General features: G+C 38.1%; 1 protein-coding gene and 1 pseudogene across 1 annotated transcript; one reads left to right on the plus strand and one right to left on the minus strand.

The window, feature by feature from the left end:
- The first annotated feature begins 39,866 nt into the window (after positions 1-39,866).
- LOC149168647 (Kelch repeat-containing F-box family protein) lies at positions 39,867-104,806 on the plus strand. Its single transcript, XM_089428363.1, has 2 exons — positions 39,867-40,625; positions 103,584-104,806. Exons 1-2 carry the CDS (start codon positions 40,217-40,219, stop codon positions 104,573-104,575), a joined length of 1,401 nt encoding a protein of 466 aa, XP_089284489.1. The 5' UTR covers positions 39,867-40,216; the 3' UTR covers positions 104,576-104,806.
- Positions 44,679-47,193, minus strand: LOC149168648 (F-box/LRR-repeat protein 17-like; annotated as a pseudogene).
- Positions 104,807-144,179: the final 39,373 nt, after the last annotated feature.

The following is a 144,179-nucleotide window of genomic DNA, read 5'->3' on the forward strand; positions in this document are numbered from 1 at the left end:
CACATAGGAAAATGAAAGTCAAGGGCTACTCTTGGAAATAGTCCCATTGCATAGATCTCATCATTCTGAATCTACTGCAATTTGAATGGGCTAAAATGGACTTCGAATGAATAAGTTATCGTAGAAAGAAGATTGCCCATTGTCCTTTGAAAAGGAGGCAAATTATTAGAAAAATGGCATAAAAGGCTCTTTAAGGAAAAATCGCATCGGAGGGTTAAAAGGAGGACTTAGACCAAAGGCGGAAGGACTCCCCCGATTAGCGATCTCTGATATATTGGTTTGGAGGTAGGCTTCATGCGATATCGGGACCTAGGCAGAACCGATTGCGATAAAGCGGGATCCGGTTGGCACAGTCCATGGTATATGGAAAGAACCCTCGGGCCGTTACATATGAAATATGTCGATGCGATATGCCATGATGCGATATCGACCGTCAGATCAAGGATTCAGATCAACAGTCAGGATCTGATCGGAGTGATCAGTGATCCTCGATACAAAGGGCCAATGCACATAGCGACTTGCAATTGTGATATGCAGATAAAGGGTGGACCCAATGGGAATTATAAGTGCGAATGCATAAAATTTGAAATCTGGTTTATTCAGATTTTCTTTGTATTTCCCGTATATTGAGGTTTTGACCTCCCGCCTAAGCGATTGTGATATGTCGATAGAAGGTAGACCCGATGGGAATTATGGACGCAATTTCATAATATTTGAAATTCGGAAATTTGGATTTTCAATGTATTCCTGTGTATTGGGTTTTTTTGGCCAATACACCATGCGATTGCAATTTGCAATTCAATGGCAGACCCGATAGGTTTATAGATGCGGTTGCATTCTATTTGAAGTCCGGATTTTGCGCCCAATAGTGTATTTTTGGTATATTTTTGTGTATTGGAATTTTGTTCCGTTTTCGGGTTTTCGCCCAAAGAAAGGCCCCGATTCCTTTGTAACTATTCCTGATCATTGTGCCACGCTGCAAGTGGGCGTTTTGTAACAATGATGAGTTTGTAACACGCAGAGCCACAAAGCTAGAAGCCAGAGGGCCAATAGAAGAAACAGAGGAATGATTACACACAGAGAAATGAACATGAAGTCATAGAGCCAGAAGGATGCCTCACAAAAGCCAAAGAGCACAATTGACAGAGGCAGAGTTTTTGGAGTCACTTGGAGGTCGAGTGAAAACCAGAGAGCTCAAAGAAGCCAGAGCGAAGAGCTAGAGCCAAAGCCGAAGAGCCAGAGTGAGAGCCAAAGCCGAGAGAACAACAAAGAGATCAAATGATCGAGTTGTTGCTGGTGTCCAAAGTGTGCTGAAGATAGAAGAAGGTATTCCAGAGACAATGAAAGAATTCTAAGGGAGTTGGTGCAAGCTAGAGCTCAAGATAGCTCACAGTGTTGATTGAAGGAGTCTAGTCCAGAGAAGCCTAGATCTGTTTGCAGAGTATGGACAACCAGTGAGATAAGATGGTATTCTAAACCCATAGGTTTAGTTGTAAACCAATGGAATTGAGCGTGGAGCTTTTAAAAAAAATTATGCCATAATCCCAGAGAGCCTAGTTGAGTTAACTAGAGCTCACGGAGACGTAGCCCAAGAGGTTTGGGTGAACTCCATATTATATTTTTGTCTTATGTGTTCGCTGGTTTGCTGCTTTATTTACTGTTATGTGTGTTTAAATATCAACATAAGCAAATATACATAAGCACTTGAACAGTCTAAAAACAAACATAAGCATACACCTATTTCAAGCACTTTTTAATTCCGCAATTGGTTAATCATAAGGTCTTGAGAATATATAAGCTTTAGAGTGGGAGAGGTTCTTGTAAGCTTGACAAGAAACCTTTAGTGCCCCATTTTCAGATCAATGTGAGTCACTCCCACTCTATAACACAGTCTAACATACTATGATACACCCCCATGAGTCTCCATGCCTATCTACAAACCATTGCTCCAAGCTAGATGCTCCTACCAATCCCTGGATGTGATGGCCTAAAGCGGTGTCCATATGCGTTGACCTGCACCCGATCTATATCATCACCTCCACCATTACATCACTATGCTCTCCGATGAGGGGATCTCCCCTCCAAATCCTCCCTGAGGGACCCAAGAAGTGAATCTCCCTAGGTACAAGTAATAATGCCACCATTGTTATGCTCCTCCATGTCCTCCACACCCCACGCAAATGTGAAGAATCCCCAACTCCATACAAGGCAATGTCTGGTGGCCTATTGTTGCCATCTCCTACAACAAACTCTCGCCAAAGTATGATGATCATCGTGTGATCCCATGAACAATTGTCATACCAAGACAATCCAAGGAGTCTGCCCACAAACTGGTTGGTCACTGGCACTAACCAAAACTCCCCTAGGGAATGTGTGTACTCAACCGTTAGACTAACTACACCACAACGATCACAGTCAATCGGTATATCTGGGGAGTGATAGGTACTCCCACCTAGACACAATGCCAGTATGGGCTTCCAGTATCCCTAATGCATGAAAGATCCTGCTAAGCTTAATGTCATCTCCATAGCCCACTGCACCGGGTACTAACTCAGAATATCTCGTAATCCAACCCCAAGAGAGGGATCAAATGCACAAACTTCAACACATAGAACAAGACCGAGATGCGGATGTTGCATCTTGTGCAACTTTGATCGTCTCATCCCGCTACCTAGGTCAACACATGAGATCTGACTAGGTAGCTCTGTCTCTCTCTCTCCAATGGGCAAAGGTGACCCAAAAATGTTGCTAACCTGGTCATCCCTTCTGGTATGTCTACATAACTCCGCCTCTCTCAATCCAGTGTGTAAGGATGGGTTGATAATGTTGTAGATCATGTCGGTGTGCCTCTGAAGTGAACTGTGCTGAAATATCAACATGTGGTCTCTATGCTGCCCCTCATCATTGGCTAACCCAAAGGATGGTTGCACATCCTCCTCCATCGTGGGCTCGACATGACCCTCCAATTGCTCCTCCCTAGACAACCCAACATGCAAGACATGCTCATCAGTTAGTTATAGGTGACTGTCGTCTGACAACTATGTCATAGGTCTTGATGCCTCTGTATCTATTGGCTCCTCATCAATAGTGGGGATGTTTCCTGACACCTCATCAACCTGTGGTGTGCTACTATCACCTGAGATCTCAATCACAACCCGAGATACCTCAACAATAGATGGCATCTCATCAACGGGTGTATGCTCAACTATTTCCTTTCTAGCCATGGCCCCTTGAACTACTCTCTCGTCTTCTTCCTTAATCCTCCTCATCATCCCAACAAAATCCCACTGAATCTCCATTGGTTTGTGCATGCCTCCTATTTCACAAAACTCCCAAAAAGAGAGGGACACCTAAATGTCATGACCCAGTGATTCATATGCCCTCCAGGTTTCTCCCAATAACTCCACATCAGTTGCAATTGTGTCCGGATTCCAAATTGCGAAATGAATCAACTTCTCCCCCAGATCAATCATCATTTGTTGCAACCTAATAACCTCATTCAAGGTTACTATCGTGTTGTTTGATTCTAACCTTTCTTTGGATCCCATGATTTCTTAGCTTTTATTCTAATCTTGTCATAGCACGAAGGGTTTCCCAGAGGCTGAGCCAATATTATGGCTTTCATACCACTGTAATGTTCTGAAATAAGAAAAATAGTGATATGCAAAGCAAATAACAAATACAAGACCAGAAATTTCAAACATTCAACAAATAACCATGTAAACTCCAGAAATAAGAACCAACTAAGCCATTTTATTAATGAAATGGAGCAAGTACAATAATATGGAGAAATGCACCTCGGCTTGGCTCAAGGGCAAGCTTGACAAGACCCAACTGATAAAATAATAATCTCGAAGTTGGAAATGACTGCTCCTCTAATGAGCCATTTTATTAATGAAATGGAGAAAGTACAATCATATGGATAAATACACTTGGCTTGCCTCAAGGGATAGATTGACAAGACCCAAGTGATAAAACAATAATCTCGAAGCTGGAAATGACTGCTCCTCTAATGCTCTGCGTTGTCCCTAGAAACTATAGTGTTGGTTGGAAATGAACTACAAGAAACCCCATCTTTGATGCTCATAAAATGTTGAAACTTTATATCTGGAATCCCTGTCAAAAACCCAGAATAACCCAGAAAGGGTTTGGGCTGAATCTAGCCTCCCAAATGCGGCCTCCAATATGCCCTACATAATTCCCAGTGATTTTGCAGTGTATGCTGAAAAGATATGGCTGAAAACCCCACCTTTGGTGCTCAAAAAATAATGAAATTTTATATATGGGGTCCTTGTCGAAAACCCAAAAAAACCTAGAAATCGTTTGGCCATATTTTTAACTTTCAAAATCGACCTCCAATATGCCCCACACCCTCCAAGTTGCTCCAGTAAATGACCTACAATAACCCCCAATGGAATCCTCCTCCAATCTCATGAAAATGTAGCAATCACTTCTCCAAATATTTCCCTTAACCTCCACAGTAAAGTTCAACCTCAAAGATTGATACTCTACCCTCCATGTGAACACCCAATGTTGCCTCTACGCTGGCCCAGGACATGCGAAAATCACCCTACAAAGTACTCCCACAGCTCCAAAACTTCTCCCAAATTCCAACAATCCTCGAATGCCTCCTCTACGAAAAATCCTTCACCCAAACTCCTATACAAGAAGCCACAAGAAAACTCGACCTCCTCTTCATTGTGTCCTCCAGTAATACACACCACCTGGAGATGGATGCAATCGCCGGGAATCACACTGAGATCCTCCTCTTGAAGAAATGAAAGAAAACCTTCTTCGTGTGGCACTCGAAGTCCCCTGAAGAAAGGGTCAGCTCTTCACTTTAATAACTCGTGCTAAACAACAAGTGACTCGGCTAAGCAGCTCGAGCAACCAAAGAGAAGTCAATATTACCAAAAAGATGAATGAATGAGATGAGGAGAGTTGTCTTCCTTATATAGATTTCGTGGAGCACTTTTCCCTATACTCATCCTCCATCGTGGGCCCTCACTTAACCACAAGCATGCAAAACTTAACCATCTCCATGCAAATCGAACTAGGGAGTGCGTAACTTAACTACAACACAAATAACTTTCCCTAAGTCTATCTCCTAATAAAATCGAATGGGCCCCACTATCTCCAAGATTGGCCCCCAAAATGCAATAATTAGTCTTGTTCCAAATTAGTTTAGGAAGGGACATGACATGTACCTAAGTCAATTAAAGTATTTGGAATAGAAATATTGTTGATTGTAAGACCTATTATTAAGTTTAATTTTTTATCAAGCATAATTTCTTCAAAAATCAAATTCGAATATACCAATTTATACGTCAACACATACTTGGTTTTCTCATGGTTTATGTTGATCCTCGGATAACATCGATCTTGGTGCTCCTGCTTCCAAACTGATCAATTCCTCCTAGCCTATCTGGGATCAGCCAAAAAACTTTGATCTTCTAGCCCCCGTGCCCAAAACTCCAAGAGTAGAGTCCAAGTCTTGTAGGTATATAGCTAAATATTGAGCCCCAAGGCTCTTCCCTCAATTATTCTCCAAGTAACAAGGTTTCTCCTAGAGCTTCTCAACCCTTCTCCCATATCCCATTTCCCCACTAAAGAAAATGACCTCCTGCTTCTCCAATTCGATTCCTTATAAAGGGAAGGTTTCTTCCCACCGAAGAACCGCCCCCTCCCCCCCACCCCCCACAACTTGACATTATCCTTAAAATCTTTATTTTAACACCCTAGTCTGTCATCTTTTATTTTATTTAAATCTATATTAATGAGCTCTTGAATCGATCGCGGATCTCTTCGAATAAAATATATATTTATTAGAGGTGCATTTATTTCTCATTAGCTTATTTGAGTCAGTTCACTGCCCCTTTCAAATAAAATAAGAATTTATGGGATGACTCTTATTTATGGTTAATATATTTCGAGTTGGTTGTTGGTCATTTCGAGTCCTTATGTCTCTTCATATTTTTAATTTATGACTCAAAACCTCGTCTTAAAATAGTTTATTATTTAATTAAATTTTATTAATGAACCATAAAATATCTTATTATATTCCTTGATCATTAGCTATTAATTAATACTTTAACAATCAATGCATTTACCCTATACTTAGACATTTTGTATAATAAACTAATGTGTATGCTAGTGCAATGCATGTGTTGCATGCATACATATCTATTGTATGCATGCTAATAATCATATTCTGCGCATAATTTGAGATGGATCATTACATTGATATAAATTTTCACCATTGGTACACATGGATCAACATACTTTTCTATTATAACTTTTGTTGACACTAGACTTGTTGACTTTCCAATGACTTGTATAGTTGGTTGACCTTTTTCCCCATCCTAATTTCTTAAGACATAATTCCCTAATTGTCTTTTCATATATGGGTACAAATTTTATAGCTTGAAATAAGGAAATTTTAATACAACATTTTTAACTCATCTACGAAATCATATTCAAGAGGAATTAGTAGATTTTTAAAGTCAAACTCTCTAGAAAAGGAGATGATTTGGTCACCTACGATTGATCCTACAAAGACTTGTGTGTGATTGGTGTGCTAGTTCTACTAGGAATCTCTTCTTTAGTGATTACTTGGGATTCCTTCCGAAGTATTTTCTTAAGACCTTAAATGAATATTTTATACATAAATAGTTGAATAAGTGGGAAAAGTTTATGCTTCAACATTTTAAACAGGTTTTTCCATTTTGTTGTTGGGATTTTCTGCTGGTTGGGATAGTGATTGGGTAGCTTTGGGAGGTGGTTGTTGAGAAGGAAACTATAGTTGTTGTGGTTGAGTTACTTGTTGTTGTTGAAGTATAGGATATACTTGTTGCATAGGTTGAGAATATTGGGAAAATGAAAATTTTTGTTCTTATGGGTACTGCTACTATTGATATGGTTGAGATAAAGCTTGTTGTTGTTATGGTTGTTGAGGAAATGGTGGTTGATATTGTTGTTGAGGGTGGTAGGGAGGTTGATTTCCATAAGGAGGTCATCATCGACCTTACCGATAAGGTTCCTTTTAGGCCTTCTCTTCCACCAATTTGATTATGTCAACAACAACGTTTGGGATAATATTAAGAAATGGAGGTTGTTAGCCTTTCAAAAATCATATGGTGAATAAAGCTTGGGTTCTTCTATCTGGTTTCCTATTTTGGTTTATCTAGAAAGAGTGTGATCAACAAATTTTTGGTAACCAAATTTCCTCAGAGGACATAATTTGGAATAAAATTATTTCGAGTATTCGAGAAACTATCATCCTTAACCCATAGTCTCTAGAGGAGCGGAACTCCTCTTCTTCAAATTAGAGTATCCTTCTTAAGATTCATATCGCTCTAGGTTTCTAATTTATTTAGATTATTTCTAAAGCCCCTGTTATGATATTCACTGGTGCTTGGTTCCCTCCTTCAAATGGTTCATCAAATTAAACTTCAACAAAGCCTTAAAAAAACTGTAGTGTGATTGGATATGGATGGGTTTTCCACAACAACCAAGGTCATGAAATTATCATCTATGTTGAAGCAAAGGGACATAATGGCAATAATGCCATGGAATTGTTTGCTCTTGAAATTGGTCTTCAACCACTCATCCTTCAAAAATTTCCCAAGCTAATAATAGAGGGGGGTCCAAGCTAGTGATAATGATGATTAGGAAAAAGATTCATGGGTTGAGAGGCTCTAAAATTTGGCGATTGAAGAACTTCCTTTTCCACATAGCCACTTGTATTCCCAAACTCCTAGTTTTACTCACCTCTTATGTTTGAAGAACAAGAAAGGAATTCATGGATTCGATGGCTAATGCAGCCTACTCTAGCCCAAACTTTCATTTACGAAGACTTTGGAACAACACTCCCAACTCTACCCTATTGGAGGAGTGCCAAGCTCTGTTACTCAAAGATTCTTCCACCTTGTATGGGGAGATTAAGGACGTGGGAGGGGGTGACGGTGGCATAGCCACTGTCACCTAAAGTATTAATTGAGGCTGATATGGCCACCACCCTCCCCTGTCTCTATGATGCAGAGTAATTTTGGCATACCAATCATTCAAATAATAATGAGTTCTTAGACATGATGGTCATTTCTTGTGTGTGGCATTAGATTAGGTGGATTGGGTTTTGGATTTGGGAATTTTCCCGAAAATTTTCTATGATGTTTCATGATGGAATTCAATGCATTTCAGTTTGGTTACATCAGTATGTTTTCAACCCTGGAAAGTCATTTACTCCCCCTAATTTTCTTGGGTGTAACTTGGGAAGCTTGCCTCTTTGTTGGTGAGTTGGTCGCATAGTGTAGCCATGTTTTACTTAGCCCCTTTATGGGGGAAGGACCAGGCCCTCTTATCATGTGACATTACACCCATCATTGGTTTCAATTTTGCTTTATTTCTTGTCCTCTTGTAGTCAGAGGGCCCAAGCCAGGAGGATATATAACTTTCATTGCATGATGAAGTGCCTTGAATCAGTTCTAAGTTTTGGTTGTCTCAGGTAATTGGTTGACACTTGAATATTGATATTGGTTGACTCTAGTAGTTGGTTGTCACAATTTCGAGTATTGGTTGTCTCTAGTAATTGATGTGGACTTCTATTTTGGTGGGTGGTTGCAAACACTGGTAATTTTGACTTAGCATCGATCATCAAGCACAATACCAAGGTAATAAACTAGATCTTGTTGTGGTTTAGGTGGAAGGGGTTCACATGGGGGTGTGTATGCAAGGGCTAAAGCTTGGTCCTTCACTCAAATATTTTGCATGAAGACAACTCCATAAATTCAGTAAGAGTTAAGGGAGGTGAAGGAGGAAATTACCGTTGACTATCACTATGATTCGAAGGTAATTGTGACAATGACTAGTTAGGTACTTAACACCAATCACCTAAGAGGTCATCTAAATTTTTTTCCTATGATCGAACTCTCTGGGTAGCACAAGTAAGTCTTGGGTAAAGTATCGCTCGAAAGGAATGATGCAAAAGATGAAATTTTATTGATGATGGACGAGGTCAAATTATAGTTCAAAGAAATGGATAAGGACCTGACAAGGATAGAAATAATTATCATGCATGGAAAAGGACCTTCATCTCCTGATGGTCCCATGGGTACAATGCTCGCTAAGGTGGATGTCTCTGTTAGCTCTGCTATATAACGTGGATCATAAAAGGCTGGAGGTAAGCTTGGTCCTCGGTCATGCTCAAAGAAAGGCTTATCGTGGTTTCCCTTCCCTCCTCCTCTATCTCCCTTGCCCTCCTCTTATCTCCATTTCTCATGCTTCTCAGTTAAAAACCATAATAAAGTGCCCTCACTCTTAAACCCGAGCGCTAAATTTAAAACCCCATCAGACCATATCCACACGACCCCGCGCTTCCGTAACTCATCGTCATCTTTTGATCGCAGCCGTTGATTGTCGCACCCCGATCCAACGGTCCCCCCACTGCAGTCAATGAATAACCTGCCCGTTTGTTCCCTGCCATCCAATCATCTCTGCCGTGATCGGACGGCATTCGCTCTTCCCGCTTCCGCGAACCAACCGCACGTTAACTCGCGATGAAAAGCGGTTTTCATCCCCCGCCCCCCTCAGTCCGCCACGCGTCGCGTGATGATTGATATCGCTCTCCCTTGTACATTTACCGCCCGACTGTCAACGGTGGTGCGAGCAATACCATTTACCCCCCATTCCTCCATCCCCGCCCATTATTTCCTGCACGTTTCCTCCTCTTGATGACCATTGGATCTGCCACCCGCGATCCAACGGCCCACGTTTCTCCACCTCCGTATTTCCCGATACCTCCCGCCAAACGATCTCCACCGTTTATCCGCTGGATTCGACGACTGCTTTCCTCCTTCCATCCTACTCGTACATCCGCCATGCACTCCCCTCGCCCTGATTTTTCCATGCGCCCGAAGGACGAAGATGATCGTCTACCTGTACCTGGTGCATTTCCTCCTCAACCACCGCATTCAATAGACTGTATGCCCGAGAAGGAAAAGGACAGAGCCAAGCAGGTGAACGCATTTAACAGTTATGGGACTTCATCCCATATAACACTCCACCTGCCAGAGAAGGACAGCAAAGCACTTAAGAAGATCAAATCATTCACTAAAGCAGGCAAATTGCACCAAAGACTCCAGCAAGCAGTTAAAGTGGTTGGTGATCAATTATGACCTCCTCATACTTAGAATGGTCGAGTGCCTTTGTATTCAAACTCTTTATATACCCAGAAAACAGATGTAATCAGGGTTGATGGTTGTTGTTTTGATGTAAGGTTCAACTTTTGGAGATTGTGACTGCTTTGATACTTGCAGTGTCTCGTCTTCATTTTCAGCTAATACAAGCTTCTTTTGATGTTAATTGCTCACTTTCCATTTCTATTCTGTTCTAGGCTGTGCCTGATATGCATTTTTCCTGAACTCTTGATGTCTAGCATTAGAGGAGCTGTCATCCTACCTTTGTGTTTAAATCTTGCATGTATCAGTGAATATGTTAATCAGGTTTCTTTTCACTTAGTGAGAGAGAGCTATCATCCTGTCTATACACTAGGGAATTAGATTTTCAGACCTCTTTACTGGTTGCAGCCGGCCATCACAAGGTCTTGTGCATCTGCTGGTGTGGTCAGTATTCTCCATATTCACCCAATCCTTAAACTGTGAGTAATTGGTGGTCTAAAGCCTTGTAGTCTGGGGGTGTTCACGCATGTCTGGAGTCAATCAAAGTAGGAGTGGTTATCTGGCTTGAACAAGCATCATTCCTTCCATTCATCCATTTCCAACATTAAAGTTGTGTTTGTAATTTTCCCAAGCATCTCCGAGCTACAACCTAGGAGAGTTTCTTGGGGTGATAACATTGATTGGCGTCGTTGTCGGGGAGAGGAGATTGAAGCTCAACTTCCCTGGGAGAATGACACAGTTCCATGCTTTGATGATAGACAAGGTCTGGACACATTTCTGGTTGTAATCATCTATCTGGCGACTCTATTGGAGAACCAACCTAGTGGCGACTCCACATTACAGTTCTGGATCAATTTGTGAGGCATACTCGGAGAAATCCTCAGAAATCACCAGCTGACCCAATGCTTGACCCTGAGAATATTGCTAAGCCGAAGAAAACTTCAGAGAAAGGAGCATCAGGATCAGGTAAGCCTAAGTAAACTTATGCATCTCTGAAAGAAAATATTACAGCTGAAAATATACAGTTTGAAGATTTAGAGCCTAGCTTGGTTAGTAAAGAAATACCTTCAGAGATTCATAAAGCTCCTCGTTCAGTCAGTTCCCCTTTGGATCTCAGTCCAAAGAAAGCCTCCCATACAGTCCATCATATTCCTTTGTGTCTGTCATCTATTTCATTACTTCATACCATTCAATCTACCAGTGTCCTTCCACCTAGCCCAGTCATGGCAGGTCAGCAACCTCCCACGAATATGGAAAGAATTATAGCTGCTAAGTATGGACCCCTGGTCTTGCTTGTTCCTTTGAATGCGATGCCTGCAGGAGAATATCATAAATATATGCCCAAATTCATTGGTACAGAGGGAGTAACAACTAAAAAACACCTTGAATCTTTTTATAGTTATGCTAATAACTTAGATATTAGTGAAGACGATGTGTGGATGAGAGTGTTCATCCAGAGCCTCGATGGAGAGGCTAGAAAATGGTTCAGAGAACTGTCCTATAGGTCCATAGCAGACATTGAAGCATTGGATGATGCATTCTTGAAGCAATGGGGAGATAGGAAAGATCTGCTCTATTACCATACAGAGTTTGGAAACCTAAAGAGGGAGAATGGGGAATCATTGTCTGATTTTAATAAAAGATTTAACCGTATGTATAGTAAGATACCAGCTGAAGTAAAGCCTACCCACACCTCTGCAAACTCGCTTATGCTAATGCTTTTGACTCGGATTTATGCCTGCTTTTGAGAGAAAGAAGATGTGCGACTCTAGCTGATATGCAAGATGCAGCACTGGAATTGGAATCAAATATTTTGGCTGCAGAAAAGATTAAAAGTCATGCTAATAGAAGGAGGCAGAGAGGTGAGGCTTCTTCTTCCTTTGCTTCATCTTTAGAACCCAAATTAGATAAAATGACTAAAATGATAGAGTCATTAGCTACTGAGATATCTAAGCTGAAAGTTGAGCAGAATTCTGGGAAAACAAGGTTTCAAAACACATTTGCTCCAAGAAATGCAAATCCATTCAGAAGAGCAAATGAACAATTGCAAATTATTCAAAGAGGTAAAGAAGAAAATGAAGAACAAAGAGTGAAGGCTCCTTTCCAAAATGTATTCATGGAGGAGGAACAGTTTGAAGAGGAGGATGAAATCCATTGCATGGAAGACAAAAGCAGTGTTGCCTTTTTGACATTGGCTGCATATGAAGAATCATTATTACAGGACCAAACCAGTCAAGAGTGGGACAGAGAGGTTGTTTTGCAGACTGGTGAACAACAAAGATATAATCTAAGGTCAAAAGCAAACAATGTCAAGGAGAACCCTGCCCAAAGAGTTGTTGTCCAAACAGAGCAACATAATATCAGACAGAAGAAGCCAGCAGCTAATCCACTCATACTCAAAGCACCAGCTCAAGAGGTAAGAGGTCTTGATAAGTCCCTTTCCCCTTTTAGTTTTGAGTCAGAAGTCCAGAAACTAAAAATATTTGTGCCTCTGATAGAATTGGTAAAGAGTGAAGTTTTTAGAAAGCATATCCTTGAGGCTCTTGAGCTAAAAGCCTCACAAACCTCCACTGACTATGTCAATTTGCAAGATGACAAGCCTGCAGTTGTGCTTAGCCTGATGACCGAACCTGTTGATGATAATTCTACATCATTTTATGTCTCCTTGACCATTCATGACAAAATCCCCCACAGCTGCCTGCTAGACACAGGGGCCAGCCACAATCTGATGCCTAAAGCTATCATGGAAGAGTTAGGCCTTGATATCACTAGACCATTTCATGACTTATTCTCATTTGATTCAAGAAAGGTAAAATGCCTAGGATTAATCAAAGACCTGGCCATTACCCTAACTCAGTTGCCCATGAAGAGTATGATGATGGATATTGTGGTAGCAGATGTCCCTCCCAAGTTTGGCATGCTGTTGTCCAAAGGGTGGATTAAGAGACTAGGTGGGACACTACAGAATGATCTATCTTATGCCACTGTCCCAGTTTTTGGAGGAGAAAGCAGGAGATTGTATAGAGAAGCACAGTTGGCCTACATCATCAGTGATGAGGGGAATCCTTCTAATCATCCCATATATGCCGTGGACACCGATTTTGAAGCTTGTATTCTCCAAATTGAAGAATCGCAGAAGGCCTCAATATAGATCAGGAAACCAATAATCTAGGCCGAGGGAGAGCAAGGAAGTCAAGTTCGGGAGATGCTCTTTGATGGAGCATGTTCCAGGGAGACCGCAGGAGCAGAGGTGGCGCTGATATATCCAAAATAAGAAAGCAAAAATCTGTCTTTTAAGCTGGCCTTTCAAGTCACAAACAATATAGCAGAGTATGAGGCTCTGCTATTGGGCCTTAATGCAGCTAAAGATAGAGGAATCAAAAACATAAAGGTGTTTGGAGATGCTGATCTTATCATTCAGCAAGTAAACAAAACATTTCAAGCAAAGCACCCAAGGCTGAAAGCATACAGAGATGAGGTATGGAGACTTAAATATTCTTTTGATAATTTTTGTATCTCATATATCCCCAAAGTAAAAAATTAGCTTGTCGATTCCCTTGTTGTGTCTGCTAGCATGTTTATCCCTCCCATGCCCCCCAAACTAGTTTATGAAGTCCAAATGAAATATATACCATCCTTGCCTGATAATGTCCAGCATTGGAAAGTCTTTGAAGATGATGATGAAGTGAATAGATTTCTGCAAGTCATTGATGAATTATCTGAAATGCAAATTGACCAAGAAAATGAAGCCTTAGAAGAAATTCCCCAATCCCAGCTTAGAAACAAAATTGGCAAAGATAGCATTGTCCAACTGCCCAACAATCATATACCTAAGGGTCTAGTTCCTTTAGAAACAATGTTTGACCATAATGATGTGCCTTACAAGGCTACCCAAAAAGAAGACCAATCTGCAGTCTGTAAGCATAATATATGGAGTCCAGATCAACCCAGATACGTAAATCTGTCCACTCATCTATCTGCTGCCCAAAGTGCTAAATACTGCAATTTAATGAAGCAATTTGTTGATGTCTTCGCCTGGGAATATAGTGACTTGAAAACATATAACAAAAAGATCATCCAACATAAAATCCCTTTAGAGAAAGACACCATCCCTTTCAAGCAGAAGCTGAGACCAATAAATCCTTTGCTCTTTCCTCTAATTGAAAAATAAATAAGCAAGTTACTGGCTGCCAAAATCATAGTTCCTCTCAGATATTCAAAGTGGGTAGCCAACCTAGTAGTGGTAAGGAAGAAAAGTGGAGAAATCAGGCTTTGCGTTAATTTCATAAACTTAAACAAATGCTCTAAGAAAGACAATTATCCTTTACCCAAGATGGAGCATTTGCTACAGAAGGTCTTGAGAGCCAAAGTAATGTCTTTCCTGGATGGATTTTCAGAGTATAATCAGGTTGCTGTACATCCAGATGACCAAGAGAAGACTGCATTCACCACTCCTTGGGGCACTTTTATGTATTCCAAGATGCCTTTTGGACTGATGAATGCTGGAGCCACCTTTCAGAGAGCTATGGATATAGCATTTGTGGGAGAGAAGGATAAGTTTGTCCTTATCTACCTAGATGATATAACAATGTATTCCAGCAGCCATCATGACCATTTACAGCATTTGAATAAAGTGTTCCTGAAGTGCAAAAGGTTTGGGATTTCAGTCAATCCTAAAAAATCACAGTTTGCTTTAGAAGAGGGCAAGTTGTTAGGACATGTTGTTTCTGCTACAGGTGTCTGAATTGACCCGGAAAGGGTAAGAGCAATAAAGACTTTGTCTATCCCGAGGTCAAAGAAGGATATCCAATCCTTTCTGGGCAAAATAAATTTTGTGAGGAGGTTTATCCCAAATTTTGCAGAACTTGTAAAGCATATTACCTCCATGTTGAAAAAAGGGTCAGAGATCAAGTGGACTGATTCAGCAAGAAAATCCTTTGAGTCCATTAAGAAATCTATTATGGAAGCTCCCACTTTAAGAAGTCCAGATTACAGCAAGGAATTCCATATATTTTTATTTGCCTCTGAAGACACCCTTGCAACAGTTCTATTACAAGCAGATGAAGAAGGCTCAGAACATCCAGTGGCATTCTTCAGCAAAACCTTAAGGGATGTTGAGCTGAGCTATGATATCGTTGAAAAACAGGCATATGCTCTTATAAAGTCTTTGAAAGCATTCAGAATTTACATTCTGCATTCCAAGATAATTGCATATGTAATTGTTTTACAAAGTTTCATTTCTAGAATCGGGAGTTCGCACAGAGATCGGAGCTTTCAACGTGAGCAATCGTCTTCGAGGGTTTACTCGGCTCTGGTTGCTGCCTGAGCCTGCGGCGGCAGGGCTTACCGCTGGTGGGGGTACTGGTCGCCCTTCCGGCTGCCATCGTCTGTATCGAGCAGCCAGTTTCTTCCAGTACCGAGGCTTGCTGCATCTAGTGGTTCTGCGGCCCTCGCGCAGTGCCCTTCTTCATCTTTCCTCAACGAGACTCGGACCCATATTATCGGCCTCGACTGGTGTTTCCTGGGTTGGCAGCCTACACTGCATCCATCTGCACATCATCGGTTGTGGTCCGGATTTCTACATAGTGCTTTGAGCTGCGCGACGGCGGCGTTTTTCCTCTGGTTCCTTGGCGTTTCTCTGCGCACCGTCCGACCCTTCGACTTGGCGGGTTAAGCAAGGGGTTTTGGCCTTTGATTTTTGTGCTGCGCCGCAGAGCGAGGTCAAGGGGTTTAGGATTCCTGACTTTCTTCATGGGGGCGAGGTGGTTGCCCTAGCCGCCTCTGCCCCCGGAACCGACCCGCCTCAGCTCGTTTGGGGACCTGTTGGGCTCCCTTGCTGATGCTGGGTACTTTTTTGGTCCTTTGCTCGTACCATTGCAGCTATGGAGAGTGTTGAGGGATCTGAGGTGTGGAGTCTGTCTCTGCATCGATTCGTGCCGCTTTTCTATGGTTGTTGCTGGTACAGTTTCTTTTCTGGCTTCTCTGGATATATGGGAGGTTTTCTTCCACTGGCTTCCGAGGTTTTTGGTGGAGAGTTGAGGGGATGGGGGAGGTGTGGCTACCTCTACCATTTCGTGCCTCTCCCCTCTGTTTTCTGGCTGCCATTTTGAATATTTCTGCTCATTCCACAGGAGCTATCGTTTATTTACTGTTTTTTCTTAGCTTGTAAGGGTAGGCGTATACTCCTGTTGGGGTTTACATACCCTGTTTCTGGATGCCCTGTCTGAGGGCTTTATCTGCATACTTCCCTGAAGTATTGGTTATTGTAAGTGGTATACCCACACTACAGCATATGCGTTTCAGCATCTACAACATGTAATTTTCTGAAATTAATGGAAATTACGAGTTCTTTTCTTCGGAAAAAAAAATTGCATATGTACCATCTGCTTCAATAAAATATGTTCTAACACACCCTGATGTTGATGGAAGAAGGGCTAAATGGATTGCAAAGCTGATTGAATTTAACATAGAATTAAAGCCCACTACGCTGGTCAGAGGTTAGGGCCTTGCCAAGTTATTGGCTGAAGAAAATTGCAGAACGCTGGACATAAATCTCATGAGCTCAGATGCAGAAAATGGTCAAAAAAAAGAAGAAACAGGTGAACAAGAAAAAAATCAGTCATTAGCAGAAAATCTAGCTTCTTGTGATTGGTACTCTGCAATAGCTCAATTCTTGTTGAAGTTAGAAATCCCTCCAGGTCTTAGTGCAAGACAAGCCAGAACTATTAAGCTCGGGGTAGCAAAATATTGCATCCATGAAAATCTGCTTTACTGGAGGGATCCCTCTGGAATTCTGCTAAGGTGTCTGGACAAAGAACAATCCATTGAAGTCATGCAGCAATTTCATTCCAGCATATGTGGAGGGCATCATTATTGGAAAACTACAACCCACAAAATCCTTAGAGCTGGGTACTATTGGCCCACTTTATTTTCTAATGTCTTTTCATTTGTTAAATCTTGTGACAGGTGCCAAAGATTTGAAGGAAAACAGCAATTGAAGTCCCTGCCCCTAAAACCAATATATGCAAATGGCCCTTTTCAGCAATGGGGCTTAGACTTCATTGGAGAAATCAATCCACATTCCAGTGGCCAACACAGATGGATCTTAGTAGCCACTGATTATTTCACTAAATGGATTGAAGCAATCCCTACTAGAAAGGTTAATCATCATGTGGTCATGAAGTTCTTGACAGAGCATATCTTTACCAGATTTGGTTGTCCACATAAATTGGTTACAGACAATGCAGCAGCCTTCAGGGCAAAAGAATTGGTGGACATGTGTGATTCAATGGGCATTAAGCTGGTTCATTTCACCTCATATTACCCTCAAGGAAATGGTCTAGCAGAATCTTCCAACAAAATCCTGATAAGGATAATTAAGAAGCTGCTAGAAGACAACAAAAAGAATTGGGATTCTAAGCTCAAATATGCAGTGTGGGCTGACAGAGTGACCACCAAAAAGTCCACAGGGAATTCTCCATTCAAGTTGGTATATGGCACTAAAGCTGTATTTCCGATTCAGTTAACCCTCCCTGTGGAAAAATTCTTACAAGGAGAGTAGGATGAGGAAGAAGATATGGCAAAAAGGATCACTGATTTAGGGGAGGTACACCAAATCAGAGAACAGTTGGTTGAAAAGTCTGCAGCATATCAGAAGAGAATCAAGGAAGTTTTTGACAGAAGGACAAAAACAGATAATTTTCAGGTTGGAGACTTGGTTCTGAAGTGGGATGCACTGAAAGAGAAGAAAGGAAACCATGGGAAATTTGATGCTTTCTGGACAGGGCCTTTTATCATTTCTCATATCCAAGGGAACAATACCTTCTTACTGCAAAGTATGGAAGGGGAGACAGTTTTTGATGGCCCAGTTAATGGGCGTTTTCTGAAAATTGATGTTGCTTAAGGTCTTCTAGCCTTAGGATTGTAAATATGTTATCTTATCAGTCTTTAGTATAAGCTCAGTTAGACTCCATGCCCAATGGAATACTAGGAAATTTTGCTAATTTGTTTTCACAGGAAAGGCATTAATTTACAAGTTCTTGAGACCTCGCAGGGAGGATCTCATCCCCAGAAGGAGCTAGTGTTAGCTCCACTATATAACGTGGATCCTAAAAGGCTGGAGGCAAGTTTGGTCCTCGGTCGTGCTCAGAGAAAGGCTTATGGTGGTTGCCCTTCCCTCCTCCTCTATCTCCCTTGCCCTCCTCTTATCTCCATTTCTCATGCTTCTCGGTTAAAAACCATAATAAAGTGCCCTCACTCTTAAGCCTGAGCGCTAAGTTTAAAACCCCATCAGACCGTATCCACATGACCCCGTGCCTCCGTAACTCATCGTCATCTTTTGATTGTAGTCGTTGATTGCCGCACCCCGATGCAACGGTCCCCTCGCCGCAGTCAGTGAATAACCTGCTCGTCTGTTCCCCGCCGTCCGATCATCTCCGTCGCGATCAAACAATGTTCGCTCTTCCCGCTTCGGCGAACCAACCGCACGTTAACTCACAATGAAAAGCGGTTTTCATCCCCCCCTGTCCGCCACAGGTTGCGTGATGATTGAGATCGCTCTCCCTTATACGTTTACCGCCCGACTATCAACGGTGGTGCGGGCAATACCATTTACCGCCCATCCTCCGTCCCCGCACGTTTCCTCCTCCCGATGACCGTTGGATCTACCACCCGCGATCCAATGGCCCGCGTTTCTCCGCCTCCGTATTTCTCGATACCTCCCGCCGAACGATCTATGCCATTTATCCGCTGGATCCGACGGCTGCTTTCCTCCTTCCATCCTGCTCGTACATCTGCCATGCACTCCCCTCGCCCTAATTTTTCCATGTGCCCGAAGGACGAAGATGACTGTCTACCTGTACCTGGTGCATTTCTTCCTCAACCACCGCATTCAACAGACTGTATACCCGAGAAGGAAAAGGACAGAGCCAAGCATGTGAATGCATTTAACAGTTATGGGACTTCATCCCATATAACACTCCACCTGCTAAAAAAGGACATCAGAGCACCTAAGAAGATCAAATCATTCACTAAATCAGGCAAATTGCACCAAAGACTCCAGCAGGCAGTTAAAGCGATTGGTGGTCAATTATAACCTCCTCATACTTAGAATGGTCGAGTGCCTTTGTATTCAAAATCTTTCTATACCCAGAAAATAGATGTAATCAAGGTTGATGGTTGTTGTTTTGATGTAAGGTTCAACTTCTGGAGACTGTAACTGCTTTGATACTTGCAGCATCTCGTCTTCATTTTCAGCTAATACAAGCTTCTTTTACTGTTAATTGCTCACTTTCCATTTCTATTCTGTTCTAGGTTGTGCCTGATATGCATTTTTCCTGAACTATTGATGTTTAGCATTAGAGGAGCTGTCATCCTACGTCTGTGTTTAAATCTTGCATGTATCAGTGAATATGTTAATTAGGTTTCTTTTCACTTAGTGACAAAGATCTGTCATCATGTCTGTACACTAGGGAATTAGATTTGCAGACCTCTTTACTGGTTGCTGCCAACCATCACAAGGTCTTGTGCATCTGCTGGTGTGGTCATTATTCTCCATATTCACCCAATCCTTAAACTATGAGTAATTGGTGGTCTAAAGCCTTGTAGTCTGGCGGTGTTCACGCATGTCTGGAGTCAAGCAAAGTAGGAGTGGTTATCTGGCTTGAACAAGCATCATTCCTTCCATTCATCCATTTCCAACATTAAAGTTGTGTTTGTAATGTTCCCGAGCATCTCCGAGCTACAACCTAGGAGAGTTTCTTGGGGTGATAACAGTCTCTACCTCCTATCAATTCTTTGAATGATTGGGGTATTTTTGTATATCTAGTTTCTTAAATGTTCTATGGTTGTGAAGGTTGTTAAGTCTCGTAGACATTCAAGTTGATAAGCCATGGTCCTGCTAAATTTTTAAGACTACATGTTATATATATTTTTTGAACAAGAGCCCCCTTTTTTTTTCCAATGGCTTGATTTCACCTATGGAAGACCAAGGCACACATGAGGCTAGAGAGAATATAATTATTTCCAGCTAATAAAAGTCTTTAATTACAAAAATAAAAATTAAAAAAACTTGTATGTGGAACGAAACCATAAACCATTCTTAGTTTGCGGGTGACATTGTTCTTCTCAAGGGAACTCCTCTTATAATAGCCTCAAGATTTAACCAAATGTCATAGCTTTTCTTGAATGTATGTGGAGGAGAAGTTTATGTCAATTTTTTGCTGGAATCCTTGAGTACTTCATTCCATCTCTAGATTCTTTAATTTCATTTGGTTGAAAATTGGTTTTGTTTCAAGTATCTTTGGTTTCCCATCTCTCTTAAAATATTTTCTTCTCACTCTTGGTCTAATATTTTGAAGAAGAAAAATTTATATATATATATATATATATATATAATAGTAGCAGTAGTAGTCCTAATAAAATTAGTGTTATTAGATTTGTTATTATATCAATGTTCAATCATTTTACCTCTAATTAGATTAATGAACCAGATCTCAATCAACATAAGAAAGTTTATATGGCAAAGAGGTGGACCAAACACCAAAAAACCTCACTTGGTAAATTGGAAAACTGTTAGAATTCGAGAAGACAGACGTGGACTAGGGATCAAAGATTCAACTTGGATGAACTTGGCTATGGGAGCCAAATTTCTATGGAGAATTATCATTTGGAGGCTAGAGTGGCAGGAAAAGATATTGTGGAAAAAGTATTTTAGAGGATCCATAGCTAGATGTATAGAGATATTGCTAGAAGAAAAAAAAGTGTCTTCCATCTTGAAGTTTCACAAGGTTACCATCTCAGTGATAAAAGCTAAACTCATCTAAGTACTAAGAAATGGAAATGAAATAAAAATTTGGGAGGACAAATCTATGGAATGAAGGTTATGTCTAATCCATTAGATTTTGGCCCTTCTAAAAAATTGGATGAAAAATAGAAATCTCACACTTTTTATGACATCTTCGAATGGGATGGAAATTTAGAGAGATGTACTAGATGGAATTTTAGTTCTCTTTCGTACATATTGAGGCCTTTGGTCACTTCATTATCTCATGCGCTAATTGGGTGTGCTCCATGGAATAAATTTGTCAACAATTGTTGAGGTTGGGGTGATTCCTTCTTCAAAAGAGCGATACCTTTACTAAACTAGAAGCCTCTCAATTACCCTAATGTTTAGCTCTATGGAAGTATATTTGGAACAATGATGGTTTTCCCAAGATACATTTTTTTTCTCGAATTTTGGCTCATGGGAAGACCCTTATAGCATATAATTGAAGAAAAGAGGTATAATGGGTGACCAAAAACGTGTTTGTATGCCTAGATATAAGAATGAGCCTTCCCTTTGTTTATTGAATGTAGTTATGCCAAGGAGGTATGGATGCGTGCCTTTATTTGGGTGAGTTAACGTATTTGTTATCCTAGAAATTGGGATGAGATGTTTAGGAATTGGAGCAAGCAATACCTAGGAGTCGTTCAAATAAATAAATGCTTTAAAAGAATGTGGACTACTCTTCCAATATATCTTTGTAGAAAGATTTGGTTAGGCAAGAATAAAAATATTTTTAGTTAGGACTATGTTAGAGCAAACAACCTTTAAAGCCAATGACCTTCTTACTAAACATTTACAATTCAAAAATCTTAGTATGGACCAAGTTGTTGGGTAGCTTTGGAAATAATTGGTTTCTTCAATTTAGTTTGGGCTCTATTGCTCCATTCTCCTCCATCTCTTATTCCAGTTCTTTTCCTTATTAACAAATAATGAAAGGCATTGAGAAATTTCATGATTGGTGTCTGTAACAACATTCCTTTTCTCTCTTCTTTTATAGAGCTTGAAAGAATAATCCAAGGGTGGAAAGTGCAAGTGGGAGTCTTCATGATCCTGAAGGAAATAAGAATGCTCGTTATTCTTAGGGACTAGGGAAGGTATCAAATTATTTTGTAAAGGCTCATTCCCTGTGGTGTGGCTTATCCATCATAGTGGGAAATGAGTAAAATCCATAATAATTTTTTGAAATTCAATGTTGGTCATTAAAGCGACGATAACTCATTTGTATCTAATGGGATATAAACTCGAAATTATAATCTTTAGAATCAAACATGAACCCTCTTCATTTGACAAACTTTCATTTCTACATATCAAACAACATTTGAACTCAAAGACATTGGCCCAAGTTTACTATTGATTTGAGTCTAGTAACATTTGTTAAAAATGTTGATTTAAGTTATTTCCTAATTCCTTAGATTGTTTGACTTGTGACTCTTAATGGAATACGTTCTCTTAATGGGATTTGTGCAAGTCATATGTTTCTCCTTAGTTGTGGTGGAGATTTTGGAGGTGGATTTAGAGGTGATGGTTGCCTTTGGGTTCTATGGGGTGTTGATTATGTGGTGTCATTGGAATATAACTTGTGGGAGTTTGTTCTGAATCAGAGAATTACAATGGAAATATTATGTGATTGGTTCATAATTCAAAGAACCCACTTCTTTCAAATGGTAGGAACCTCTTGCCATCCTAAACTCAATACTTTGGAGTAGAGAATTGATTCCCTACAATTGGACATTAATAATGTTTGTAGTTTGATTCTCTCTTAGTGGGTGGAAAATATTTCCATGGCTTCAAATAATCAAAGAAGAAAAATTCCAATCCAAGTGAAGAAATCTCTATTGAATAGTTCGTATGTCATAATACTTGCTAAGGTTTTGCTCGGGTAACAAGCTAAGCATGCTTAATTGTGGGGAAAACTCCATAATTAAGTGTGCTTGATCCAAAGGAATCTTGATATGGGTGACCTCTCAAGAAGTCATTTTTACTGGGGTGAAAGCCTAGAAGGTTGTGATTGATGCTATGTAATTGATTGCACTAATATCAATCCCACTTCTCCACCCCAGGTGAGCATCACCTCATGTAATGAGTGTCTAGTCAATTTAACATCTTAATTTTCTCTACATAAATTATCAATCCAGGTATCATAAACTGATGAAGTGTGGTGCAACATATGTGCTTAGTTAACCTTTTTCTTACTTCGTTGTTTTATAGATTTTATTTTGTTTTGGGGTTTTGTTTTTGTTGGTTTCTTAAAGTGTCTAATGCAAATGGAAATCCTATTCTAAGGTCTTAAGAATACTTTAAAAGGTCAAGAATGGGTAGAGATTTCAAGACAAGGTTTATGTCCCTAATGGTAACTTCCAAAACTTATCACTTCAAAAGATCTCAAAACATGCTATTGATCAAATCAGTACTCGAGCAAAAGTGTAAATATGCAGCTACTTAAATCAAACAAAAGATTAAATACTGATCATGAAATCACTGTCTCTGCTGCTTGTCTAAATATGGAAATAAAAGTTAAGCTATTGCACTCAAACAAATCAAAAACTGCAAACTAATAAAAGTAAAATCAAATCACATCATTCATAGTTCAATTCATCGCCAGGTAGTTTAAGCTATGGCTTTCGGAGATAATCGTCAATGATATGAGCAAGTTGATATCTAATTGCAGGAAAGTAAAACTAAAATCAAATCACATCATTCATAGTTCGATTCCTCGCCAAGTAGTCTAAGCTATGGCTTTCAGAGATAATCGTCAATGATATGAGCAAGTTGATATCTAATTGCAGAAAAGTAAAACTAAAATCAAATCACATCATTCATAGTTTGATTCCTCGCCAGGTAGTTTAAGCTATGGCTTTCGGAGATAATCGTCAATGATATGAGCAAGTTGATATCTAATTGCAGAAAAGTAAAACTAAAATCAAATCACATCATTCATAGTTCGATTCCTTGCCAGGTAGTCTAAGCTATGGCTTTCAGAGATAATCGTCAATGATATGAGGAATTTGATATCTAAACTAACTGACAAAGCAAATGAATAAAACTGAAATCAAAGCATAACTGAAATTGAAAAGCTAAAAAAAACAAAGTCAACAAAGATGCAAATCTCATGTCATTATTTGATGCAAAAACATGTAAAGAAAAACTAATCTACAATCAACCGGTTGAATACACTTACATGAATTAAAATTGCATGAATGGAAAATCTAATCTATCAAATTTGAAAGCAATCAAATGACATAATGAAATCAAAGCAAAATTACAAAATGAAATCTACTCTAATTTACATTCTAATATGCTCCATGACATCTACTTCACATCTCCTTCCATGTTGAGAACATCAACGCTTTATTCAAATTCTTCAAAATTACAAAGCACAACAAAGCTCTCCAAAGCTTTCAAAAGCCATCAAGGAAGAACTACAAACTCCAAGCTAAGCTCTAAACTCTAAGCTAACAAATGAAGGAGAAAGATCTCCTATTTATACAAAAAGATGAGAAGCCATCTCATTAATGAGAGTCCATGAATCTCTCCCTCTACCTCTAGAGTCCTAATCAAAATAGGAACTGATAAGACACATGTCTTCTTAGAGTTTCAATACAATTAGGAGATGTGACACATATCCTCATCATCCCATGATTCTTTCCACTCAAATTCGAATTTGGCCTTAGAGTGCCACATAAGGGTCTTCTAGAAGTCTCCTTTTGACCTACACATGCCAACAATCTCAACCCACTTGTTAGGTATAAGCATATGCACATTATTTTCTAATTTTTAACCACAAATTCACTTAAAAAGGCTAAGAATTAATAAAGTTTGGAAAAACATAAATGTGGCCCAATGATAACGAAAATGGGATGAATGTAGTGACATAGTAGTGAAATGGAAGTGAAATGGAGGTGATATAATGGACATAATAGTGAAAGTGTAATGGAAATGAATGACATTTTCAAGACCCAACAATGAGTACTATGTGGAATATTCAAAATCATGAGAAATCTAATCAATTGAGATTAATACACATGGATATGGTCATAGTTTAATTACTTACTCTATGTAGTTAATCCCAAAAATGATATCAGTCCAAGTGGTTTAGAAGGAAGAAGAATCACTTCAACTTCATGATAATATGGAAATCAAAGGACTTGATCCCCCAAGGAAGTGTCTACCATTTTCATCCTTAATATACATTATCAAGTTGTTTGTATTTTGGGTAACTATGTAAGATTGGCTAGTTGCAAGGCAACTTAGAAATCCTATTTTGTTAATATTTTCATGTCGAAATCCTTTGTAGATTCAAATTGCTTATGTAATTTGCTAAAACAAAAGAATTGAATCTACTCTACCCAACATCGGAAAGCAATTTAATCGATCGAGAAATCACAACATAAACATGATACAAGATTCAACCACATATGCTCAAATACTTATTTAGGGGAAAGCAACTACTAAAAACCCCTTACTATCTGTATTGCATTAATCAAATAATTTGGATGAATACAATATGCTCTGCTCAACCTTGAGCTCAACCTGCACAAGTATTTTCTATCCTATGCCTCACTGGCTGCCTTTGGCCAATACTTAGCCAAATTTCCAAGCTTCCAAGCTCTTATTTCCTTGCATTGTTCCCTTGGGAATTAGGCCCCTATTTAATAGGAATTTTCCTACATTGGATTGTTCAATTCCTTTAGGTCAATTCTCTGACTATGTGCACCATCTACACAACTTGAACTAGTTTAAAATTGGTAGTACATTGCCCTTGAACTCCAATCTCATCTGGGTAACTCAAATTTCATGCATGCATGAATTAATTATGGTTAATTTATTAGTTAACTGGTTGAACAATGAAGTTTCACCCCACTGCTAGACCTCCTACTAGTTCCTCCAACAGTTGGAACTAGTTTAACTGAATTTGACTTAGTTTAATTGAATTAAACTATTACAACTCAAATTAAACTCAACCTAGGCTCCTAAAATTTAGGACCCAAGTTCTCCCTCCAATTCAAAGTAACTAAGGTATCTGAACGATAATAACTCACTTAACTCATTCAAGTTGTCTAGTGATGTGGAATTTCGATTTTCTACTAATTTAATTAAGCACAAAATTAAATCAGGAATTTCTTGTTGCATTTTCAACACCCCCTCTTAGCAAGAAAGAGATTCACATCTACCTCGATCCAACACCTTTGGAATGTACTGCATGCAACACTTCTCATTGTTGTTGTTGCTACTGCAACATTTGCAACTAGAAAGCATAAAAAAAAATTAAAATTGAATCGACTGTGTCCGTAACTATCTACTGCGAAAATTGTGCTACTGTTAACTCTACTACTGAGCCTCCTACTTTGTTGTCAATACTCTTAACACCCCCTCTTAGCAAGAAAGAGATTCACATCTACCTCGATCCAACACCTTTGGAATATAATGCATGCAACACTTCTCATTGTTGTTGTTGCTACTGCAACATCTGCGATTGAAAAGCATAAAAATTAAAATTAAAACTGAATCGATTATGTCTGTAACTATCCACTAGGAAAATTGTGCTACTACTAACTCTGCTACTGAGCCTCCTACTTTTCTGTCAATACTCCTCTGCACTCCTTAGTATTTGAATGATATTGATCCTCCTGCTACTGAATATTGTGGGCCCCTGTAGCAAGGGTAATGATCCATTAGACAAACACATCTCCATGGACCCTGCCCAAATTTCTGCAACTATTTGACTAAGGATCTACATCGCTCCACCTCACTCCTAGAGGTATAGATGCATGTGCTCCCTCTGCCCACTTGGCTTGAACTATCCTCCTACTGGAGGTCTCTGACTGGTCCTCTTCATAATCATCCTCCTGGTCAGTCCAACTGGCAACTACCTCCATGTGGTCCTTCCAAGCAACATATTTTGAGCTTCCCTCAAGGGCATACTCGAGTCTTAGTCCATAGAAAGTCATCCTACTAGCTCTAAAGAAATGATCCTGCAAGTTCGATCCTTCTGCAATAATAAGTTTGAAATCTCTTCTCTATTGTGATTCCATCTCTGATACCATGTAGAAATTCCTTGTAGGTTCAAACAGTTTATGTAATTTGCTAAAACAAAAGACTTGAATCTACTCCACTCATCAACGAAAAGCAATTTAATCGATTGAGAAATCACGATATAAACATGAGACAAGATTCAATCACATATGCTCAGAGATTTATCTAGGGGAAAGTGTAATGTCCCTAAATAGGAATACAAGTGATATAAAGCAAATAAAAATGTGTAGGACAATATAAAAATAAAATACGCATTAAACACCCATGGAAATGTTGCAAACAAGGAATTGTTGAGCCATATTATTAGAATTCTGCAAGAAAAATACAATATATATCGGAATGGTGCACCTAGGCTTGTCCTAATGGACAAGCAATACCAACCCTAGGTGGGAAAATGGTTGAGTTGAAGGTTTCCTAGATGCTGCACCAATCTGCATTGTGCTGCCCCAGAAAACTATTGCACTACTAAACTTCGACTGGTTGGAAAACACACTAAAACCAACCAGAAATTTGTGTTCTTCCTACCTCTGACTCCTTAGAAAAAACCCAGAAAAACCCAGAAGGGAATTTAGCTGGTTTTGACTTTGGTTTTTCGACCTCCTTGGAGCCTCTCCCAGTTATGGCTGCCAGATTCAACCTACTAGAAATTGCCTACAAATCCCTCTGCAAACACCTCCAAAATGTTGGATTTACTTCTGATATCCAACTCCTAACTACCCGGATAACTCTTGGCCAAGATCAGCTGCTCCCCAATTCACCACGAATTTCTGCTGGATGGCCTCGGCGTTGTCCCTCTGCTCAGAAATGCGAATGGCTAATGTACTAGTTCAGCTAGCTGCAAAATCCAGCGAAAATGCCTACACTATGATGTTCTGTCATCTCCTGGATCTCCCAACAAACAAAGAATCCCTTGTTGGTCTTCAACTACCTCTGCGTGTTTTCTAGCTGCCCAAAAGTACACATTTCCCTCTCTGTGTTGTTGACTGAAGCGTGTTGCTGCCTCTAACTCCCTAAAAATCCCATAGAACAACCTCCCTAGGGTGAGCATGGATGGTCCCTCGAAGTATAGTTTGAATCTCCCGCGTGAGAGATTTGTGGCTAAACAACTGGTAGACTTGCTAAACAATAAAGCGTACAAGTGAGTGTTTGTTTACAAATGTAGAAGATAGTCCAAAATGAGAGTTTATCCTTCCTTATATTCCCTTGGGCCTCCTTAGCCTCATGTGGACCCCTCCATCCACCCATTCGATTTCCCTCTGAGCATATCGAATGGCCAAGTTCAAATTTCCCCATGTGGGTGGCCCCCACATCCCACTAACTACTAAATAAAGTTGAATTTGCCCCAAAGTTCCTAAGTCGAAGTGTGGGGTCCTCCTCCTACATCAAAATTGTGCCCTGTGACTAATATTTGTGAGAAGGGATGTGAGAGTCCTCCCCTCCCAAATGTCGCTTGCCCTCAAGCAACCTCAAAGCTGGGTGCTTAAATATGTGCTCACCCTCCCAGGTGGTATCCTTGTCCGGCAAGTTCTTCCAGCGTACCAAGAACTCCCTGATGGTCTCGCTCCTCAGTCTCCTTTCACTGCTCTCCAAAATGGCCTCTGGTTCCAACACCAAGTGGCCCTCATCATCCAGTGGGGATAGATCATTTACTGCCATCACCTATTGTCGAAACACCTTCTTCAAGCATGAGACATGAAACACATTGTGGATCCTACTCCCTTGAGGCAACTCCAACTCATAAGCCACATCCCCAACTCGTCTAGTCACTCGGTAGGGCCCATAGAAGCATGGATGTAGATTCTCAACCCCCTTATGTTTCAGTGTAGATTGATTGTAAGCCTGCAGGCAGAGGTATACCAAGTCCCCCTCCTCAAAGTGTCTCTCTATCCTGTGCTAGTTTGCGTAAAGTTTTTGCTGAATTTAGGTTGTCACCAAATTATCTTGAGAGCCTTAAAGATATCTTGGCTCTCTTGAACCCAGTCTTTGGCCTTTGGGGCCCAGCTGTCTCCAAAAACAATATTAGCAAAAGTCACTGCATCATATCCATAAAGGGCACGGAAAGGAGTCATACCGATGGACATGTGGTGCGTGGTGTTGTAGCAATACTCGTTCAGATGCAACCATCGAATCCACATCCTCTACTGACCTATCACATAGTTCCTTAGGTACCCCTCCAACCACTGATTAACTCTCTCTGTTTGGCCATCTGTCTGAGGGTGATAACTAGTGCTAGTAGTATGCTCCATCCCAACCAACCTAAAGAGTTCCTACCAAAATCCACCCGAGAATTTGTTTTCTCTATTGATCACTATGTTCTTGGGGATTCCATGTAGTCTGAAAACCTCCTGGAAGAACAACTCGGCAACCTGTGCAGCCGTGTACTTAGTGGGGATGGCGAAGAAGTGGGAAAATTTGGTCAACCTGTCGACCACTATGTATATGCAATCCTTCCCCTATACTGTGGGGGGCCCTGTGATAAAATCCATCGAAATACTTTCCCATTTCCCCTTCAGGATGGGAAGTGGTTGTAGCAATTCTGCAGGGTGGGTCAACTCCCCCTTGTTTCGCTGACATGCCTCGCACTCCCGTATGTGTTGCAACACATCCTCCTTGTGGCCCTTCCACATGGATCTCTCCCAAATAGCTATATAAGTCTTCCAGAACCCCTAGCATCTGGACAGTGGTGAATCATGAGCTACCCGGAGTACCCTCTCCCTAACTGCGAGTTGGGCACTAAGTAAATGTGCCCCTTGTAATAGATGACCTCATTAATCACACGATAATGCTCATATGCATGTGTCCCCTCCAATACCTCGCATGCCCTCTTGTCTTTGGAGTACTCCACCAAAAAAAGAACCTTCCAATCATGGCATATGCTCATGAGAGATAACCCAGCTGGTCTCCGAGATATAGCATCGACCACCGCATTGTGCTTCCCCCGCACATACTCTATGTCAAAATCATAGGCCTGGACCTTGCTGGCCTCTGTTGCCTATCATTGAGGCCTTGCTACCCCATGAAATGTCAAAGACTATTGTGATCAGTCTTCACTCGAAACTGGTTGCCCACCAAGTACTGGTGGAACTTGTCCAACTCTCGAAAGCTATAGGATGCCAATCCTGTGACAATATTGCTCCAACTCCTACCCTGGATGCATCACACTCCACCGTGAATAACTAGGAAAAGTCCAGAAGTGCCAAAACAAGGCAACTACTCATCACCTCCTTGAGGCGATCAAAGGCGACCTGTGCTCCATCAGTCCATGTGAAGGCCCCTTTCTTGGTCAAGTCTATCAAAGGCAATGCCAGCTGCGAGAACCCTTTGACAAACTTCCTATAGTAGGTGCAAATGCCTAAGAAGCCCCTCAGCGTAGTCACGTCTCGGGGTACTGGCCAATCCCGGATGGCCCGAATCTTCTCCTCATGGACTTTCACCCCATCTTATCCAATGATATGCCCTAGGTAGAGCATCTATGTCAACCCAAACTTGCACTTGGAGAGCTTGGCATAAAATTGATGCTCCTCCAGAATGCGCAATACCTCCTCCAAGTGTTGGAGGTGCTCCTCCCATGTCCGATTGTAGATCAGAATATCATCGAAGAACACTAGCATGAACCTCCTCAACTCCCCGGAAGACATGGTTCATGCATGAATGGAATGTGGCCAGAGCGTTGGTTAGCCCAAATGGCATGACTAGAAACTCAAAGTGCCCATAGTGGCACCGAAAAGTTGTTTTAGGGATATCTTGATCCCTCACCCTGATTTGGTGGCGCCCTGAATGCAGATGAATCTTAGAGAATTACTTGGCTCCTCTAAGCTCATCCATCAGCTCGTTAATGCGGGGAATAGGGTACCGATTTTTTAGAGTCTTTCGGTTGAGGGCCCGTATTCAATGCACATCCGAAGGGTTCCATCCTTCTTCTTCACCAGCACCACCGAAGAAGCAAAAGGACTGGAACTTGGCCTAATATGGCCCAATGCAAGCAGCTCCTGGATGGCCTTCTCTATCTCATCCTTATAGGCTTTGGGATGCCTGTAAGGAGTAGTGATCACTACTTGTACACCCGGCTCCAACTCAATGGTGTGCTCAAATCCTCTATCTAGTGGTTTCCCTGGTGGAATGTCCCCAAACACTACTGCATACCTGTCCAACAAAGCCTGTATGTCTGCTGGTGGTGGTTGCACCTGTCCCCTAACCTCTGAGATCCTCAGCTCAACTGCCCATGCAATGTCCCCATGTCATAGGTCTGCCTCCATCATGTGGGCCGAAACTATCTGAGGTGGGTAAGACTACATGCCTCTCAAGACTACCAGTTTGCCATCTGGCCCAATGAACTCCATCTCTGGTTTCCTCCAATCTGTCGTGACTCGCCCAAGGGAATACAACCATTGGACACCCATCACCATGTTGGTGTCTGGCACATTGACCACAAAGAAGTGGTCTGTCATCGAGTAGTTCCCCATAACTACTGTCAAGGAGGCACATATCTAGTGTATTGGATGGTACGGTCACTTGGCACTCGGACTGAGAAAACTTCGAACTCTGTTATGGTGAGACCCCTCCTTTGGACCAACTGGGCATCTATGAAATTGTGGGTAGCCCCACTGTCCACCAACACTGACACCCTCTGTCCCTGTACAGTGCCTCTGATCCTCAGTGTCAAAAACTTAGGAATCCTGCATAAAGAAGCAAGGACTCCTCCTGTTGGGGCAAGAGATGCCCCTCCCTATGGAGGTGGTGGTGGTGGTGGTCCTCTGTCTGCCGAACTCTCTCCATCTATCCCACCACAATCCTTCTCCACCTCATCCTCTTGGTCACAGTCAGAAAATACCTCAATGTAGTGTGCTCTACCTGCATTGCACCTATGGCCAGGTGCCCAGGGCTCTCTGCATGTGAAGTACAGCTTCCTCCTCCAGAGGTCCTTTCGTTTCTCCTCATTTAACTGCCCCCTCCCATGTGTAGTTCTTGGCGGTGGGGGTCTTGTCTCATGCCCCTTCTGTGGGAAAGGGGTTTGTGTAGGAAATGGTGCTCTAGTCTTGGGGATGCCCCCCTGTAGATCTCTGGCACACATGATTGCTTCCTGTAGCGTGGAGGGTCTGCGCGACTTCACCAGTCCACACAGGGGCTCAAGAAAGCCCTCAATCAAGGTATACACCCTCCTTGCCTCGGATAGATCCGAGACCATCACTAACACCCGAAAAAAAATCTAAAAAGTACTGCTCTGGGTTGCCTGTTTGGCACAGTTGTGTCAGCTCTTTGAAATAAGCCTCTGGATCCCTCTAATCAAATCGCTCCACCACCCTCCGGGTGAATTCCTCATAAGAAACTATTTGGGCATGCCCTAGGGTGGTCAAGCCATGAAACCACCAATCATGGGCTTCCCCCTCCATGTGTAGCGTGGGCATCTTAATCGCTTCCTGCTCTGTCATCCGGTTGTGTTGAAAGTATGTGTCCATCTTTTCAACCCAAGCCTTGGCCGTGCACTTGACAGTGCCGTCAAAAGTAGGGAAATACATCCTCCCTATGGTTCTCTATAGCTCATAGTTCTGGGTCCCTTGTCCTCCGTACCCCTTATTCTTCTCACTTTGCTTGAGCTTGCAGTAATCTTTGAAGGAAAGGGCTTCTTTGAAGTATTCATACATAGACTGCCACTCTCTGAAGTAATCCCCCATTTGAGGAGGGTCTTCCTCCCTTACAGGTTTGATTTGTGCCACTGGCACGAAAGAAGGTAATGTAGCCTAAGTCGGCACACTGAATGAAGGGTGTTGCGTTGCTGGTGAGGGGTGATCGAATGACTGAGAGCCCTCGAAAGTTTCCCCACAAAGAAACCCTCTAGACGTGGTCCTTTCTCGGTTTTGTGACTTAATATCCTCCAACATGTCTTTCTTCTCCTTGGCCAAGTCACTCAAGGCCCTCAGGAGGCTATCAAAAGCCATCTCCTCCCTACTCTTGGGCTCTATCGTTTCCTCCTCTTCAACCATTGTTTCCCCCTGTCCTCTGTGTCTGGAGTAATCTCTAACTCCCTTTCTCTTCTCATGTACCTCTGTCTACGGTAGGTGATGTTCTGCTGGTCCCCTTCTCTCATAGGAGACAATCCCCACAACTGAGCCAAGAACTAGTCTCTAATACCACTGTAATGTTCCTAAATAGGAATACAAGTGATATAAAGCAAATAAAATGTGCAACAGAATATAAAAATGAAATACACATTAAACACCCATGGAAATGTTGCAAACAAGGAACTGCTGAGCCATATTATTAGAATTTTGCAAGAAAAATACAACATATATCGGAATGGTGCATCGACGCTTGTCCTAATGGACAAGCAAGACCCACCCCAGGTGGGAAAATGGCTACGCTGAAGGCTGCCTGGTTACTGCACCAATCTGCACTGCACTGCCCCAGAAAACTATTGCATTGTTGAACTTTGAATGGCTGGAAAACACACTAAAACCACGCAGAAATTTGTGTGCTTTTAACCTCGAACTCCTTGGACTAAACCCAGAAAAACACAGAAGGGAATTTAACTGGTTTTGACTTTGGTTTTTCGACCCCCTTGGAGCCTCTCCCCAGCTATGGCTGCTAGATTCAACTTGCTGGAAATTGGCTGCAAATCCCTTTGCAAACTCCTCCAAAATGCTGGATTTACCTCTGCTATCCAACTCCTAACTACCCGGATGGCTCTTGGCCAAGATCAGTTGCTCCCCAAGTCACCACGAATTTCTGTTGGATGGCCTCTGCGCTGTCTCTCTGCTCAGAAATGTGAATGACTGATGTGCTCGTTCATCTAGTTGTAAAATCTAGCGAAAATGCCTACACTATCCTGCTCCCTTAGCTCTCGGATCTCCCAACAAGCAAAGAATCCCCTGCTGGTCTCAACTACCTTTGCGTGTTTTCTTGCTGCCTAGAAGTACGCATTTCCCTCTCTACGTTGTTGACTAAAGTGTGTTGCTGCCCATGACTCCCTGAAACTCCTGTAGAACAGCCTCCCTAGGGCAGGCACGGATGGTCCCTCGAAGTAGAGGTTGAATCTCTCGGGTGACAGATTCGTGTCTAAACAACCGATAGACTTGCTAAACAACAAAGCGTATAAGTGAGTGTTTGTTTGCAAACGTAGAAGATAGTCCAAAATGAGAGTTGATCCCTCCTTATATTCCCTTGGGCCTCCTTAGCCTCCCCTCCATCCACCCATTCAATTTCCCTCCAAGCATATCGAATGGCCAAGTTCGAATTCCCCCATGTGGGTGGCCCCCACATCCCACTAGCTGCTAAATAAAGTCGAATTTGCCCCAAAGTTCCTAAGTTGAAGTGTGGGGTCCTCCTCCTAAGTCAAAATTGTGCCAAAAATGTGTTGCTGCACCCTATGACTAATATTTGTGAGAAGGGACATGACAGAAAGCAACTGCTCAAAACCCCTTACTATTTGTATTACATTAATCAAAGTATCTGGATGAATACAATATGCTTTGCTCAACCTTGAGCTCAACCTACATAAGTATTTTCTATCCTCCACCCAACTGACTGCCTTTGGCCAATACTTAGCCAAAATTACAAGCCTCCAACCTCCTATTTCCTTGTGCTTGTCCCTTGGGAATTAGGCCCTTATTTAATAGGAATTTCCCTCCATTGGATTGCACAATTCCTTTAGGTCAATTCTTTGATTGCATGCACCATTTGTACAACTTGAACTAGTTTACAACTGATAATACACTGCCCTTGAACTCTAATCTCAACTAGGTAACTCAAATTTCATGCATGCATGAGTTAATTATGGTTGATTTATTAGTTAACTAGTTGAACACTGAAGCTGCACCCCACTGCTTGTCCTCCTACTAGCTCCTCCAACAATTGGAACTAGTTTAACTGACTTTAACTCAGTTTAACTGAATTAAACTATTACAACTCAGATTAAACTCAACCTATGCTCCTAAAATTTAGGAACTACTATACACAACTCAAGTTCTCCCTGCAACTCGAATTATAACTAAGCTAACTAAGTGATAATAACTCAATTAAGTCATTCAAGTTGTCTGGTGATGTGGAATTTCGATTTTCTCCTAATTTAACAAAGGACAAAATTAAATTACGAATTTCTTGTTGCATTTTCAACACTCCCTCTCAGAAAGAAAGAGATTCACATCTACCTCAATCCAACACTTTTGGAATGTATTGCATGCAACACTTCTCATTGTTGTTGTTGCTACTGCAACATCTGCAACTGGAAAGCATCAAATAAAATAAAATTGAATGAACTGTGCCTGTAATTGTCTACTGGGAAAATTGTGCTACTGTTGACTCTGTTACTGAGCCTCTTGCTCTGTTGTCAATACTCCTCTGTACTCTTTAGTATTTGAATGACACTTATCCTCCTGATACTAAATACTACGGGCCCCTGTAGCAAGGGTAATGATCCATGAGACAAAAACATCTCCATGGACCCTGCCCTAATTTCTGCAACTCTTGGATTAAGGATCTAGATCTCTCCACCTCACTCCTAGAGGTATAACTGCATGTGCTCCCTTTGCCCACTTGGCTTGAACTTTCCTCCTACTGGAGGTCTCTGACTGGTCCTCTTCATCATCATCTTCCTGGTCAACCCAACTGCCAATTAACTAAGGGTTCATCTTAAGATCTAAATCATGCTTCCTCTCAACCACAACATTTCTAATCCCTGCCTTGCTCCTTAAGGTTGTGCATGCATCTTCCTCTAACATGTAGAGGTTCTCGATCCTGACACCGAAATTCCTGATTTGACATGAAGCAAGATGCTTGAGGTAGGCCTTCCCATCTTTGAAGACTACCTCATACCCTTTGTCTTCAATCCTTAATTTCTTCACCAGTTCAAGTTTCTTGGCTTCATTTCTATTTCTAAATAACTCACTGAAAGTCTTCCATATAGCAAAGGGAGTCTCTTTTCCATGTACTTTAAAGACTATGTGGTCTCTCACATCCTCCAGGATGATCCTCCTAGCTCTAGCTACACACTTCTTCCAATCTGCTAGATTCTGAGCATCAACTGCTGTCGGTTTTGGATATCACTATCAATGAATTCCTTCAACCCATTATCTTCCAACACTACCTCCATGTGATCCTTCCAAGCAACATAATTTTAGCTTCCCTCAAGGGCATACTCGAGTCTTAGTCCATAGAAATCCATCCTGCTAGCTTTCAAGAAATGATCTTGCAAGTTCGATCCTTCTGCAATAATAAGTTTGAAATCTCTCCCCTATTGTGATTTCGGCTCTGATACCATATATAAATTCCTTGTAGATTCAAATTGCTTATGTAATTTGCTAAAACAAAAGACTTGAATCTACTCTACTCATCAATGGAAAGCAATTTAATCGTTTGAGAAATCACAACATAAACATGAGATAAGATTTAATCACATATGCTCAGAGATTTATCTAGGAGAAAGCAACTGCTCAAAACCCCTTATTATCTGTATTGCATTAATCAAAGAATCTGGATGAATATAATATGATTTTCTCAACCTTGAGCTCAACCTACATAAGTATTTTCTATCCTCCACCTCACTGACTGCCTTTGGCCAATACTTAGCCAAATTTCCAAGCCTCCAAGCTCCTATTTTCTTGCGTCGTTCCCTTGGGAATTAGGCCCCTATTTAATAGGAATTTTCCTCCATTGGATTGCACAATTCCTCTAGGTTGATTCTCTGATTGCATGCACTGTCTATACAACTTGAACTAGTTTACAACTGATAGTGCACTGCCCTTGAACTCCAATCTCAACTGGGTAACTCGAATTTCATGCATGCATGAGTTAATTATGGCTGATTTATCAATTAACTAGTTGAACACTGAAGCCGCACCCCACTGCTAGACCTCTTACTAGTTCCTCCAATAGTTGGAACTAGTTTAACTAACTTTAACTCAGTTTAAATGAATTAAACTATTACAACTCAAATTAAACTCAACCTAGGCTCCTAAAATTTAGGAACCACTATACACAACTCAATTTCTCCCTCCAACTCGAATTATAACTAATCTAACTGAGTGATAATAACTCAATTAACTCATTCAAGTTGTCTACTGATGTGGAATTTCAATTTTCTCCTAATTTAATTAAGGACAAAATTAAATTAGGAATTTCTTGCTGCATTTTCAACATCTCTAGATTCTAAATGTATGTTCTCATCTATGTACAATCTTGTGGGATTCTGATGTTGCAACATAATGTACTCCACTTCTAGCTTTTGTGCAACCTTCTTGAATTAATATAAAAAATAGCTTTTGTTAAAAAAATGATTGACAATTCATACCTTGTTTCTAGACTCACTCGATTCTACTTCTTTTTAGGCCCCTTCTAAGGATCTTAAGGAATATTGTTCCTCCTTATACACTCACTTATATATATATATATATATATATATATATATTAACAATCCTTATAGATGTGACCAATGACATGGTAGATTAGGCAACTAAAAGGTAATTTCCAATAGTCAAAGTATTGGAATATTTCCATTCCCCCCATTCAATTTTTATTTCCTCTAGCAAGCCCTATTAGAGCTCCAATTATACTAACAATTCAATTACCTTCGTATCCACCTTGACTTGGAAATTTGCCTTGAAATCAATAAATTTCCCTAGTCCATTCCCTAAAATTCTTAGAATATATTTATTCCAAAGTTTCATGGATAGACTATGCATAAGAACCCATAATATTTCGATAAGATAAATTTATTTCCTCCCACAGGGCATATAATCGTTAGTGAATGGGGCACTATTAATGTGCTCCTTACATGATGGTCATTGGTTTGAAACCTCATGGGTAGTCCTATTGCCTACCCTTAAAAAGAAAAGAAAAGAAAAACTTCTTTTCAGGGTTGAAACTCAACCTCCAACATTTTATAATAATGAAGGTCCCCATAACTATTTATTTCCCATAAATTGTTCCACATCCTTCTCACTTTTAAACTCAAATGAAAGTCGTTGTCACATCATGATATCAAATTTTAGAGTATATGCTTGATATCCTTTCTAATTTCCCTCCAACTAGTCTTGCAAAGAATCTCCTTTTACATATTTACCATGACTCGCCCTATTGGGGCTTTCTCCATTAAGGTTTTTACCTCTTCCACTCCTATGCCCTATCCCAAGGTCACTTTCCACTCTCTCATTCCTTGGTCGAATGAACTTTTTATTTGTATTTTTTCTTGCAATTCCAAGGCCCATTTCCTTATTGTCCCTTCCATTATCCATCCACCCTTTGTATATCAACTCAACTTCAGTTAAAGCTCCAAACTCTCTTCCTTACTTAACCCCCAAAACTTCTTCTTGCTTATTTTCAAATGTTTGGTTTCTTAGCTCCCAACTAGAATAAAAGATAGGCAATGAAGCCCTCCACTCCAAAGAGTTGCACAAAGTTTATTTTCTTCCAACATCTACCACGGGATCTTCAATCTACTTAACTCGATGACTTTCTCTCTAATAGCTCCTTCTCCAAGATTTGATGCATAAACACAATATCCTTTCCTCCCCTCATCAAAGGACCAATTCCTTAAACATTTGTTCTTTTCACCTTGACTGCACCATCCTCTTATTGTAGGTGGATTTTCTTTGGAATGTGAACCATCTCTTGTCCCTCCTTTATTTCCTCATTACAAGTCCTCGCTCCCTTCCAAATCTCTAGTAACTCCTCTTTAGAACTAAATGTTGACATTGGATAGATCTTTATGCCCTAGCCCACTTGAGCCTCCTTCATTTTGCTTCCTTCCCACCAATAACATAATAGATAACTATAACATGTAATAATTGAACCACAAAAAAAAAGTGATCTCGACCATTTTTATTAGGACATACTATAAGACTATTTGATTTAGATGTTTTGGTTGTAAATTGTTTTTCTTATTGGCCTCGCCCTCCACAACTCTCTAGGAGTTCATAAAACAAATTTCTATTGGTATGATTTATCCAAATACAAGAGGCTCTTAAGACTTCAATCACCAAGCCCCCTAAATGCTGGGCTTTGAACATATTTAACTTGCATAACCCTAAGGCTTTACACATTATAGTGTTATCATGACATATTAAAGGTTATTTAATGACTATTTATCCATCTACTTATTTTCATACGTTTTATTCATAATAGTTGACTAAACATACACAAATATCTAAGTAGTCATATAGATAACATGGATTTATAATGTGAAACAATGTGGCGAATCAAGAGGAAAACCCTTAGGAAGAGGTAAAACACTTATATTTATTATGAAGAAACTTGATACAATTGTTGCATGATTCTTCATTACTAGACATTGCAATGTGTAAATAATCTACACTAAAAACAAATGAAGTGAAGAAGTAATTGTAACCATTGTTAAAGTAGAGAATTATATTCTCGAACACTTCACTTTCTGGATCATATATCATCATATACAAAAAAAATGGAACTTTGGAAATATAATAATAATAATAATAATCTAATTTTAAGGTCATGGCTTTTATGAGACTCCCTTTTTTGTAGAACAAAAGACCCACCTCCATGAATCAATTTGACTACTAAAATCTATAAAAATATACATACTCTACTCCCTTCAAATTTTGAATATATAAAATCTTAAAATAAAACACATATTCCTAATTATTAAATCTACTCAAATTATATTTCCAAATATATAAATAAAAAAAATCATTTAAAATTATATTTCCAAATATATATAAATGAAAAAAAAACACATTTAAAATTAAATTTTCGTATATAATCTAAACAACATAAATTTTAGGTAAAGTAGACATACACCGCAACACTCTGTGTCCAACATTCTCTGTCGGGAGAAAGATCGAGACCGACCTAAAAAATATAATTTATAATTGAAAAACCCAACTTGTTTAGCTTATCCAAAACTCAACTTGCTTTCTCTTTAGACAATAGAAATCAAGAACCAAATTACAATGTGTTTAATTTTCCCCCAAAACCCAGCAAAATTTAAATCCCCGCAGTAATTTCCACATCTGCCAAACGTTTGACATGAAATGTTAAACAGAGAATTTGCAGAGGGAGGGAGGCTGCGAGGAGAGAAGCATGCATCTTCAACAGGAAAACTTCATTGCATACGAGAGACAACGCATCTTCGACATGAAATTTCAGTGGATCCATTCCTGTTAAATCCAGTAGGTAGCTTCTGACAGCAGTAAATAACTAGCCATGAGCTCAAAGCATGGAGGTGGTTGAGGGAGTGGCGAAATTGGGCAAGCGAAACATGATGGAAAAATGCTATATCGGGATGCTGGGAGCAGATCAAGTTATAGGGATTTTGCAGTATTTGCCGGTGAAATCTGTGGTGGCATTTGGCATGACATGTAGTAAATTCCGAGAGCTGACGCAATTGGATGCTGTGTGGGCGTGGATTTGCAGACGGGAATGGGGACCCTGGGCTGTGGATGCCGTCGCCGGACATAAAGTGACTTGGAACTGGAAGCAACTATACCGGCAGATGCATGCTATAGACTCTGTCTTTTGCCGTCAATTGACGCAAAAAGGGGAGGCCACGCCTTCTCCCAGGGCTTCTCATTCGTTAAATGTCGTCTCTGGTGCGCTGGTTCTGTTTGGAGGAGGCTGTGAAGGAGGTCCGTCACATGTGAATATTCATTATTTCTTTACCCTTCCCTTTTATTATTCATTGCTTATTATTATTATTCTTAATGACCGTGGAGAATGGGTCAATATATTCCTGATACAATTCAATTATGCAATAAGAAAAGCAAAATTGAAGCTTGACATTGGGAATAAAATGCAGTGGGGGTGTGAGTTCTGATCGATACTGTTGCAAGTTGTTTTTTTAGGGTTTTGGAGGAAGGGAATGTACATGATGAATCCTCCCTCCCTCAGCTAACAAAATTTACATTGTCAGCCATGTGGCAGTGGCATTTACATCTGTTCATGATGGCAATGACCATTCCATTCCATTAAATTCCTCCAGAGCTAGGATTCAATATCGTGCTTTCACTTGGATGAGGAATCTGGATGAAATATCCTGTGTTTTTATTTTCTCATCCAAGACTAACCTATGCAATGGCTATCCTGTACCATGGCTGTTATTTGTAGGAGTTCAAATCCCAATGCTTGGTTAATTGTTTGCGATAAGCTAGGGATTCATAACTTGCTACGTGCTCGTACATATAACAGTTAGTTTGTTGAGGCCAATGCAAGTATTGCCTCATTGTCCGCAGAATCAGGGACATGGATACATAATGCCACGGACGCTCAACTCTCCTGGGAGATTTCTGTAGACAAAAATCATTTGGTCACTTGACATTTTCTGTTCACTGTTTCACCGTCGTTTTATTCTGGTAAAGGGTTATTATATTATACCGAGTGCTACTGCTCTTCATTTGGAATTATAATTTTTTTATTATTGGATATTTCTGTTTCAAGGGTGCTAAGATATTATATGATATGCTAAGCACCATGTTATAAAAGTAGTATTTGAAGATATATACCACACTTATGAGTTTTTCCCACGAGATGCCATTTGCAGTTTAATGCCTTGGCAATTTTTATAGAAAGATTTTTAGGGTTTATTGCCAGACTCCCAAGTAGATCCCTAAATATGAAATTGTTCCATGGATGAGGAAAATTGAAATCACCAAAAACAAGTTGGATGAGTCATTAACCAAGTTAAATCACAAGAAGGTTTCCACTCAAAAATCCTGATGATGGGTGGAGTGTCCACTTGAAACACTGGTTTTGAAACTGATACAGAGTTCAATTTGAGAAAATTCACCACAATCTTACCATTCAGTGTTCTATGCAAGAAAGACTGACAATTTTGAAGTCATTTTGAAGGGGTGAGTGAAAGCATTTCTTGCTGACAATACAGGTTGTTTTTGGTAAAAATTAGTAAATCGTCCACCATGTTAAACCATAGTTATATGGAATGTTTTCTTTGTTAAGCCAATAAAGTAAGTTTGGATGTACCATACCAATAATGAGATTCAGATCTTCCCCTTTACTGTCAATGTGGGATTCATTTTGCATCACATCCCTCTGATAACAAAATCCTAGGTTATATTGTCCATTAGAATCATTATTATTGCTGCAAATCACAAAAATCAGCTTAGCAGAACTTGCACAGCAATTTTTATTGTCTAGTCATTCTTGTTGCTTGACTGTGCAGATGGCTACGAGGCCTTTCGTAAGGTCCCCTTTATTGAATGGGCCAATTCTAATGGCGGATCAATGCACACATTTGCTAAGATCTTTAAATTTTTCTTTCATCAATTATTACAAACACCTTGCAAGAAATAGTTTCCTATTTGGCATGAAAATTAAGCAGAAACTTTGCACAATAAATCAAGAGATCACTACTTAAAACAGAATTTGCCATCTGAACACCAATTAACCCCAGCCAATTCTCTATTCAACTAAATTATGAAAATTTATACACTATGCATAAATCCAACCTCGAAACTGCTATAATATTTCACTGATTTGGCTGCAAGGATGAATGCAATTCTGCTGTCACAAATTACTTCAGCTGCCTCCAGTAAGCTGGGTCTACCCCATGAAATTTGGCATACCTCCAGAACAATCCCAGCAATAGAATTTGGCTTCCAAACAAAATGAGTGCTGCTATAGTGATGAAGTGTGTCTCCTTCAGTTCCCACGAGATCACCTACAATTAAATTTTTCCAATTTTGCACTTGCGAGGAATTTGGATGATTCCACCTCCTTGACTGGCTAGGGTAGATAGATTCACTACCGAAACCAGTCTGGCCGGACTAGCTAGGGTGGATCTCTCACTATCGAAACTAACCCTCCTCACATGGGTTCTCACCCATACTCCCAAACTACAAGAGAGCTCTTGAAACAATTATCAAAATCAATAACCAATGCATACTCCAAAGTGAGCTCCAATTCTCTTTTATAGCTTTATCTCAGAATACCATGGGTTTTTTCTTTTATAACCTTTTTTAATTTAATTATTCAATCTCACTTTTATTTGTTGCTTTTTCACCCAAATGACATTTAAACAATTAAATTAAGTGATCCCCTTTTTCTGACTATAGTCTACTGGAATCAATTAGGTTACTAAGTCCTAATCCTGTAGTGATTACTCGGAAAGGGACATCACAATCCTCCATTCCTGAGATTGCTTGCCCTCAAGCAATCTAAAATCTACATGTCAATATCAGGACCCCAAATACGCCTGTAGAATGATCCAATATATATCTGTTGTACCATCCTAACACAACTAAACCGAGCATGACTGTCACACTTTGCCATACCTCCAACCCTTTCTTCATAACCCTCTAGCTTTTGTTTTACACGCAGCAAGGCATGTTTTGCATCTTTGTTCTCTTCATTTTCATCTTCAGGGCTCTCCATATCTGAAGTGTCATCCTTGCTGGTTTCCTTCTGTTGTTGTAATGCTTTAAGAGGTGAAGGAGCCCATTTGTAAAGTGGGTCATGGATAAAAACTTCAATAATATTAAGCAGTGCTTCTTTATTTCTTGTCATCATGGATAATGTTTCTTCACACTTGCTTGTGCCAGGAGGCCCATAAAGAACACCAGAATGTTGACGCAAGGCAGATGAAAAGAGCTCTTTGTGCACAAGAGGCAGCTATACTGTATCAAGAATTGACTTCACATCTGCAAGCCCACCAACATCTTCCCGTTTTACATTCAGCACTTACTGTATCAAGAATTGACTTCACATCTGCAAGCCCACCAACATCTTCCCATTTTACATTCAGCACTTTTGGAGTCCCCATAGCTGATGCAGTTCTCTTCTTTACTCGGTCTAATGCTTTTTCCAAGTCTTCCTTACACAAGGAATGTACTTCTGTGTTTGAATCTACATTTTTGTTATCCATAGCATGCTGCATTAGGCCTTGCATCAAGGCTTTGAATATTTTCATTCAGTTCATTTTTCTTATCCCTTTCCAGGATTCTGGAAACCAGGCATGCTTCTGCATCAACATTTATGGCTTGAATGTCACTAGGCATGAATCTTGAAGTTTGTCTGGCAGTGTCCTTCAATCAAGGTTAATACTATCATTGTCAGAACCAGTGGCCACACTGAACAGAATAACAGAGTAATTTGTTCCATTGTGCCTTTGTAGGAGCTCCCATACTTATCTCATGAGTCATGACTGAAGCAACTCCTAATAGAGGTTGTGATATCCTCTACTGTCAGCTGCTGTAACTAGGAATATTGGACATTCTTTCAATCCCCATGTTTTAGATGTAATAAATGCATCCTTCATTTCAACTGCATCAACACGATCTCCTTGCTTATTCCAGTGGGTTTGAGTAAATTGGTGAAGTACAGAAGCAACTTGAGAGGCAGACCCAATCTGATTGGACGACATAACAGAAGAATAACAGTAGCATATCTTTGAGCAGTATTAAATGCTTGACCAAGAGCAACAGACGTCTTTCTTTCTGAAGCTCCCAGAAGATCATAACAATTATATTCACCAACATGAAGACCCATGCTTCTTGCAACCTGTCTGACTACAGTGCATTTACCACAGCCTTGGGGGCCATGCAAGAGCACTGTCATCTTAAATTTATATGAAAATACAGAAGGATGTAAGCAAGGTGCCAGCAAGGATGACAAATGTCAAGCTATATCCTCTTGCAAAGGTGTGCATTCCGCATCTCCAAAAGCCATCACCTTAAAATAGATGATATCATCTGTAGCATCTGCTGCTGTCTTCTTGTTACAGTGACTGCAAATCTCTGATTTGCAGTTCCAATCAAACTGGATAGAAAAATGTCATCCCTTGCGAGAACTCTGTCAACTTTGAAATAATCATGTAAGGCAGCATCTATCATTTCTTGGTGTTCATTTGCCTCTAGGGAATAGATGCTGCTCTTTAAACAATCTGCCAGTTGCTTGGTGTAAAAGTGCAAAGTTTCACATTGGAAGGAACAATCCACTTTGCTTTGAACTGCATTCACGAACACCATCACAACATGTACCACTTGCAGGGCAGGGCATTGCAGCAACATTTTCTCAGGATTAAGGTTGCTGCAGGCCTTTATATTTAGATCCACAAGCTCTGGACAGTCCAGATACAAGGCATGGATACCAGAGCAACCCCAAAGAGTAAGTTTTTTCGGTCTCAAATACTTGAGGATCAGTTCATTAGTTACTGTATGTTCCTTAGAATGGTGATTTTTCCTCTGTAAAGATTGTTGGGCCCTAAATTTCTCCTGTTCCTCAACATGGTTTATATCTTCATTGGCGTGAGTGTAACATTTATCACCTATGGTCATTCCACAGTCTTAAAGTTGCAGGAATGGCAACTGCATAGCCACTATTTGGAGTCCAGCAACAGATATATTACGACAGAGAGCTATAAGAAGCTTAGAGAGGGTTCCTGAAAATGTATTGCATATAATACCAAGTCCCCTATCAGTGATGCTTGATCCACTCAAGTCTAGCAGCTGCAAAAAGTTAAAACTTGATGCCTGGGAAACCACAGATGCATCAGTAATGTCCAATCCAAATGTAGGAGACAGCATATGTAAAAATCTAAAGTTTGCACTTGCAAGTGCAAGTACTACAGAGTGGTTTAAACAGGAAGAAGCAACATGTAACTTGGACAATCTTGGGCAGCCTTGGCCCAAGTTCTCTATCAGATTACAGAGGTCAGTTGAATCATCTTCTTCAGGCACAAAAGTAAGAGATAACTTTGTCAGTGATGGACAGTCTATAGCCATGGTATCCAATGAATAGCAATCAGCCAGCCAAAAAGTTCCCAGATGTGCAGAGCATATATTAATATTTCTAATGTCTTTTACAATTTTCTAGTTTGAAGGTTTGAATTGAATAGTTCAATCCATCCCCTGTCATGTTGTTGATTCCACCCTGGCTGATCTGGATTTCCAGAGAGGTGAGGCAAGGTGTCAAATTGGCTATAGTTCTTAGAAGGGTATCATCAATTTCACTCCTAACATCCAGGGTGAGATGTTTTGGACATTTTTGAAGAATGATAAAGACACTTCCTTTCTGTTCATGGGAAACCAAGAGTCAAGTCTCTTCAACAGCAGACCAGATTGAATGAGCATATTGTTGCCATAGGGTACACATATTGTTTGCTGCCAATCGTTTCAAAACTTCTAGCATACAGGTTTCTGTAAGAACACTTGTTCCTCTTCTGTCTGACAAATGCATGCTGAGGAATTCCTCCAATTCTCCACGATAAGCATGACCAGATGTGTGAAAATTATCTCCTGCTTTACAACTGCCAGCTAGAATACCCATAATCAGAGTTACCAATTGTGACATCAAAGCCATGGGTTCAATGCCAGAACCTATCAACTCCCTGACCTTTCTTACAGTATAGGCTGCGTCAGTTGACAAGGCAAATCCAATAGATCAAGCAACTTTTCATCTGATACAACTCCAACAAGATCATACACCAGGGATAGAGTGATCCTTTGCCCCAGCAAGCTCATGTTCAACAACAATACCACAATCAAGTGTGAAAGAAATTCCCTCAATATCTCTGGAAGTGGTATTGTAACCAATGGAAGCCTGTTGTCCAATAATCAGGGCTTTTTCTCTGAGCTAAATCATCTAAGCTTCCCATCTCTAGAGATAAACTCATGCATGTTGCCTGCAAAAACCATTTTCTTTGACTGGAATCAACAGGCCAGCCCTTCCATAAAGAAAAGCAAGCTGGATATTTGAGAAGTTCAAATAACATAGATGGAGACTGTGTAAAAATCAATCTTTCAACATGAAGTCTTGCCCCTGTGAAGCAATTATCAGCAATATTGGGAATGTGTTGATCTAGCTTTGCTGCATCTACTGGAATTGTAAGGTCAAACTTCTTGAAGTAAAGGGCATTCACAGAAGTATCAGGTAAAACAATACCAGGATTTACCACAATGCCATCAGCCACGAAAGAAGTAATTCTTAAGCATGTTTCCTCTTGCAGATCTGCATACTGATCTGAGAGGCATGCATGACCCTCCATTACCATCTAGAAGGCTTCCATTCCAAATGTATCTTTACCCTTGCCCCGATTAAAAACAATAGTTGTCAAAAGTCTCATGTGCTACCTCTGTGCTTCATTTGATTTAAGTTGTTCAACAGAGAAATGAGAGACCTTCTGAAAAACAACAAATAAAAAGCCTCCTATATCTTGATCATGGGGAACAATCCTCATACATTGTTCTAAAGGGAGATTGGATACCTCTGCCTCTGATTCAACCACTTCATTTTCTACAGCATTTCCCTTTAATGGTACTTCTGACAATTCTGAAACAGTGTTTCCATCACTGCTATGTTGCCATGTGTAGCCACAAGCCTCTAACCCGTCACAAATCTTTCTCGCTAGATTTTTCTTCCACATCTTTAGATCTGCTATCTTTTCCTTTCACTTCTTTAAGGTCTTCATGATTTCCTGCACTGCCATCACTCTTCTTTTTGTTGGAATCAATTGATAATTGGAATGTTAGTGCTATCTTTTCCTTTCACTTCTTTAAGGTCTTCATGATTTCCTGCACTGCCATCACTCTTCTTTTTGTTGGAATCAATTGATAATTGGAATGTTAGTGCTCCGATCTGATTTATTGCTTTTGTGAGATTCCTGTTATAGTCTTCAAAATATTGCAAGAATTCCATGTTCACTTTTTCCACTGTGAGCTAATTCCCATGACAGCTGATTGGAACCCCCCAGGCTGGCAAGATACTGTAATAGGCTAGGGCAATTGTGCGCTAGGGTTTTTTAAAACAACTGATAAAATTTTCTTCTACATGACAAGCTATTCCAGTACACATATAACCTTAAGAATTTAACAATATTCCTTCATCAACATAGTAAACCCTATAGTTTAATCACCAAAATATTCTTGTAGTTCAGTACCGCTGTCCAGTATAAATCAATCAATTTCCAGACAGTTTCTCAACAGCGCTCTTCTAATTCAAACTTCAACATAAGTCAGATGATTCCAGACTGGTTTCAAAACAGTACTAATTTAATTCGGATGTCAAAATGAATAATTCCCAACAGTGCTACTTTAGTTCAGAACTTGAGAACCAAGCTATACTCTATTTGTATGAGCGGTTCTGAGTTCAGGTTGAAACCCTCAACATATGACAGGGGCTAAGGAAATGTCCGAGTTGTTTCAATGAGACAGTGGACATCTGAGATTTGTCTGGACTCCCACTGACCTTAAAATGCGTGACCCAACTCGTGCATGATTTATCTCAGGTGTTGTCCGTTCCTCTTTTCGAGTCAGGAAACACAAGGCGGCCTGCTCCTTCCTGCACGGTGCACGTTCCTCAGAAAACTTAAGTTTTGTCAATTGTATTGCCGTGGAAGTTCACTGAACCCTTCCAGCGAGTCACATTTATTTCAGTGTGCAGATCCTTACTGGAACGCTCTAGGAAACTTGCTACGTTCTGTTGATTGTACTGCCACGGAAACCCATGGAGCCCTTCCAACGAATTATTCTCACTTCAGAATATCCAGATCTTTATTTGGACGCCACAGAAAAACCCGCTTGGGTTTGTCGATTGTATTGCCGCGGGAACCCACAGGCCCTCCCAGCAAATCACATTTTCTTCATATTTAGGTCTATGTTGGGACACCACGGAAACTCTACCTGTCACAGGGTTGCTGTAGGGAGCTTGCCCTAGCACAGAATGACTGTGAATTGATAATACCTGTCACAAATCACTCGCTTGGTTTCAATCCAGGAAAATTCGTATGCGATTCTGCTTTTGGAAAATATTTCGACTTGCCACAGAATAGAGTCGTATGGGCTAATCTTGCTCTGTCCAGGATTCTGTTGGGGTTTAGCCTTAGATTGACAATGCAAAACTTCAGAAATAGATTCAGACTGGCTTGATTAATCATATGCTGCCTTAGAAGAGTCTGAATTGGTGTGTTAGTCCTCTTTAGATCAGAAAATTATGCCCAATAACCCGTGCCAGAACAAAGTAGGGAAAAGAAAAGAAAGAGATTAACAACTAGGGTGGAATCTTTCACCACTGAAATTGATAGTGGAAAGGGGTCTTAAAAGCCTCAGAACCTCAGGCTCAAAGAAAATCAGAGATAATTGATCCAATCCAAATATGATGATCCAAATGAAATCAACCCTCTTGTATTTATAGATTTCCTTGAGGGGATCTTTCTCCTTAATTGATTGAGCGAGGTTCACTCAAAACCCCAACTTGGGTTTCTTTGCACATCTGCCCCCAAAACTTGTCCAGTCATTGGGTATTGTGGGGTTTTTCCCTTTATCAATGACTATAGCCTACAGGGATCGATAGGCTACTTTGTCACTAAAACAGTTAGGAACACTCGTGTAAAAGAATATTGAATGAATTGATTAGCCTGGAGCAAACAGCTCAATGATAATACAAAGATATTTACAATAATAGAAACATCAGGTTTCTATGTAGAATATAGAACAAACAGTTTCATCTAATAAAAATAGAAACAGCTAAAAGACTGAGCATTACTAAATAGAGATATATTCTAATACCCTCCCTTAATGCTCAATCTATTTACAACACCAATAGACCCGCGAAATTTTACAAATTTATCAGGACCAAGAGGCTTGGTGAAAATATCGGCGGGCTGCTCTGTTGTGGGAACATAGTGCAACTGAACTGAGCCGTCTTCAACCAGCTGTCGAATGTAGTGGCAGTGAGTTTCCACATGCTTTGTTCGTTCATGAAAGACTGGATTCTTGGCAAGTTTGAGCACTCCCTGATTATCACAAAACAAAGAAGTAGGCCCTGTCTGAAAAACATGCATATCTGCAAGCATACGACGAAGCCAAACTGCCTCACAGGCTGCCTTAACTGCTCCCCGATACTCTGCTTCTGTTGAGGAGAGAGCCACTGCCTGTTGCTTCTTACTAGTCCAAGTAACAGCACCAGATCCTAGACTAAACACATACCCAGCTGTAGATTTACGGTCATCAACCGAACCGGCCCAGTCAGAGTCAGTGTAGCCACTGAGAATAGGATTGGAGCTGCGAGTATATAAGAGGCCATAATCAGAAGTACCACGCACATATCGTAGCACCCGCTTTGCTGCTATCCAATGATCAGCTTTAGGAGCTGACATAAAGCGAGAAATGTAGCTTACTGCAAAACTGATGTCAGGTCTGGTAGCAGTAAGATAGATGAGACTGCCCACTAATTGCCTGAATAAAGTTTCATCCACAAGAGGAGAGGATGACTGTGCTGAAAGTTTGAGCCCTGGTTCCATAGGAGTCGTGGCCGGTTTGCAATCCTGCATTCTGAACCTTTCCACAAGATTTTTGGCATACTTGGACTGAGAAAGAAAGATCTGATTTTCAGTCTGCCACACTTCAACCCCCAGACAGTAATGAAGAAGTCCCAAGTCTGTCATCTCAAAAGTTCTGCATAGATCTTGTTTGATCCCATGGATCAAATGTGCAGAGCTGCCAGTAATGATAAGATCATCCACATAGACAACTACAAACAAGATATCATCACCATTATGCTTGATATACAGGTTTGCATCAGATGGACTCCGCTGAAAACCCTGATCTGTCAGGTACTGATCAATTTTCATGTACCAAGCCCGAGGAGCTTGTTTCAATCCATAGATTGCTTTAACTAACCGACACACTTTCTGTTCTTGACCAGCAACCTTGAATCCTGGAGGCTGCGTCATGTAGACTTCTTCTTGGAGATCACCATTTAGGAAAGCACTCTTGACATCCATCTGATGAACTTTCCAATTGAACTGAGCTGCTAGGGCAAGAACAAGCCTTATGGTACTCATCTTAGCTGTAGGAGCAAAAGTCTCCTCATAATCGATGCCTTCCTTCTGTGAGAATCCTCGAGCCACAAGACGAGCTTTATACTTGTCTATGGTTCCATCAGCTTTGTATTTTACTTTATACACCCATTTGCAGCCTATGGGCTTTTTTTCGGCAGGAAGATCAGAAAGAGTCCAGGTGTGATTCTTCTGAAGACTCTGGAATTCGGCTTCCATAGCCTGTTCCCACTCAGATGTACCCTTAGCCTCTGAATAGGTTTGAGGCTCAAAGATACTGTGAAGATTAGCCATAAGAGCAAAATTGACTGTGGATTGTTGTCTGTTCTTATGTCTAGAAGTTCTACCTTCAAGGAGCTCATCATCCCGGAGATCACCTATGGTTTTAGCCCACCATTTAGGCCGAAGAGAAGAAGAACCAATATCAGGATTAGAGGAACCAATATCAGGAGGAAGTGAAGAAGGCTCAGGAGCAATAGGGACATCAAGAGAAGGATTAGCTTCTGGAGGAAGCTCAGATAGAGTAGTATCAAATCCTGATGCTACATCATCCCTCCCATCAGGTGGACTGACTGGGAGAAGAACACTGTGAGGCGGATCCTCAGAACGCTGCTCAGAAGAAGAAGACTGAAAGAATCCTCTGTCTTCATCAAATACTACATCTCGACTGAAGCTAAGACGACCAGTGGCTATATCTATCAGCCTATAGGCCTTGTGATGATCACTGTAACCTGTCATCATGAGTTTCTGACTTTTGGAATCCAACTTAGAGCGCTTAGCAGATGGAATCCAAACATATGCAACTGAGCCAAAAACTTTGAGATGACTGATCTTAGGCTTACGACCAGACCACACTTCTTCAGGAGTCTTCCCTTTAACAGCCTGAGTAGGTGATCGGTTAAGAAGGTAAACAGCAGTAAATACTGCTTCAGCCCAGAATTTGTTTGGAACACTCCTGTGTTGTAACATGGAACGAGCCATTTCCACAACCGTGCGGTTGCGACGCTCGACAACACTGTTCTGCTGGGGAGTGTAAGGGGTGGTTAATTGACGTTTGATGCCATGAATATCACAGAAGTTGGCAAAAGCTGAGGAACAAAATTCCCCCCCATTGTCGGTCCTAAGGGTCATGATATTACAACCAGATTCTTTTTCAACTAATGTTTTAAACTTCTGAAAGGTACTAAGAGCATCAGATTTATTTTTCAAAAAATACACCCACATCTTTCTACTGAAGTCATCTACAATAAGTAAAAAATATTTGCAAGCAGTGATAGAAGCTGTATTCATAGGACCACAAATATCAGCATGAATTAACTCAAGTACCTTGGAGGCGCACCAAGATTCTCCATTGTTGAAGGGAGACCGATGTTGCTTTCCTGCTTGACAGGCGCTGCATATCCCCAACTGCTGAGTCTGAATATCAGGTAAGCCTGACACAAGTCCCTCCCGAGAGAGCTGAGAGAGATACTGCATATTGAGATGCCCATATCGCTGATGCCATAGAGTGCTGATGGGAGAAACACGTGCTGCTAGAGCCACTTCTGGAAAGTCACCGGTATCAAGTAGCCTGTATAGACCATGGTCCTCTAGGCCAACAGCAACTGTTAGACTGGTCTCCCTGTCAATGATGGAGCACTTGTGTGCACTGAACATAACATCAAGCTGAGGAGAATTCCTCATAATCTGGCTGACAGATAGCAGATTAATCTCCATACCAGGAACGTAGTATACATTTAGAAATATGAGCGTGCGTCCACCAGACTGAATTTGAACTGTACCCCTGCCAGCTACATTGTACTTTTCACCTCCACCAAATACTACTGAATCACTGAAAGGTGAGAAGTCAATGAACCAGTCACGCCTGTGAGAGAAGTGACGTGAGGCACCAGAATCAATGTACCATGCAGAGGACGGAACATGTTCTGAAGACCTTTTAGCCATAAAGGCGTAAAAGGCAGAATCTGTCTGCTCGGAATGTTCTGCAACATTCGCTGTCTGATTTGGCCCTCCCTGTTTCTTCTGTTCAGAAGCAATCCTCTGCCGGCAATCTTTCTTCATGTGACCGAACTTGTGACAGTAATTACACTGCACACTTTTCTTCCTAGCAGGATCAAAAGACTGAGGAGAACCTTTCTGCTGGAAAGACTGATAGGACTGATATTTTGCAGCAAATGCATTTTCCGAGGGCACTGATGAAGAACCACTACCAAACTGCTGTTTCCACCGATTCTGCTGCAGAAGTTTGGTACATAAATCTGAAAACTTCAGATCAACATTTGTGGTTGTAATGTTGAGTGTTTCAATGAAGTGTTCATAAGATTTTGGTAGACTTTTCAGAGTAATGACTACCATATCTTCTTCCTCCATGGTCCGACCAATGGCTTCGAGCTGATCTCGAATGTCTTTAATTTTGTTGAGATGTTCCTGTAAAGACATATGTTCATCCATCATGATGGAGAACAACTGATTTTTGAGAAAAAATGCTCTGCTTTTGTCAGATGTCTCGTGCAGTTCTTTCAACTGTTGCCAAATTTCAGCAGCAGTCTTGCCAGAGGGAATCTGTGGTAACTGATCATCAGCGACAGAGAGCTTGAGAAGCATAACAGCCTCCCGATTTCGATCATCAAATTTATCTTGATCGGTACCAGCTGTACCGGGACGAAGCTCTTTGCCCAAAATGAGCTGATCAAGACGCCTGTATTCAAAAATGGTCAGCATTCTTTGTTTCCAAATGTTATAGTTGCTGCCATTAAAGCGTTGATTTCCTTCTAACATCAGATTGCTGAGCGTAGCCATTTTCCCAAAGATAATACAGAAGTTTGACACACAACCAAGTGTAGCTGCCTGCTTAAAAAACTTCTTTTAAGATGACTGTACCAAATTATTAATAAATGCTGTTGTGAAAGAAATAGACTTGCCCCAGAAAAATTTACTCAGATCTGATCACTCCACTTTAAAAAAAATGACTGTGATGCTGGATTGATCACGCTGTAATACTTACTTAAAAATGACTGTGATACTTTATTCTGGTCCCACCGCTTCAAATCATATCATAATAATTTTTTTTTTTTTTTTTTTTTTAAATCCACTTTCTAAACACAAAACGTGGATCTGGAGAATACCTTTGACACTGCCGTCACGCGATTTGAAGAATTTCGCTGCCGTCACTCTGATCTGAATGTATATATACGACTGGACAGTGTTGACCACGGGTATAGTCTCGCTCTTAAAAAAAAAAAAAAATAAATTCGTTTTATAAATCGGATCTCAGCAAACACGTGACGGATTCTGTTGACGGGCTATCTGATACCTATTCTTATCACGTCGGGTTCACGTCGGGTTCTGTTGACGGGCTATCTGTTGACGGATCGACTGCTGACGGGCTTGCTGACCGGGCGTGTCTCTGTTGACGGGCTGGAGAACACCGTAATTTTAATACCACGAAAAAAAAAAACTCAGACCACGAGATTTTAATGCAATGAGTTTGAAGCATTCGAAGCCGAGAACGCAGATACCAAAACGCTGGAAGCCGTGAGGGTTTTAAAATTCAATATACGAGAGCTTGATTGAATATCCGAAGTGTATCCACAGGTTCCACAGCTTCGAAGCAATGTAACCGGATTCGCCAGCCAAAACAAAATCCCGCTCCCACGAAGAAATTAACCGGATATGCGTGCTATTCCAGATATCGTGACAGAAAAAAATACTGAGATGCTACGTTCCCGTGGTTATCGATTCACCTTGAAAACGCTGGTACGAGACTAGGGTTGAATACTTCACTGACTGAAAACGCTGAGACTGAGAATTCACGGGCCACAAAAATAAACAAGACTTCAACACAGATAAACTGTTCAACCGACAAATCGACTGCTGCCCCCAGATTCAAAATGCCGGATTTAATTTCAAGAGAATTTCACGATCCCGAGTATCGCCACAAAGTTAATTCCTCATAATAAAGATAATGCAGGAGCAGAATCTCTTTCTGTATCGAGATTGACGACTGTAAGCTTTTATCACAATGAGCAAAGCCGAAGCTAAGACTCAGTGAAGGCTACCTGGCTTACAGAGGGCTCGACCTTAGAAAGAAATGAAGAGGATAGCTGATCAAGAAATCTACAAACCCTGAGAGCAGTTTCGAAATGAACTCCTGAATTTTTCAAACTATGAAAAATTATTTCGAAAAAAATCCCTGTGCTCTGATACCATAAAACAGTTAGGAACACTCGTGTAAAAGAATATTGAATGAATTGATTAGCCTGGAGCAAACAGCTCAATGATAATACAAAGATATTTACAATAATAGAAACATCAGGTTTCTATGTAGAATATAGAACAAACAGTTTCATCTAATAAAAATAGAAACAGCTAAAAGACTGAGCATTACTAAATAGAGATATATTCTAATAGTCACTTGGATAATTAATTTCTCGGGGACACAGATAGCTCTGTTACCACTGTAATGTCCCCTTTATTGAATGGGCCAATTCTAGGGCCGCATTAATGCACACATTTGTTAAAATCTTTAAATTTTTGTTTCATGAATTATTAAAAACAACTTGCAAGCAATAGTTTCCTATTTGGCATGAAAATTTAGGAGAAACTTTGTGCAATCAATCAAGAGATCACCACATAAAACAGAATTTGCCAACTGAACACCAATTAACACAGCCAAATCTCTATTCAAATAAATTATGAAAATTCATACATAATGCATAAAGGGAACCTAGAAACTGCTATAATATTTTGCATGATTTGGCTGCAAGAATGAATGCACTTCTGTTGTCACCACATAAAACAGAATTTTCCAACTGAACACCAATTAACACAGCCAAATCTCTATGCAAATAAATTATGAAAATTCATAGATAATGCATAAATGGAACCTAGAAACTGATATAATATTTTGCATGATTTGGCTGCAAGAATGAATGCAATTCTGTTGTCATAAATTACTTCAGTTGTCTCCAGTAAGCTGGGCCTACTCCATGAAATTCTGCATTCCCCTAGAAAAATCCCAGCAATAGAATTTGGCTTCCAAATAAAATGAGTGCTACTATAGTGACGAAACATGTTTCGATCAGCTCCGACGATCACCTACAATTAAATTTCTCCAATTTCGCACCTGTGAGGAATTTGGATGATTCATCCTCTTTGACTGGCTAGGGTAGATAGATGCACCACTGAAACTAGTCTAGCTGGACCAACTAGGGTGGATCTCTCACCATCGAAGCTAACCCTCCTCACGTGAGTTCTCTCCCATACTCCCAAGCCACAAGAGCTCTTGAAACTATTATCAAAATCTATAACCAATGCATACTCCAAAAGTGAGCTCCAATTATCTTTTATAACTTTAATTTGGAATACCATCGGTCTGAATAACATGGGTTAGAATACCATGGATCATCATAATACCATGGGTCTGAATAACATGGGTTAGAATACCATGGATCATCATAATACCATGGGTTTTCTCTTTTATAACCCTTTTTAATTTAATTATTCAATGCCACTTTTATATGTTGCTTTTTAACCTAAATGACATTTAAAAAAATAAATTAAGCGATACCCGTTTTCCAAGTATAGTCTATGGGAATCAATTAGGCTACTATGTCAACCTCCTGTAGTGATGACTCGGAAAGACACATTACACCTTTGCCAGATACTGCTTCACATTTATTCTTCAAAGCTTTTGCAATATTGATATTTTTAAAGTGTTACAATTTCTTGGTGGCCTAAATGCACAAGTGCTTTCATCCTTACTATGGCTAGTTGCTAGTTGTTCTGTTCCCAAATGCCTACGCTCTATTCAAAGAGCTCTTTTATTGACAAATTAATGTCTTGCATTTTCTTCATAGGAGTATAGAATTATGATGAGCAGGTTTGGAGGGATGCCATGGTGGAGTATAGCTCCATCATCAGCAATGATGTATGGGACATAGTGCCACGACTAAAGGGAAATTTTGTGGTCAATGCTTGATGGATCTATAGGATCAAACATTTATAAGTAGAACTTCGGCGTAAATCACATAAAGATCAAACATGCAGCTGGCAACAGTGTCGAGAAGTACAAAGTGAGGTTCGTGGCGAGATGATTCTCCCAGAAGGAGGGAGTGGATTACGAGGAGACATTCACACCTATTACCATATATGTATCTATTAGAGTAGTTATGTTCATTTCTTCAGAGATGGGGTGGAGGATACATCAGATGGATGTAAAGACTGCTTTCCTCAATGGAGTGATTGAGGAGGAGGTGTATATTGAGCAACCTCAGGGCTTTGAGGTGCATGGGAGAGAGTCCCATGTATGCAGGTTGAAGAAGACTCTTTATGGGTTGAAATAGGCTCCACACACATGGTATCCAAGGATCGATGGATATCTTCTTGGTTTTGGCTTCACCAAGAGTGAGACAGACTCCAACTTGTACTATGTACTTGTTGAGAGTGAGCCAGTTTCACTCTACCCTACTAAGTTAAATCATGCCATATCATTTTTTTTTGTGAAGAGCCACTTCTTTTGAAGCCCTTCAGATGCAACTAAGCAATCATTGCCTTCATTATGCATATTGGAACATTAAGTGTTCTAATGAGGCCACCATCTCTGCCTGGAAGACAACAATAATGTAGTTCAACAATTGTCATCCCAAGCACCATTCTTAAGTTTTAACACAAATAGTCTTATGCAGAGCACATCTGTTAAGCAAGGCTACATTTCCCATGTCATCTGACTAGATAATGTATTTAACAAATGGAGTATGGAGGTTCCATGTGTAATCCTTTGTGGCACTTCTAGCCCAATAAGAAGGTTTTATGTTTTTGCATAGAAAATTGCTTCCATTGTTACTAGACTTCTTGTTCACTTTATTTTTGAGATTTCTAAGTTAAAAGATAGTAGGTTCTTTAAGACACTGTCTTTGCTTTCCTCATTGCATTACTTCTCCCAAGTCCCAACACAATCCAGAAATAAGTCCATATAACCCATAATCAACATCCAAATGTTGCAAGACTGCATTCTCCATGGAGCTAAAGTTAAACAACAATGATTATCATCCTTGATCCAATTCATGGATCAACCCTTTTTGTCCTGAAATTTATCTTAAAGGTAGGGGCCTCAAAGTAGGCCAAGAATGCTTTAGCTTAGTTCTAATACAGGGCCGAATTTGGTTTAGATTTTCTCAAACAAGGGTTGAGTCCCATTACAGATCCATTCCTTGTTCAATCATTATAGGTTTGAGACTTATGCTTGAGATGAATCAACCTTTTGGAATAAAGAACAAACCTCACTCTTTCCTTAGATCAAAACTTGATGCCTCAAGATGTGGCCTCCATAAGGCTACTGTGGCCCAAACACAAGTTCAAATTTGACTTAGAACAAACATCAAATAAGGTCTAGTTTGTGTCTCAAATGTCAACCATGTTCCTTGCTCTTCATACAACGATCCATACAAGGTTCATCTTGTTGAATTTCCACGACCTTGGATCTAGGTTAGAGTCTTAAAATCACTGACGCTACCAAACCAAGAATCTCAACCATAAACTACTTTGCATAGCGGAAATATAAAGCAGTAAATCACATATGCACAAATATACACACTTTTTAACAAAATTTTACAATATTGTACAATCGCCAATCTTTGTTATATTAAACCAAATTTGAATAATACAACAGTCTATGGTATACAAGATACAATGACAAACTTCGCTGCAACTTCGATGTTGTATCTTGTCTTGCCGGTCCTTCGCTTTCGTACTGTTCACTAGTAGTACCTTAGTCCATCAAGGCCACTACACATCGAGACTCCAGGAGGGCTACCACCTATCACTGCTGCGAGTCACTTTTGCTACAATGAACACGGGCTCATCAAACTGCTCTCCGGGTAGGCCTAATTCCCGAGCTTCAATCTGCCTTCTAGTAGCCTCTTTCGTCCATCAAAGAGCTACTCATAAGGTTGCAAACTTCACCCAATCACGCACCAACAACGTCCTTCTTGTCTGCTGCTCTAGGGCTACTTTGGGTAGCCAACACACTGCACTCCAATTAGATCATTGGTACCTAATCCAATCACTGTCGATTCTGCTCCCAGGAAGACACTTCACCTCCTTGGAAGATCATCCACATGACACCAACAGGCTGCTACAATCACGATCCAAACTGGTCAACTCCTTTGACCCAACACATACGAAAACACTGTTGTTGTGACTCTTGCAATGCTGCAATTTCTGGGACTGATTAGGGCACACAACATAGTCCCTAGCTATCCTCATATTTGGCCCAGAATTGCCCTTATGAATTGCGACTGTCCTTCAATGGGAGGCTACCTCTCCACGCTACTCCTTTAGGGCAGGTTCAAGCCCTTGTATAGAGACTTACCCTCCTAAAAGACAACGACATCCTACAGGTGTATAGACAGACCCGTGGTAGCCTCTTATGAGGACTGTCCACCCATCAAACAACCTCCAAACTAACTTGTTGTCCCTGCCTTGGCTGTGGCCTACAAGAATAGGGCTTCGACCCTCCCCCCAGCAGTTTTTCCCTAAAAAAGGGACCCCTGAACAGACCTTTACCCGTTGTTTCAGTCCTTCTCTTGATGCGGTTAGGGCACAAAATTTTCCTGTCCAACAAGCTCTCTTCCTAAGGTATGCGTTGCACAAGATGGATGTCTCAAATGAATCTCATTCACCCTCTTTTTATAGCCTAAAGAGGGGCTCCAAAAAATTATTGAAGAGACCCATCTATTGGAGTATTTTACATCAAGCCTACATGACTTGAAAACCAATAATTAATTTGTCAACTTCAAAAATTCATTTCTCCTTCTACAACTCGAAATTCGACGATTCTCGAAGCGTTGGATTCTTCTTTTCACTCTCTATTGTCTCATGCCATCACATGTAGAAATGTGCCTCCGGAATTGCCCCAAACACGATTGGGTGCAAAACACCTGTTATAAAACCAGCTCAAGAAAAGATAGAAAAGAAAGATCAACGCCTTAGAATTCAGCCTCTTCGAGGGGGCAACCTCTTTTACATTACATAAATGAACAATTCTTGGATGATACAAATGAAAAGACCTCGTTTCTTTATATAGGAGTCTAAGGGGTTATAACATAATCAGAGCCGACATAACAATAATAATGTAAGGGCATAATAATAACAATAGTGGGCTTCTATGGGGCACAATAGTAACAATATGGGCACTACATGGGTACATCAATATAATAAGTGGGTTATACTAATAACAATAAGGGGTTACACTAGTAGTATAGGGGCCTAACAACACCATACTTAGGTTCCAAGCCCACAAGTGACCCTTGTGGTGCCTTGCCCTCCAAAACCTGAACCCTAGGGCTTGGAGTACCTCCCAAGTTACAGAAATCAACACTCCCTCTTAGTGAGGGAGGTACTTCCAAGACTAGGAAGTAACTCGTCATTGTCATCACTGCTCGCAACACTTGCCCAACTCCTGGCACTGACAATCGTAAAAATCCCTGTACGGTGAACTACACCCTTCTCGGAAGTGTCGTTGTCACTGCTGGAAGCACCCTGCTTCTTCTTCTTATCCTGTAACGTCTTCTACTCTCTCCATGATTCGTTCTTGGCAGTTGTAGGAGCATCCTTGCTCCCCACTGACCATTCGCTCTTCTTGTAATGCAAAGTCTCCCTCTGAATCTGCAAGCTCCCTATCGAACTTGACTTCCTCTGAGTCTCTGGAACCCGGACCTTCTCGGGAAGGTGTACCTTCTTCTCAGGAACCTGTACCTGCTCCTCTAAAGCCTGCACCTGTACTTGCTCCACCTGCTTCTTTCCATGATCCACAGGTTTGCCTATCAACCTATAGAGACTATGCTCTCTAACTCCGAGTACAATCCCATCGGACTTAAAGCCTCTAGGCCTGAGTCTTGCCTTCCCATCCTGGAACAAGACCTCAAACCCCTTCCTCTCGATTACCGGGGCGAAAATCACGCTATATCTAAGTCCTGATACAAATAGTACATCTTGGACCCGCATCACATGCCTTGTTTCCATCCTGAATGGCACAACAACCAATCCTTGGATCTCCAGTTGACTCTTGTCTCCCAACACCATGTGGAACTTCGAGTCCCATTTGGCTAGTCTCAAAAACCTCCTGTGACCCTGTCATATGCTTCGTTGCACCACTGTCCACGTACCATCCATCCTCAGTGATAGTACCCTGCGAAAAATGAGAAATCATAGCAAAGTCCTCCTCTTCCAATCTCTTGGAGAGATCATCTATCTCTACTGAAGTGGCAACACTAGCGGCCTGCTTTCCTTTCCTTTTCTCATCATCTCCTTTCTTCTTCATCGGACATCTCGACGAATAATGACCCATCTCGCCACAGTTGAAACACTTGACTTTACTCAAGTCCTTCTTTTGCTTACCCTTCATTCACGATGCAAGTGTCATGTCATCATCTGAAGCCTTCTTCTTCGGATGAAGATCCTCGTCTCGCAACTCTTCCTGAATGAAGTCATCCCACAACCTATCCCAGTCTAGTAGCTTCTCCCTGGCAACGATCCCTTTGATGAAGGGCTTCCAATCCTCGGTGAACCCTTTCAAGGCAATCCTTACCATATCTCCATCTGAGGTAGACACACCGATGGCAGCAAGCTCATCTTTGACTTGAGACAATCTTGATCGATACGAGGTTACGCTTTCACCCTTTATCATCTTGGTGGACTTCAACTTATTCTCCAATACTAGTACCCAGTTCTCGTTCTTATTCTGGAACAAATTCTGAAGAGCCATCCACATCTCATCTGCATTGTTCTTCCCAAACAAGTGAGGTATTAGGGCATCTTCACATCTTCATATATTTCCAGTTCCTTAGGGTTGGTTGGCTTCTTGATCTCTTTCTCGACGAACTCCCAAAGTCTGTTGACCTACAAGACCAACTTGATCCTTTCCTTCCAAGGACTATAGTTGGACAACCCCTCCAACCTGTCCTCATACTGGAGATCTGCTTGCAACTTGGACATTGTATTGAGCCCTTCACTTACAATGTGACCGACTCCCTCTCACGCTGTACTTCACTGCACACAACTCTGATGTACTTACTTCCAAAGTAGCTCAGACACGCTCTGATACTATGTTGAATTTCCACGACCTTGGGTCTAGGTTAGAGTCTTAAAATCACTGACGCTACCAAACCAAGACTCTCAACCATAAACTACTTTGGACAGTGGAAATATAAAGCAGTAAATCACATATGCACAAATATCCACACTTTTTAACAATATTGTACAATCACCAATCTTCGTTATATGAAACCAAATGTGAATAATACAACAGTCTATGGTATACAAGATACAATGACAAACTTCGCTGCAACTTCGATGTCGTATCTTGTCCTGCCGGTCCTTCGCTTCCGTACTGCTCACTAGTAGTGCGTTAGTCCATCAAGGCCACTACACATCGAGACTCCAGGAGGGCTGCCACCTATCACTGCTGCAAGTTGCTTCTGCTACAATGAACACGGGTTCATCAAATTGCTCTCTGGGTAGGCCTAATTCCCGAGCTCCAATTTCTATTCTGGTAGCCTCTTTCGTCCATCAAAGTGCTACTCATAAGGCTGCAAACTTCACCCAATCACGCACCAACAACGTCCTTCTTGTCTGCTGTTCTAGGGCTAGTTTGGGTAGCCAACACATTGCCCTCCAATCAGATCAATGGTACCCAATCTAATCATTGTCGATTCTACTCCTAGGAAGACTGTTCACCTCCTCGAAATATCATCCACATGGCACGAACAGGCTGCTACAATCACGATCCAAACTAATCAACTCCTTTTACCCAACACATATGAAAACACTGCTGTTGTGACTCCTGCAATGCTGCAATTTTTGGGATTGGTTAGGGCACACTGTTGAAGGAAATGTAACTAGGTTCTATCTTCATAAATGTACTTTTGATATTTGTAATTTTTCAAGAAAATAAATATTATTTTTATAATAATGAGTTTCTTGTTCATTGAAATAGGTCTAGGACATGTTAAAGTGCTATAGGTGAGTCAAAGAGTCAAAAGAAATTATGGAAGACCTTAAGGGTATATTACTATAGGTATACTTATGTATTAGAGTCAAAGAAGACACCTCCAAGCAAAGTCAAGTCTCCTCCAAGCATGTGACATCACCAAAGAAGCAATTTGAACTATATATGTCAAGTCGACCTGCAGTCTTCTAGTCGGCCTAAAGGAGGGACAATCCTCTATATATAGAGGTTGTCCACTCCATCATAATGTCAAGCATTCATCTCTGAAATCAACGAAGGTAGGAGGTCGAGAAAAGGGTGAACGAAGGACGAAGAAAGGGTCTCCAAGTGCAGCGAAGAAGAAGGGTACACAACTAAGCTTAAGAGGACCGTTTCTAGGGAAAGTTGTAGTCACACGTGCGAAGATAAAGAGGGTATCTCTGCTGTCATAGCAACCCTCCACCATAGTCACACATATCTCATTGGTTGGGCTGGAAAAGTAGGCCTATAAGGCCTCTCACTCAAGCGAAAAGGAAGCACACTCAAGCGAAGAAGAAAAGAGGACCTCCACATAAGAATCTTGAAGAAATCCCCTCACACGTGCGAAGAAACAGTGATACACTGCTTTCATATCATACCTGCAACTACATCTCAAGAAAGGGCTTGATTGGAGGAAGGATAAAGTACTCTTCTAATGTAAAGGAATCTACCAAGGAACAAGGAGGAATATCTCTTATAGAAGATACCTAACAAGGACTACTATCAGTTTCTGGAAGAAGGACAAAGTGCCGGAAGAACGAAGACCAAGTGTTGGGGAACAAAGTGCAGAAAGGAGGAAGGACTTGACTTGTGCTTGGAGGATATTCTTGTCAAGGGTCTAGGGTTTATCAATTGATCAATAAGAAGCTTCAATAAGAGAAACTTACTAAAGGGTTTTCCTCTCAAGAGAAGAGAGGTTTTGGCCTTGACAGAGAGCCAACATCTTGTGTTCTTGTTCTTATGTTTTTGGTAGCAGTTTGATAAAGTACACACATGCATTAATAATAAGAAGAAGAATATTAAGTTGACAAGAAAAAGTAAAAAGACTCCACAAATTGTTATCAAGTCAAGAAGAATCACACTACACCTAATTGCCCTTGATTCTTCAACACACACAACACAATCCCTAACTGTCCTCAAATATGGGCCAGAACTGCCCTTATGGATTACAACTGTCCTTCAATGGGAGGTTGCCCCTCCACGCTGCTCCTTTAGGGCAGGTTCAAGCCCTTGTACACATAATTGGCCTACTAAAAGACAACGACATCATACAGGTGTATAGATAGACCTGTGGCAACCTCTTATGAGGACTGTCCACCCATCAAACAACCTCCAAACTAACTCTCTTTCCTTGGCTGCGACCTACAAGAATAGGGCTTCGACCCTCCCACTAGCAGTTTTTCCCTAAAAAACGGACCCCTGAACAAACCTTTACCCTCGCTGTTTCAGACCTTCTCTTGTTGCGGCTAGGGCACAAAATTTTCCTCTCCAGCGAGCTCTCTTGCTAAGGTATGCGTTGCACAAGATGGATGTCTCAAATGAATCTCATTCACCCTCTTTTTATAGCATAAAGAGGGCCTCCAACGAATTATCGAAGTGACCCATCTATTGGAGTATTTTACATCAAGCCTACATGACTTGAAAACCAATAATTAATTTTGTCAACTTCAAAAATTCATTTCTCCACTTCTACAATTTGGAATTCGACGATTCTCGAAGCGTTGTATTCTTATTTTTGCCCTCTATCGTCTCATGCCATCACATGTAGAAATGTGCCTCCAGAATTGCCCCAAACACGATTGGGTGCAAAACCCCATACTTGGGTTCCAAGCCCACAAGTGACCCTTGTGGCTCTTTGCCATCCAAACCTTGAACCTTAGGGCTTGGAGTACCTCCCAAGCTACACAAATCAACACATCCTTGACTTTACTTTCATAAAATTGTGCTTCCTTCTGTTCACAGAAAAGAGGTACTCGACCTCTTCTAGGCCTGTGGCCTCCTTCACCAATTTTGTCCACAACACAGGACTTATGCGATCCTTAATTATCCTTTAATAACAACTAGCTCCAAAAACTAGAACATGTGGTCAAAGCACTAAGGGTCTGCTTCAAATATAAGCATCTGCTAGGCACCAAAGGGTCTCCAAATGTGACCTCAAGACAACCTTAGGGCTGTGCCAAATTAGGCCTCAGGGTTTTGTTACAGTACCGAGTTAGCGCTTCAGGACAATCCTTAAATGATAACTGCAAATCACTTGTTACAGGGGCTAATTACACCTTAGAACATGCCTATATTTCTCTCACTCAAACTCTGATGATCCACAAATCTTGCTTTTGAAGAGACTCCAATAAGTTCAACTTTCTTAGGACATAAATTTCCTCATGCTTCTTCGAGACACTTCAATGGATGCTCTTAAACCTCGCTTTGAAACCATGTCGATTTTTCAGAATTTCCTAGACTAATAAATACTTCCAATGATTTTTTCATTATTTATATTGTGTCAATTTATCATTAAGCAATATACATAGGAAATCTCAACAATATAAACAATAAAACCAGTAGGATCATGAAGAGATAGCCAAACAAAAAGACACAAAATTTATCTTGGGAAAACCCCAAACCAGGAGAAAAACCCAAAAACCTTTTTTTAAAGAAATTTGTCCAATTCAAGAAGTGATACATTCTGAATTTTCTAGTAAAAACAAAGATAAATTGACTAGTAACCAAACATAGGTCAAACCTGGTCAAACAGAGACAAATTCGGCCTCATGAAATCTCGGCCTCCTAAAATTTCGGTCGCTTCAGATTTATCCTTCCAGTCTACCTCAGATTCGTCCTTATTCTACCTTAGATCATGCCTCAGACTTGTCTTTCTTGTGATCCGAATTCTGCCAATGGAGGAGGTCGAATGGCCTTTATTTAGTGATCAAAGGAACCAGAATGGACATGTCCCTTGGGCTGGGCCGACTTGGAGGCGACCTTACATTTTGGAGGCAAAATTTAAGTTTCAAAATTTGATTTTTCCCTTTGTTAAAGCTTACTTGAAATACAATTTATATTTGTCATTTTCTTTATTTTTGGAGGGCTAAAAATAGTTATGAAGACTGGCCATAGCTAGAAAATTCAACATGTTTGACCCAAGAGGATGAGGACACTTGTAGAGTTGAGTTGCAGTGGTTTAGAGTGGACTAGGCCATGTGTTCAACCGTAGCTTGGGATTGACCTTGAAAGGACACAATTTTAGTTGCAATATGTGCATAGGTTTTCATGAGGCTACTTTTCGGGAGGGAAAGCAAAGTGAGCCAAGGGAAGGTTGTGTAAGCTTAGAGGGAGTTTGGCTTTAGAGGGAGTCAATGGGCTTAGAGGGAGAGCCAACAACCTAATGGAAGTCTAACCTTCAGGTTCAAGCAAGAAGTGGAGTCTTCCAGGCCATGCAGGGAAAGTCGTGGTACTTATAAGGAAAGTCGTGGTACTTACAAGGAAAGTCATGGACCATGCAAGGAAGTCAGGGTGCATGCAAGGAATGTCATGGTACATGCAAGGAAATCATGGTCCATGCAAATAAAGTCATGGCACATGCAAGGAAGTCATGGCCATGCAAGGAAGTCATGGCCATGCAAGGAAAAGTCATGGAGCTAGAGATTTCTAGGAACAAGGAAAGTCATGGTTTGGATGGCCATGCAGGATGCTTTGAAGTGGGAGGCTTCTAGGAGCATGGTGTTTTCGAAGATCCAGGTCTTCCAAAAGGATGTGGTTGCGGATCAGATTTAGAGGCAGGGTCACTTTCAAGTGGTGGTGGAAATACTTTCCTCACTAAGAGAGTGTTGAAATTGGGTAGCTTGGAAGGTATTTCCCCTTAGAAAAGCCCTTAGGGCTTTTTGATTTGGTTAATGGGTTTGGCCCTGAAGCGAGTGGTCCTTGAACCTTAAGGAAGAACATTTAATATTCTAATTTAATGTTGAGGTTGTGTTGGAGGTTTCAAGGAGCTTCCTAAAGTATAAGTAATGAGCCAATGGAGAGGCTTAGAGATAAGAAGGTGAAGGATTAGTGTTCTTGTGAGAGGCTAAAAGTGACCTAGCCATAGGGAACAAAAAGAGCCGCAAGAGAAGAAAGGAAGGATAACTGAGCAAGGTTAAAGAGGTCTAGAAATTGCCTAAGGAGGCCATAAGCTTGTCTGTGATTTGGGCTAAGAAAAGAATTGCAGACCTAGAACAAGAGATTGCAAGGGATAAAAGAGGAGGCTGTAGTCCTATAGGTGCAAGCCGCAATTGTTGAAGACCAAGAAAAGGCTAGCCATAGCCTAGAACAATAGTTCGAGGGTGAGACAGGGAGGCCACAGGTGAGTTAGGGCAACTCACAGGTCAAGAAGTAGGTTGCAGGCCTAGAGCCTGAGGAAGCTACAGGTAACTAGTTGTAGCCTAGAAAAGGAGGTTGAGGGATGTTGAAGGGAAAAAAATTGGCTGAGGGATGTTGAAGGGAAAAAAATTTGACTGAGGGCTTATGGAGGCTAGCTAAGGGCTACAAGGAGGTCTGATTAGTGCTGACAAAGGGTTGAAGGTGAGCAGGGCATGCCAGGATAGCTGCCATGTCACCATAAAGCTGTTTAGAGTAGGATAAGGGCTGCTACATGAGCTAAAAGGAAACAACGAGGTTGATCTGCCCTAAAGAGAGTTGGTTGGGCAGTTTGAGGGCGACAAGGAGTGGCTTGTGTGCTACAACAGGTTGCTATAGGTTTTGGTGGCAAAGGATAGCCACTGATCAATGCTTTTGAAGGCAGATGAGAGCTAATAGTGTTGGAAAGTGTAACTAGTTTCGGTCTTCATAATTGTCATTGTACTCATGTCAATATGTATATCTTATGTAATAAGCAAAAGAAGAAAGAAAGATTATTATTTTAGAGCAGGGGTTTCATGCTTCTTGTTGATGGCCTTTTAGGTAAAAACATGTTTTTCATGCTTCTAGGGTTTGTTAGGTCATAAGAATTATTGTCATGAGTCAAGAGAGTCAATATCATGATTAGAAGACCCATTTGGGCAAGATGTACCTTGTAAAAGAATTTATTTTGAGTCTAGAAAGTCTTCGAAACCTCCAAGCAAAGTCGACCTAAAAGAAGGAATTCGAACTCCTAAGATGTGTATAAATAGAAGCAACATCGATCTCATTTGCACACCAATTCAATCTCTCAAGAAGAAGTTCGATATGAAGCTGGCAACATCAAGGAAGTAAGTGCCAATGTGCAGAATGCAAGAAGAAATCAAGAAGGAAAATAAATATATGTTTTTGGGCTATTTTCCTCTCACATGTGTGGAAAAGCTAGGGTTTCTGAAGTTGCAGGTCGAAGCTGCAAGACGAAGTTGGGGGCCAAAGTTGAAGCTGGAAGCGGGTTGGAGCATAATTGATCCTTATTGTTTGGGTAGATCTTTGACCTAATTGGAAGGGCTTCTTGGAGGGCTAACTTGGTGCTTGGAGAAGGACTTGGTCTAGGGTTTGGGTGTTGGTTTTCGCATTTGAAGCAAATTCTATAAGAAAAGTGATTTCCAGTTTTTTCCCTTGGAGGGGTTTTGCCTTGGCTTGGAGCCTAATTTCTGTGTCTATTGTCTTTACTATTTTTGCACTTGATAATTGTTTGATGAAGAAAATCTAATAAAGAAACACAAGAATATAAATAAAGTACACAAGCAATTATTAAGATGAAGGAGAAATTGAATTAATAGCTGCCATATTGCATTCTCCAACATGGTATCAGAGCTAAGGTGAACAAGAGAAGGCAGAAGGAAACAAAGAAGGGTTTGCTTGTCAAGGGGAATCATTTGCAGAAGGACACAAGGAAAGAAGAAAAAAACCTATTGATCTGGAAGGAGTGTTTCCACATCAAGATTTTGTTGAAGAAGAAGACCTCATCATCAAGGTCTCATTAAGGGAAGGAAGGACAAGTCCCTATTAAAGAATCTCTAGTGCATCATCTTAGAGGAAGCATCAAGGGATTTTGATATCATCATTATCTCTTTGAAGCTGTTTGAAGATAAATGTGTTGAAGGCATCCTAGAAATCACCATCATAGGGCATCTTTGAAGTCTCCTAGGAGGTCTTGGAAACATCATGATAATTGGAGGCATCATTAAGAAGGAAGACTTTTGATTGAAAAATAAGTGGTATATTGTTTTCTATGTTTCATTCTACAGATAACATGGCTACATTTAGCAAGGAAAGAAACAAGCTTGTTGGATCAACAAACTTCCTAGCTTGGAAGAAAAGGATTGACTTAGCACTCAAAGAGAATGAAGTCATGGGGTATGTCCTTGGAGAAGTTGCTAAATCTAGCAAAGAGAAGACTCAAGAGCTAGCAAAATACAGGAAGGGAGAAGTAAGAGCACAAAGAATCATTGTGGAATCAATAAAAGATCATCTTGTTCCCTTTGTTGCTGATTTGAAGACATCAAAGGCCTATGTATGATAAGTTGGTAAAGTTTTACTCCATAAGTACACAAGGTCAGAAGATTTACTTGAGGAAACAACTATATAGAATAAGTAAATCAAAGGATGAAGACATGCCCACCTATCTAATGAAGATCGCACAAATAAGAGACTAGTTGCAAGGGCTTGGGGAGACTGTTACAAATTCTGAGATGATTATCTATGCATTAAATGCTTTTCCATTTGATTGGAGTAGTTTTCCAACGAGAGTCTACTCAAAGAAAGATACTGCACCCTTCGATGAATATGGGCTCAATGTATCTTGGAAGAATCTAGGATCAAGGCAAAGGATGATACTGAATCAAATGAAAAATCTCAAGCCTTCATTGCAAGAACCACAAAGTCGAGGAAAGGAAAGTTTGGAAAGTCTAAGAAGAAGACAAACATGTCCAAGATTCAATGCTTTGGATGCAATGAGTATGGACACTATAAAAGGGATTATCCAAACATTAGAGTGAAGTTTGAACAACAAAAGGAAGGAAAGAAGTGAAGCTCACATAGTTGAGGAAAGGGGAGAACTTGAGAAAATGCTGAAAGGAGAAGATCCCAAGGATCTCTATTATTGAAGGAAGTCTCATCTCTGTCAGGTTATTTGTGAATTTTTGTCTTTCCTTTATTAAGGAGAAAGTAGAGCACCATGCATTATTACTCTAGAAGAGTCTTGACATGGCATCATAGATAAAAGCGCATGATAGGAGAAAGATTAGAATCTACTCGTTTAATTTGCTTTGGGAAAGATCATCTAGTTTAAAGGGTGTAACGAACAAAGTTCGTCTATGCAGTAGAGTAATCTTCAAAACACTTAGAAGACGTAAACATCCATAGTAGGACAAGTAATTGTATATTAAATATATATATATATATATATATATATATAAAATAATCGATGAGATGTTTACAATGAGGGTGAGGACCTGCCTATATACCCTAGACAGATACCTCTTCACAACGTTTATGTCCTTAGGGACATACCTTTTCATTACTAACTATTTAGTTAATTAATCATTAATTCTAATTATTATTGTTTACATTATTTTCTATTATTTTACTATAAATTATATTCATAACATTAGCTTTCTTTTCAAAAAATTGTCCCCAAAGTTGACTAATGAAAGGGCTTGATCGCTTTTCTTATTTCGAATGTCTTCTCATCTCAATACTTTCATCGTCGTTGATACAAGACGATATGATCCTCTGAGTGATAAACAAAATTGTCAGATTGAGAATGGATCTGACCATCCTAGATTAATCTTTTGTGAAATCTTCCGATCGTTGGAAATTTGTAAAGAATTCTTATCATAGGATCGGATTATGCAAACTTCAGTATTCCTTGGAACCAGGGAAAATTTTAAGAACCACCCTAAATTTATATGTATAATAAATGGGCTAATCCCCATGATACATAGGAAAAATGGGAGGCGATTTTATCAATAATATAATATGTATATATAATTTTTTTGGCGAATCCCTCACCAGATTATATTATCTTGTACAGTGATGGAGAATCTTTCACTGAATTATAAAATCTTGTAAGATCTTGGCAAATCTTTTACTGAATAATGAAACATTGTGAAGTCTTGGCGAATGTTTTGTTAAAGTATGAAACCATATATGATAATAAGAAAACATTTTCATTGAACTGTAATATACTAACATACATGTTTAGAAAAAAGAAATATAATTTTCTTTTCCTACAAACAATGTTCCCAGTTTTAGTGGCCGTTTTTGTCAAGGTTCTTACAATACACTCTTTCATACCCTTCTATTAGTTTTGATAATATTCCACAACAAAGTTCTTGTAGGTGTTGATATTGACAACGAGTTCTGTCAAGGTAGGAGAGATTAATCTTTTCTCTACAACTTTTGTCAAGCTACCACTTTTTTCAAGTTATCAAATTTCTTTCTTATTCCATAGACTCCAATTGCGAGATAAAAAAAAAACACATCAAGTTTGTTTACCCCAACATGCCAACAAGTAGCAAGCCCCAATTATATATTATAAGAAAGTATTAGGTATCCCAAAGGCTTGAAGGGGATCTAATTGAAAGAAGTGACCATTGTGAGAATCCTTCCAATCAATATATGAATATATAAATGTAGATTTATTATTATTTTAAGTGGAAATCTTCAATTAAATAATAAAATTTAATTACGTCTCTCCCAATCTAAATTGCTTATTAGCATAATTCACTACCCTCATAGGTCTCGCATTTTTTAACAGCAGTGTAACATGTAGATTAATTTCCTTTTTGGTGAACAATCTCCACCTTTTAGGAAAATATGGTGCAGTGGCTCCAACCCCTACAGATCATTAGGACAAACTAAGAATAGCATAGAAGATGAAAGGTTGTACAAACCAGCTTATTTTTCAAACAACTAATCCAACATCAGTGCCTAAATTTTTTCATGAAGATATCATATTGAGAATGTTTGAAAAATGGTGGGAAAGATATCATATTGAGAATGTTTGAAAAATGGTGGGAAATCTTCTGCGAGGGTGATGCGGAAAAAGTGACAAGGTTTCGTTGTTTTGAATTTTTTTTGTTAAATCAGAAAAAGTTAAAACCAATATTAATGCAGATATTGGTATTTTTTACTAAATTTTGTGAAGTGACTAAATGTAGCTTTAACCATTCACCTCAAGATGTTTTTACAATATAATTTCCTAAGTCTATTTAATATCTTCATTATCATAAAAACCAGCCTATATCCATCTTAACTCCACATCTACCACTCTTAGGGGGATGAAATCTATTTATCCCTCTTAGCACTTGGTAGATCCATAATTAAGATGGATCTAAGATGATAGAATTTCCCCTTTAAATAGTCTATGCTCACATGAATACCATGGGTTATCATAAACCTGGAGCTTAAAAATTACTATTAGTAATTTATAAAAATTAGTAAACTTAATAATTGATTTTTATTTTAACCAAGTTAAAATGTTTAACATACATTAAATTACAACATACTCTTGATCCACCAAGCTTCGAGAGGGATCAAATATTTTTTCACTCTATGCTAGTTTGCATTACACGATATTTGATCCCTCTCGGGGCTTAGTAGATCCAAAGTAAAGATGGATCTATGCTGGTTTAATTCCCCCATTTAAATAGGCTACATTCCATGTGAATACCATGGGTCAATACCATGTGCGATTTTTATTTTTATTAATACTAATATTAGGGTTAATAATGTTTTTTTGCATGGTATTAATAATAATCTAGCCCATGGTATTTGGCCCATAGTATTTTGCCCATAGGTTTCACCTAAATATAACGCATTTTTTGAGTGTTGGTAAATATAAGGTGACTTATGGAGTAAATATAAAAAAATGTTTTATTTGTTTACCATACCTCTCGTTTATTTATATTTTTATTAATTTACCATACCTCTTTTACAAATATGGTATTTGGCCCGTAGGATTCACTTAAATAAAACTTTTTTTTTTGAGCCTTCATAAATAGAAAGAGGGTTATGGACTAAATATAAAAAGAGGTTTTATTTATTTACCATACGTCTAGTTTATTTATATTTTTATTTATTTACCATATTTTTGAGTAAGTATAAAAAGAGGTTTTATTTATTTACCATACCTCCACTTTATTTATATTTAATTTGTTTACACCCTTGCATGTATATAAGGTGACTTATGGAGTAAATATAAAAAATGTTTTATTTATCTACCATACCTCTCATTTGTTTATATTTTTATTAATTTACCATACCTCTTTTATAAATATGGTATTTGGCCCATAGGATTCACTTAAATAAAACCTATTCTTGAAAATTAGGGTGAATGGAAGGTTGTAACTCCTAATTTCAAGGGCTAAATTTACCTTTTTTACCCTCTCCCTTAAAATAAGGTGGGCTATTTGAGGTGATTTGTAAAAATGTACTATGATACAAAATATTCGCCCACTAAAAATTTAAAACCTCTTAATTTCGCCTAAGGGCGAACATTCGCCCCTAAAATTTTCCATGCTTCGAACATAAATTTGTTGCTTCCGTTCTGAATGGTTCAAATATGTAGACTGACTTAGTTGTTTGCTCTTGTGATTCAGATGCTGATAAGGAGTTCTTCTAGTTGGACTTTCCTTTATCATGTGTGTGGCAGTTTCCAGATTTACTTCAGATACTATTGTTGTTGAGTTGGCTACTGAATCATCACTTAGAATTTCCGTTGTTTGAACTGCAACATCTGGATATGTTTTTACTCCTATTGGTTTCTCATCTTCTTGAGTTGTGATATTGACTGGATCGGTATTCGTATCTTTTTTTTCAACTTGCACTGAAGATTCAATACTTCTTTCGTGATAATTTCTTCTAATTTGCCGTTCAATGATTTCTTATCATTTTTAAGTTTCTTGATTTGAGTGAGTAGACTTTTATTATGATTTTTGAGATGTAAGAGTTCTTTGATTTCTGATTCATTAACCTTATTTTCATCATTTTGACATTCAAGCTTTTCATTTTTTAAATCTTGAATTTGTTCTAATAACCTTTGATTAAGGGTTTTTAAGCGCAAATTTTCTTCTTCCTTTTCTGATAGATTCTTGTTGAATTTCTTTTCGAGACATTCCCTTTCTTCTTCTAATTTTTTCTTTGTATCTTTGGACTTCTTAAGCTTCACAAGTAACTTTTGACAATGGTCCCTTATACGTCAAATTTCTTTGTTACTTTCTGATGATTCTTCGTAAAACTAATTTTCAAGATCTTTATATTTCTTTTTTGACGCTTCATTCTTTTGTTGGAGTTTTGCAAGTTCTTCCTCTAGTTTTTTTATTTGTGTTTGTATATTAACTTGATGTTATTTTGTACTAAATAATTTCCTACACGTGGGACAACATAATTTGCAATTTTTTTTGAATCCACTAATATCCAATTTATGTTTTATAAAACAAACATTTAGTCCAAAATAATGATTGTTGTGTGGAACTCATCTTGATTGCTTCCTTTTCTTCTTATATGAGCTTTGAGAATATATGAATATGTTATCTTTTTACTACCTTTATAATTCTCATAAAATATCCACTTCTTAAATTTTTTTATTTTTATATTAATTTCCCCCCATTTTTTTAATTGTTTTTCTTTTAAACTTTCTTTATAATAATATTTTTAAGGCTTTTTTCCTTTTTAAAGTATAATTTATACTCTTTTTTTTTGTTTCTTTAATATCTTTTTGTATGATATTTCAATATCAACGCCCGTATAACCTAAGGGTTTATATATATATAATTAACCCTTTATGAATTTCTCTTTTGTTTAGTTTTTCTTTGTTTAGTTTTGTTTTGTTTTTTGTTAAATTTAATATTCTTTCCCCCTTTTTTTATGATGTTGACCCCTTTTTTTAAGTTCCCTTTTTTTAAAAATTCCTCATATATGTAGTCCCCTTTCTGTTTTTTAATAAGTTTTTACCCTAAAAATTTAAAAAATAAATTTAATGATATCACAAAAGTCCCACCCTTTACGACTTGGATGTGCCAATATGAAGGTGAAACGTTACCACCTTCTCGGACACGCTTCAAATAATTTTGTTGGATGAATGTTGTGTATGCACTGGATGCTAACGTGACAACGAATGACGGATTATACAAAGGACATGCTAAGGTGTGCGAGGGTTGATTGGTTGATATGAACAAGGTTCGCTCCACAGTACACGCCCAATTTGTGGCTATATCCGCCCAGAGAGAATTGGGTATTCTTTTGCTACAGACATGCCTGAAGAGTGAAAACCTTATGGAATTGCTTATGCTTGAGGCGGATTCAAGTCAGTTGGTTTTTTTTTTTAATCTAGGACTACACAATGCGGCGCTGGTGGCGTGGGATAGGTATTCCATTGGATTTGATGGACAACAACAATGACAACAGTCGAGTTGCTCGATGGCTTATGGCGGTTGTATTCAGTTGTGTGTCTGTGGTTGCAGTGGTGGTCGATGTTAGATTGCCGATGAAACTGGAAGCAAACAATGGTCACAACAAAAAATTGGAAATAGAGGGCAGTTGCAGCAGAAAACTGAAGACGACATTGACTATTTTAAGCACGACGGCTGATAGTTGGGCTTGCTGCGCAGCTTTCTGATTGTCGATCAGGTAAATTTATTTGTTATTTTTATGTATTTTTGGTTCTTTCAATTTTTGTTGTTGTATAGCTCTTTTTTTTTTAATTTGACATATATCAATATAGTTTTTGTTTTTTTTTAAATATATGTGACCCTTTTTAAATTTTTTTTTTTGAACTTTTCCTTTATAACTCTTCTTTTTATAATTTTTTTCCCAATTTCTTTTCTCTTTATTTTATTTTGTTTATTTTATTTTTAATAATTTTATGGCCAAAGGCCTGTTAGTGAAATGGAGAACATCCAATTTTACTTGGGTGGTTAAGAGCCTTAATCCTTTGACAACGAACTTGAATACTTGATGGCCAAAGTCCTGGTAATCAGCCAACTTGGCTTTGATACCAATGTAACGAACAAAGTTCGTATACGCAGTGGAGTAATCTTTAAAACACTTGGAAGGCGTAAACATCCTTAGGGACATACCTCTTCATTACTAACTATTTAGTTAATTAATCATTAATTATGATTATTATTGTTTACATTATTTTTTATTATTTTACTATGAATTATATTCATAACAAAGGGGATGAGAAGTTTGGAACCATATTGCATATTATAGTTCATCCAAGCATTTTCTAACATCATGTTAGAGGTAGTCATTTTGCAAAGAAGGATCCTCAAGATCCTATAAGAATCATCATTATGGAAGATTCTTGGAAGCAACATTATGACTGGTATATATTCCATCTAGTTTGGAAACAATATTTCTAAAGGATGAAGGAATGCTAATGGTCAAGTTACAGTATGAAAGGCATAATGAAAGTCTTTCTCTTCTTGGAAAAGGAAACCTATGTTTGACAGGTATAGGAAGCAAGATCATTCAAAGGATGGCTAGATGATTATATGAAAAGAAAAGGTATGCATATTTGAAGTTATTCTTCCCTAGAGCATGGTTCATATCTACAAGAATCATGAAGGAAGAGTTAGTTATGAATGTGCTTGGTAAGTCTTCCATATGGCTGCATGATGCTCGAAAGAAGAAATTTCACATGCTTTGGAATAAATGGAGGTCAAGACTCTCTCTTATAATTACATGGCATATAACAATGTTGATCAACATCATGTATAGTCTCTGGAAGAAAGAAAGGGAGTTAACATTGACAACTTCAAGGAAGATATTACAATTTGGTAATCAAGCTCGATCCATGGGCACTTTGATTAAAATAACTGCATGGAGAAAGATTCATATGGAGATGGATCATGCGAAAGGATGTTGGTCTCGAAGAACTCAAGTAAGCTAATGCTTTGATGAGAAAAGGCCATCATGACAAGATAAGTATGATCTTTGATATTTTGATATTGGTTATCTGGCTAACATACTGTTTTGCTACCTGGTAGGATATTGCAGGAATGCATGATGATAGTTGAGGCAAGTTCAACTATGGGTGCTGAACTCAATTCATTAAACATATGAATTAAGTATATGGTTTTGGCAATTGAGAAGTCAAAGGTGTTAACTTCATCACCTTGGGATTGAAAAGTAGCAATATAAGAAGATAACTTGAGGATCATGTTCCTACATCAACAAATATCACTTTCATGTTTAGAGGAAGCTATGGCTAGCTTGAAGTTTGATAATATTCAATATAATGCCTTCATTGATGATGATTGGAAGAAAGTGATGTGCAAGTTTGATGGCCTGGATCCTGTTACCAGATTGAAGAAAGAAGACGGCTCCACAACATCCCGGAAGAAGAAAGCTCAATATGATGAGATACAAAGTAAAGAGGGAGCCATGCAACTATCTCCATGAAGAACAAATCGCTGATGCATTTTATGAAGACAAGCTATAAAGCTTGTGGTGATGACTTCCCAAATTGGAAGGAAGTTAAGAATCTCCTCTATATTCGAGAGGGCGTAAAAGGAGTCTCTATGAATGTATGAAAAGGTGCAAGAATCAATTCTCTAATCTAGAGGGAATAACGATCTCCTCTCTGGTTGAGGAGTGATGATGGACATCACATTTGTATTCTCTTATTCATGTGTCATGCACTTGATCAGGACTAATAGCTGTAAGTCTAAGTGAAGGCCATGGAGAGAGAATGGTGAATGTTGGATTGGATAAGCATCTGTGATTTCCTTGAGGATAGAAAAATCCAAGATAGGAAATGGACAGACAATCTTTGAGGATTGGACATGTATCCAAGACGAGTGGTCGAAGAGGACCGATATTCTTTGAGTATTGGGTATCCAAGATAAGAATAGTCTTGAAAGGACATACCTAGTGAACATTAAAATGGTTTATGTGCCTTGTAGAGGTAGTGTGGTATCTCACGTAAAGACTCCCAACATGATGTTCTTGTATATGAAAGAGCTTGTCAGAGTTAAGGCGTTACTATGTTGACAATGCTGGTCATGATGTTGATGCTTAAAGATGGTTTACCAATCCGACTCTTCTTATGAGAACTCTTCAGTTTGAGAATAACCGTGTACTAGTGTGTACAATTATGAGTACATCCTTAGTTAAGAGGGAGTGTTGGAAACTGTAACTAATTTTGGTCTATATAATTGTCATTTGTACTCATGTCAATATGTATATCTTATGTAATAAGCAAAAGAAGAAAGAAATATTATTATTTTAGAGCATGGGTTTCATACTTCTTGTTGATGGTCTTCTAGGTAAAAGCATGTTCTTCACACTTCTAGGGTTTGTTAGGTCATAAGATTTATTGTCATGAGTCAAGAGAGTCAATATCATGATTAGAAGACCCATCTAGGCAAGATTTACCTTGTAAAAGAATTTATTTTGAGTCTAGAAAGTCTTGGAAACCTCCAAGCACAAGTCAGCCTAAAAGAAGGAATTCGAACCCCTTAGATGTGTATAAATAGAAGCAACATCGACGTCATTTGCACACCAATTTCGATCTCTCTCAAGAAGTTTGATCTGAAGCTGGAAACATCAAGGAAGTAAGTGTGAAGGTCTAGAAGGCAAGAAGAAATCAAGAAGGAAAATAAACATATGTTTGTGGGCTATTTTCCTCTCACACGTTCGAAGAAGTTGGTCGAAGTTGTAGTTCGAAGCTGCATGACGAAGCTGAGGGCCGAAGTTGAAGCTGGAAGTTGGTTGGAGCACCATTGATCCTTGTTGTTTGGGAAAATCTTTGACCTAATTGGAAGGGCTTCTTGGAGGGTTGACTTGGTGCTTAGAAAAAGACTTGGTCTAGGGTTTGGGTCTTGGTTTTATCATTTGAAGCAGAGTCTATAAGAAGAAGAGATTTTTTGATTTTTCCCCTTGGAGGGGTTTTGCCCTAGCTTGGAGCCTAATTACTGTGTTCATTGGCTTTATTGTTTTTACACTTGACAATTGTTTGATGAAGAAGATCTAATAAAGAAACACAAGATAAATAAAGTACACACACAATTATTAAGATGGTGGAGAAATTGAATTAATAACTGCCATAATGCATTCTTCAATAGATAGGACTCAACATTATCCCAGGTACTTTGTATAAGTATTTTTGTATTGTATTTGGCATTGTACAAGGATTGTAAAGGGCCACTATCCTTGGTACAAGAGCCTTGTGAATTTTCTTATTAATGGAATTGTAAGAAATCAGTTTGGGCATAAATATTGTGTACTGCCCATTGATCTAATTGCTAGTATATTTCATTATGCAGAAGTTATTTTAAGTTAGGCATTTTAGTGTGTTTATGTTTTCTGTTGTGTGACACTGCCAAAACATAGACCAAACCTAGGGTGCATGGAATTCTAACACTCCCTAAATGGATTTTTTTAAAAAAGCTTGGTATTTATATAGGAATTTTTGTTTTCAGTGTAAAAGTTAATTTAACTTTTTAAAAATTTAATAAAGTGGTGAATCTCAAGTGTGACCCCCAAAGGAACTCACCCAACCCAAGATGGTTACTAATGATGAGCTATACACAAAAGTTCATCGATGTGCATATGAGGTTAGTAGCGTAAGATATATTCTCAACAATGTTGAAAAGGCATAGACAAAGTTTTGGGGGAACAACAAAAATAATTAACTGATAAAATCAATAAATTAGTAGAAAAAGGAGACATAATTGACAAGTTGATAGAGGATGTTGAGAGTTGATGCAAAAAAACATTAATGATGAGAAATGATGACAAGGATGAAACAAAAGGGATACTTAACTACCAAGAGGGGAATAATTGACCAACTAACTGAAAGGGTAGATGCATTAGTTGTAGAACCTTTGACCTATCAAAAACCAACATCAAATCAAGAATCACAAAATTCAAGTGAACAGGGACATCAAGATGAACATGAAGTAATTTTCCGGTAGTAAGTATCATAAAAATGTTCCAGATAGAGATTATCAACGAATTAAAAACAAATTTTCAAACTATGATGGTAAAGGCCATAGGGGAGCAATTGTTTGGGTCAACAAAATGGAAGGATTTTTTGAATCAAACCCCCCTTTTGGGCGATAACGAATAATCAATAATGACCTCCAATAACTTAGAAGGGGAAGCTTAGGATTGGTTCCTATGGTGGACTGGAAAATGTGACACTTGTTCTTTTCATTAGCAAAGTGTCATAATTGCCCTATTAAAAAGGTTCCATGACAAGGAAGACGATGACCTGTACAATGAATTTGTTCATCTTAAACATAAAGGAAACATGAATGACTACACACGAAAGGGAAGATTTGGCCATAAGACAAAACATATTCACAGATGGCAAGATTGCTAAAAATGTACATTTGTGGATTGAAATATTATTTTGTAGTGAATTAAAGCTATGGAACCTTGAAACAATTGAGGATGCTAGACATGCGGTGAAATTAATTGAACAAAAGAACAAGTTCAACAAGCCATCATTCGCCAGAGAAGATGAAAATTGACATTAGGACTTTAGATAAGAAGGCAATAAAGAGATGTAGATATTGTGGTGACAAATGGTCGTTAGAGCACATATGCAACAATAAGAAAATACTTGTGAAGCAAAAAAGGACTCAGACACATCTAGCAATGAATTAGAAAGAGGAAAAAAGAAGAAAAACGATTGTTGCAAGTGTGGAAAAAATTGATTCGGACCATGACAATACACCACAAAAAGCATCACTAGCTTCAATTTCATGTGCCCAATGAAATAGAAATGAAGACAACAAACTTCAAGATAATTACTCCAAATGGCCTATTTTAGCCACTGATTGTAAAATACGTTCCACCACATCTCGGAAAGGAGAGGATCTAGTCTTTAACAAAGAAAGAAAGAAAGCAACCCTATAGTTCCACCAACAACCATGATAGAGCAACCACAACTTAAAACCTTGAACATTAAAGGCGTCATAAAAGATAGAAATATCACAATACTAGTAGATTCTGGCAGTAGTCACAATTGTGTAGGCATTGTTCTTGCTAAACAACTTAATCTCTTTGTCTGCCTGACCAAGGACCTCACCATGACGCTGGCTAATGGACAAAAGTTCAACAAAGTGGGAAAATGCCATAAAGTTTCAATTCAAACACAAGAACTATAACTACAAACAAAAATCTATACTACCACTTGAAGAGATGTACATGGTGCTAAGTGCAGAGTGGTTGACACAATTGGGAAGTTATACTACAATCCTCGAAGTATAGTTCACGAAGTTTAATTGGCAAGGTCAACACCATAAATTATATGGTGTTGAAGCTTCCACTCTCAAAGAAGATGCAACAATATATAGGAACCTCAACAACATTCGAAGCACAAACAAAGTGAAAGCCATAAAAATAGATAATGCCATTCCATAGAAATGTCATCCTGTTTAATATGCTTGAGGACAAAGCATTCCTTCAATGAGCGCAACGATTTTGTAAACATAATAAATTGATAAATTGTAGTCAATAAGCTAATGAAAAGGCACCCTGCCTAGGTATTTATATTGGATGCCCTCATTGTACTATTCATCATTTTATCAATTATTTATCTATCAATACATTTAGACAATTACAAATATATTGTCTTCAAATACAAACATGAACTATTTGTTACAGTGCTAGTACCAGTGACAAATGACAATCAAACCATAGGATGGTAGTATATACAAGGGATTGATGTAAAATGATAAGTATGGATTTCCTTGGGCATGCTACATCAGTTGGTGCATTCCTCCTGAATTATGGAAAGGAAAGGACTTTGGGAAAGTCAGACTAGATTGGGGGCAAGGGAGAACCTCCCAAGTGAAGCATGGGAACAAAGATACAATCAAGAGTAGTTAATTATCCAACTCAACATGTGATTCATATTAGAATGCCCTTTAACATTAAATGAAGGCACATGATTACAAAAATGGTTAGTGTACTTTGTAATAGATGACCCACCTTCCTTCAATAAGTATGCTAGGTGACGATGAAAACATTGACTGGACATATGTGGAGAGCTTTGAGGCATAGTTATATATGGTTTATCCATAGGGCCACTGCTTGGTAGGCTGATCAAATAGGAGAAATTTTTTCTCCTAGGGATTACCCACTTGGGTGGGTAACAACACCACAAATGTTGTAAAGTCCCAGTCATAAAGGAGGTAGTTTTGTGAACTTTGGAACACTGCCTATTGTCACCACAATAGCTCTTCCTCACACTTTTGGTTGACTCTTTTCCAATTCAAGTGGGGCTTCCTTATGCTAAGGCTATAGAGTGGAGGTTCAAGGTGATTTTGTGAAGAGTAAGCTTAAGCAAAATGTATGGTAGTAGTATAATGGAAAATGAGTGGTGTGAGAAAGGATTATGGAGGTAGAAACCCTAGGACCAACTGTGAATCCATATATGTGCTAAGTGGAGTCAAAAGGCATGGATCTAAGAGGGCTAATTCATGAAAGTGTAAGGAAAATAAGGGCTGCTATGCATGCCACAAATGAGCCTTAGCTTGCTGAAAATGATATTTGAAGAGCTAGGGGTGCTACTCTAAAACAAATCCATGAAGGTGATGTTGTATTAATTCAGGCAACAACCTAGTTTGTTAGATGCAAGCTTAATATAACAACAATGAATATAAGCAAAATGAAATTCTCACATTACATTATCCAAATGGTAGATTCACCATTACAAGGCCCTCATGACTAGTTACAAGGGTTTCTAACAAAATAAATATGTGAAAGAATTTCATAAATAAAGCCTTAGATAAGATAGATGCAATATCTCGAATCTTCCATAATGCTTTCCAAAATGATGTATGATGTAGCAGAAGACCATACCGATGGGGGAGAGAACAAACCCTTATATAGGTTTGAGCCCAACTTATATTACAATAAAAAAATTATTGTTTTCATTTAACAAACTCCATGAGAAATTTGAACAATAATAAAATAATGAGTTAGTTAGGAAGCACTTCTAAAAATAGCCAAGAAGGTAACAACCACCTCAAAGTAGTTGATTTGTTGACCCACATCAAATATGTGCAGTAAATCACTATGGATAGACTCCTTCGAAATGTAAGCTATAATATCAGTGAAGAGGATTGATGTAACTTATAGTCCTTCATAGCATTTATGTATAACCAAAAGACAACATCCATATGCATCCATGCATCCCCATAATGCTTGCTTTTATCAAAATGGTTATGGGTCCAATATTCAACGATTGGCTCTTTGATTAGAGGAATCGATCCACATAACATTTAAGCCATGTTGTAATGTCCCCATTTCCAGTTTCTGTTATGATGCGGCTAAGATGGACTTCCAGGGTTGTTGACAACTCGGTTATGGTAGTGAGATTTCATTATCAATGGGCCCGAAGGGTTTTGGAGGAGTTCTATGGGGTGTGACAAGGATTGCTCATAGCATTTCATTATTAGGATCAGTTCCACACATTGTATTCTTGATTCCATTGCAGTCTGACAGTTCCCATAAAATAGGGGTTATTATTGAGCATATTTTAATTAAATACGCTTAAGGTGTCATTTTCGGAAGAATATTTGATGAAACACCTTAGTGTAATAACTTGTTGGAACTGGAATGAAGAGATCTACAGAATGGGATGGTGAAAAGTGACTTTCAGTGGCCTAAGAGATTGTAGAGGCAGATTTACCATTTTCCTAGATTAAAAGTGACTTTAATTAGTCACTTAATTAAATAAAAAGGGGAAATGCTTAATTAAGGAAAAACGCTAGGTGACTAAAATGAAATAAGTCACTTAAGATAAGGATAAGAGGAGAAGTTTCTAGAGTGGATAATAAAATAAAATGCTTCTAGAAGATTGGAGAGGGATCCATAAGATCTATAAACGAAGGGGAAGCAAATCATTTGGGACATCTTGGAGTTGTAATATTTTCTTGTTGGAGAGGTTCTGGGAATGTGATTCTCTAACTTTAGTAAGCCCCAAGATGAAAACCCATGGGTTTCCTATTGTGAGTTGGACAAAAACCCAACCCACTGTTGAGGAGATTTCATTCAGAAATCTCACGGAGCTTCAGTGTTATCAACAAATTGGAGTGGGGATCACACAAATCTCCAATTCAAGCATCATTTTCAGGTGTAGTTTTGGAGGCCAGGTTCACTGATGCAACATATATTTTTGGAGGCTGCATCTGTTATGTCTCAGCTATTTTCCAGTTTGTATTGGTATGTAAAACCTTATTCTAGTTAATATAATAAAGCTGAGTTTATTTCCATTCCTTGTGTTATTGAGCTGTAACATTTTCATTTATTTTCTAGGTTTACTAATTTATTTGCGGCAACAATTATTGTGTTAAATTTTGCAAATTTGTATGGTGCTTCAGATGGAATTCGTAAAATAATTTTGCCGACATAAAATCCTTGGTAATTTTCCCGAAATTAGAAAATGGGATATTACACATGTGCTGTCAATAAGAAATCAAGGAAAATGTTTGTATGACACCACCCCATCGCGCATGTGAGGGAGAGGACCCACACTTTGATTTCATCATGATTCGACCATATTACAAGACAATTGCATTTGTGATGGGTCCTACTTGAATAATCAACGTAATTCGTCGATTTGAACAAAATACATCTATATATAACAAGGGGAAGTTGCACATATATATGATATATAAGTGCCATGCAAGATATACGATCATGAGGACCCATGGTAAGCTGAGGACCCATGGTGGCTTACCCTATATGTGAGCCTTGGTACAATTGCTTCATATGAATCTTGGACCCATAACTAGCATGCCACCTCCATACAACATATCAAATAGGTGATTGGCCCAAGCAATGGTGTACTAGATTCACTGCTGCACAATCAATGGTGGCATGAAGATATAATAATAGGTGGCTACATGGTATATATCTCCACTCAAATGATTTCTTTGTCTTTTATAGTTCTCCCATCCATCAAGGGGATTGAGTGAAAGATTGATAGCAACCTTTCTTTCAGTCCCAGATTAGTTAGGAGGCAAGGGGCCATCCCTACTTCCTAATGACCCAAAGAACACTATCATTCTAGATCTGACACTAGTAGTAGATAGGTCTTCTAGGCTTCAACAATGAGCTACCTCTTCCAGGTAGTGTTGCTCAAACTCTTGGTAAGGAAAAGTCCTATCCTATTGGCGAAAGCTGAGGGCAACTGAGCAGCAACAGGCAACAAAACATTGTGCATTCTAGCTCTTTGTGCAGATCCTCTTTTAGAAAGTCCACTATATAGATAAGTTGACGTTATTTGTATTTAGGATTTTGGATACACTCTCCTTGTACATTTTTCTTCTAGATTTGCTCGGCTTAGTCTTGACTCTTCAGGGTTTTAGTGTTGGTCAATACCTTACATCATGCATCTTGCTTTATATAGGAGCTGTTTTTTTGCTCTCTCATAGTATCAACATTATTGTACTTGGCAACCCCATGGATCTTAGTCTTGGTCAATAGCTTAAATTATGCATCTTGCTTTATATAGGAGCTGTTTTTTTGCTCTCTCGTTGTATCAACATTATTGTACTTAGCAGCCCCATTGACTTTCTTTTGTGGTCATTTGTAGAATGGTAATAAAATTTTCTTACGTTATCTGATCTCCTCCACACTTTAATGATGGTTCTCCTCCTATGATTGTTCTCTCCAGCATTATTTCTTGAGTAACGAGTTAGAGGGACATTGATGGTGAGACTCTCACTGGCTCACCCAAGGTGTGTCTTCTATAATGATTGCACCCCCTAATGCTCTTGCCGTGAAACTTAATATTGTTGAAGATATTCCTCCATCTACTCTAGAAAGGCCAAGGTGTATGTGCAAATGGACTTTATTTACTCATTTATATTCTACCAAGTTTCCTTCTTTAAACTGGGAGTTGGTTTTTCATTGACATTTACCTACCACACATGCTCTTCTCACCAAGGTCGACATAGACAGGGACCCCTATACTTATAATCAGGCTAAAAATTTCACTTAATGGGAAGGAGCTATGGCTGTTGAATACGAGGCTCTGATAAAGCTCAGAGGTGGGAATTGTTTCCTTTAACTAAGGGTAAGAATATTGTTAGCTGTAAATAGGTCTATAAGATCAAGTATGGTGCTGATGGACAGATAGACAAGCATATAGCCAAGTTTATTGCAAAAGATTTCTCACTGAAAGAAGGTATTGACTACAATGAAACATTTCCTTAAGTTTCTGGGATTGACTCTATCCATATGGTTTTATCTATAGCTTCTTCACAGGTATAAGAGGTTCACCAGATGGATGTCAAAAGTGATTTCCTTCCTGGAAATCTTCAAGAAGAAATCTATATGTAACAACCACCAGGTTTCCTTCACGAAGGTTCAACATCACTGGTCTGTTGACTTAAGAAATTCTTATTGGACTAAAGTAGGCACCTTGTGCTTGATACTTGAAGATGCATAATTTTTTTTTCTTAGCTGTGGACTTTCTCATTGTGAGAGTGAGCCCGATCTTTATATTTGTCATCATGATAATCAAATCATTATTATGGTGCTATGTGGATGATCTGATTTTGACTGGCAACTTGGGCTCTCAGTTTAAAGAACTGTAGCAAAGGCTTCAGGAGTCATTTGAAATGACTGATCTTGATCTGCTTCACTACCTTTTAGGCATCTACATTACTTTTCCTACCACTAGGATCTCTCTTCTCTCAACCTCAATATGTTTTGTATCTGTTGCAATTCTTTAGGATGGAGGATTGTAAGCCAGTTAGCACCCTTCTTGCAACTGGGATGAAGTTTCATGCAGATTGTTCCTCTCTTTTATTTGATGCTAATATCTATTGCTCTGTAATGGGTAGTCTTCTCTACTTTACTCACACTAGACCAGATATTGCCTTTGCTGTCATTTTGTGTTCCTGGTATTTGCAGGAACCTCATGAGAGCCACTAGCAGTTGGTCAAGCGTATTTTGCGCTATTTAGAGGGCACCAGTCATATGGGTATTTACAATGGCAAGAAAGTGAGAACAAACTTAAGCCCGAGGTTTATGGTCCCTTGTGGAGTGTGCAAAAGCGGGTGGTGTAGCCTATGCACCAGACATTCCTAAGAAAGGAAGGTCCATGATGTTTTCAATGTCTCATGTTTAAAGAAGTTGGCAAGCAAGATTGTTGCCCAAATAGAGCTTCCTCTCATCAATGAAGGAGAATGCCCATACTAGAAATTGAGAGCATCCTTCAGGGAAAAGTGATGAACATCCACAAACTTGCCACTTCGAAATTAAGTGGAAGGACCTTTCAATAGATGAAGCAAGTTGGGGGACTGAAGAATTTCTTCAACAATATTCAAATCTGCTGAGGCAGTAAAGAAAACACCTTTTTTTTGTGCAATCTTGCATGGAATCTTGTGGCTGCTGACTAAACTATGTTTCCTTTCTCATTTCATGCATTGCACAAATGCCTTTGGTGTAGCTTGTTAGATTTAATTTCTGAATGAAGTGGTTTGGGGTTCCAATCTTGCTTCCTCACATAGTCGTGTGACAGTGTCTTTGTCATAGAGTGGGCCCATGGTTTATTTGATTTATTTTTGTTTGTTAGTTTGTCCGCAAATTTGTGGGACTAACTTGTGGCTTGAGAAACCGTGACCTAGGGGCATCTAAGCTGTCAAAATCACCCTGGGATCACATCTGGCCTAATCCACACCACCCTGTACTCATGGCTGGATCTGTGCCCATGGGGTTTTGAACCAGTAACCTTTTCACCATGGAGTGCCTTAATAGAATGCCCTGTCACCAACTGCTCTATGCCCCGTGGGCTCATGGTTTATTTTATAGGTGCAGCTGTTCTTGTCATTTTCGTCACCCTACTCTACCTTTTTAGTTTATATTTGCAAATACACATGCCTAACCAAATTCCATATTCTTTGAATCACAGATTATTTGGGAGTCCAAAAGGTGGTGTAAACTGATGAACTTCAGAATTGTAATGTTTTTTTTTTTTTGAAATTGAGACGTATGTTTTTGCATTTTTTGAGCTATTATACTATGCATTTTGGACTTGTATTGTGGCATAATTACATCTTTCAAGTTCTGCTTGTCATCAAAATTATTAATCTTGGACTCCCACCTTTCCGGTTTTCAGCTTTGGGGACAAAGCTTCCTGGGGAGTTGCATGTTGTGCACCTAAGCACAACATTTTTGTTCACACTAATAAATTCATGTATTTAAGGTATATTTAAGCTTCATAATGTTGTAATAATGTTTTTTCCGTGGGCCTTTATGGTATTATGTTTCAAAATTCAATAATGAATGCCATTTTCATGTAATTAGGGCCTAGGTACTTCTCAACAGTAACTTGGGCCTCAAATATGAGGTTTCTCTCTCTTTTGTGTACATAGGGGCCTTCCAGATGATTTTTTGTAACCTTTTTTTTGCACTTCAACTATGTATTCAACAAAGTTTCTTTAGAGATGCCTCCATACATTCATATTTACAGGTGCAGTCCACTTGAGTGTTCCGGTGCCTCTAACAGTCTTAAGTTTTTGGATCTTCTTATAATTTGAGCTCCGCAGATATCAAATTTTTCTTTATTGCAGTTCATATCTGTATTTGCAGTTTTATTGTGCCATTTTTTGCATATAGGCCTGCTAGATTCTGACAACTAACTCTATTTCTTCATGGACTCTGATTTAAAATTAGTACTGTCCTTTAAAACGGATATATGTGTGTGTGTGTAGAGGGATGGATAGATAGATAAATATGTTAATATATGTTGTATCAAGTGGTATTGTATCCAAAATGTTTTGAATAAACTTCAAGTATCTGTAGCTGTAGCCTTGTAACAAAGTTTAAATGTCGAGGTCAAAAGCATTCAATGGTGCTGGAAATTGCACCATGAATAACACATCAAGGTAGTAATATCTATGTTCTAGAAAATGTTTTTGTTTCAGCTGGATTAATTGCACTCTTAAAGAAAGAAAGACACCCATGGATAACCGAAGGATGGAAATGGTAATGAAAATTCTATCATATTTGTCAAGTCAAGGTAGTAATGCACAAGGTATCTCCAAGCTGAGTGTGTAAACTGAACGGATAGGAAAATTTATACAATCATCATTGAGAATAGTAACCTTTCGTTATATGTAAGTAATAGAAGATTGTCAAGCATCAAAAATCTTGCTTATCCTTTTTGCTTCCATGAAGTCTCCATTTTTTTTAATATCCCTTTTCCGAGAACAGAGGACAAGAAATAATTAATTTAATTATTTACTGTCACCTTAAAGGTGATAGTGAATAATTAAATAAAAGAAAAGGGACTATTAAGTGACTTTGATTTAATTAAGAAATAAAACTCATAAAGTCACTTTATTATTAGAGGTAATGTATTTCAGCGACCCATGGTATTTGGATGGGGAAGATTATAAAAAGGAAGATGAGAGTTCATTGGGGAGGGGGGTTGTGATTGAGTGTTGAAGTTTTGATAATTATTCCGAGAGCTCTAGTTGCTTATAGTGTGAGGGAGAAACCCTCAATATCTTTCCCAGTTTCGGTGTTGAAATATACACCCTAGTTGGTGGCGGTTGGTTTGGGTGGTTGTAAAGCCACCCTAGCTAGCCATTGTGATCTTTGCAGGGGAATTGAGTTGAATCCGTTAGGAGGATTAATTGTCAAAGATGGGGCCAAAATCCTTGAGTAGTAGCGAATTGATTTTTAATTTGTGGGTGGAGTTGCATTATCAAGAAGGACCAAATTTGTTAAGGAGATCAGGTGCAAGCAATTTCAGGAGTCAATTCCCCAGGTTTTGCATCAAAGAATTCATGTAAATTTCCCCCAAGGAATTCCAAATTCCAATAATAAAATTGCCGGAGTTGCAGCATTTTTATTTCATTTCTGGGTTTTACTTTGCAAATTTTTATTTAATTTGCTGGCAATTTCTAGTATGTGAAATGACACAATTTTTATGGTATCTTTGGAATAAAAGTTCATGATATAATTTTTAGAAGCACAAACCCTAATATTTTGGTGAAAATAATACTAAGGGGTATTGCATTTTTTTTTCTTGAAATATGCTTCTTGTATGTATTAATAAAACAATATTGTGCAGGTACAAATAGTCTAAAAATTTGACTAGAGATGTCATCCATTCAAAATTTGATTCCAGTGGGATCTCCTATGAAATTTCCAGTTAGAGTGATGAGGAGATATAACTTGTCTTTCATCTCAACCTGCCTTCATAGAACTAAAGATGCTAATGATGCAGCTCCTCTCCGGGGACTCCTAGGGTGTGGAGATGATACTTCTGTTTGGTATAACTACTGTGGATGAAAATTCTTAATAAATCTATTAGTATCAAGAAGTTCAGTTACTTTTTCTACCAATTGTTGCAACCCATATGCAATTTGAAGAATTTATATATTGGGACCTGGGCTGCCTTTTATCTGTCAACAAATATTTCTTTTGTAGAACTAGCTCATTGTGTAATGTCCCCAGCTAGAATATACTCGCAAAGATTCTCTAATTTTTTCTTGTAAGCATTTTTACAAACACTTTGCAAGCAATTGTTTTCTTTAAATATTTGGCATGAAAATAATGAAAAACCTTACTGCATGAAATTATAATACCACCACTTGATAATTTCAATCAATGAGATTCGTCAAATTAAACACCAATTGTCTCAGCCAGTTTTATTTAACTAGATCAGGAAATTAACATGAAATAATTATTTCTAGAACCTGGAAACTGTTTTTGCAATCTATAAACTTGCCCCCCAGGAATGAAGAACTCAGCCACCTCAATTTATTCGCCTCCCTGGAATGATGAACTCAGCCTTCACACTTTATTCAGCTGCTGCTACGAGATTCGATCTCCAGTAAATGGAATCAACCTCCTTAAATTGATTCAGCATCCTCAACTAATTCGGGCTCCTCAAATAATTTGGCCTCACCAAATTTTCTCAGCCACTGTCAGGAATTCGGCTTCCATGATGAGCTTGGCCTGCTCCAATTATTTTTGCCTCAAAGATATGAGCTGCTGCAACTAGATGAATCACTGCTCCCTCCAGCCCCCACGATTTATGGCAAATGAACTTCTTTGATTGAACCCCTGTGAAGAATCTGGATGATTCCTCCTTCTTGACTGGTTAGGGTGGATATGTCTCACCACCAAAACCAATCTTGATTAGCTAGGGTGGATGTGTTTCACCACCGAAATTACTGCTCACCAGGGTTCTCACTCTTTACTCATAAGCTTCAAGAGCCCACCAAATCCATTTAGACAAATAACCGATGCATGCCCAAAAGTGAGTGCCAATTCTCCTTTTATATCTTTTATCCAGAGTGTTTAACTGAGCTAAGGAGAACAATGCCACTACATGATATGGGCATGTGCCATGAAGTGTTCCAACTTCCAGCAGAGAAAACTGTCTTAGGATGAAGATTTAGAGGGTTTAAATCTGCATGATTTAATTATGCTCCAAGTAGATATCATCTTAAACAGCCTCGTTAGCTTAGGATGAGGATGTAGAAGAGGACTGATCAATGTGATTCAAATATGCTCCCACTACATGACAGATTGATTAAATTGACCATTGTCTAGATGAACAGTCCCAGTCTCTACAACACTAAGAGATCTATCATCACCAACATATATATTTTTGGTGTTACAATCATTTAAAGAAGAAAACATGACTTTGTTTTTGGCCATGTGATAAAAAGCTCCAGAATCAATGAACCACTCATGAGAATGAGAAAAAGAAGATACATTTAGTGCATAACCAGACCGAGATGCTTGACAACCACATGCAGAAAGTGCTGTTCCTGAAGATGAAGTTGAAGTTGAAGAGTGCTCCAAATGGATGTTATGCTTCTTCATTGCTGCTTTCAAGACTACCATCTTCTTAAAGCATTTGGATTCTAAGTGGCCATCTCGATTACAAAAGTGGCAATGTCTATCAGTCTTCTTCCCTTTGTTTTTATTTGCCTTATCATTTTGTTGAAATGATTTTTCATTTTGAGATTGAAATTTCTTAGGACCCTTGTTTGGTTTAGGACCATTCTTTTTAGGATACTGCTTCTTAGGATTCTTTGAATTTGGTTGCTGCTGGGCGGCTAAGGCTTTCTTAGAAGAGTTTCCAAGATTAAGAAGACTAAGATATAAGAACTTTCCTTGTTATCTTATTAAAGAATCACAAAAGGCATCAAAAGAGGGGGACTTGTAGTCTTGTCTTTGAGAAAAAAAGGCTTCTCTAGTACAATGGAAGGTGGAAACAAACACAGAGTAGGCTGGTCCCAACTTAGTAAGAATGGAATAGATAAGGCTACCATCTTCTTTCTTAACATTAACACCTTCCAAGAGAAGTCTAAGGGCCTTGAACTTGGACAAAAAATCTTCAATGAGAGAAAAATTATTGGGGTCCAATGTAAGCAACTCATTTTAGAGTTGATGGGCTCTAATTTCATTTTTAATTTCAAAAACTTTAGTGAGTTGTTTCATTGCTTTATTAGGAGTATCAAGTTCTGCGATATGGAATTTAAGGTCTGGAGAAATAGACATCCCCACGTGCTTGATTTTGCTTATTTTCCCATTTGGCTGCCTTGAGGTTTGGTTTCTTGGCCTGAGGCTATTCTGTAAAGACCTTTACTTCTAAGTAAATCCACAATGTAGGACCATCATTGGAAGTAGTTGGTGCTGTTAAGAATAACTTGGCATGGACTTTCCATTTTAATAGAAACTGAAGTTGTAGATGCTGAATTTAATGTTCCAATGGAAAAATCTCGAAAAATTAGGTTGATTAAAAAAAACGGCTCTGGAAACTGCTTCCGGATGAAAAAGTTATGGCTTTTTGAAGAAAAGTTGTTGAAGATGCCGACGAAGTGCGTGAATGTGTGGAAATGAATGATAATGTTACAGTTAAAAAAAATCTGCCCCTTTTCCAAACTTAATCTAAACAACTCACTTAATTTTTTTTATGTGATTCACTTTTATAAATAAGTGAAAGTCACTTTTACAATGGTACTTTATGAGCTACCCACTAAATTGTAACTTAAATAAAGATAAAGAGACTTTAGAATTATAAGTGACTCACTTTTTATAATGGGTGAGAACATTTTTACATAAAGTAGCTTTGAAACATAAGTTACATGTGCTTTTTGAAAAAGAAACTCAACAAAAAGAAAGACTTGAACTCGAGACCTCTATTCTCATAAAGTAACTTTGGACCAAGTGAGAGCTAGCTTAAAAGGTTATTAATTTTTGGAAAAGAGAAAGGGGTTTTTTTTTTGTAAGTCATCGAAGCTTTGAGGTGCGTGCTTGCTTGAAAAAGCTCTTTTTTGCCTACAAAACAAAAACCACAAAACCCAACATAGACATACAAAAAAGCCAAACCTTACAGCTAACTAAATATTTTTCTCAATGTTTCTGATTTTCCGAGATCCCACTAAAGCATGGCAGAAAAGAACATACACATGAGAAAAATCCTTCCTTTCTGTTTCTGATTTGCCCAGATCACACAGAGGCGTAGGGCAAAGAGCATACACAGAAATGAAAGGTATAGATCCGGTAATAAAAAACTAAGAGCTAACTAAACCGAAATAAACAGAGAGATGAATAGCTAGAACTGCAAATAAAGACTGTATACCTCTAGATCTTAAAAATGATGTAGCTAGGGCTATCGGAAACCTTTTCGTGTGAAATGAAAGGGGTTCCTCACTGGAATAGATGCTCCTAACACAATAGAGTAGTCTTCTTGGCTCGAAAGCAATCATAAACAGTAGATCTAGGAAACGACAGACGAATGCAGTTGTACTGGCTTCAGATTTGGATCACCAACGGATATGACTCTCAAATTGCTCTGATACCATGTAGGAATTTACAGGGTAAGTTCCTCAGACATAACACCAAAGGACACCGCTCACAAACAGATCATAGATCAATACACCAGTATTCTTGACATGGTTAAAATCCTCAAAGAGGGAAACAGTCCATGACCTGAGCCAACGCGGCCACTTCAAGCAATTTATTAATAAAAGAATGAAAATTTACATAAGCTTCTCTCATGAACGGTTACCTTACAATTGACCTTCCATGCTCTTTAAATAGAGATCATGGACCAATCGGGTGTTAAGCCACGGATCAAGTGTCGGTAATACCGAGGAGAGAATGAACCGTTGGATCACTTCATGTTTAGAACATATCGTGACCATCGGATTGTAAGTTACAAAAGTATATAGTAAAGAAACACACTTTATCTAACTCTACACTAGACCAAGTTATACTTAATTATTTCCTATGTGTCGAAATATCATAACATAGATGTCAGATGTGGAATAGCCTGTAGAAATTTCTCATTTCCCACCCCGGTTTTCAGTTTCTCCTTATTTCTCCCATATAGTTAAATGCCCTTTCCCATAACCATACATTTAACAAGCTGGAAAAAATAAATTTGCTAAAAACACAAATTCTGGAAATTTTACAGAATGCTAGAAATTGCAGAAATAAAAATCAGCAGTAATAAACAGCCATTAAAACACATTTAAACACTGAGATTTTTGGTCAATGTGACCCTGGAAAAACTCCCTACAACTCTTGGGGAAAACCAGTTTGAGAGCTCTTCTTTATTTCTGGAAAATTCCTTTTTACAGTAAGAGAAATATTCAGCAAAAATCAGCAAGCAAACGTTTACAACTTATCTCAGCCTTGCTGAAACTCCGCCTTGCTGAAACTCCGCCCTGCTGAAACTCCGCTGTACCGACTTGCTGAAACTCAGCCTTGCTGAAACTCCGCCCTACTGAAACTCCGCTGTACAGACTTGCTGAAACTCCGCCCTGCTGAAACTCCGTTGCTGAAACTCCGCTGCTGAAACTCCGTTGCTGAAACTCCATTGCTGAAACTCCGCTGCGCTGAAACTCCGCTCTGCTGAAACTCCGCTGCTGAAACTCCGCAGCTCACTGTCCAGAAATCTCCCTTGCTCTCTTGCTCTCCTTCTCTCAATCTGCTCATGAAAGAATGAATGATCTTTTCATCATTTTCCTCCCTTAATCCAACCCTAAGTGACTTTTGGGTGATCTCTAAATCCAATGGCTGAAATAGATTTAGATCAATGGCTGAGATTAAATGCTCATTTAAATCTCACTTTCTATTTTTTAATTCACCCCACTTTAATAAAGACCCACTTAGTCATTTATTTCCAAAGTCACTTTTCCTTTCTAATTTTTCATTGACTTTATAAAAGTCACTTTAAAATTAGACTTAGTAACTTTATCACTTAAAGTCACTTTTAAATTAGATTTAACTTTATAAAATTATAAAGTCACTTTAGGAGAAAAATTAAATTCTTTTGAACACTTTTCCCTAGGCCAAAGATCAAAGCCTTAAGGAACCACTTATCCTCCGGTACCAAATTTCAACACTCCCTCTTACCGAGGAAGGTGTTCCTCACCACACCCATCTTGTCTCTGAAGTAGACATGCTTGCCCCGTGGTAAGGCTTTGGTAAGAATATCTGCAACCTGCTCATCAATGGAAATATACTCAAGCTTCACAGCTCCCTTTTGAACATAGCCTTTGATGAAATGATATCTGATCCCGATATGCTTTGACCTGTCATGAAATATTGGATTCTCCGTGAGTTTAATGCAACTCTGATTATCACAATAAATCACTGAAGGTCTGAACGGCTGACCAAATAAGCCAAACAACATCTTGCGAAGCCAGATAACCTCACAACTAGCTAGACTGGCTGCCATATACTCTGCTTCCGCTGAACTCAGTGCTACTGACTGCTGCTTCCCGCTGAACCATGACGCTACTGCTGAACCCAACCCAAAACAGTACCCTGAAGTGCTCTTCCTATCAGAAGCACAACCTGCCCAATCAGAATTAGTGTATCCTGCCAATCTCACTCCATCCCCCTGCCTGTAGTCCAGACCATAATCCACTGTCCCCTGCAAGTACCGCAAAATGTGTTTTGCAGCCACCCAGTGAACCTTCCTAGGCTCACACATAAACTGACTCATCGTGTTGACTGCAAAACAGATATCTGGTCTAGTGTTGACCAATACATCAAGGAACCAATTAGCTGCCTGTACAATGTGGGATCCACCAACTCGGAATCCGAAGCATGAAGCTTCTTCTAGTTGGTGATCATCGGTGTCGACATGGGTCTACAATCCTCCATGTGGAATCTGCTAAGGATGTCCACAATATACTTCCCCTGCCCCAGGAAGAAATGCCCCTCCTCCTGCCACACCTCCAAGCCCAAAAAGTAATGCATCACGCCGATGTCCTTCATCTCAAACTCCATTGCAAGATCTCTCTTGCAGTGCTCTATGAGTCTTTCTGCACCTGTAATGACCAAGTCATCCACATACAACACCAGAATGAGAGGCTCCTCACCAATCACAATAAAGTAAAGGTTCGGATCTGCCTCACTCTTTGTGAAACCCATCCCCTGCAAATATGTATCTATCCTGGAGTACCAAGCTCTGGGAGCTTGCTTCAGGCCATAAAGGGCCTTTTTCAGTCTGCACACATGGGACTCCTTCCCATGCACCTCAAAGCCCCGTGGCTGCTCAATGTACACCTCCTCCTGTATGAAGCCATTGAGAAATGCAGTCTTCACATCCATCTGGTGGATCTTCCAACCCATCTCTGCTGCTATCGATATAATGGAGCGAATCGAAGTATATCGAGCCACGGGAGCGAAGGTCTCCTCATAATCAACTCCCTCTACTTGGGAGAACCCTCTAGCCACAAACATTGCTTTGAATTTCTCAATGCTGCCATCTGCAGCATGCTTTACCTTGTAAAGCCATCTGGAAGTAACCACGGGTTTGCCCTCAGGCCTCGGCACCACCTCCCAAACATCATTCTTCATGATAGAACAATACTCCTCCTGCATGGCCTCTCTCCAGACCTACTGGCTAGCTGCCTCCTCATAGCTAGAAGGCTCAGAGTCAAGGATGCTGGTAACCATCGCCATATAGCTACAAAACCTCTTAGGTGGTCTACTCTCTTTGACCGGCCTCTTCGGCTCAGCAACAGATGAGGCATCTCTCAAGGTGTCCTGAAGCCACTTGGGCTTCCTCTTCCCTGAGCGCACTTCTCCCACCGGAGAATGAAACTCTTCCTCCTCATCATCATCAGGAGCCTGAACTCTTGACTGTCTGTCTGCTGTCCTCCTGCCTGCACCTGAACCTATAGAAGGTGAGGTACCGTGTGAATTGTCCATCAGTGGACTCCCTAGTGAACTGCTTTGTGAACTGCTCTGCATGCTGCCCGGAGCACCACCCCTCTGGCTCGGTGAGCCACTGCTCACTGACGGACCTGACATCCTCATAGATGTACCTCCTGATCCTCTTGATCCTCCTGATCCCTGCCCACTGGATCCCTGCGACTGACTCAACTGTTGCTGAGGGTCTGGCTGATTCAGATACTCTAACTCCCGTGACCTCCTAAAGGCCCCGTCCTCCTCGAACTTCACATCCTGTCTGACAACAACTCTCCTCTGTGCAGGAATGTAAATCCGAAAGGCCTTTGAGGTCTCACTGTAGCCTACAAAGATACCCTTTTCTGCGGTGGGCTCTAGTTTGGTCCTCTTCTCCTTGGGTATATAGGAGTATGTAATGCATCCAAAGATATGAAGATGACCAATATCAGGCTTCTTCCCAGAAAAAGCCTCCTCCGGAGTCATGTGCCCCAAGGCACGATGCAGACTCCTGTTCTGCAAGTAAACAGCTGTGTTGCAGACCTCTGCCCACAAGAACAATGGCAACCCCTGATCATGTAACATGGCTTTGGCAGCCCCTATGATGGATCTGTTCTTCCTCTCTGCAACCCTGTTCTGTTGGGGGTTGTAAGGAACAGTGAACTCCCTCCTAATGCCTGCCTCCGCACAATAGTCAACAAACTCTCCAAGGGTGTACTCTCCTCCATTGTCCGACCTCAGGGACTTGATCTTTCGACCTGTCTGTGTCTCCACAAGAGCTCTGAACTCCTGAAACTGCTTGAAGACCTCACTCTTGGTCTTCAAAAAATAAATCCAGGTCCTCCTGGAGTGATCATCAATGAATAAAACATAGTACTCATATCCACTCAAGGAAACATGAGACATCCGACCGCTCACATCGGAATGAATCAAATCAAGTATCCCAGTCACTTTGCTGTCACTGCTGGGAAAAGGGGATTTGGCAAAATTGCCCATTGCACAACCTCTGCAAGTATCAAAGTGATCAGTACTGAAATCTGGCACACCTGTAGTGATCTCCCGCAATGTCCTCAAGGCTCCATGATACATATGTCCCATCCTGCGGTGCCAAATCTCACACAGCTCAGAACTGCTAGCTCTGCTGTCGGTACTACTGCTCAATGCCAAAAGGGGCTGGAATGCAAATTTGTACACCTTTGCATGGCGTACACCTATCACTCTAGCTGAATCAGCTGGAGTGCCCCTGGGATACATCAACATCTGTCCTCCCCTGAACAGTACCTCATATCCTCTGTCCTCCAACGCTGAGACGGATATGAGGTTCTTCCTCATCCCTGGCACATAAAGAACATCTGACACTTTCAAGGGAGGTGTGGACTCCCTCTGAAATGTCAGTGTCCCCACCCTGACTGCTCTAACAACTCTGTCATCACCGAGTACTACCTCTATATCAGTGCCACTCTCTGAAAGCTCTGAGAAGTACTCACGGACTCCTGTCATGTGACGTGAAGCCCCACTGTCCACATACCAGATACCTGAAGATGCTCCGCTAATAGAGGGAAAAGCATGCTCCCTCTGAACTTGTGTGGCAGGTGATCCTGCACTAGAGGACTCACACGTAGTGAATGCAAACTCCCGGTCAAAACGACCTGCAAAGTCCTCAATCTCTGCTGAAGCTGCCACGTCCTGGTTCTTCCCCTTCTTCTTCTTCTTCTTCTTCTTCTTCGGACACACAACTGCATAGTGTCCCATCTTTTGGCAATTCCAACACTTCACCTTGGAATAGTTCTTCTGTGTGTTCCCCTGTTTACCTTTACCTTTGCCTTTGCCCCCACCACTGCTTGTGGAAGCCTGCTTCTTCCCTTTGCCTTTCTTGCCTCCTGCCACCAGTGCTACATCCTCATCCTGCTCAACTGGCTTGGCTGCCCCAAGCTGACCTTTCCTGATCTCTGTTTGAATGCTATCATCCCAAAACCTCTCCCATGTGGGAAGGGTCTCACGTGCACAAACCCCATCAACAAAGTTCAACCATGAACGGGGGAGGCCATTCACTGCAATCTGCACCAACTCAGTGGGTGGAATGGCCTCTTCAATCGCTGCCAACTCATATTTCACAGTAGTAATCTTTGTGAGATATCCAGCTGCACTATCATTACCCATCTTAATGTTCTTCAGCTTCTCCTTCAGGACCATCTTCCGGTTCTCATTGGTACTCTGGTAGAGATTGGACAATGCTGTCCACATCTCATGGGCATTGCTCTTTCCTCTCATATGAGGAATGCAATGGTCTTTGATTCCGTCTAGAATCAGCCTCTTACCCTTGTTCTTTTTATTATAAGCTGTCAACTGAGTAGCATCAGTAGGCACAACAACAGGGTTCTGTGTGGTATGCACCATGATATCCCAGACTTCTGCCTCCTCAAAGATACTCTGCATTCTCTCCTTCCAAACGCTGTAATTTGTATGCCCATCCAGCCTATCCTCCACCCTCAATCCCAATGACATCCTGCTGTCCTAAAATTGAAAAATAGCACTGATGTAGTAAAGATAAAACTGCTGTTTATGAAAAAATCAGCTTGCTGGAATTTTCTGAGTGAAAAATCAGCAGCTGTAATTTTTCCTTTTGCTGTCCCAAACTGTCCTTCAACACTCAACCTCTGATACCATGTAGAAATTTCTCATTTCCCACCCCGGTTTTCAATTTCTCCTTATTTCTCCCATATAGTTAAATGCCTTTTTCCATAACCATACATTTAACAAGCTGGAAAAAATAAATTTGCTGAAGACACAAATTCTGGAAATTTTACAGAATGCTGGAAATTGCAGAAATAAAAATCAGCAGTAATAAACAGCCATTAAAATACATTTAAACACTGAGATTTTCGGTCAATGTGACCCTGGAAAAACCCCCTACAACTCTTGGGGAAAACCAGTTTGAGAGCTCTTCTTTATTTCTGGAAAATGCCTTTTTACAGTAAGAGAAATATTTAGCAAAAATCAGCAAGCAAACTTTTACAACTTATCTCAGCCTTGTTGAAACTCCGCCTTGTTGAAACTCCGCCCTGCTGAAACTCCGCTGTACAGACTTGCTGAAACTCAGCCTTGCTGAAACTCCGTCCTGCTGAAACTCCGTTGTACAGACTTGCTGAAACTCCGCCCTGCTGAAACTCCGCTCCGCTGAAACTCCGCTCTGCTGAAACTCCGCAGCTGAAACTCCGCAGCTCACTGTCTAGAAATTTCCCTTGCTCTCTTGCTCTCCTTCTCTCAATCTGCTCATGAAAGAATGAATGATCTTTTCCTCCTTTTCCTCCCTTAATCCAACCCTAAGTGACTTTTGGGTGATCTCTAAATCCAATGGCTGAAATAGATTTAGATCAATGGCTGAGATTAAATGCTCATTTAAATCTCACTTTTTATTTTTTTAATTCACCCCACTTTAATAAAGACCCACTTAGTCATTTATTTGCAAAGTCACTTTTCCTTTCTAATTTTCATTGACTTTATAAAAGTCACTTTAAAATTAGACTCAGTAACTTTTAAATTAGATTTAACTTTATAAAATTATAAAGTCACTTTAGGAGAAAAATTAAATTCTTTTGGACACTTTTCTCTAGGCCAAAGATCAAAGCCTTAAGGAACCACCTGTCCTCCGGTACCAAATTTCAACATAGCCTCATTAATCTCTTACTAGTTTATAGGAGATTGAATGGAGCATCCAATGAGAAACTGCAAAGAGGGAGGTGGTATATGGAGGCACCTGTAGTGTGAAGAATATCAGCGAATGCGTTCAACTTTGACAGCTAAGCCTGCCACCCCAGCACAGTCTAAAAACAACGGACTTTCTTTGTTGGTAATTGAAATGGGAACTTTCATTATATCACAGGGGATTATAAGTACAGAGCAAAATGGATCATCATTAGGTTCTTTGATCTGGTTCTAGGGTCCCAAATTGACTGGACAAAATAAAACCAGATTGCCTTGAAAGGCCACATTCAAACAGTTTAAAGATGATCTCCTAGGTTATAATTTTTGCCAAAGAAACATCCATGAAAATCAAAATAAAACGAGCAATCAGAGTTTGTTTTGATGCTATGCAGACTTGCTTGACAAGATGGGATATTTATATAATACTTAAACTAAAGTTTGATGTCGTGTTACTAGCAATACTTAAGGAGTATCTATTCAATAACATAATATATATCAGAGTATTTCCAGAAACTATCAGGCAAGAGCAAAAAGATGAAACTTGATTGATCTTCCATAGGTGAGATTACTCATTGGGGGCTGGGCACTCCTGGTTACTAGATTCCTGCTGCAACTGGGCATCGATTCCTCTGGTCATCCTTGTTATGTTGGTTGACTTTATAATGGGACAGGATGTATTCAGTCTTGAAATGGGTGTCCGCAGAAATATTTTCTATTGATCTTAGAAAATATAGTATATGTACTGTTGCTCCTTGATGATGGCCTCCACCCACTTGATTTGCCTTTTCCCCTTGTTGCTGAGCACTCCCTTTAATGCTTACCAACAGTTCCATGACTGTCTTCCACCCTCTACTATCCTCTTCAATCTTTTCTTGAAGAGCTTCTGCCAAGATGGATATTTTACCTTCTGTCTCTTCCAGGATTTTCTTATTGTCTTGAACCATAACCATGATGATGTCTGACTGTCCACTGGGTGTTGACAGAAGCTTGAAAGGCAGAATGATTCAATGATGGCCTCTGGTGTTTTCATGTCTGTGGGAGAGAATGTGGACGATCCCTTCTTCTGCTGGGTGACCCCATCTTCCTCTCCTCCCTTCCATTCCTCTCTGTCTTCAAAGTTCAAACTTTTCTCTGATGACTGGTGTTTGATGTGCCTCATACAATTTGTGTGACGGGCCTCAGTGTATCCTAAATTCTGAGATTCTCTTCTGGTCTGAGTTACATGCTTCATGCCTTTATTAACCCTGGAAGACTCCTCTATTGGTCACAATATCTCTGGATTCTTAGAGGCTCTGAACTAAGTGGCTTGCAGGGGAAGTCTCCACCTTGGCTTACCCCTTGCCTCCTTCCTTGGCTTTTTGGCCTGACAGTTGGGACTGTATTGAAAAACCCTCTTCCTCTCCTTGCTGGCCAAGTTCCATACTATTTGAGGCTATGCTTCCTTCTCCATTTGTTGATTAGTTAATCAGGAAAAACAAAATGGTGATCCGAATCAATTCTGGATATACTGAGTGCCACCTGTGTCTGTTTGAACAGGTTAGTGAGGAGCTGTAGGAGGAAGATGGAGATAAGGAGTGCCATGGATGTGAATGTTGTGCGATGATGGTGAATTGTATGCCTTTGCAGGGAAATTTCCAGAGAGTTGTGTTGATTGGAGATTTCCTTCTATAGATTATTAGGGCCAGATTGTGGACTAGCCTACTTTCTCATATCAGCCAATTACTGAGCCAATGTAGGCAGTCCCTGGCACCTGTCATAATTACACTTAATTTGGTTATGTAACAGCCCTGAAATTAAAAACATGTAATTAATTAGATTAATCATGCGATTTATAATCAACACACAATTTATCAACTAATTGACATCAAATTTCAATAAATGAGTAGAGACTACTTACTTGTGGCGATGATGTTTCTCACTTGTGATTTCAGGGTTGAACGCTAGTTGAATTCTGCTAACTGCAACAAAATTTTGGGGACGACTCTCCACCCAACATTAGGCTCAGTTGCACAAAATCTTGTTACAACTGGCCACCCCCGAGCCCTCAATCAACATACTACTGCCAGGGAATCCTTTGTTTAACAACACTATTCTCCCAAGAGAATGGATGAGGGAATGCCTCTCATTTTCCTCCCCATCTATTAAATAGAACAAACATTGGAAGGGGAACCACATGCACATACTCTATGTGTCAACATGCAACTTTACTGCTTTCTTGTTTTATTTATTTTGTTTTTACTTTTTGATAGTTTTACTGATTTTTACTGCTTTCTTGTTTTATTTCTATTTATATTTATTTAGAGCTTTAGTATTGTTATTTATTATTTTATTATTATTTATTATTTATTTACTATTACTATTTTTTATTTATTGTTTATTATTTATTTTCTTGTATTTTAATATTATATTATATATTATTTTTATTATTATTTATTATTAAGAGACATTACAGGTTATGTCTCATCCAATTCATTTGAAAGGAGCTGTTTTCTCAACCTGTGTTGCCAGTCTGGTTTCCTCTCACATTTGTTGGAACTTCGAAGCCACTAATCCTCCTCGGTAAGTCTATTTTGTCTTGTCATATGGGAGCCCATTTGGAGATTCTTACTCTCCTTGGTGAGGATAGAATGGGGAACTCGGCTCTGTCAGGGCCTTCTCTGTGTACTTTGTATTCTTGTTGTAATACAAGACAAAGCTATTCTGCAAAAGGAAAACAAAAAAATAAAAAACTTTGACATCGAAGGGTCTAAGCCTTTGTGGAATCTTAACGTCAACTCTGCATTCAGCTTTCCAGTTTTGACATTGTGAAGTAAGATGTTCTTTTATGCTCCTTAGGCAACACTAGTTAAATTTTATAAGAAGAAGCATGGGCTTAATGCCGTGATATTTTCCCTCTGAATTCTTTTCATTTCTGCAGGCCTCAAGGTACTGACTTAATACATGACACACATTGTTTGTACTTTATAATGTTTTCAGGTCGCCATCTAGATGATACATGGATAGCGTCTGTGACAGATGATCTTGCAGATGGTGTAATATGGAAACAGGTCAGCAGAGGCATTCCAAGTGGGCGTTTTGGACAAAGTTGTACAGTTGTGGGAGATTTGCTAGTTCTCTTTGGAGGTATAAATGATAATGGGATACGCCAAAATGACACATGGACAGGACAAGTCATCCACGATGAAGATTCAAATGGACGGATATCATGGAAGCTGTTAGAAGTTGCTACTGCACCAGCACCTCGAGGAGCACATGCAGGCTGTTTTGCTGGGGACAACAGAATCGTGGTTTATGGTGGCATTGGACCAAATGGTTTAAGATTGAATGACACCTGGATGTTGGATCTTACTGAAGGTCAAAAGCCATGTTGGCATGAAATTGAAACTCTCTTGTCGCCACCTGCTCGTTCAGGTCACACACTTACATGGATTGGTGGGAATCGCATAATCTTATTTGGAGGCAGAGGAATCCATTATGAAGTTCTAAATGATGTTTGGATGTTTGATATGGAAGGCAGTTGCCCAGAGTGGGTTGAACTTTCTGCTCATGAACCTGATCCACCAAATGGAATTCCAGAGCCTCGTTCGGGACATTCTTCTACTCCCATGTTTGGTGGAAGAGTAGTAATTTATGGTGGTGAAGATACACATAGATGCAGGAAAGATGATATTTGGATACTTGATACAACTGCAGGGAATTTTGTTGACACTGCAGCATCTTGTACTTCAAGCCCAGATATAAGAGTTCCTGAAAACACACCCAAAAAATCAGTGGCTCATAAGATGTGGAAGAAACTCAAGCAGAAAGGAACACTGCCAAAAGAGAGATCTTTTCATGCAGCATGCGCTATTGATTGTGGGCGTTCGATACTTATTTCTGGGGGGATGGTTGATAGTGAACTTCAACAAGCTGTGGCTTTTGGATTAAATTTTGATGCTGAGCTCTATCTACTGGAGCTAGTTCCTTAGACAAGGTGTGTGAGTTGCTTAGAAGACTACTATACATCTAATTAAAAATTGTAAGTAGCATGCAATACAAATAGACGTTTTGTATATCTGTTTCAAAGGTTCAAAATTCTCCTTCAAATTTCAGACCTTGGAATGGACATCCAGATCTGATCAGAACTCCCCACATATGTTGTCTAACAATATGTCCATCTACTCCATCATGCAATCGGTAAATGATATATTGGTTTGTTAGATGCGGTGTCATTTCGTACATATATTTCAAAACTTCCAAATCTACTTAAAGTTTCAGTCCTTTGAAGTTAGGATGGACATCCAGATCTGATTGAAACTGTCTGAAGGTTGTGTAAGATGTTCATCCAGGCCATCAATGCATTTCGTAATAAATCATAAATCATAAATCATAAATCATGTATTCATTGATATCAACCTGGTCATTGATTTCAAGGGCCTACATGTTCAGGGGAGTTTGTTTTTGTGTTCTGTGTTGCAGGTTGTATGGTTATACATGCTGTGACACACAGCTATTTCTTAATTAGTTTCTCTTCTCATGTAAGAAAATTTGTCCCATGTGTTCTCTTCTAGAAATTTATAGTAATTCATTTTTACATATGTTGCTTTCCGTGATTATTTTTCACAAAAGAAAATTAGAGGATATTATTGAAAATTGTGTATGTCTGCTTCATGTAGTATGAGAAACATTTTCATTCTTGAGAAGTAATATATTTAATTTGAAGTTACGGTAGTTGTGGGAAAGAACATAAAAAACTTAAACAAATTAGTGCTGCTGAGAAAGTCAGCAGTTTATATCTTTTATCCAGTTCTCTTATTGACGAACATTTCGTAGATTCCAGAGCTTGTAGTGCCAGTACTGAAGAAATTTGGATGTTAGTGAGTAGAAAACTCAACCCTTTTGACTGAGATTTATTACAAATTGGTTATCATAAATTCCCCTTTTAACTAACAAGGTTACAAAGTTGACATGCATGATATTGACTAGCATAGTAAGTCTAATTGTTGAATGGTTTGCTTGTTAAATTATTTCAAAAAATGTAAGCACATTAAGACCCTAGAAATCATAGGAAAGTGTTGGTGGATTTCAACATAGTATTATATTCCATCAGAAAGTTATGATGTGCAATTAAATAAGCTAGGCCAAAACAGTACTAGATCAAATCTGAATCCCTATTTAAAGACTGAAAATGCCTGCGAGTCCATACCCCTAGGTCTAGGTTCCTCGCTTGTAGAAAACTTTCAAAACAGTCAGCCAACCTTTGACAATCCTTTATCTTAAACCCCATCAGGAATCTCAGATATCCTGCCATATCAGCTGATTACAAGTTGGCCTCCCTACTGGATAATTTACATCATCTTTTGGGGCATAGCCCCCCCTGCCTCAGTTATCCCCAAGAAAAAAAGCAACAAAAGAAGAATCTTTAGAAAAGATGCCCTAGTTTATATCTCTTATCTCTTATCTGGTCTCTTATTGATGAACTTCCTGTAGATTCCAAATCCTACGTAGTGTAAGTACTGAGGAAATTTCTATGTTAGTGAGTAGAAAGCTCAAATTCTAGCTCAATCCTGACTGTGAAGCTTATATCAAATTAGTTAGCTACTTTAGCAGAAATTCTCCTTTTCATTATGGTTACTGAGTTGACATGCACGATGACTGGCAGAATAAGTTGTCAAATGATTTGCTTGTCAAATTATATTTAAAAATGTTAATGCATGAAGAGAGCACAGGAAAGCTCATTAAAGAAGCATAGTAAATCTTTATTGAATATCAACCGTAATAGTATTCCATAAGCAAACTATGACATCCGATTACATAAGCTAGGAAAAAACAGGACTAGTTCAAATCCGACTATTTAAAATCTGAAAAATCTATGCAGTCCACACCCCTAGGTTTAGGCTTCTAACCTGGAGAAAACTTTCAAAACAAAACACTGTCAGGCAATCTTTGTCCATCCTCTATCTTAAGCCTTATCAGGAATCTTACAAATCCCATCCTGTCAGCTGATTACAGGTTCTCTCCTACTGGATAATTTACATAACCTTCTGAGGCATGAGCCTCTTTCCTCAATGATCTGCAAGAAAGACACAACAAAAGAAGAATCTTTAGAAAACATGCCCCCAGTTTATAACAGGAAGGCTAAAGACAGATTGGATGGCGTAGAAGATCAGCTGAAGGCCTTCAAACTACAGTTATTGAGTTAGGTGTGATTGTGAAGGAACAACATTGCCTCATCAAGGAACAACAAAATTCAATACCTGAGATTATGCAGCTAACCATAACATCTTTTTAGGCATTAGACTTTGCACATAGGCTATTTTGTATGTAAGCACATAATTTTTTAAATACCACGGATATGATTTATGTAATAAGGACCCTATCACTTTTATCACTAACTTTAGCTTTAAGTTCAGATTTCTATCACTTTTTGGTATAGATAGAGGTTCCCCCATCCCATTTGTAACTCTTATCATTTTAGCAATACAATCAACAAATTTAAGTGGACATGTCTTCCTCCAAAAAATTCAGATTTGCAGGTACAATCCACCCTGGGATGTGCAAGTGTCCGCTACCTTTTTTGTTTTCACTGTTATTTATGTTATTTGAGCTTTACTGTTATCATATCTTTTGCTTTTAGTTTCAGTCCCTCTTATAGTTGAAGTTTTAGTGCCATTTTGGATATATGTACTCTGCAAGGTGGTGTTAGGGTATTGGCTGAGGTTTGCTCTTATAGTTGCAATTTTAGTGCCACTTGGATATTTGTAGTCTGCCAGTTGATGTTAGGTGTTGGCTTGCTTTTGTTGCCCAACCAGAGTGTTGGAGTTTCAAAACTTAATTCCGTGGAACTGAAGGGACCAATCTCAATGCATGACAAAGGCGGATCTGAATGAAAATCTTGCAAGGTTTGTAGAAGAAGTCAAGTGCAAGTTGTAAACCCTAGGAAAAAAAGTCCTTGGACCTAGAGCTAGATACTTTAATCCACAACTCCAAGATATATGAGAAGGGTGTAAACCCTTGGGGGAATGAAAGATTGCATCTCTCCAAAGTCTCTTACCCCATGGAACTCTTGCAGCTCACTTTCAACCTCTACATGAAGATTTTGCAATATAATTTTTGAGTTGAAGTGGGAGTGCACATTCAGCTCAACAAGATCAAGTTAGCATTCAAGGTGAAACACATTTGCAACCAACATAATGAATTAAATGTTGGCCCTATAACATGTGGATTGACTATCCCATATATGGGGTTAGATGGAACTCTAAAACCCCTTGAAGGGACTTTGGCAAGTTTGCAACGCATTACTAAAAGAGCAGATTGAAACCAAGACATGGTCAACTTATTCCCTTGTGCTAGAAGGACATCAATCAAAGAATGAATCAAAAGTTGCAAGTGTTGGAGTTAAAGTACAAACTCTATGCAAATTTGGTGTACAAGAGTTGCATCTCAAATACGAGGTTAGAAATCCAGATTGAGGTAAGAATTGAATTGAATTCTTTGTACAAAGTAATTACTATAGCTAGAAGAGGAGAAAGTCGTGTTGAAGTTATAAAAATAAAGATTCTCGGTTCGAAGAAAAGGCTTATGAAAACAAACAAACAAACAAACAAACAAACAAAACAAGAAAGGTACTTGGTTCTAGTGAAAAGAGTTATGTATATGATAGGAGGGCCAAGAATGAGGGAAATGCGTACTTAGAAACCCTAGCCACCACTTTGACCAAATGCGTAATCCCTCAACCTCAAATCTCTATTATGAATGTTAACATCCCTCCCTTAAGGCTTTGTATGTAACCCTCAACCCTTTTTTTATTGAAGATCTATGCTCCTTTGAGTCCAAATCTTACTCTAAGGAGGATACTATGCTTCAACATTTAGATAATAACTCTGGGCCACATGAAACCACTTGGTGTCCTTTGTTGCAATCACTAGGTTGGGTAGTCTCGCACTTCCAAGTTTTTTGTCACAATAAAAGACTAGGTTCATATTCTATTTGACTTGGGTAGTAATACAATGAACCTTCTCGATTAGAAATATGGTAAATAATTAGGCTTTTACCATGATCCTTTTGAACATTTCCCCATCAACCTCCTAGGCCATAAATAAATTTAGTGCAAAGGTATGGTACACAATGCCAAATTTACAATGTAATACTATACCCTCAAGGATGAATTCACAACATTAGAGTAGATGCTACTTTAGGTATTCAATGGCTTTATTCCTTAGGGACCTATCCTATTAACTGTAGGGAGAAACTCCTCTCCGTTCACCTAGACGATCAAGAATACAATATAAAAGCCCTACCGCCTAACATTAGATAGACAAATGACTCCCAAAACTTGTCAAATTTTATGAAAAGGGTCACTTTTGATTCTTGGCTTGCTTGTATTGTATGGGGGTAGATCCTTCTCAATAGACACATGTTTTAGGTCTCAGTGCTATGCATGAGAAATATAAGGTGATGATCTAAGAAATACCTATGAAGTTTCCACCTATTAAGAGAACTGGAAATGTTATTGAGCTTGACCCCACCAATGGCCCCACTATGGCACATCCCTATTGACACAACCACTTTTAGAACTTTGATATTGAAAGGCTTGTGGAGGAACACTTGGAACTTTGGATTGTCACACCTAGTAAGAGCCCTCATGTGGCTCTCATGATTTTAGTAAGAAAAAAGCAATGGCTTTTACTGCCCCCTTGTTGATTACATAACACTTAATTGAATCACTTAAAAAAAACTAGTTTCCCATGCTTCAAATTGATGAATTGATGGATAAACTAGTTTTCCTTGATTGTTGAATGTTGTCAACCAAGCAAAAAACAGAGAAACAATTTAAATCTCACAACCTTTGCTTCAAAGGAACAACTAAATGATGGCGATGTTTGTCCAACATTAGTTAGCTTTCTCCAACATGATCCAAATTTGGTTGCTATCACTTTGGATAGAGCTTGATTCAACCAAGATATCTCATGGAATGTATGCTTTGGCATAATATAAGGATGACTAGAGGTTCTAGAAGAAACTGAAAAATTATGCTTATCGACTAAACAAAATCTAGTTAAATGAAATTGAACTTCAACAAGAAAAACTAAGATAATAGAGTGAAGATATTTGAGACAAGAAATAGGGAAAATGGGTTGTGGTTTGTAATGGTATAGCTCTGATTTGATATTCACCTATTCATGGGCGGTATAAGCCTTAGCCCATTCTATCTGCCTCCTTTTAGTGCGATATCGTGAAGCATCATTGTCACATTACAATTGTTGTGCAAAATTTTGATGGTTTGCTCTTTTTCTCTCTAGGTTCCTCCAATGACAGGAATCATGAAATATTATCTCTCATGGAAACATGACACCCAAAAGAAATCATTAACCAACTTCATAGGGTACTCCTAAATTTTGGTACATAGACTATAACTTAGCCATGGAACTAAAGACTTAGGTGGGTGTTCTTGCCATTTTAGGGACAATTCTCCCATTATATATATGGAAGGTTCACATATGTTTCCCAGGTTTTTTTTTTTAATATCTTTGGGGAGGAAATCTCCTCTAAAGAAGCTATTATTTGGATGTGTACTCCCCCTATGTATCCCACACATTTTATTTCTTTGGACAACAACTCCCCTTTTGCAAATTTGTAGCTTAAGTTAATGAAGTTTCATTGTTTGAGGTGATGTTCTTACGTTGGGTGATTTCAATGCCCAAATTAATTAGATTGAGTATTCAACCATGATTTGTACTTAAGCAATTTGATGTATCACATGGTTGATATCGAAGAGAAGGGACTCACAAAAGATCAATTGGCCTTCCTATCAACATCTATGGGAAGCTCCCATTCAAGTTAGGATATGCTTATGGGATGGTCATGATCAATGGTTTTAAGCATCTCCCTCATTCCAATGGGTAGACTTGCTTTCTTTTGCTAAAAGAGCCAATGTGGTTGATCATGTGTTAGGTAATTAGTCTTTTCTTCAAATATCCTTGATTTCCAAATATCCAATATCTTTCATCCTTGAACCGAACATGCGATGATCTCCTTCCAAAGTCCTATAAACCAACTACATTTGGGTCCTACCCCTCTTACCCACCTTAATCCCTCACCATCCATTTTGATCATTCAATTTATGAGGATACGCAACTAATCTTACCCTCATTTACAAAACTTGAGATCCTATAAAGAGAATTCAGTTCTTCTCCTAAGTTGTTTGGTCGACAACTTTAGATGGTGTTCCCAATTCCATTAACAACCCCATCCTTGCTATTTGCATGGCTCTTTCACTCTAGACTCAACGTTTGATACAAATTACAATTGGTTAATATAATATACTCCTTTTCTATTGACCTATTGAAGCCAAACTAGTCCAAACATCTATGTAAGAATACTTAGGAACAATAAACCCCCATATCTCCTATGCAAACAAACTAGATCCTTCAATAGCATTGACTCCACTTGAAATCCTTTTGGAGAACATTCTTATCAAAATAATTCCCTTGCACCATCACTCATCTTGAAACTTGACTTGACTATGCGACAACAATCCGAAGACATCTAATTACCATTTCTTTCATGATCACATAATCATGTGAGCCATCTTCATAAGCCAATTGAAAACTATTTTTTTTAAACATAACACAATGGTGTTCATTGCTCATTTTGTGTAACATTTTAACAACATTTTTTCCTTTGGCTTTCTTTCCATTTGGACCTCTCATATATTTTATCCTATTTGCAAATTTTGAGATCAAAATGAACTAACTGATTATTAGGGTATCATGATTGGGCATGTATGTAACATAATTATTGACTTGAAAGGAATTGACCTCATAATGATAATGCTAGCCCTAAAAGCCCATATTTTTGCATCGAAAACTTGAAAATCAACCCTCGATTTGAAAAGTACCCTTCTTTTAATTTAGGGTTAAAATTACAATTGTTTCAACGATGGTTGTAAAAATCTATATTGTTGCTAAAAACATCTTAAAATCAAACCCTAAACCGAACAATGGTGCTATTAGTAACACCTTTTTTTTCTCTTTTTTTTTTTAAGGGTTAAAATTACATAATTTTAGGTAGTGCCCCTTCTTTTTCCCCCTTTTTAAGGGTGAAAATTACATGATTTTAGAAGCCATGCCCCCCAAAATAGATTTGCTTCAAAAATTAAAAACAAAAAGCTTAAAATCAACCTTATAACAATCGTTCATTTATAGTTAGTTTATCCCTCAAAGAATCTTTTTTGGGGTTGAAATTTGACTTTCTTAATGCTATTTTAGTATAATATATCACAAACTTGACCATATATTTGAAATTTTTTGGGGTTGAAATTTGACTTTCTTAATGCTATTTTAGTATAATATATCACAAACTTGACCATATATTTTTTCAAGTATCTTTTCATCGACACATTTTTGCCCAACTATACAAATGCTATGACAATGTTACCCCATAATTTAAAATTCAAGTGGAGTCCAATACGATTGAGTCCCTTAAGATTACTACTAAGGTTACTAACTATCCATAGAGACAAGAACTCAAAATGTTGTTTCTTGAGACATTTATTCCTTGGCCCAATTGACTTGAGAGGGGAAAACCAATAATGACATTCAATTGTTGGGTATTGATCTCGAAATGAAGTAGTGGGTGGTTGATACTTGCTCCATTTGGATATTCCAAGGAAAAGGGAGCCAATCCAATGAGTCTCTCAATGTTGCTTGTTGTTTCCATTATTCTCCATTCATATATTATTGAGATCATGTGATTATTCTTCACTTGATGCCATGCGTTGATTCATTATAGCTTTATGGAACTTACCGTTCTAAACCATTTATTATACTTCCTATATTGAGTAGATTAGCTTAGGGTTAGCTTAGTCACCCTCTTAGGGCCAACATCATAACCTTAAAGCATGAGTATAACTACAATGGTACACTCTTAAGGGTAACTCTAAACAATTCATTGTAGTTGTGGGATTTCACTTTCTTTGTGTGGTTAATTGTTCTTGGATGAAGATATGGTATATGAACTTCTTTCTTCTATATTAAGTGTTGTGATAAATCTTATAGTTTGATGATAGGAGTAGGGTTTATTGAAAAAATCACCGTAGATTTACTATCATCTTATGATTTCACCATGGTAGTAGCGCTAATGTGGACTCTACTTTCTTTATGTAGCATTTTCAAGTCTAAAAAATGGTTGCAAGTGTTGTAGAGTAGTTTTGGGTTTGAAACTAGGGTTTCAACACTTTTTTAGACAAGAATCATGTTTCTAGGGAATTTTACCATTTCTTTCATTAGTATCCTTCTTTCTTGGGCAATTTTTTAAAAATAGATTTAAAGTTTTTTCACAGATTTGTGCCTTTTTTCTATGGCAATGCCCTCACTATTCTCTTTTTAGCTAGAAAAATATCGTTGTTTTTTAGGGAAATGTTGGTATCATGGTTTGTTATCTATATTCATTAAAAAAACAAAGCCTAATGGGCTTTCAAATGCATATTGGTCATCCGCTTCTCCACGAGAATGGATTACTTGGGTTACTGAATCTAGTACCACTAGGCATATAACAAACACCTATATTTTCTCTTTAGTCATCGACATAACTATATTGGAGAGGGAGTTCGATTTTTGTATGTGGTGATATCCTTATTGGCAACACCAATTTTGGAGAAGCTCTTCATGTTCCAAGAATGGGATCAATTTTTCTTTTTATATAGTATATCACTTAAACCATCAAAAAGGTGGGAGATTTGTCTTCCTTAATGGCTTATCAAGGACATAAATGACATGAATGATGGTTTTAAAATCATTTATTTTGACTATTGTGATGAATTTCACCATACATATAAGTTGGGGAAGTCTTCATCTCCTTCAAAGTGAGTTGTATTCTTTGTTGTGATTGCTAATGTTGATGGCATTGAAAGACTATGGCATAAAATGCTTGAGCCATACCAACTTTGAGACCTTGCATCATGTTGTAACAATTTCTCATACAATAAGTTTTTGAAGTTTCTATTTCAAAATTTGAAATAATTTTTTTATTCATGCAATTTGTAATACAATGCGCAATCTTTATTCATGCACTTTTGTTTATTTAATTATATTATTTGTTAAAATAATGGGCCCTACGACGCCGCATTATCAACCACGCTTGTTCCAATGGCTAAGATTCTATCCGCTGCAATTGACAACTAACGAGTAATCGCGGGACCCTCCACACTCTTGACATTTAACAGGGGGGGTCCGCAATTCATGGTTTCAGTGAACCATGGAAACCTACATGGCAGGTGCTCATGCATTGCACACCCCCCTCTCCTAAAACCACATACCACCTTGCCCCACCCGCAAACCACCTTCTCGCTAGCTGTTGCTTTTGCCAATTCTATCATGTTGCTGTCCTTTCATTATATACTCCGCCAAAATAGTTCCCGCTACTTCCTCTATTACTTGTTGATTCATAATCGTCAAATGTCACAATTAATTTCTGCCGATGTTCAAAAAACTCGTTAAATGCTTCGGTCATTAAAATCATCAACAAGTATTTGAATTTCTTATGAAAGCCGAGTTTGTCCAAATTTTTCCGGTAATTGCTCAGGTTTGTAGTGTTCGCAGAACGACTAAGCAACATAAAAAGTTCCAAATTCACATAGGTGTTTCTCTCACCATCTTCAATCTTGCCGGGTATTCAAATATTCCTACTTTTTGTTCAACTTCAAAATTATTACTTCAAAAGGAAAAAGTAAGTCACGTTGAAAACCCTATGCTTCCTGTAGTCCCGAATTTAGATGAATTAGCATTAATAGACTTAGATTTTAAGATGGTAGAGACCAAGTATGAGTTTGATTTATATGAACTACATAATTGGGCTTTCAAGAAGTTTGAAGACGCCAATGATGAGTTCAGTTTTTGAGAATCCATGTTACCTTAGCTTGTCTTTCCTAAGACTCATAATTTTCCTGAGTTTGTCCCCTGTTGCGAAAGCATATATTTACCCAGTCAGAGAACAATAGTAGCCAAAAATGGTGAAATTTGTTTTATTTAACACTAGAGTCTATCCTTCAAGCCTTGCAAATTAATCCTCCAAGTTCTCCGCATTCCTTTTTAGTTGAATAATTAGTGGAAATTTACCAAAAGATTACATTTCAAGAGCCAATATTTTTGAGTCACTTTTACTAGAAGGATATGAATTACCACAGTCATAATCCACCTTACTCAACCATATTTCTTGTCCAGACAAATAATTTCCATGGTTTGGTGTTTTCTTGGTTATCAAAGTGATGAATGGGTTGATGCTGTTATTTTAGGGTTCTTGTTTGCCTTTTCATATGGAAAATCCTTTTGTCCTATTCAATTTTAGCCAGTTTATCTCATATAACATTCATGAGAAATTCTTAAAGTTTAATGTTGAAAGAGCCTTTAAACATAAATCTGTGTTAATTTCCCTGTTTTTATATCATCATGTTGAGAGATTTAAGATGCCACTACAAAAGATGGATTCACAAGGGAAACCACAATATGTATTACTGGACCTCATTAGTCAGAAAAAATTCAGAAGATTATTCATTCGATGATTTTGTAGACTAGTTCCTATATTTATCATTCTGTCTTCTTAGTAGCGATGCAGTTCCAAGGGTTCAATTGAAATCAAGGGAACTTTACATTTAAGTGAGCAGATAAAGGTGGGAGATTGGTATTTATATAAGAACTTCACAGATATCAGAATTTATGGTTGTGAATTGCCACCCTATAAGCTACTCGTGTTTCTTCCAATGAGAATTTTTGCGTTGGAGTTTATAAGGCAAAGCTTGAATGTAGATGACGTTCATTTTGTGTCCAGGAAACAAAAGGCCCATCTTAAATTGAAGGCACGGTTTGGCCTCTTCATAACAAATACCATAGCAATTGATAAAGAAATAGAGAAATTGTTAACTCAAATGAAGTTTAAAATGAGTTTTAGTTGGCCTTATGATCCTATAGGAAAAATTTCAACTATCAAACTTGAGCAGAAGTATACCCCTTATATTCATATTTAAAAACCAGAAATTGAACAATATGCTAATCAAGAAGTTTGGGAGGGAAATATTTTACAGGAAGTTCAAGAACATATCTCAAGTCAGACAACATTGGAAACACCTATTCCAAAGGAAAAGGAGCTAAAAAGAACTAGTGAAAGCATTTCTCCTAATATTTCAGGCTCTAAGTCAACAAAGTTCAGAGTTTTCAAAAGAAGAAAGACTAAGGAAACAAAATAAGAATCATCCGAAGCTAGGAATACATAGGTTTCAACTACAGTGATGGTGTTAAGCGAGCCTGTGTTTACTCTACAACAGATTGAAGAAACAACAACTGAAGCATTTGCTTCCCATTCTTCTAGCGATCAAAGCCTTTTTGCTAAATTCAAAGAAATGAAGAAAAATAATGAGCTTCTAAAGTTTGCTACATATTCTTAGTTTTGCAAACAAACATCCTCTACCCAAATCAAATTGTTATCTGCACTGGATCCTGATAGAGGGAAATTTCAATTAGCATTTCTTGAGCCAAAGGTTCCAGTTCCAAACATTGCAGAGGACTATAGGACCTCTTTATTTTCTTTTGATACAAAACAAATTCACCCTATAGAATAGATCGATTTACATAATCAAGTAGGTGAAATGATCTATACTTCTCTAACAAATTCTGCTGTCGCTGTTTCAAGATTGTAAACTTCTTTGAATAACATTCATTCTTGAAGTTAGAAAATATGCCATCATTGGCAAAAGATACAAGGATACAACTTTAAAAAATATTGTCATCAAATTAGGGTTGGATCCTAACGACGCTGATGCACCTAAGGAAATCATAAAAAATAGAAATGCAGATATCCAAAAATTGTGCAGGAAATTAAAGTTACCAACAACAGAGCATCCTCAAGCTCAGGAAGTGGGAGAAATTGACAAATAAAAGGAAACATGTTGCGTATGGTTGTGGAGCAGAATCTGCAAATACAGAAAATAGAGGCAAAAATGGAAAAACTATTAAAGGAGAAAGAACAGAATGTTAGTGCATGAGTTCCAATAGTGGAGACAAGATCAACAAGCCATGATTCAACAAAACAATTGTGAAAAGCAATCATTGATCCATCATTGAGGAATGCAGAAATTAAGAATTTAAAGACATCATTTCAAAAGGAAGAGGAAAATAAAATTAAAGCAGATAATGCATACATTTCAGAGGTGCAAAAGAATTTCAAGCTTACAAAGCAACTTGAAAAATATATGGATGAATTAGTGAGTGCACAAAATCTATTAGAAGCTAATGAGTAGATTTTACAATTTTAGATTTATGACCTTCCATAGAAATCATTTTTGAACAAGAACAACTATTGGAGAAAGTTAAAAAGGCCATTGAAGATATCAAAGAAGAGCTTGGACATAGACCTGGAGAGGCAACCAGAACCATCAAAGTCCTAAATTCAAAAAACCAGAGAGGAGCTAGAAGAAATGGGGATTGAAGATAGAACATACGTTGTCCTTCAAGTAAGGAAAGTATTGACTAAGAAGATTTTAATGCTGTAGCTGGAAAACAAAGTGAGAATTTAGAAGTTCAGATCAATTTTTTTTACAAAAATTTCTCTGTTCTTCAACAGAAAGAACTTCCACCATTGAAGGATTCTCTCGGTGAATTAATTTTAGCAGGAAGACTATTAGAGAATATTGCTTGATATAGCAACAGACAAATCAAAAATTTCCAAAGTTAAAGGAATTATTACTAGTCAAAGTTTTCTTCAAGGCATAACAAATGATTTATTTATTTCATATAAAATTCATCACCTTTTTGTTAGTATACCAACTTTTGAAAAGTATACCACGATAGATGAGGCCTTACATAAAGATGCTAAAGTTTTCATGTCCAGATGATGATCAGTGGATAAGTTTGTTGAACTTATCAATTGAACAAGGTGGAGGTTTCCTGGAAATATTTTGGCGAGGAGTAGAAAATTCAGGAGCACAATCAAAATAATGCAGATTTAAAGCTAGTAGTTGGAAACACGATCCTCGAATAGTGTGGAGTTCCACTAGATTAGTTCAAGGATCTTTGTTTTGAGTCATGTTGATTAAGATTATCCAATTTTTCTTGGATAAAGTTTTATATTTTCATGTGAAAGTTGCAATAGATAAAATATTTTGAAAGACTCTATATATACTTTGTAATTCGAATTAAGAAGGGTTGATACCTTGACAAAACTAAGAAACATTGTTATTTTCTTGGGAATTTTGAAGATAATGAAAGGTTTTTGGCTTTAGTTTTTAATAGGGTTTGTGTTCATGTGAGTTTTCCTGTGTAATCATTTATGTTATTCTTCATATATTTAAGGTAGCATAGAAGTAATGGGTAAGACTAGGTTGAGTGTTAACCTCCCTGATAGCCGACCACAAAGTTATTTTCAATATTGAGACTAACTAATTGAACAATTTGTTTAAATTAGTACCTCTACATCAATAAATTGTTACCTTTTGTTATCTCTTAAATATATACATGTTAGCTATAGAAATCTCTCTATACGCTTATGCTATATTGGATAATTCAAATATTCAGGGAGGATATTAGTTATCAAATATTTTCTTCTTTCATCTATCACAAGCATTTAAAGGATTGTATGCTGTTAAGGTTGAGATCAACACTCTGATAAGTCTTTGAAATTTTTGGATTCTATACATGTAAATGGTTTGAGTCATTGATCGTCCATTTAGAATAAATTCCTCACTTAGATGCTTTGGCATAGTTCTCAAGCCAAGAACTGTCATCAAAGAGACAACATCAGATTGGTGCCATTGCCGGGGAATGAAGTTTTGAAATTTTTTCTTGGGACAACAAATAAACTTTACTCTTAATGGTGAATAAGAGGTTAGCAGGCTAAATTTTTTCACCTGACGACTTCATAGACTAAAATATGGATTTACGCAGGTATACCAGATCTCACTCTGATCCTGATTTAGTGGCACCATTATCAGATCCAAAGAGACTTGTTTTGATTGCTTCTCTTAGACGCAGACTTCAAGCTTCTTCTTCTATTCCTCCAGAACCCGTTTCACAACCTGGTCAACCAGAACAAATTCCAATACTTTCTGATTTGTTTGATCTACCTCCTAAATTATTAGAACTTCTAAGGGAATAGATCTACAAACTAATTTATTGGTCCATCAACTTGAGTCCTTTGAAATCCCCGAGTCCCTTTCAGAACCCTAGGATACATAAGTAGAACTTGAATTGCAATTACCTGGACTCAAATAAGGAGATTTCATGTCCTCTGTTTTTCATACTTATCCTTCTACTTCTAATCAACTTGAAGATGAATTCAAATTTTATACAAATCCCCTAGCATCTGAATATTAAGAGACAATTGTTCCTGAAGTCAAAATGCTAATCATCCATCCTCAATTTCCAAAAAATCCTATAATCACAAAACAACAGTTCCTCAAGAAACCATTATCTCCTACACAATCAGTTTCACAACAAAAAATCGCTGGGATAGGAGGAATTGTGGAAGCTAGGTATGCAACATTAGCCCTACCACCAACAACTCAAAGTCATGAATTTCTAAGGGTTATTTAAAACATCCGCCTAGGTATAATGGGGAAACAAGATTAAATGCAGAAGATCAATTTTCTTCCTTCTTAGATTTGCAGACAATTTGAATATAGAACACGAAGATGTGTATACGAGATTGTTTGTTCAATCTGTAGAGGGGAATATAATGATTTGGTTTAGACAGTTGCAACCAAATTCTATTCGTACATGGCATGAATTAACCAACATTTTCATTAATCAATGGGGAATCAAGAAGGACACTGTCTACTATTTGACCAAATTTGATGATCTCAAGAGAAACCCTACTAAGCCTGTGTCTGATTTCGTCAGAAGATTCAATAAAATCTACAACAAGATGCCTGCAAATTGTAAAACCCCAATTACTGCAACAAAAGTTACATTTTCTAAGGCTTTTGATGATGATTTTGCATTTATGTTGAGAGAAAGGAAATCTAGAACTTTGGTAGGTATGCAAACTAGTGCAATAAAAGTGGAGGCTACTAGAGAAACATCAGGGAAGTTGAGGGCCAAAGTAGAACAAGAAAAAGGAAAGTTGAAGGCAAAAACAGAAACTGGTTCATCATAAAAAACTAAGGAAGAAGAACATAAAGTTGATGAAATTAATTAAAGTTAAGAAATTTGTCTGATAGAATCTCAATGATGGAGACACATCGTAGACAACTATAAGAAAATATGAACAAACCCCCAAGACCATACATAAGACCTTTCCAGCCACAAATTTTACAGAGGGAAAGACAAAACACTGACTAACAGATTCAACCCCCATTGATGATAGATGATCAGGACATGGAAGAAATAACACCAGTTGTAGATGACATCAACTATTGTGTTGACCGATATCTTGAAGGTGCTATTTGTTCCCGTGAATCAAGCCTAGTCTTTAGCCCAGAATGTAGAACCTTCAGAAGTTTCTAAATATCAAGCCTTTTTTGAATTCCTAATTGTTGAGCTAAACAAAATATATGACCTAAGGTGAAGACAAAATCTAGGTAGACCAATGAAGAAAGTTACCTTTGATTTATCACAAAACAAGATCGCTGAAACTTCATCCTCATAACCACAAAGTTAGTCACAAGACCAATCAACAACAACAAACTTGTTTCTTCTGATTTTAATGTAGAAAAGGAACTAGAAAAAGTCAAGATCTGCTGTGCTAAGCTTTGAGGGAGCTTACAAATGGATATGTCCTACACTAACATCCCAGTGTATGGAGGGGATCACTTTAGATTATATAGAGAAGTTAGGTTTATAAATACTGTGTAATGCTAGCCAAACTAGGAATCACCCTATCTGTTCCATTGAGCAAGATTTAGGGCGTTTCATTTTAGCTGTAAATGATGAGTGTAATGTACAGAACAAAATTGAAAACATTGTCAGTATTCCTCAGTGTCTAGAAAATGATATTTGGAGGATGTATTTTGATGGGGCTTCCTCCAAAGATGGATGTGGAGTTGGAATTGTTTTAATTTCACTTGAAAAGAAAATTATATGTCAATCTTTGAAATTGGATTTTGAGGTTACTAATAATGTGGCAGAATATGAGGCTTTAATCTTAGGATTGGAGTTGGCCAAGAAAATAAAAGTTCAAAGATTGACAATGTTTAGTGACTCAGAATTAGTGGTGAAACAAGTCAGAAATTTTTGTCAAATGAAAATTATTTCCAAGCTTTCAACATTGTAGCTATACCAAGAGAGGATAACATGCGAGCAGATTCTTTGGCAGTTTCTACAAGTATGTTCAAAGTCCCAAACTTTTTCTAGTTGCAATACTAGGTTGAAGTTATGTACAAACCTTCCATCTCCGATATTATGAAACATTGACAAGTATTTGAATATAATGAGCAATTGAAAATTTTTATGCAAACTATTGAGAATTTTATTTCTTACATATTGATGAAGAGAACAATGAAACAGTAAAAGAGAACATTGCCGATTCAAATATATTTTTGAAACAAAAAATTGCAGATCATAATATTATTCAACTGTTTAACAATCACATTCCAAAAGGATTAGTTCCTCTTGAGAGATTGTTTGACCAAAATGATGTTCCAAAGTCCTCAATACTAAATCCTCAGCAAGATGATGTGCAAGACTGTAATATTGGTACTACAGAAGAAGTTAAAAACATCAAACATTCAACAACACTACCATAGGGGGTCAAAGATAAATATATTTAGTTGCTCAAAGAATATAAATATGTTTTTGCATGGAGGTATGAAGACCTGAAAACTTATGACACATCTATCATTAAACACAAGATTCCTTTGAAACCAGAGGCCAAACCATTTCAACAAAAAATGAGGAGAATTAATCTAATCCCGTTGCCACTAATTGAAAATGAGGTAAGAAAATCACTGGATGCAAAAATTATAGTTCCTTTAAGATACTCTGATTGGATAGCCAATCTAGTCCCTATAAAAACAAGAATGGAGAAATAATACTGTGTGTTGACTTTAGAAATCTTAATAAATGATCACTAAAGGACAATTACCTACTGCCAAAGATGGACCATATGCTTCAAAGGGTAACAAGATCAATTATAATTTCAATGTTAGATGGTTTTGAAGGTTACAACTATATATTGGTCAGTAAAGAGAATAGAGAAAAGACAACTTTCACTACACCATGGGGTATGTTTATGTATGCTAATATGCCTTTTCACCTGATAAATGCAGGGGCAACCTTTCAAAGAGCCATGGATTTGGCATTTTTTGGAGAAACCAACAAGTTTATGCTAATTTACATTGATGATCTCACTGTCTTTTCAAAATCTGATGCACAACATATTAAACACTTCAGGAAAGTTTTTGAAAGACACTGGAAATTTGGGATTTCCTGCAATCCCAAGAAATCAATATTTGCCATGAAGGAAGGAAAATTGTTGGGACACATTATTTCAAAGGAAGGAGTCACAATAGATCCTAAAAGAATGTCAACTATTCAATTAATCAGTTTGCTAAGAACAAAGAAAGAAATTCAAGCATTTTTAGGGAAAATCAATTTCTTGAGAAGATTTATACCTAACTATGTTGAGATTGTAAAAGATATCACTGATATGCTTAAAAAGAATCATGAAGTTAAATGGAATGCACAATCTAGATTTTCATTTTCCCAAATCAAAAAAGCACTTTCAAAAGAACTAGTACTAGCCAGTCCAGATTATTCAAAGCCTTTCAATATTTTCTCTTTTGCATCAGACAATACAATAACAACAATTTTATTATAGAAAAATGAAGATCATCATGGGAAACCAATTTGTTTCTTCAGTAAAGTTATGAGATATGCAAAACTAAAGTATGATATAATTGAAAAACATGCTTATGCTTTAGTTCAAGATTTTAAAGCTTTTAGGACCTATGTACTGCATTCTCCAATAACAACTTATGTACCTAATAATGTAGTAAAAATAATGCTGACTCAACCTGATACAGATGGGAAAAGGGTGAGATGGATAGCTAAAATCTTAGAATTTGATCTGGATATTGAACCAACAAAGCTAATGAAAGGACAAGGACTCGCACAACTTCAATTGCATATTGATGAAATTTTTTTGTTGTCATAATGGTATAATGATATTGTACGTTTTTTGCAATATTTTAAGTATCCTCTCGAATTCACAAAGAATCAATGAAAATCTCTTAATCTCAAAGCAATGAAGTATTATATAGTTAATGCAAATTTGTATTGGAAGGATCCATTGAATATTCTTTTACCATGAACAGAGGGAATGATTGAGAAATTTCATGAAGGAATATGTGGAGACCACTACGCTTAGAGGGAAACTGCACATAAGATATTGAGAGCAAGATTCGACTGGCCAAAGATATTTTCCCAAGTTGGTTTAAAAGTGCGGAGTTGCATTCCTTGCAAAATTTTTGCAAGTAAACAAAAGCTAGTTGCTTTGCCTCTCATTCTTGCATTAGTTGAAGCTCCTTTCTTGTAATGGGGTCTAGATTTTATTGGTGAAATAATTCCCTCTTCCAGTAATTAACATAGGTGGATCTTAACAACGACAAACTATTTCACAAAATGGGTAGAAGCTATTACTGTAAGAAATGCAACTGATTATGTAGTTATGAAATTAATTGAAGAAAATATTTTACCTACATTTGGTTCTCTAAGAGAGATAATTACAGATAATGTCAAGATTTCAGTTCTATAAAAATGATCAAGTTTTGTCAGAAATATCAAATTTCTTTACATCATTCTACTACACCTTATTATCCACAAGGGAATGGACTAGCAAAGTCATCAAATAAAAACTTAATCAAAGTTACAAAAAAGGTGTTAGCAAATCACAAAAAAAACCTCGGATAATCACTTGAAGTATGCACTATGGGAAAACACAGTTTCACCCAAAATAGCTACTGGTAAATCTCCATTTCAACTAGTCTATGGCACTGAAACTATTTTTCCTACTCAATTGGAATTTCCAGTGATGAAAGTCTTATAAGATTCTTATGAGGAAAGTGACGTTTTCACTAAAATAATCAATCAGATCATTGAAATCAATCAAAACAAGGAATAAGTTCAACACAAACTTCTCTAGTATCAATATAAGATGAAGAGTTTATTTGATAGAAAAGCCAAAAAAAGAGACTTCAGACAAGGAGACCTAGTCTTAAGATGGGATGAAAGGAGAGAAGAAAAGGGAAAACATGGAAACTTTGACAATCTCTGGTCAAGCGCTTTTAGAATTGTAGAAATCAAAAGGGAAAACACCTTCATTCTTCAAAATTTGGAGGGATAATATACTCATTGCCAGTAAATAGAGAATATTTGAACCATTACATTCAATATTGAGTAAATTTCTTCCACAATCATTATAAATAATCGATGTGATTTACATTTACAGAAAATTGTAATTTTCTACAACAATGACCCAAAGCCCGAGGAGAATGCACATGGATCTACACGTTCTCTGTATCCCGCAGGGGGAAGCAATCCCCAGATGAATTCGATGTTGTAACAATTTCTTATAAAGTCAAAGTTTCGAAGTTTCTATTTCAAATTTTGAAATATATTTTTTATTCATTCACTTTGTAATAAAGCGCGCAATCTTTATTCATGCGCTTGTTTATTTTATTTGTTAAAATATTAGCCCTATTGTGCCACATTATCAACCACACTTGTTCCAACAGTTAATATTTTATTCGTCACAATCAACATATCGCGAGTAATTGTGGGACCCACCCTGCACTCTTGACATTTAATGGGGGGGGTCTGCAATCTATGGTTTCGGTAAACCGTGGAAACCTACATGGTAGGGGTTTGTGCATTTCACACCCCACTCTCAAAACCACATATCACCTTGCCCCCTCGCAAACCACCTTCTTGCTAGATGTTGCTTTCGTCAATTCTATCCCTCCGCCATCCTTTCGTTATCTACTTTGCCAAAATAGTTCTCGCTACTTCCTTCACTACTTGTCGATCCATAACTACCAAATGTCACAATTAATTCCTACCAATGTTCAAAAACTCATTAAATGCTTCAGTCATTAAAATCATCAACGAGTATTTGAATTTCTTCTAAAATCCGAGTTTGTTCAAATTTGTCCAATCATTTGCTCAGGTTTGCAGCGTTCGCAGAACGACTAAGGTGTTTCTCTCACCATATTCAATCTTGTCGGGTATTCAAATCTTCCTACTTTTTGTTCAACTTGAAAATGATTACTTCAGAAGGAAAAAGTAAGTCACAGGTTGAAAACCCCATGCTTCATGTAGTCCCATATTTAGATGAATTACCATTAACAGACTTAGTTTTTAAGATGGTAGAGACCAAGTGTGAGTTTGATTTGTATGAACTGCATAATTGGGCTTTCCAGAAGTTTGAAGACGCTAGTGATGAGTTTAGTTTTTGGGAATCCATGTTACCTCAGTTTGTCTTTCCTTAGACTCATAATTTTCCAGAGTTTTTCTCCTGGTGCGAAAGCATATATTTACCTAGTGAAAGAGCAATAGTAGCTAGAAATGGTGGAATTTTGCTTTTCTATAACACCGCAGTCTTGTTGGAAATAATACTGAGAGGGGGGCTGAATCAGTATTATCAGGTCAATTATTTTTCATTTCACAATCAGATTTGCATACGCTACTTCAGTTAGTAAAAACCGCGTATGTACGCAACTGCATTTAAGGAAACTAGCATATAACCAGCAGAAGTGTAATTTAAATTATTCTTCAGATGTTGTTCATTAATCTGTGCATCAAACCATATAAACAGTAACCAGGAACAATAAACCAGAACAGACAGTCACACATAAGAACACAAGATATAAGGTGGAAACCCAAGGTGGGTGAAAACCACCTGATGCAATTCGTCTCTATCTTCTTTTAATTAGAAACTTCTTTTTACAATGATTCCGTATTGGTGCAGTCTTATACTAGTACGCAGGTTGCTACCTACAGAAGGCTACAACCTTCTCTCGTTCTCCAGCTTCTCCTGGAAGGGAGCTACAACCCCCTTAGCTCTTGTACTAGCTGAGGTACTAGTACGTAGGTACTGACCTACAGAAGGCTATAACCTTCTCTTTTCTTTCAGGGACCACGTTTCATAAATTTTCAGACTGGATCCATGAATAACATCAATCAAACATCAAGTAAATCTGCGTGCATATGCTGTTGAATTAAGGCCAACTTGCGTATACACTATTTTGAATTACAGAACCGACATGTATATGCGCCTTTGCTTCGCTGAACCCATCAATAATACTTATCCTTCTTCTTGCGCTTAGGTTTCTCCTTGATTCGGATCCAGCTATGCACCATAACCCAATGACCAGTATTCCAGATCTAGTTCTTCATAAGATATTCAATGCTTGAGTCGATGCCTTTGCCTAATGATCTCCTTCCCCTTTTATATTCTTAGGCCTTACACAATACCATGGTCCAAAACCATAAAGAATCAATACCTTGGACCAAATACCTGGGTTCAACACTTCAGATGAGATACCATGGTCCAAAACCATAGGTCCAAATACCAAGGACTAAATACCATGGACCAAAAATAAGTTTTCCCACACGTACGCGCTTTTCTTTGCATGAAAGTGCGTGCATATGTATACGCGCCTTTTGATCGTTTATCCCGCGTGTATATGCGCCTTGGTTAAGAGGAACCTGCATATATCTCTTTTTCCTTCATTCTGAGAGCCTGAATTGTGATCTGTCATTTGAGTGAGTTGCCATCAAGGACAACACCTGTGTCATAGTGCCAAACCTGTGTCATAATGCCAACAATCTCCCCCTTTGGACTTGATGGCAACCCCAAGTCACTCATAGTCATTCTCCCCCTTTGTCATCAAGGGCAAAGGGTTATGCTCCCCCTGAGTACATGCTGAAATCTCTGCTCTGCTGTGCTGTCCATGCTCCCCCTGACTGTAGGCAAGGTCTGCAAGAAGAAACATGACTTTATACATCATAAATGACCTTCCTATCACCAAAGACTCATACATACATCCATCTCCCAACCAAGTGGGGATATACCAATATTGACTCATCCTCCCAACCAAGTGGGGATACACCAAAAATTTACACATGATAAAACAAGAACATTACATCATCCATCCCAGGCATAGTGGGGAAACCAACATAGGCCGTTACATGACCTTGATAATAAAAGAAATACATGACATAGAGACTAAATATCTAAGATAAGACTATGATAGTCATCAACAACTAGCAGCATTTGTCAATCATCATTCAAACCGACAACCATGATCTCACTCTACACTTGTTCCACCTGAAACAAAAACAGCTGTGAAATTGAACCAAGATCTTTTAAGATAATGCCAACAATGCATTATTAGAAGTATATGCTCCCCCTGAACCTGTGCCAGATGGTCTCTGTCAGACCCATATCAGACTCTTTTCATCCTGAGCCGGCCCATTGTTTGTCTTCAAACCAACATATACGCGTCGACTGTATCCACATAAATAGGCGTATGTACGTGAATTCTCCTTATTAAACTTGCGTACAACCACTTTTCTCTGAAATAGACAAGTTTCAATAGCAAGATGATGCATCAACTACTCTCAGCTTTTTTCTGAGATATTCAAAAGTCTCCCTGGGCAGTGGTTTGGTGAGTATATCAGCAACCTGTTCCTTGGAGGGAACATACTCCAATTTGACTTTTTGTTCAAGCACTTGTTCTCGGAGAAAATGATATTTGATAGGTATGTGCTTGGTCTTTGAGTGCATGACAAGATTTTTTGAAATACTGATTGCACTTGTATTATCAAATAAAATGGAGATAGGTGGAGTACAAGTGATCTGAAAATCTTGCAAAATTTGCATCATCCAAAGGAGTTGTGTGCAACAAGATGCAGCGGCCACATGTTCCGCTTCAGCTGTAGATAAAGCAATTGAACTTTGTTTCTTGCTGAATCAAGATACTAATTTGGAACCCATAAAGAATGCACCACCACTAGTGATTTTTCTGTCGTCCACGCTTCATGCCCAATTTGCATCTGTATATGCATGAAGTGTGAGATCTGTATCTCTAGGATACCATAAGCCATGGTTTTGTGTCCCTTGAAGATATTTGAAAATTCTTTTAACCGCCTGAAGGTGTGCTTCTTTCGGATTTTCCTGGAATCTTCCAACTATTCCCATTGCATGCATGATGTCTGGTCGGGTACTTGTCAGATAGAGCAGACTACCAATCATGGATCTATAGGTTGGTTGATGTACTGTTGCTGAATCATCATTTGCGCTGAGGCTGCATCCTGTTACCATAGGGGTACATACAGGTTTCAAATATTCCATGCCATATTTCTTCAAGATCTCCTTGAGGTACTTGGTTTGTGACAAAAAGATACCGTCTTTATTTTATTGGACTTGTAAACCAAGAAAATATGTCAGCTCACCAAGAAAGGACATTTCAAATTCTTTCTGCATCACCAAAGCAAAGTTTTGACTCATGGCTTCTTCATTGCTACCAAAGATGATATCATCAACATACACGACAAGTATTAACAATTTATCATTATCAATTTTTACATATAGATTGCTATCGGCTGATCCTTTTGAAAAAACTTGTTGATGGAGGTATTTGTCCAGACGATAATACCAAGCCCTTGGAGCCTGTTTAAGACCATAGAGTGCCTTCTTAAGTTTGCATACAAGTTTTGGATCATTTCCAAGGATGAATCCATCTGGTTGCTCAATATACACTTCTTCTTCCAAATCTCCATTTAAAAAAGCAGATTTCACATCCATTTGAAATACTTTGAACTTCTAAAAGCTAGAAAGAGCAAGGAACATTCTTATGGCTTCAAGTCTAGCAACCGGTGCAAAAGTTTCTTCAAAGTCTATACCTTCTTGTTGAGCATAACCTTTACAAACAAGTCTGGCCTTGTTTCTAATAACGTCTCCATTTTCATTCAACTTATTTTTGAATATCCATTTTGTCCCTATGACATTCTTATCATTTGGTCTAGGAACCAACTCCCAAGTGTTATTCTTTTCAATCTGCTCAAGTTCTTCATTCATGGCCTTGACCTAGCATTTATCTTTGCATGCTTCACTTAGATTTCGTGGTTTAGTGGAAGAGAGCAATGCTAAATAGCTTGAAGCTTATGAAATAGTTCTTCTTGTTTGTACACTAGCCTCTTTCTGTCCCAAAATATGAGTTTTTGGATGATTCTTCTGAACGTACCTGGATGGAGTCTTTTCTTCTACCCTTATCTGTTCTTCTGGTGTCTCAGGGGTTTCTTCTTCATCATAAGTCTAATTTGATGTTGAAGGATAGTCTTCATCATCTTCAAAATCTTCGGATTTTACTTGCCTAGGAGTATTTCCTCCTTCATCAATCACTACATCAATACTTTCAACAATTTTTCCAAGTCTTTTATTGTAACACTTATATCCTTTGCTGTGGGGAGAGTAACCAAGGAGAATGCCTTCATGTGCTCTAGGTTCAAACTTGCCAAGGTTTTCATCAGTCCTTTTGATGTAACATTTGCTTCCAAAAATTTTGAAGTATTTTACTGTAGGAGTCTTACCATACCAAAGTTCATGAGGAGTTTGAGTGCTGTTTACCCAGATGTTTGTCTTGTTGAGAATAGTAATTGCAGCAAATGCAGCTTCTCCCCAAAATGTTGCAGGAGTTCCAGACTCATCAAGCATAGCAAAAGCCATTTGTTGAACCGTTCTGTTCATCCTTTCCAATACCCCATTTTGATGAGGAGTCCTTGCAGTAGAGAATTCCCTTCTTATTCCATGTTCTTCACAAAAATCGAAAAATTCATCTGAGGTAAATTCCCCTCCTCGATCAGACCTGAGGCATTTGATTCTGCGATCTGATTCATTTTCAACCAAGGCTTTGAATGCTTTGAACTTTTCGAAAGCTTCGTCTTTATGCTTCAGAAGTCCTATCCAACATATCCTTGAAAAGTCATCAATGAACAATATGAAGTATTCTTCTCCTCGAGGTGACCTCTTCCTAGATGGACCACATACATCAGTATGGACAAGTTCAAGTGGCCTACTAGCTGATCTTTCCTTCTCAGGGAAATTCGTTTTTGTTTGCTTACCAAATTGACATGATTTGCATATTGTATTGTCTGGAATTCTGATGTCAGGGATATCAGGAACCGCCTGATATTTGCATGCTTTCCTTATCTAAGAGAAGCTTATATGCCCCAATCTTCTTTGCCATAGCCAATGTTCATCATTCTTGCTTAGATAGCATTGTTGTTGTCCTCCCTTGAGTATGTATAAATTATTTGGAGTTCTTATGCCTTTGATTACTGTTTCTCCTGTATCAAGCTCACAAACAATACATCCATTTGATTGAAATATTACCTCATTTCCTTGATCACACATTTGACTGACACTCAATAGATTATGTTTTAAGCCATCAACATACATAACATTTCCAGATTTGAATGTTTCTTTCAAAATAACATAACCTTTACCTTTTATGAATGCAGGGGTGTCATTTCCAAATGAGACCTTCCTTTCCTTTTCAAAGGCACTATATGACTGAAGTTTTTCTTTATCACCTATCATATGTTTCAAGCAACCAATGTCGATGCACCACTGATTTTCCTGTCCTTCCGCATATAAGGCTATACCACATCTTTCTGGTTGCGGTTCTTTTTTCCTCCAAGTTTTGGGACTCAATGAAGCTTGCTCCTTCTGAGTTGTTTGCCGAAACCTACTCCTACATTCAGAATCTTCATGACAGAAGTTGTTACAAATAGAACATTCTATTTCATTTTCAAGAGCAAAAAAGTTATTGTAGGTTATTTTCATGATTCCAGTCACACTCCTTTGATTTCGTGCTTATCTGGTCATGATGGTCTTGTAGGCAACACATTGAGCTGCTTTGTGTCCAAAGTTATGACAAGAGAAACATTGGCCATTGAAGAAATTCCTGCGATTATCAAACCTTCCGTCCAAGTGATTGTAATTTACATAACCATTCGTTCTTGAGGCAAATTGAGAATGATTTAGTTGCGGTTGGTTGTAGCTTATGTTCATCCTTGAAGTAGATTGCCCTCGATTTACTTGGTGATCTCTGTTCATTCTTGAAGTAAATTGTCCCTGATTTACCTGGTGATCTGCATTGTGCCTTTGCTGTCGATTGTCAACCTGTTCACTTCTCCTTGCTGCTTCAAGATAACTTTTGGAGGTAGATGGCTTCTATGCTTGAGATGCTTCTTCAGTATACCCAAGACCTATCTTGATTAGAGGAGAACACTGCACTTTGATAATCTCATCTAAAGTTTCAGATCCTTTAGCAAATCTAAGATTAAGAGCTTTTGTTTTCTCAATATCTTTTCTAAGTCCCACAATTTCACATTCTAACTTTTCATTGTGTTTTTCCCTTTCAGCAAGTTGGAATGTCAGAGTATCTATAATCATATTATTTTCTTCTAAACAAATTTTAAGTTTAGAAATTTCTTCATAAAGACCTTCTTCATCTATAGCATCCAAGAAATCATCATCTTCAAAAGCCATCAAAAGTCTATAATCATTACCTTGTTCATCTTCATCACTATTTGAAAATCCATCACTGTCTTCATGTGTATAATATCTCTTCTTACTTACATTCTGTTTTCTGTTCCATCTAACTAGTTCCTTACCTTTGTCAAGCTTATCTTTATGAGGACACTTGGCTGCATAGTGACCAACTCTTCCACAAGCAAAGCATTTAAAAGGTAGCTTACCTTTGAATCTTCCAGAACCCCGTTGAAGGTTCTTGACAAAGTTTGATTCTTCCTCTCCTTCTGACATATGTCCTGACTCATTGTATTCTCCTTTTCCTGAGGCTTTGAATGTAGATTCTCTCATGTCTGATGGTCCCCCTTTTCTCATTTCGAAAGCAGTTAGGATTCCGTGTAGCTGTGACATGGTAATGCTTTGTAGATTCTGCTTTTCTTCTATGGCCGAAACTTTTGATTCAAACTTAGAAGACAAAGATATTAGAACCTTTTCAACCAAAGTAACTTCTTTTATCTCTTCACCCAAGTTTTTCATACAATTAACAATCTCATCTATACGTAAGAAATAATTAGCCACACTTTCATCATTGTGCATTCTGAGATTTTCATATTGAATTCTGAGAGTTTGTAGTTTTGCACGTTTTACTTGATCATCTCATTCATAGCTCAGAACGATCTTGTCCCATATTTCTTTTGCGGTTTTGAGCTGCATAACCTTGACGAATTCTGATTGAGATAAAGTCCCTAATAGAGTATTGACAACCTTTGCATTTGTTTCATACTGCTTCTTACGAGCTGTATCTGTAGGATTTGCTGATGGAAATGTGTACCCTATTTCCACGATATCCCAAACTTATGTACCAAGAGATTGAAGATAGGCTGTGATTCTTACCTTCTAATAGACGAAGTTGTTTCCATCAAAGATTGGTGGCCTGATAGATGCCTCCTTCTCGTAGTTGCTCATGATGATAGATCTTCCTTCAAGCGATCAAGCTTCTTCTGAAGGACTTGCTCTGATACCAATTGTTGGAAATAACACTGAAAGTGGGGGTGAATCAGTATTATCAGGTCAATTATTTTTCATTTCACAATCAGATTTGCATACGCTACTTCAGTTAGTAAAAACCACGAATGTATGCAACTGCATTTAAGAAAACTAGCGTATAACCAGCAAACTTGTAATTTAAATTATTCTTCAGATGTTGTTCATTAATTTGTGCATCAAACCATATAAACAGTAACCAGGAACAATAAACCAGAACAGGCAGTCACACGTAAGAACACAAGATATAAGGTGGAAACCTGATGTGCATGAAAACCACCTACTGCAATTCGTCTCTATCTTCTTTTAATTAGAAACTTCTTTTTACAATGATTCTGTACTGGTGCAGTCTTATACCAGTACGCATAGACGAAGTTGTTTCCATCAAAGATTGGTGGCCTGATAGATGCCTCCTTCTCGTAGTTGCTCATGATGATAGATCTTCCTTCAAGCGATCAAGCTTCTTCTGAAGGACCTGCTCTGATACCAATTGTTGGAAATAATACTGAAAGTGGGGGTGAATCAGTATTATCAGGTCAATTATTTTTCATTTCACAATCAAATTTGCATACGCTACTTCAGTTAGTAAAAACCACGTATGTATGCAACTGCATTTAAGAAAACTAGCGTATAACCAGCAGACTTGTAATTTAAATTATTCTTCAGATGTTGTTCATTAATTTGTGCATCAAACCATATAAACAGTAACCAGGAACAATAAACCAGAACAGGCAGTCACACGTAAGAACACAAGATATAAGGTGGAAACCTGATGTGCATGAAAACCACCTACTGCAATTCGTCTCTATCTTCTTTTAATTAGAAACTTCTTTTTACAATGATTCTGTACTGGTGCAGTCTTATACCAGTACGCAGGTTGCTACCTACAGAAGGCTACGACCTTCTCTCGTTCTCCAGTTTCTCCTGGAAGGGAGCTACAACCCCCTTAGCTCTTGTACTCGCTGAGGTACTAGTACGTAGGTGCTGACCTATAGAAGGCTACAACCTTCTCTTTTCTTTCAGGAACCACGTTTCATAAATTTTCAGACTGGATCCATCAATAACATCAATCAAACATCAAGTATATCTGCGTGTATACGCTGCCGAATTAAGGCCAACCTACGTATATGCTATTTTGAATTACAGAACCAGTGTGTATACGTGCCTTTGCTTCGCTGAACCCATCAATAGTACTTATCCTTCTTCTTGCGCTTAGGTTCCTCCTTGATTCAGATCTAGCTATGCACCATAACCTAATGACCAGTATTCCAGATCTAGTTCTTCATAAGATATTTAATGCTTGAGTCGATGCCTTTGCCTAATGATCTCCTTCCCCTTTTATATTCTTAGGCCTTACACAATACCATGGTCCAAAACCATAAAGAATCAATACCTTGGACCAAATACCGGGTTCAACACTTCAGACAAGATACCATGGTCCAAAACCATAGGTCCAAATACCAAGGACTAAATACCATGGACCAAAAATAAGTTTTCCCACACGTACGTGCTTTTCTTTGCATGAAAGTGCGTGCATACGTATACGTGCCTTTTGATTGTTTATCCCGCGTGTATACGCGCCTTGGTTAAGAGGAACCTGCGTATATCTCTTTTTCCTTCATTCTGAGAGCCTGAACTGTGATTTGTCATTTGAGTGAGTTTCCATCAAGGACAACACCTATGTCATAGCGCCAAACCTGTGTCATAATGCCAACAAGTCTATCATTCAAGCTTTGTAAATTAATCCTCCAAGTTCCCTGCATTCCTTTTCAGTTGAGTCATTAATGGAAATTTACCAAAAGTTTACATTTCAAGGAATAACCAATTTTTTGAGTCATTTTTACCAGAAGGATATGAATTACCACGTCATAATCTGCCTTACTCCTCAACCATTTTTCTTGAAATGTGTAGACAAATAATTTCCATGGTTTGCTGTCTACTAGGTTATTAAAGTGATGAATGGGTTGATGAAGTTATGCTAGGGTTATTGTCTGTCTTTTCATCTGGAAAAAGGCTTTTGTCCTATTCAATTTTGGCCAGTTTATCTTAGATAACATTCATGAGCAGTGCTTAATGTTTAATGCTGAAAGAGCCTTTAAACATCAATCCGTGTTAATTTACTTGTTCTTATTTCATTAAGACGAGAGATTTAAGATGCCACTACAGAAGTTGGATTCACAGGGGAAACCACAATCTCTTATTCACTAGACCTCATTAGTCAGAAAATATTTAAAAGAGTATCCATTCAATGAATATGTAGATCAATTCCTGTATTTATCACTCTGTCTTCTTAGTAGCGATGCAATTCCAAGGGTTTCAACTAAAATCAAGCAAATTTTACATTTAAGTGAGCAGACAAAGGTGAGAGATTGGTATTTATATCAAAACTTCACAGAGATCATGATTTATGGTTGTGAATTGCCACCCTATAAGCTACCAATATTTCTTCCAATGAGAATTTTTGCTTTGGAGTTTATAAGGTAGAGCCTTAATGTAGATGAAATTCATTTTGTGCCTAGGAAACAAAAAAATAAATTTAAATTGAAGGCTTAGGTTCCTCCCTTCATAACAAATACCAGAGAAACTGATAAAAAAGTAGAGAAATTGTTAACTCAAATGAAGTTTAAAATGAGTTTTAGATGGCCTTATGATCATATGGGAAAGATTTCAACTATCAAACTTGCACAGAAGTCTACCCCTTATATTTATTTTTAAAAACTAGAAATTGAATAGTATGCTAATCAGGGAGTTTGGGAGGAAAACACTTTACATGAAGTTCAAGAACTGGTGTCAAGTAAAACAACATTGGAAACACCCATTCCAAAGGAAAAGGAGTTGAAAAGAACCGATGGAAGCATTTCTCCTAATATTTCAGGCTCTAAGTCAACAAAGTTCAGAGTTTTCAAAAGAAGAAAGACCAAGAAAACAAAAGAATAATCACATGAAGCTAACAATACAAAGGCTTCAACTACAGTGATGGTGTCAAGCGAGCCTATTTTTACTCTACAACAAATTGAAGCAACAACAACTGTAGTGTCTGCTTCCCCTTCTTCTAGTGGTCAAAACATTTTTTTCTAAATTAAGAGAAATGAAGAAAATGAACGAGCTTCTAAAGTTTGCTACATATTCTTAGTTTTCGAAACAAACATTCTCTACCCAAAACAAATTGTTATCTGCACTAGATCCTGATAGAGGGAAGTTTCAATTGGCATTTCTTGAGCCAAAAGTTCCAGCCCCAAAGACTGCAGATGACTACAAAACCTCTTTATTTTATTTTGATAATTAGCAAATTCTCCCTATAGACTAGATAGATTTACATAGGCAAGCGGGTGAAATGATCTATACTTCTATGATAAATTATGATACAATTGTTTCAAGATTGCAAACTTATTTGAATAATATTCATTCTCAGCTGAAGTTAGAAAATATGTCATCATTGGCCAAAGATACAAGGATAAAAACTTTGGAATATATTGTCATCAAATTAGGATTGGATCGTAATAATGTTGATGTAGCTCAGGAGATCATAAAAAATAGAAATGTAGATATCCAAGCATTACGTAGGAAATTAAAGTTACCAACAACAAAGCATATTCAAGCTTAGGAAGTGTGAGAAATTGAAAAAGAAAAGGAAAACATGTTGCGTATGATTGTGGAGCAGAATCTGCGAATACAAAAATGGAGGAAGAAATGGAAAATCTATTAAAGGAGAAAGAACAAAATGTTAGTGAAAGAGTTCCAATAGGGGAGACAAGATCAACAAGCCATGATTCAACAAAAGCATGACGACAAAGGTAAACACTAAGCTCTAGAAAAAGTTGCAGGTAAACATAGGTTGTGAGGGTTGCAGGTAAGAGTCAAGCGAAGTATGAGACAGTGGGCGAAGGTAAACGTTGAACAAGAACTCCATTCATGGGGGCAAAGGTAAACAAATCTAAGATAACTCGAGTGAAGGTTGTAGGTGAGGCAAGAGTCGAGCGATAGGGTGAATTCTAAGACTCTTAATTTGGGATTTATAATTAAATTTTAATGAGTTAATCCTTTTTTTGTGTAAGCTTGGTAGGACTCTCCCATTTTTGTGTTTACATGTCCATTATTCACCCTGCTACAGGGGGAGGGTAGCACAAGATTTGAACCCAAGACTTCCGGTTCGGTGAGACTTCATTTCCACGACCACTGCCACTTGAGCTACCCCAAGTAGATAATGACTTATTCATTTTCACTGTTAGTATACTCCATGAATTAATTTTCCTTCAATTTGAACTTGTCTCTTTCTCCATGTCTGTGACAAACCTTTTCTTGGCACGAATATTTGAAATTTTCATATGCCACAATCAACATGACTTTAATACCATGTTAAATATATGCGAAGAGACAAGTAGGAGAGACTAGATGAGATATAAGATGATATATCATTGTGCTACTAAATTACTAGTGGTGTTGTCTATATTTGTAACAAGTTCCATTATACATTTTAGGAACCAATAAACTAATTCCCTAAATACATTAACATAAACATCATTTATTTTATATATATATATATATATATATATATATTTTTTTTTTTTTCACTTTATGACATTATTACTTTTGTACAAAACATTTGTTACTCCTAAAATAAACATTACAATGGCTCACTCATCTTCAACTCTTAATATTATAAGGTAAATAGATGAGATGGTAATACTCTTTATGCTCTGTGAATAATAGTGATCTGAATGATTATGATATACATTACACTAATGGTAGCGCCCGTAAGGTTCTTAATTTCCAGACTCTTAATTTGAGATTTATAATTAAATTTTAATGACTTGTTCATGTTTACAGTTTTATTAAATTTTACTTGTAGTCTTTAAAGTTTAGTTGCTATTTAAATTTTGTAATGATTAATCATGCATCATAGAATGATTATGTAGACAATTGTATATTGTAGGCTGTAGCAGACTAATAACACTTCTTAAGTTCTTGACAATGGGTAATGATGACGATATTTGTTTTGTGATCTGCAATGATGATTCGATAGTAATAGACTTTAGTATTTTATTTTGTAATTTGAATTTCAAAATTAGTAATAGTTCTAATTTTTATATTCTGTTTTATCATTCATGTTTATGCTGAATTGCTAATTTTGTTTTATTTATATTTCTATTTTTTTTTAATAAATATAAAAATTAGTTGTCGCACTTGTTGTCCCCTGAAAATTTGGGGGTGCGCTCTAGCCATCTTTGAAACTTGCCCCCCCCCCCGACCCCCTGTCCCCATAGCCAATGCAACATAGATTTTTAGGGATAAGATCCTTACGTGAACCCCATAGATTTAAAATCAAGAAAGATGTAAAATTTAATCCATTAATAACTTAACCAAATTGATATAATATTATTTTAGTTAAAATGGAAATTCAACTAGATCTAGGTTATGAACAACATTGAAATATTTTTATGTTATTAATAAATGCCATGTTTCAATTTGATATAAACCATGGAAAGAGTTACACACATGCTTCATATTGGATTGTAAAAAATGCAACAAATATATATATATATATATATATATATATATATATATATATATATATATATATATATATATATATATATATATATATATATATATATGTTATGACTAAGGGCTTCTAGATAACCTCAAAATAAATAAAACCAAATAAACTTAATTGTAGTTTACATCTTGACATCTTTTAAAATTGAATAAAACTTATTTCAGTGATATTTGAGTTTTTTAATTGAACCATAAGATAAGGAATTGAATGAAATATTTGGACAACTAAGTAAAGTTAAGAAGGTTCATAACATTATTTAAAGTTATAGAAATGTTATCATATTGTTTTTTTGACCAATATTAAATTCCAATACGATTGACTTATATCCTGATATGACTAAGCTCTTGTAGATAATCTCAAAATAAATAATATTGAATAAAATTTATTTATTGTTTACAAAACATCTTTTAAAATGTTCCATATATAGATTTTTTTTATTATAATAAGGATGACTTTAGAATCAAAATAATTTATTTTTAAAATCATTGTAATAACATACCTGTTGACTGCATTAAAAGACACTTTCTACAAGCAAATATGAAGCATATTTGTAATTCTTTCCATGCTCAATATTAAATTGATACATGATATATTTTAGTATTTTAAGTATGAAAGTGTCTTGCAGCACAATAAGATTGTATTTATATCATATTATGATTAAGTTCTTGTAGATGACCTCAAAAAAAATAAAATTGAATAAAACTTATTTCAATCCTATTTGTGTCTTTTAATTAATCATTGATATAAAGAATTGATTGAATACTTAAAAGAGTTGGCCATGCAATGATATATGAGTGGGTCGCAAAATTTTCCATATATAGATTTTTTAAATTATAATGTGGATGACTTTAGAATTCAAATAATTTATTTTTAAAATCATTGTAATAACATACATGTTGATTGCACTTTCTACAAGTCAATATGAAACGTATTTGTAATTCTTTCCATGCTCAATATTAAATTGATACATGATATATTTTAGTTCATTTTAAGTATCAAAGTGACTTGCATCATAGTAAGATTGTGCTTATATCATGTTATGGCTAAGCTCTTGTAGATGACCTCAAAAAAAAAGAAAATTGAATAAAACTTATTTCAATTTCATTTGTGTTTTTTAATTGAACCTTGAGATAGCTAAGTAAATTTAGGAAAGTACATACAATTATATATAAAATTATAGAAACATATATCATTAATTGCTTTTGTTATATTGAATTCCAATACACATGTGACTTAAATATCATGTTATGACTAAGTTCTTGTAAATGATCTCAAAAGAAATAAAATTGAATAAAACTTATTTGTTGTTTACCATATATCTTTTAGAATTGAATTTTAATCTTATTTCAATCCTATAATTCATGTTTTTTAATTCAACCATGATATATTTTAGTTCATTTTTAGTATCAAGGTGACTTGTATCATAGTAAGATTGTACTTATTTTCTTAGTCTATGAAACTAGAAATCAAAATTGTTATATTTTTTAATAGAAGTTATACTATATAGATATTTTTTTTAAGCTAGCGAAAAAATTAACAGATCCATAAACTGATATTTAATGAACATCCATGAACACGATTAATAAACATCCATAAAATGAAATAATGAATGTATCAATAAACAGTCCATATGAAAATATATACAAAGTACATTACATGAACATCCATAATTTGAAATAATAAGTATCCAAAAACTGAAATAATGTTCATGTACATCCATAAACTGCCCATGTATGAAAATATACAAAGTATGTATCACATGTGAATGTGCCCTATGTAATGAACCTAAAAATATACAAACTATTCACTCTAAGTACCACCAGAACTCCTATGTGAGTTCCGTTGCACAAAGTAATAGTCCATAATCGGACACTACAATATAATACATTCAAATTCAAATTAATTAGATTATTATTTGTACAAAATAAACAATTTGGAAATAAATGATTTTGACCCACATTTAATTACATTATGAATATACTAACCTCAATCGAGCCCAAATCCAAGCTAGGTAGGATGGAGATATGATCAATCTGGGTTTGGTGCTCCCCTACCCATGGCTCAAAGATTAGGGCCTACGTCGATGGACTTGCATCGTTAATGCCTCTATACCCAACATCCAACTCATGCATCCACATAACTACGACATTGACAACACTCTACATATGGGCTTGTGTACACAATGGCAAAGACAAATTATAATTAGTCTACAAATTAATTAGCATGCATGTAACTTTAAAAAAAATGTTGAAATCTTAGGATAAAAAAGTTTACCTCAACTGCTGGTCCATGTGGCTGTACATAGTGACTCTCCTCCACATGAGTGTTATGAGGTGGAGGTGGAGGAGAATCCATGGAAACATGCACTGTTGGAGGCTACTCTTGTTGATCAACTACCCCCTCAGATGACTTGAGAATCTCATCCATGAGAGTTTGGAGATTTTCGTGGTGATAATTTTAAGAGTTTGAGAATTCAGAATATCCACAGTATCCATTTTTGTGTCGACGTTTCGAGTCTAAAACACAACTCATCTTCAAGGCAAATCCACAAAGAAGAGAAGGGATTAAAGGTAATAAATATGGAATGGAAGGAAGAGAAGAGAAGGAGAGTTGACTAACAAATCCTAACCAAAATTATAATGAAAGGGAAATATATTTCATAGAAAATGATATAATTACAAATTATATATATATATATATATAATTTTAATGTTAGAATAATTACTAATCGTTATTATTATAGGCATTTTTATTAAGAATAATTATTAATAGTAATGATAACATTAATAATAATTATATTCTATTCTTAGTATTAATTATAATATTATTAGTAATAATTATTCTTATTACTAATAATAAAGTATTAATTAATAATACTAAAGCTAATTATTATTAATTTTGTAGTTTAATAATAATTACAATTAATAAAAATGATAGCAATAATAATTAATGATCTAAGAATAACTTAATATTCTAGGTTTGTTTCGAGGAGCACGAATAGGAATTTTATGTTAAGGTTTAATATGAATGGGAATTATATGTTATTGTTTAATATTATATCTTAGTGTGGGGAAATTTAAATGTTATAGATTAGAATTAAATGTTAAGGGGAATAAATATATTTGGATATAAGTAAAAGGAATGATATGAGAGGGAGGAGAAAAGATGTAGAGGGTAATGAATGTGAGGGGGAGGGTAGGGAAAGAGGATTAATGGGGTGAAAAGGGTCAATGGGAAGAGGGAAGAAAAAAATTATGTTATCATGAACTTATTAATATAAATGTAATCTAATACAAACTAAATTAATATAAACAATGTACAATTTGACAATAAGAGTCAAAATTTGCGTATATATGTACTTGGTCTATGTCAAGCAGGCCATGCACCCTCCAAGTGTCACATATGGCATCACGAAACATAAATGCATATGAAAAAAGCTGGTCAATGGGTATACTTGTGAGATATGAATCATCATATAATGAAACTGACGGGTCACAAGGCAACAATGGTGGTTTGCTCATCTCTCCATGCAACACGACATGCACACTAGCCAATGTCATTCACATACTATCTGCAATGGCATGTGATGACTCCTCTAGCTTCGTCGGAAATACTATGCTCCAAGATGGTAGTGGAAACAACATCAGAGGTGGTGGTACATGCCCAAGGTCCATATGAGCCCTGACATGATCATAGCTACGTCCCAAGCTGGGTCCATAAAACTCAGATCTGGTACTGGTATAATTCGCCCTCATATGTAGCATGAACTCCACACACACACACACACACACACACACACATATATATATGTTTTACAAATTAAATAGGGACCTAGTCATGGTGGGGGAACTAACCCCAAGCTCCAATGAATGAATCATAAACAAATGGGGTTGCATCAAAATTCTTAAAATATCTGAGTGGAATCAGACCTCGATGTTTAGCATGATGCTTTGGAGGAATGTCAAACAACTCCCCATGAACATTAATTTCCTTGGTGGTGTCTTTCACCACCTCCCAAGTATGTAGGCCTATAACCTGTAACCTTCTAATCCTATGTATAAAATGTAGGAGGTGGCTCTGTGGCCCCTCCCTCTGGTATGTATTTATCAATGTATTGATGCTCTCCAACATCAAAGACAAACTATGCCTACTAGGCGAACTAGCAGAGATTTTTCCCAACTCTCGTGTGATCCATGTATGCTAGGCCCTAACATTCTCTAGTGTGATATTGGTTGTAGCATTGTCCCATGGAGGGATTGACGCTGCACTGTGATCCTCAACTTCGTCCCACTGAGAGTTTGAAAATCATAAACTTAATTTAACATTTATATAATTTCAACTAAGCATAATAACATATACATTAAATTCAAACACATCAATTGAAGACAATTTCAAAATAAAAGACAATTTCAAGACATAAACATGCATAAAGTTTAAAGAGGATCTAAAAATGCACCTACAACAGGTGAAAATGGTTCACTATCTGTAACATGATTGTCAAAAATGATAGAAACACTGCCTCTTACACTTTGACTGGTGTCAGAGCCAAGATCTAGGAGTTGAACACACACTCTGGTTGGGCTACATGATCTATCACAAGCTCGACCATGTATAACAGCCCCCCCCCACACTCAGACAACCTGCGGTTGGGGGGTGTATAAGAGATGACTCTACATATTACATATAATACATATAAACTATCGAGTTCCATGTAAACCCAATTCAAAGAAGTGATCAAATGTAGCTTCACACTTTTCCCCATTTCTAAATAATGCATTTTATTCATAGAGCATAAATATGTAAATATATGTAAAAAATTGAAATAAACCAATTTGCAGAACTAATAAAATTTCATGCCAACCAAATGCTCCATAAGATTGAAAGTTTTTATAATGTTTGACTTTGACACATGACATATACTAGGTGTAGGCACTTGAAGACAATGTTTCTAGTACAACGCGTACTACATAATGAAACAATATGGTACAAATTATAAAATAGCCAAAATGCTTTTATTCACTTTAAATGCACTTTTCATCATAGATTTAATGTATGTATCAATGATGCATTGTTGAAACTTGAACTTATATAGTTATATAATTATGTAGTTAAATGTTATATATATATTATGTCATAATTATGCTATGTTACATATGTTATAGTTATAATGTTGTGTTATACATTTATAGTTATTTATAGTAATGTTGTTTATAGTCATGTTATATATATAGTTAGTTAGTTAGTTAATTTTATATATGTTAGATAGTTATGTTATTATAATTATATCTAGTTAACATAACATAGCACTAATATGTGTGTGTGTGATGTTAAATAGTTATAGAACTATGTTATGTTATATATTGTTATAGTATAATTTACTCTATAATAATATAAGTTCATATAAAGTTTTATTTTGACACATGATATGCATTAGGTGCAAGCACATGAAGGAAATGTTTATGGTACAACACATACTACATAATAAAACAATATGGTACAAATAATAAAAAATCTCAGAATACTTTTATTCACTTTAAATGCATTTTTCACTATGGATTTATTGTATGTACCATTGATGCATTGTTGAAACTTGAACACACACACAATTAAATCTTAGAGTTATAAATTCTATGTTAAATGCTTTATAGAACTATTTTTATATTATAGTTATACTACATATTAGGCTATGTTACATACATTATATTTATAATGTTATGATATACATTTATAGTTACTTATAATCACACCACACACACACATATTCTAGTTAAATATCATAACACTAATATGTTTTATATATACATATTTTATTATGTTATGTTAAATAGATATAATTATGTTATATGTTATATATAGTTATAATATATAATTATGTGATATTATAGTTATAATAGTTAAATATATATAGTTATATAATTATATAATTATACTATGAATTATATTTATAGTTATGTTTTTTTTTAACAATAATGAGTACTCATTATATTAATTCTGTGCTCGGTTGTGGCATAATACACAAGTGAGTTACAATTCAATTTCGTCCATGGGCTTCAATTGTAGATTGATAAGCCGAGCCTAATTGTTTCTGATAATTACAAAAAGATACAACAGATACAATACTCTTATTTAGCTTACTAGAATATATCCGACAAAATTGAGACAACAAGATTACATAGAAAAAACTAGTCATTGAAATTGAAATCTAAGCATTAGGATCATATGGGCGATTTAAATCTATGCTCGAATTCTGGACTTTAGAAGGGTTGCTCTATTCTTCTAGAAGGGAGCCTGACTTTGTCACCTGGAGTTGGAGGTCTTCAATCATGGTGCACAACGCTCCAACCTCGTCCTCAAGCTTGGAAACCTGCTTACTTTTGGCATCTATAATCTCAGAATTTTCATAAGCCACCACCCTCTGTCGGTACAAAAAGTTCTTAATGTACAAGAGCTCAACTTTAATCTCTACAAGC

Source organism: Pinus tabuliformis, chromosome 4_2 (genome assembly GCF_031772625.1).
Source record: "Pinus tabuliformis cultivar Carrire ecotype Pingquan chromosome 4_2, CPIR1, whole genome shotgun sequence".
Lineage (NCBI taxonomy): Eukaryota > Viridiplantae > Streptophyta > Pinopsida > Pinales > Pinaceae > Pinus > Pinus tabuliformis.

Excerpts from the sequence above, each read along its gene's own strand:
- LOC149168647 (XM_089428363.1), top strand. The coding sequence starts at position 40,217 with ATGGAGGTGGTTGAGGGAGTGGCGAAATTGGGCAAGCGAAACATGATG. Across the intron at positions 40,626-103,583 it reads TGGAGGAGGCTGTGAAGGAG|GTCGCCATCTAGATGATACA; the intron begins GTCCGTCACATG and ends TAATGTTTTCAG.